This window comes from Prosopis cineraria, unplaced genomic scaffold, assembly GCF_029017545.1.
Source record: "Prosopis cineraria cultivar Desert tree isolate PC_DT_omini unplaced genomic scaffold, ASM2901754v1 PC8, whole genome shotgun sequence".
Lineage (NCBI taxonomy): Eukaryota > Viridiplantae > Streptophyta > Magnoliopsida > Fabales > Fabaceae > Prosopis > Prosopis cineraria.
Genome location: NW_026555339.1, coordinates 15,334,457 through 15,475,490, shown reverse-complemented (window position 1 = coordinate 15,475,490; position 141,034 = coordinate 15,334,457). Strand labels below are relative to the sequence as shown.

The 141,034-nt window shown below is 30.1% G+C and overlaps 9 protein-coding genes and 1 long non-coding RNA gene across 18 annotated transcripts in view; 7 read left to right on the top strand and 3 right to left on the bottom strand.

Annotated features, from left to right (window-relative positions):
- The first annotated feature begins 26,691 nt into the window (after positions 1-26,691).
- LOC129318245 (SART-1 family protein DOT2) lies at positions 26,692-38,092 on the top strand. Of its 2 annotated transcripts, none has more exons than XM_054962915.1 (13): positions 26,692-26,902; positions 27,707-28,586; positions 30,596-30,737; positions 30,857-30,911; positions 32,341-32,454; positions 32,550-32,646; positions 32,738-32,804; positions 32,906-32,965; positions 33,184-33,796; positions 34,208-34,590; positions 35,527-35,747; positions 37,069-37,153; positions 37,758-38,092. In XM_054962915.1, the coding sequence occupies exons 2-13, from the start codon at positions 27,715-27,717 to the stop codon at positions 37,830-37,832; spliced, it is 2,784 nt and encodes a 927-aa protein (XP_054818890.1). In that variant the 5' UTR covers positions 26,692-26,902; positions 27,707-27,714; the 3' UTR covers positions 37,833-38,092. The 2 variants fall into 2 exon arrangements, with proteins under 2 accessions (XP_054818890.1, XP_054818888.1); XM_054962913.1 differs by having other exon boundaries at positions 26,692-26,939.
- A 4,365-nt stretch (positions 38,093-42,457) lies between these two features.
- Positions 42,458-54,009, top strand: LOC129317374 (lysM domain receptor-like kinase 3). The gene is made up of 12 exons (XM_054961707.1): positions 42,458-43,485; positions 45,702-45,735; positions 46,703-46,710; positions 46,791-46,943; positions 48,076-48,239; positions 49,051-49,140; positions 49,672-49,768; positions 51,308-51,459; positions 51,548-51,642; positions 52,451-52,589; positions 52,700-52,798; positions 53,743-54,009. Exons 1-12 carry the CDS (start codon positions 42,852-42,854, stop codon positions 53,905-53,907), a joined length of 1,830 nt encoding a protein of 609 aa, XP_054817682.1. The 5' UTR covers positions 42,458-42,851; the 3' UTR covers positions 53,908-54,009.
- Positions 54,010-57,178: 3,169 nt separating this feature from the next.
- On the top strand, positions 57,179-64,642 carry LOC129318528 (lysM domain receptor-like kinase 3). The gene is given in 12 exon segments (XM_054963357.1): positions 57,179-58,141; positions 58,961-58,994; positions 59,349-59,381; positions 59,435-59,631; positions 60,352-60,503; positions 61,181-61,270; positions 62,644-62,740; positions 62,892-63,043; positions 63,139-63,233; positions 63,763-63,901; positions 64,019-64,117; positions 64,356-64,642. Coding segments are annotated over 12 exon segments (1,896 nt in total). The 5' UTR covers positions 57,179-57,498; the 3' UTR covers positions 64,521-64,642.
- Positions 64,643-69,585: 4,943 nt separating this feature from the next.
- LOC129318408 (lysM domain receptor-like kinase 3) lies at positions 69,586-76,654 on the top strand. The gene is made up of 12 exons (XM_054963150.1): positions 69,586-70,419; positions 70,927-70,960; positions 71,069-71,079; positions 71,205-71,363; positions 72,055-72,203; positions 72,773-72,862; positions 73,661-73,754; positions 73,839-73,990; positions 74,070-74,164; positions 74,972-75,110; positions 75,266-75,364; positions 75,777-76,654. The coding sequence occupies exons 1-12, from the start codon at positions 69,777-69,779 to the stop codon at positions 75,942-75,944; spliced, it is 1,833 nt and encodes a 610-aa protein (XP_054819125.1). The 5' UTR covers positions 69,586-69,776; the 3' UTR covers positions 75,945-76,654.
- LOC129318409 (uncharacterized) lies at positions 73,563-77,888 on the bottom strand. Its single transcript, XR_008595235.1, has 2 exons — positions 77,706-77,888; positions 73,563-73,925 (listed from the first exon to the last, which is right to left on the bottom strand). It is a non-coding gene; the product is annotated as an uncharacterized LOC129318409 (long non-coding RNA).
- A 5,176-nt stretch (positions 77,889-83,064) lies between these two features.
- On the top strand, positions 83,065-91,326 carry LOC129318731 (lysM domain receptor-like kinase 3). Of its 2 annotated transcripts, XM_054963661.1 has the most exons (11): positions 83,065-83,874; positions 84,427-84,471; positions 84,741-84,897; positions 85,804-86,011; positions 86,118-86,207; positions 86,366-86,459; positions 87,596-87,741; positions 87,848-87,939; positions 89,045-89,186; positions 89,875-89,973; positions 90,841-91,326. In XM_054963661.1, exons 1-11 carry the CDS (start codon positions 83,115-83,117, stop codon positions 91,009-91,011), a joined length of 2,004 nt encoding a protein of 667 aa, XP_054819636.1. In that variant the 5' UTR covers positions 83,065-83,114; the 3' UTR covers positions 91,012-91,326. The 2 variants fall into 2 exon arrangements, with proteins under 2 accessions (XP_054819636.1, XP_054819635.1); XM_054963660.1 differs by lacking the exons at positions 83,065-83,874; positions 84,427-84,471 and having other exon boundaries at positions 84,701-84,896; positions 85,815-86,011.
- Positions 91,327-99,871: 8,545 nt separating this feature from the next.
- On the top strand, positions 99,872-104,606 carry LOC129318919 (pentatricopeptide repeat-containing protein At2g44880). 6 transcript variants are annotated; one of them, XM_054963925.1, is made up of 6 exons: positions 99,873-102,132; positions 102,405-102,508; positions 102,974-103,092; positions 103,249-103,380; positions 103,495-103,604; positions 104,154-104,606. In XM_054963925.1, exons 1-2 carry the CDS (start codon positions 100,357-100,359, stop codon positions 102,405-102,407), a joined length of 1,779 nt encoding a protein of 592 aa, XP_054819900.1. In that variant the 5' UTR covers positions 99,873-100,356; the 3' UTR covers positions 102,408-102,508; positions 102,974-103,092; positions 103,249-103,380; positions 103,495-103,604; positions 104,154-104,606. The 6 variants fall into 6 exon arrangements, with proteins under 6 accessions (XP_054819898.1, XP_054819900.1, XP_054819899.1 ...); XM_054963924.1 differs by lacking the exon at positions 102,974-103,092 and having other exon boundaries at positions 103,245-103,380; XM_054963926.1 differs by lacking the exon at positions 102,974-103,092 and having other exon boundaries at positions 103,245-103,384.
- Positions 104,607-113,361: 8,755 nt separating this feature from the next.
- On the top strand, positions 113,362-117,796 carry LOC129319084 (ribonuclease 3-like protein 3). Its single transcript, XM_054964127.1, has 3 exons — positions 113,362-113,871; positions 116,488-116,634; positions 117,367-117,796. The coding sequence occupies exons 1-3, from the start codon at positions 113,419-113,421 to the stop codon at positions 117,670-117,672; spliced, it is 906 nt and encodes a 301-aa protein (XP_054820102.1). The 5' UTR covers positions 113,362-113,418; the 3' UTR covers positions 117,673-117,796.
- Positions 117,797-129,181: 11,385 nt separating this feature from the next.
- Positions 129,182-133,131, bottom strand: LOC129317764 (prohibitin-3, mitochondrial). Of its 2 annotated transcripts, none has more exons than XM_054962133.1 (3): positions 132,503-133,131; positions 132,085-132,413; positions 129,182-129,589 (listed from the first exon to the last, which is right to left on the bottom strand). In XM_054962133.1, the coding sequence occupies exons 1-2, from the start codon at positions 133,013-133,015 to the stop codon at positions 132,090-132,092; spliced, it is 837 nt and encodes a 278-aa protein (XP_054818108.1). In that variant the 5' UTR covers positions 133,016-133,131; the 3' UTR covers positions 129,182-129,589; positions 132,085-132,089. The 2 variants fall into 2 exon arrangements, with proteins under 2 accessions (XP_054818108.1, XP_054818106.1); XM_054962131.1 differs by lacking the exon at positions 129,182-129,589 and adding an exon at positions 129,645-129,863 and having other exon boundaries at positions 132,503-133,129.
- A 6,085-nt stretch (positions 133,132-139,216) lies between these two features.
- The window catches only part of LOC129317372 (uncharacterized), a 4,556-nt gene continuing 2,738 nt past the window's right edge, over positions 139,217-141,034 (bottom strand). The window contains exon 4 of the mRNA XM_054961706.1: positions 139,217-140,085. Coding sequence (XP_054817681.1) covers positions 139,217-140,085 — 869 coding nt within the window. The remainder of the gene's footprint in view (positions 140,086-141,034) is intronic.

Sequence of the window (141,034 nt, the reverse complement as noted above, 5' to 3'; positions counted from 1 at the left end):
AAGGATTCATTCATGACAAATATTCCAACATACTCACTGATATACTCCACATCATCAACACATTACACAACACACAATTATTTGCTTTCACATCAACATGCCACAACTAAATTTATAAATCACAAGTAGGTGGCATAATCAAGGTTTTTTTTTTTAAACCATTTCGCAAGTCAAACACATTACCATGCATCATAATTTAAATCATAAATTACATTTCACAACACAATTAATATTCAACTATAAAGATTAAATTTCCTCCAGTTGCCTGAACCTTTGAGAAATCAAAGGTTTACCGCTCACAATAACAACTTCCAAAGCTTCAACAACAAGCTCAAATGGTGCCAAAATGATTCACACTACAATCATAAGCAAGAATATTATCACAATCCCACTCTTAGGGAATTATCAACATTGATTCCACTTTTTCTCTATTCTATCCATCCCATAAATCTCTACCCATTCATATCCAATGGATTCATTAGATTTCATTAGTACACATTATCATTAATAACACTTCAAACCGTTATTAATGGACATAAACCTCTCTTAACTACCACATTTATGTGGATTTTCGGGTATTAATGGCTCTACCCAACAAACGCTTAATAAAACCATCAATGTAGGGTTTATCTATTACAAACCACTCCCATTACTCATTTTTAACTAATGAAATTGACCCATACCCCTGTGAACCGAATTTCAAACCTTTCAACTCAAACCCAACCATAAATCATCGTAAATGAGGGAGAGAGGAAGAATAAGGCTTAGATTACTTACCTTGGGTATTTGAAAGTTTCAATCTATCACCAATATGCTCCAATAATAAGCCCTAGTAGAGCCAAAGTCGAGCTCCTTTATTTTTCTCTTCCTCTTTCTGTTTTTCTCGCGCTAATATGAATCTGATATATCATATTTTTGGCCGTGCGTTGCGGAGCACATTGCCGTCTGCCATAGCGCGTGCCACAAAGGAGGCCATTGCATTCAAATCTGCCTCTGCACCGCGGCAGACTGACCACGCATCGTGACTTGTGGCACCAAAAATAAATCTTCTTCACTTTTTCTTCCTCTTCCTCATCCGAGTGGCCCACCATAGATCCGTATCCACTTCTAGGGCTAAAATTGCCACAATAATTGCACCAATTGAACCCCTCTGGCCGCACACCTTATTAATTCACTTATCACCCTCATTAGGTTAATAAATCAAGATTAAATTTTCCCAAATGTTACACATAGCGGCTAGTTGTTGATTTCCTTATTAGAAATAAGCAGTAAGAGTCACCTTCCAACATGCCTCTTCCCACCATATCTCTATTAAAAAAGAAGGGATGCAACAGCTAAGTCACGCATTATTTATAGTGATTGATTATAAAGTTGATAAAGAAACATTGGTCAACATGAAGAGCAATGACTTGGGGTTGAATCTCTCAAAAGCATGAAGACGAGGGATACTAATAGCTTTTTTTTTATTATACAACAGTTTACAATCACAGAAAACTAAAAATGAAATAATATCTTGATCATAAAATGTTCAACTTTCATTCCACAATAATGTAAATGTCTTAATGATATCTTATTACCTAATTCAAACAATAAATTGTAAAGTTGATGCAAATGGGAAATAGATGTCTGAAGTATTTGTTAGATGTAAAGAAAATACCTGCTTAAACGACATTAAGATGCTCCTCATAGAAAGCTATGAGTCACTTCATCATTCTCAGTTCTTCATCATTATCCTCTACCTTCTTTCAACTTCTCAAATTCAAAAGCCCAAATCCCTAGTTCATAAACATAACTAAAGTCCTTGAGGAGCTAGCAGACTAATAACCATAAATAAATATGTAAAGAAAAGGTAGATAGAGGGCTGAGATGCAAGGAAATCACACAACCAATCGCAGTAAAGACTGTGCACGATGGAGTCATTGTGATGATTGTGCCAGGGCTAATGGCAAGCCACTCCAAAAAGGCATCGATCTTACCATTGTCATACACCTTCAATTTAGATCAAAATTAAGTTTATTGGTGGAAAAAGACAACAAAAGAAAAAAGTGAGCAAAATCTTACCATTGTTATAATTAAAGATTCCTCAATAAGTGACTGATGTATATTTGTGGCTAAACATAATAGGAACATAAGAAGAATCATATATAATCAAAAACTCAAAAGTAGCAACATGTTACCAAAATTATACAAAACTCACTTCTAGTCTAATCTATGAACCAAAGAACCATTCGAGAATAGGATAAGCCATTCCCTAAATGCTGTTTAAACATCAATAAGATAATTACTGGTAAGAGATCTCAATAAACAAAATAAACAAGCAATTTTGTTACCTTCAAATCAAGTATCAATTAATGCATGGGTCATTTGTCAAGAAGGCCAAATATATGATGGTAACAAATTACAAGGCAATTTTCAATTCTAAGTTCAAGAATCTAAAATAGTGATAATTTTTCACATTTGTATAGATCAAAACTTTCCCATATATGCATTTCAAGTTTTAAGATCCAAAATAGTCAATTTAGCCATATTTGAACAAGTCACAATTTTCCCACATAAATTCCAGGTTTAAAAATCCAAAAGGGTCATAAGTTTCCACATTTATATAGGTCACAATTTTCCCACACTTTTAATCCAAGTTAAAGTATCCAAATCAGTCAAAACATTCACACATTTGCATATGAGCCGTCAAGCAACACAAGCAGCAATAGGGCATTTTCCACAAGAACATTCAAAATAAGTATAATGATGCAGGGTCATTTATCTAGAAAGCCAAATATACAATTGTACCAAATCACAAAGTAGCTTTCTATTCTAAGTTTAAGAACCCAAAACCATTACAATTTTCCACATTAGCAACGGTCATAACTTCCCATTTCGTATTCAAAGATCATGAATCCAAAATGGTCAAAATTTTGCCCATTTGTTTTCCAAGTTTGAGGATCCTAAACGATCAAAAAATTCTCACATTTGTAATCCATATTAAAGGATCAAAAACAATAAAAACATTTCTATTCTAAGAGCCTTCAACATATAAGTTAAATGATCTAAAATAGTCAAAACATTCCAACATTTGTAACTAAATTTAAAGGATCCAAAACAATCTGAATATTGTCACATTTGTGATCCAAGTTAAAGGATCCAAAACGGTCAGAACATGCTCACATTTGTATAAGAGCTATCAAAATAAACAACACATCATACAGTAGGTATCAAGCTTTGTAAGTGCGCATACAAGAGAAATTTGCCAAATATGTGTATGTACAAGTGCTACAAGCAACACAGATATGACAAGTAGCCAACTTAAATTCATTTTGTCCTAAGTTAACTAATTCAAAATGGTCAGAACATTCTCAATATAGGAGCAATCAAAATCTAGGTTGAAGGATCCCAAATAGTCAAAACATTCTCACATTTGCAATCGAATTTAAAAGATCCAAAATAGTCAAAAAATTTCACATTTGTGATCTAAGTTAAAGGATTTAAAACAATCAGAACATTCCCACATTTGTATACCACATTTGCAATATAAGTTATAGGACCTAAAACAGTTAAAACATTCTCACCTTTGTTATTGACTTTAAAAGATCCAAAATGGTCTGAATATTTACACATTTGTGATCCAAATTAAAGAATCCAAGATGATCAAAACAATTCCACATTTGTAATCGAATTTAATGAATCCAAAACAGTCCAAAGATTCCACATTTGTTACATAAGTTAAATTATCCAAAATGATCAAAGCAATCTCACATTTGTGATCTAAGTTAAATGATCCAAAATGATCAGAATATTTTCACATTGCATATCACATATGTGATTCCAATTATAGGAGCCAAAATGATCAGAACATTCCCACATTTGTAATCAAATTTAAATTATTCAAAATTGTTCGAATAGTCTCGCAATTGTGATCCAAGTTAAAAGATCCAAAAGGGTCAAAACATTCCCTTATTTGTAATTGAATTTAAATTATCCAAAACGGTCCGAATATTCCCACATTTAAGATCAAATTTAAAGGATCCAACACGATCAAAACATTCCCACATTTGTATATCCCGTTTGTAATCCAAGTTAAAGGTTCCAAAATGTTCAAAACATTCTTGAATTTGATATCGAATTTAAATGATCCAAAATGGTCCGAATATTCCCACAATTGTGATCCAAGGTAAAGGATTCGAAATGGTCAAAAGATTTCCATATTCGCAATTGAATTTAAAGGATCAAAAAAAGTGCAAATATTGTCACATTTGTGATCCCAGTTAAAGGATCCAAATTGATCAAAACATTTCATAATTTGTATATCATATTTGTGAGCCAAGTTAAAAATTTCAAAATGATTAAAACATTCCCACATTTGTAATCAAATTTAAAAAATCCAAAATAGTTCGAATATTCCCACATTTGTCATCTCAATTAAAGGATCCAAAACAATGCCACATTTGTAATCAAATTTAATGGATCCAAAACGTTTCAAAGATTCCCACATTTGTGCTCTAAGTTAACTAATCCAAAACGGTCAGAACATTCACACACTTGTGATCTAAGTTAGATATTCCAAAACGGTCAAAACATTTCCACATTTGCATATTACATATGCAATTCAAGATATAAGAGCCAACACGATCAGAACATTCCCACATTTGAAATTGAATTTAATAGATCCAAAAGGGTCTAAAGATTCCCACATTTGTGATCAAAATTAAAAGATCCAAAACGGTCAGAAAATTTTCACATTTGTGTATCACACTTGTGATCCAAATTAGAAGATCCAAAAAGATCAAAACATTCTCACAGTTGTAATCAAATTTATATGATCCAAAATGATCCTGATATTCCCACAATTGTGATCCAAGTTAAAAGATCCAAAATGATTAGAAAATTCCCACATTTGTGTATCACACCTATAATCCAAGTTAAAGGATCCAAAAGGGTCAAAACATTCTCACATTTGTAATCAAGTTTATATGATCTAACACAATCAAAACATTGCCACATTTGTATATCACATTGGTGATCCAAGTTAAAGGATTCAAAATGTTCAAAACATTCCCGAATTTGATATCAAATTAAATGGTCCGAATACTCCCACAATTGTGATCCAAGTTAAAGGATTCGAAATGGTCAAAAGATTTTCATATTTGCAATCAAATTTAAAGGATCAAAAACAGTGCAAATATTGTCACATTTGCAATCCCAGTTAAAGGATCCAAATTGATCAAAACATTTCACAATTTGCATATCACATTTGTGAGTCGAGTTAAAAATTTCAAAATGACTAGAATATTCCCACATTTGTAATCAAATTTAAAAAATCTAAAACAGTTTCAATATTTCCATATTTGTGATCTCAATTAAAGGATCCAAAACAATGCCACATTTGTAATTGAATTTAATGGATCCAAAACGTTTCAAAGATTCCCACATTTGTGCTCTAAGTTAACTAATCCAAAACGGTCAAAACATTCTCACATTTGTAATCTAAGTTAGATAATCCAAAACAGCCAGAACATTCTCACATTTGCATACTACATATGTGATTCAAGATATAGGAGCCAAAACGGTCAGAAAATTCCCACATTTGTAATCAAATTTAATAGATCCAAAATAGTCCAAAGATTCCCACATTTGTGATCAAAGTTAAAGGATCCAAAACGGTCAAAAAATTTCCACATTTGTGTATCACACTCGTGATCTAAGTTAGAGGATCCAAAAGGGTCAAAACATTCCCACATTTATAATCAAATTTATATGATCCAAAATAGTCTAAATATTCCCACAATTGTGATCCAAGTTAAAGGATAAAAAATGATAACAAAATTCCCACATTTGTCTATGACACTTGTGATCTAAGTTAAAAGATCCAAAAGGATCAAAACATTCCCACATTTGTAATTAAATTTAAATTATCCAAAATAGTTCAAACATTCCCACATTTGAGATCAAAGTTAAAGGATCCAATGCGGTCAAAACACTACAACATTTGTATATCACATTTGTGATCAATGTTAAAGGATCAAAAATGTTCAAAACATTTCCAAATTTGATATCAAATTTAAATGATCCAAAACAATCCAAATATTCTCACAATTGTGATCCAAGTTAAAGGATTTAAAATGATCACAAGATTTCCACATTTGCAATCAAATTTAAAGGATCAAAAATAGTCCAAATATTCTCACATTTGTGAGTCGAGTTAAAATTTTAAACATAATTAGAACATTCCCACATTTGTAACCAAATTTAAAACATCCAAAATGATCTGAATTTAAACAATCTAAACATTCCCATAATTTTAACTGAATTCAATTACAAACATTCCCACATTTATGATCTTAGTTAAAGAATCCAAAGCAATCAAAACAATCCCACATCTATAATTGAATTTAATGGATTCAAAAAGTTCTAAAGATTCCCACATTTATGCTCTAAGTTAAATGATTCAAAACAGTCAGAACATTCCAACATTTGTAATCTAAGTTAAATAATCAAAAACGGTCCCACATTTGCATATTACATATGTGATTCAAGATATAGGAGCTAAAACGGTCACATTTGTAATCGAATTTAATAAATCCAAAACGGTCAGAACATTCCAACATTTGTGATCTAAGTTAAATAATAAAAAACGATCAAAGCATTCCCACGTTTGCATATTACATATGTGTTCAAGATATAGGAGCTAAAACGATCAGAACATTTCCACATTTGTAATCAAATTTAATAGATCCAAAATAGTCTAAAGATTCCCACATTTGTGATCAAAGTAAAAGGATCCAAAACAGTTAGAAAAATTCCCACATTTGTGTATAACACTTGTAATCCAAGTTAAAGGATCCAAAAGGGTCAAAACATTCTCACATTTATAATTGAATTTAAATTATCCAAAATGATTTGAACATTCCCACATTTGATATCAAAGTTAAAGGATCCAATATGGTCAAAACATTCCCACATTTTTTATCTAAGTTAAAGGATCCAAAATGTTCAAAAAATTTCCAAATTTGATGTCAAATTTAAATGATCCAAAATGGTGCAAATATTCCCACAATTTTGATCCAAGTTAAAGGATTCAAAATGGTCATAAGATTTCCACATCTGTAATCAAATTAAAGGATAAAAGACAATCCAAATATTCTCACATTTGTGATCCTAGTTAAAGGATCCAAATTGATCAAAATATTTCACATTTTTTATATCATATTTGTGAGTAGAGTTAAAAATTTCAAAACAATTAGAAATTCCCACATTTGTGATCTCAATTAAAGGATCCAAAATGGTCAAAACAATCCCATATTTATAATCGAATTTAATGGATCCAAAACTATCTAAAAATTCCCACATTTGTGATCTAAAATAAATTATCCAAAACGGCCAAAACATTTTAACATTTGCATATTATATATGTGATTAAAGATATAGGAGCCAAAATGGTCAGAACATTCCCGCATTTGTAATCAAATTTAATCTATCAAAAACGGTCCAAAGATTCCCACATTGGTGATCAAAGTTAAAAGATCCAAAATAGTCAGAAAATTCCTACCTTTGTGTATCACACTTGTGATCCAAGTTAAAGGATCTGAAAGGGTTCGAATAGTCTCACAATTGTGATCCAAGTTAAAGGATCCAAAAGGGTCAAAACATTCCCTTATTTGTAATTGAATTTATATGATCCAAAATGGTCCAACATTCCCGCATTTGAGATCAAGGTTAAAGGATCCAACACGGTCAAAGCATTCCCACATTTATTTATCACATTTGTGATCCAAGTTAAAAAATTCAAAATGTTCAAAACATTCTCGAATCTAATATCAAATTTAAATGATCCAAAACAATCCGAATATTCCCACAATTGTGATCCAAATTAAAGGATTCAAAATGGTCAAAAGATTTCCACATTTGCAGTCGAATGTAAAGGATCAAAAACAATCCAAATATTCTCACATTTGTGATCCTAATTAAAGGATCCAAATCAATCAAAACATTTCACAATTTGCATATCACATTTGTGAGTCGAGTTAAAAATTTCAAAACAATTAGAATATTTTCACATTTGTAATCGAATTTAAAAAATCCAAAACGGTTCAAATACTCCCACATTTGTGATCTCAATTAACGGATTCAAAACAGTCAAAACAATCCCGCATTTGTAATCAAATTTAATGGATCCAAAAAGTTTCAAAGATTCCCGCATCTATGCTCTAAGTTAAATGATCTAAAATGATCAAAACATTCCAACATTTGTGATCTAAGTTAAATAATCCAAAACTATCAAAACATTCCCACATTTGCATATTATACATGTGATTAAAGATGTAGGAGCCAAAATAGTCAGAACATTTTCACATTTGTAATCGAATTTAATAGATCCAAAATGGTCTAAAGATTTCCACATTTGTGATCAAAGTAAAAGGATCCAAAACAGTCAGAAAATTCCCACATTTGTGTATCACACTCATGATCCAAGTTAGAGGATCCAAAAGGGTCAAAACATTTAATCGAATTTAATAGATCCAAAACAGTCTGGATATTCCCACAATTGTGATCTAAGTTAAAGGATCCAAAATAGTCAGAAAATTTTCACATTTGTGTATCACACTTGTGATGCAAGTTAGAGGATCCAAAGGGTCAAAACATTCCCACATTTGTAATCGAATTTATATGATCCAAAAGGGTCTAGATATTCCCACAATAGTGATCCAAGTTAAAGGATCCAAAACAGTCAAAAAATTCCCACATTTGTGTATCACACTTGTGATCCAAGTTAAAGGGTCAAAACATTCTCACATTTGCAATCAAATTTATATGATCCAAAATGTTCTGAATATTCCCACAATTATGATCCAAGTTAAAGGATCCAACACAGTCAAAACATTGCCACATTTGTATATCACATTTGTTATCCAAGTTAAAGGATCTAAAATGTTCAAAACATTCCTGAATTTAAATGATCCAAAACAGTCCGAATATTTCCATAATTGTGATCCAAGTTAAAGGATTCAAAATGGTCAAAAGATTCCCACATTTGCAATCGAATTTAAAGGATAAAAAATAGTGCAAATATTGTCACATTTGTGATCCTAGTTAAAGGATCCAAATTGATCAAAACATTTCACAATTTGCATATCACAATTATGAGTCGAGCTAAAAATTTCAAAACAATTAGAACATTCCACATTTGTAATCGAATTTAAAAATCCAAAACAGTTCGAATATTCCCACATTTGTGATCTCAATTAAAGGATCCAAAATGTTACAAAGATTCCCACATTTGTGGTCTAAGTTAACTAATCCAAAATGGTTAGAACATTCCAACATTTGTGATCTAAGTTAACTAATCCAAAATGGTCAAAACATTCCCACATTTGCATATTACATATGTGATTCAAGATATAAGAGCTAAAATGATCAAAACATTCCCACATTTGTAATCGAATTTAATAGATCCAAAAGGGTCCAAAGATTCCCACATTTGTGATCAAAGTAAAAGGATCCAAAACAGTTAGAAAATTCTCACATTTGTGTATTACACTTGTGATCTAAATTAAAGGATCCAAAAGGGTCAAAATATTCCCACATTTGAAATCAAATTTAGTATATCCAAAACAGTCCGGTTATTCTCACAATTGTAATCCAAGTTAAAGGATCCAAAATGGTTAGAAAATTCCCACATATGTGTATCACACTTGTAATCCAAGTTAGAGGATCCGAAAGGGTCAAAACATTCCCAAATTTGTAATCAAATTTATATAATCCAAAATGGTTCAGATACTCCCACAATTGTGATCCAAGTTAAAGGATCCAAAACAATCAAAAAATTCCCACGTTTGTGCATCATACTTGTGATCCAAGTTAAAGGATCCAAAAGGGTAAAAACATTCCCATTTTTTAAATTGAATTTATATGATCCAAAATGGTCCAAATATCCCCACAATTGTTATCCAAGTTAAAGGATCCAACACGGTCAAAATTTTCCCACATTTGTATATCACATTTGTGATCCAAGTTAAAGGATCCAAAATGTTCAAAATATTCCCGAATTTGATATCGAATTTAAATATTCCAAAACGGTTTGTATATTCCCACAATTGTGATCCAAGTTAAAAAATTTAAAATGGTCAAAACATTTGTAATCGAAATTAAACAATGCAAAACGGTAATATTCTCACATTTGTAATTCAAGTTAAAAGATCCAAAATAGTCAAAGCATTCCCATACGTAAATAGAAGTCATCAAAATAAGCAACACATGATGCAATGGGCATCAAGCTTTATGAATGGGCATACTTGAGAAAATTGTCAAAGTAGGATATATGTATACATATGTACAAGGGCTATAGGCAGCAAAGACACAAAAAGTCTAAGCTAAAGCGCGAAAGTAAGCCACTATATTTGTATTTATGCACCTTTTAATTAGGCATCAAATATACAAACATCACTGAGCCTTGTAGAAGTGCATTACAGATGCAAGTTCAAATAAAATGGTAAGGACATTTTCCCCAAAAAAAAAAAAAGAATCCTGTCCTTTCTCATATTTGGCACATATGATACTTCAAAAAATATCAGGACATGAAGGTAAAAAATAATAATAATAAGGCAGCTTAACAAGTCAAATTTAAGCCTGGTAATTAATTCCACTTTTCACTCAAAGACGTATCGCATGATGCAAGAGTCATTTCTCTAGAAAACAAAAAATAAGATCGTAGAAAATCACAAGACAATTTTCCATTCAAAGTTCAAGAACCCAGAATGAATACGATTTTACCATATTGGTATAGGTCACAATTTTCCCACATTTGTGCTGTTGAAGGGTCTAAAAACTGTCAATTTTCCTAGGTTTGCATAGGTCATAATTTTTTAACATTTGTATTCCAAATTCAAGGATTCAAAACAGTCATAATTTGATAATTTTAAACAATCGTATCTATAAAATTTCACCATAAAGAAATAAACAATTTCATATAAATTTTCCCATTGAGTCGTGTCTTTTTCCCCCCTGACTATGACACTTTCTCTGTGAATCGTGCATTCATGTATAATCCAAGAGATAAACTCTCCAAATCATAACCTGCAAGCAACTTGACAGAGATATGATTTGATATACATTGACACTGATGCCCATTTATGCCCCTGATCTTATTGGTAAAAGGTGCATAAAACCCATTATCATACCAATTTATTAATTATTGTAAATGCAGATGAAGGGTCATTATTGGAATCTAATCAATCAACCAAGTATTGTGAATTATTAGTAAACTACGACCGTTTCTCCTCTGTTTCATTTAGAGGAGAGCACAAAACACAATGCTGTCTGATAATCAAATCATCTCTAGACTACCAAAATTGTAGAGACCCACAAGAAGTAACAAGAAAGAATAGCGTACCAGAATTTAGTGCACACGCTAACATCAGCAAATGCAGATCGTGCATTCTTCTATATCATTAATAAAACAAGGACAGTTAGTTGTAAGAAGATTCAGACAGATTAAACAATGAGGAGGAGAGAGATGAAGGGGGCGAAGAACGTGGGCAGGAAGAGTTCTGCGACGACTTCCTCGAAGACAACGCGTAACTGAACTCCGCATCGTCGTGGCGCAGAGGATTAGGCGGTGCGGCTTCTGGGTGGATGGCGAAGCAAACTAGGGGTTTGGGTTTTAGTTCAGGAGAGCTCGTGAGATCTACGCAACTAATAAATATTAATTATTAATTATAAATTAGAATATGGGGTTCGGTTTTAATTCAAGAGAGGAGAGCTCGTGATATTTACGCAACTAATAAATCTAAATTATAAATTAGAATATAATATTGTATAATATAATATATATAATTTTATTTATTTAACGCAAATTTTATTTACTTTATTTCTCTTTTCATTTAATATTTATTATTATATTACATTACTTAAATTAAAATAATAACAAATATTTATAATACTTGAATTTTAATAAATGAAAAAAATTTACACAAAAAATTATAATTTCGTGTTCCAGATATTATTCATTAATTTTCAATTTAACAATAATTACAATTTAAATTTTCAATTTTAAAATTATAATGTTATAAGTATTATATACTCATTACACAAAATACAAATTATAATGTTTTTAAATTTAAAATAATAATATAAATTATAATTTTAAAATATAAATATAAATACTATTCTAATATCACGTTTTCTCATAAAAATTCGATAGTGAATATGGAACAACCTATACTAAAACAATACTCCATTATTTATTTATACTCCTTCCGTTAAAAAAATGTAAAGTATTTTTTAAGAAGTTAAATGTTTAAAAATATAAGACATTTTTAATCTTTTGAGATGTAATTATTGTCCTTTTTTAAAAAATATCACTATTGATAAATAATTTTATATTTATTGTAAGCTATTTCATATGGGTAAATATAAAAAAATAAGATTAGTTAGAAAGTAGATAACTACTTTACTGAGGGTGAGATTCGGATAAAAATATCTTATATTTTTTAACAAAGAAAGTAAGATTTTTTTTTCAAAATTACATATATTAATAAATTTTATTCAATGTTCTTTATAATGTTATTTTTTAAAAGCATAAATTCAAATTTTTAAAAAATAGACTTTATTTATTATAATTTTATCTGTGAAAAACTAAATAAAGAGAAAAAAATATAATAAAGAGAACAGTGTTATATGAGGAGAAGTATAATTAATGAAATTATTTTCTGTAAAATTGTTTTATATTTTAAAACACTATACCACCACAAAAAATGCCTTGTAAATTGAAATAAGAATATATGTGTATATATATATATATATATATATTATATAAATCACATCTAATTTGTGGTACGCAACAAGAATCTAAACACCACAATTAAACAAATAATCAAGGCAGGCAACAATTTCAAAGATTGAGATTTTTGACATTTGTATACACTGTATTTTATCTGAACATTTTTTAAATTAAAAAAAAATTCAACCAAAAAAAAATATAAAAATAAAATTTAATCCTTTCTAGAATTATATTTTCAAAACAAAAAAATTTTAATTTAATTGATAAGGTTTAGTTTTAACCTAGATATCTTTTGTTGCTTAGGATCTTATTTCTTTTAGTTCATTAAAAATAACCAAAACAATATAAAAATTTAAAAATAAAATTTAATCCTTTTTGGGATTATATTTAAAAATAATAATAATAACTTAACAAAATAAAAAAAATCTTGGTTAAATCTTGAAAAATCTCTTTTAAATTATCCCAACCATTTAAAATATTGGGAGTTAACTTTTAAGAGTTGACTTTTCTCCTCTTAAATCTTATTTTTCATTTTAAAATGTGTGTGTGTTAATCTAATTTAAAAAAAAACATTAGAAGAAATAAATATATATATATATATATGTATGTATGTATGTATGTATGTATGTATGTATGTATGTATGTATGTATGTATGTAATAGGCTGGATGAAACGCTGATCCATCAATGTTTCATCACAGCCTTAAGAGGCTTCTTCCAGACATGAGTAGAGAGGTCGCGAAATGAAGAAAAAAAAAGAGCAAAGAGTAGCATGCTCCCACGACACACATGCAGAAAAGAAAGCCAGAAGCACAAAAAAAAATAGGAAAAAGCTTCTGGAAAGCAGAAAGCAAACTCAAGTACGGAGAAAGAAATACAAAAGACATGCACGACAGAAGAGAAAAGTGAGAGAATGCCAGAGGCACACAGCAAAGTAGAGCGAGAAAGGTGAAGCACACGAGCTCTTCCCTATTTCTGCTTTAAAAGTGATGAAGGACTGAAAAAAAAGGGAAACAAACCAAGGGGGCCGGAGAGTGAGAGAGAGCACCGAAAACAGGGGGAAGAGAAATTGAAAAAAAAAAGAGAGAGCCAGAGACGCAGAAGAGAGAAGAGAACGTGAGAAGAAGAGAGGGACTGAAACTGGAGAAGGGACAAGAAAACAAAAGAAAAAACAAAGCACAAAAATAAAGAGGAAGATTCCAATGATTTCGAGTGTGAAAGAGGAGGAGCTCTGCGAGATGGAAAAGAACTGAGCATGGTTAATGTTGTTGGAGGCAAGTATGTCATTGAAGGAGATGTTCTTCCCTCAACTGGGACTAGATTGCACTCCACATATTTCTCGCGCTTGTGGCAGTAAGCCTGGTCAAGCTATTTCTCACACCTGCAGCAAAACTCAGTTTCCTCACCCCCTGCATTAAGTCCCTTCTTGACTTCCCAGATTCTGCGACCACATCCGAGCAAGACCTCGTCCACATTTCCTTCAACATGATAATGCAACACCTGAGCAAAGCCCTCCATTCCTCCACTGTCATCTCCAAAGTCCAAATGGATCAGCACGTACATTCGGCATACGAGGACTTCCTGGAGCTCCTTGAGGATTCCGTTGACGTGCTCCTTCGCTCCCTCACTTCAGTTGTGCCCTCCCCACTTGAAAGCTATGATGGGTCTACCAATGATATGTTGACATGTCTCAGCACCGCCTTCTTGGATTAAGACAGATGTAGTGAAGGTTTTGCGGGGAGATAATTGTTAAAAGGTAAAGAGTATGGCTTGAATGATATTGTTCTCTTTTCTCCTTTTTTTTTCAATATCTTAGGGTGGGCATAAGTTTGCATGAGTCCTTGACTAGTTATGTATAAAATATCTTGTGTAATCTTGCGTCTCTTAATGGTTTAAAGGTATTGTCGCACCTGGAAAAATGCGATGCGGATGGCACGCGAGCGGAGGTCCTAGCCTTCGCGGCGAAAACCGAATCAAACGAGGAGTCGCCACTAAGATTTTAAGGAAAATCTCGGGAAATCGATTAAAGGGAGGATAAGGGTGGTCTGCGAAATCAGAGAATAGGTTCGGGAGTCGGTTGAGTGTGGGGAAGGTGTTAGGCACCCCACAACACTCGTTCGTCAGAACGGTTACCTGAAGTTTGTTGTGCTCTTTTAACATGGTTTTATAATTTTTTTTAATTATCCCTTTTATATTCATATGTTTCAAAAATGATAAGAATTAAGTGAGAAATGTTTATTTATTTACGAAGGAGGACCGACTTGACTCAGAATCTGACTCTGAGGCCTACGTACCCTGTGATGGGGATCAAAGTCCACGTAGTTTGGGCTTAAAAGTTTGCTGGTGAAAATATTTTTTGAAAAAAAATTAATTAGAAATAATTCACCATTTTGCAAATAAAACGATTTCTAAAATTTTGATATGTGTGTTTTAAATTGCAAAAAGTAATTTAATTTTAATTATTTTCTCCATTTTTGAATTTTTGGAATAAAGAAAGGAAAGGGTTTAAAATTATTCTTCTTTATGTTTTCTAATTAGGAATTTTAATCGCAGTACCTGCAGAACTTTATTGATTCATACAATAATGTAATTACTCTAAATATCTGCGGAGATTCTGAAATCTCACACGATAAAAGAGTTTGGTAATTTAATTTATTTATTAATATTTTTATGTACATTTTTAAGTGTTAATAATAATAATTTTTAGCATGTAGATACATGTTTTGAAGAATTTTAATCAACATACCTGCAAAGCCTTATTGACTTATACGGTAATATGATTATCCTAAATATCTGCGGAGATTCTAAAATCTCACACGATAAAGAAATTAAATTTAAATATGTCTTTAATTTAATTAATTTAATATATAATTTATATATATATATATATATATTTTAAAAACTTAATCGTTATATCTGCAGAGTCTTATTGACTCATATGATAATACAATTATCTTAAAAGTCTACGGAGATTCAAAAATCTCACATGACTAAAAGATATAATTAGTAAATATGATTACAACTTAAATCCATTAATTTGATTAATTAATTTTTTTAAATTGTGTATTATATGATTATCTATAAAAATCATTTATTATATATATTAAGAACCACTATATCTGCGAGGACTTATTATCCTACACGATAATGTGATTAATTTAAGTCTCTACAAAGATTCTTAAAATCTCACATGAGACTTAAATATTTATTATAAGATTGATCCTCACACCTGCGAAATCTTATTAATTTACACAGTATGAAATCATTCTAAATGCCTACGGAGATTCTTAAAATCTCACACGACAAATAGATAATTAAAACATTTGCATTTGTAGTTGGTGCATAATATGAGTTTAGCATTCGAAGGAATAGAGAAAGAAACTATTTTGACACTTCACTCCTCTTTTGACTTGAAGATATGTTCTTCAAGATTTTTCAAATTGGTTTAATGCACAGATATGACTTTCGAAAGAAAATGATGAGAGTAGTGGTAATAGCATCCAACAATTAAAATTAACAAGTTCCACATACCATCACCACCATTACTTACCTAATTTATTTTCCATGAAAATCAAAATGAAGTTGATGTCTTAAAATTATTTGTGAATAGACAATAGTCCCATATTAGACATATGCATACTCTTAATTTTTTCAAAATAATATGATCATTTGAATGAATAAAGCAAGTATATGAAATTTTTGAAAGAATTACAAAATTTTAAACAAGAAAGAGCTAAATCAAAGTTATGACCTAATTGTGCATGTAAAAGATGACTTATGAAGAATGGAATAAAATTATACCTGACATTGCATTAAGTAGCCTCCACAGAAGGTACCTGATAATGCGATTGAAGCTTGAGCCGCTTCCATAACCTTCTCTATCACAGACTGCCCCAATGTAAGCATTTCAAGAATCTTTCTCCAACCCCATGAAATCACGAAACAAAGTTTGATCCAACACCAGTGAGAATGTAAGAAAGCTACAAAGTAAAGTTCCGTTCCTCCTCTTCAACTGAAAGAAGTGATCTGTGATGAACTTCCATTTGCAAATTTTGAAGAGTAAGAAGAGCAGAATAGCACTGTGATGACCAGATTTTGCATGAGAATGAGTCATCAACTCAGTTGGAACTCAGAAGCTGGAAGTGAGAGCATGTAGAAAAATGATCAGTGGGTGCTGTCCAGTTTCCATTATTTCTCCATCTGGTTTTCTCTCTTCTCTTCTCTCGGTCCCCTCTCTTTTTCTGTGTTGCTTCCTCTCTCTCCTCGTGTTCTTTCTTTCCTCCTCTTCTCGGTGCTTTATTTCTCGTGCTCCAGTTTTTTTCTTCTCCCACGGTCCTTTCTCGCTCTTCCTTCTGCGTTTCCTTTGTGTTCTGTTCTTCTCTTTTTTTTCTCTTCCTTTTCCGATTTTTTCTTCTTTTTTTTCTTTTCAGAAAACTCTCCGGTGCTGGTTTCTCGGCTGACTCCGTTTCTCCTCTCTTCGTCTCTGTTTCTTCCTCTCTCAGCCTTTATTTTTTTAACTCCTTCGGTCTCTCTCTTCTCCTTCCCAGCTTTTCCAGGAAAAAGCTCCTCCGTCACCTCCTCTCTTGTCTCTGTTTTCTACCTTTGGTCTGCTCTTCCCTGTCACTCTCCTTTTCTTCAGCCATGACAGCCTCTGTTTCACATTCTTCAGTCCTCTCTTCCCTATCACTGTGTTTTTACTTCTTTTGGTCCCTCTCGCTGTCTCTGTTTTGCTTCCAGTTTCTCGTCCTCTTATCTATGTTTTCCTTCCAGTTTCTCGTCCTCACTCTCTTCTCTTCTTCACCTCTGTTCAAACTTCTCCCATTTCCTACGTTCGGTCACTACTCTCTCTCCTTCTTTTCCTTTCTCCAGTTTTTTTCTTCTCTTTCTCTGTGCCTCAGTTTTCCTCTCAGCTTTGTTTTTCTTGATTTTTCAAATCCGTCTCTCTTCTGTGTTCTTAGTTTTCTTTTTAAAGCAGAAAAGGTTTTTTTTCAGAGCTTGCGTGTAGCTCTTCAAGCGTGTCGCCTTTCTACTCTGTTTTTCTCACTTTTTCTCTGTTGTTTCGTCTACTTTCTTTGCTGTTCTGTCTGCTGTCTTCGTGCACATCTGGCTCTGTTGCTTTTTGTTCTGCATTTCATTTTGCCTCTGTGACTCTGGTTTCTGTTCACATGTTTACGTGCATGCGAGGTTGATCTTTTTGGCTTTCTCTCCTCTTCCCTTTTCTTTTGTTCTGTGCTTGCTTCTCTCTGGTCTGTGCTTCTACGTGTGTACTGCTGCATGGTCGAAAGTATACGTGCATGTGTGTTCTCCTTTCTGTGTTGCGTGTGTGTGCTTCTGCAGGTTTTTGTTTCTCTCATGTGCGTGCATGACTGCCCAGTTAAGCCGTGATGAAACGCTGATTGAATCAGCGTTTCGTCCGGCTTTCTTTTTTTAAAATTTTTTGATTAATAATTCTGATTAATACATATATATATATATATATATATATAATATGTATTTAAATGAAAAAAAAAAGATTTGAGGAGAGAAAAGTTAACTCTCAAAAGTATACTCTCAATATTCTTGAATGATTGGAATAATTTGGGAGAGATTTTCTTTTTCAAGATTTAACCTTTCTTTTTTTTTATTTTGTTAAATTATCATTATTATTTTTTTTCAAAATATAATCATAAAAAGGGATTAAATTTCATTTTTTGTATTTTTTGATTTTTTATTAAATTTAAAAAATGTCCGGACAAAATACGGTGTTCACAAGTATAGTTCTATTCAAGTTTTAAGATTCTTAACACTTGAGATTTAATCACTAAGCTTGCCTACTAATTTTGAAAATTTAACAAGTTCTTCATCTTGTGATGTTTGTGTTTGTAAAATGGACTTGTGATGGTTTGTATTATAAGATATTCAATGTGTCTAATCTAGGTATATTTAGTTTTGCATGATTGATTCTCAAATTGCCTTTTAATCTTTTTAATTACTATATTTTAGAAAAATGCAACGTGTGGTGGCATGGTTCGATCCTTATATTAGTCTTTGTTCATTTGTATTAGTTTATCCATGCGTACTGGTAATCGTGGCTTATAACATACATATATCTCATGGTGCTTTCTACTTTCATATGTTGTCATGATTTCCTTATAAGAGGCTAAAGTATAAAAAGAGAAGAAAAAGAGAGGGAAATGCAAATATTTCCATTATCTATTTGTCGTGTGAGATTTTAAGAATCTCCGTAGGCATTTAGAATGATTTCATATCGTGTAAATCAATAAGATTTCACAGGTATGAGGATTAATCTTGTAGGTATTTATATGGGTTCCAAAGGCCCATTATTAAAATTAATTTTTTTATAATAAATATTTAAGTCTCATGTGAGATTTCAAGAATTTTCGTAGAGAATTAAATTAATTGCCTTATCATGTAAGATAATAAATCCTTACAGATATCGTGATTCGCAATTTATATGGTAAATAAATAAATAAATTTTGTAAATAAAATAAAATTTTTTTTATAATATTAATTAATTAAATTAATAAATTATAATTATAATTATATTGTATAATTAGATCTTTTGGTCATGTGAGATTTTTGAAACTCCATAGACCTTTAAGACAATCGTACTATCGCATGAGTTAATAAGGCTTCGTAGATATAACGATTAAGATTTCTATATTTAAAAATATGCGTTGTATAATTACGCATTAAAATATATTTAAAGTAAATATTATTTAATCCTTTTATTGTGTGAGACTTTGAATCTCTGCAAATATTTAGGATAATCTCGTATTGTGTAAATCAATAAGGTTTCACAGATATGAAAGTAAAACTTATATGTTAATATGGGTTTCAAAGGCCCATCATTAAAATTAACTCTCTTTTTATAATCCAAATTAATAATTTATTTAAGTCTCATATGAGATTTCAAGAATCTTCGTAGAGACTTAAATTAATCACATCATCATGTGGGATAATAAGTCCTTGCAGATGTAGTGATTTTCAATTTTATAATAAATAAATAATTTTTGTAAATAATCATATAACACACAATTTAGAAAATTAATTAACCAAATTAATGTATTTAAATTGTAATCATATTTACCGAGTATATTTTTTAGTCACGTGAGGTTTTTGAATCTCCATAGACCTCTAAAATAATCGTATTACCATATGAGTTAATAAGACTCTACAGATATAACGATTAAGTTTTTACATATATATATATATATATATATTATATTAATTAAATTAAAAATGTATTGAAATAAATTTAATTCTTTTATCGTGTGAGATTTTGAAATCTCCACAGATATTTAGGATAATCATATTACCGTATAAGTTAATAAAGCTTTGCAGATATGATGATTAAAATTCTTTAAAAACATATATATACATACTTAAATAAATTATTACTAACACTTAAAAATATAAATAAATTAAATTACTAAATTCTTTTATCGTGTGAGATTTTGAAATTTTTGCAGATATTTAGAATAACTGCATTACCATATGAACTAATAAGGTCCTGTAAATATAGCGGTTAAATTCCTAATCATATAAAAAAATAATTTTAAACCCTTTTCTTTTCTTTATTTCAAAAATTTAAAAATTGAGAAAATAATTAAAATTAAATTACTTTTTACAATTTAAAACACACATATCAAAATTTCAGGAATTGTTTTATTTATAAAATGATAAATTATTTCTAATTAATTTCTCTTCAAAAAAATATTTTTACTAACAACTTTCAAGCCCGAACTACGTGAATTTTGATCCCATCACAGGATACGTAAGCCTCAGAGTCTGATTTTGAGTTAACTTCTCCCTCGTACATAAATAAATATTCCCCACTTTATTATTATCATTTTAAACACATGAATAAAAAAAAGGAATAATTAAAATAACTTTAAAACCATATTAATATTGCACAACAAACTTCAGGTAACCGTTCTTACGAACGGGTGTTGTAGGGTGCCTAACACCTTCCCCACACTCAATCGACTCCTAAACCTACTTTTTGATTTCGTAGACCATTTTTATTTTTCTTTAATGGGTTTCCCAAGATTTCCCTCGGGCGATTCCTGTTCCATCCCGTTCTCACCCTGAAGGCCAGAACCTCTGCTTACGCGCCGTCTGCGTTGCATTTTTCAAGTGTGACAACATTTTCTCTAAATCAGGCAATGGTGGGCTGCGAAAGAAGTAGAGCTAAAGTTTGGTTTTTATCATTCAGGAGCGTCATTGTGAAATTCACGCTACTAATAAATGTTATTAAAATATAATATAATGTTAATTATTTAATAAGAATGAAAATTGTAATTACTTGTTATGGATATTATTAATTAATCGCCAGCTTAACAATAATTCCAATTCTAATTTAAATATTCAATTTTAAAATTATAATGATGTTACAAGTATTATATATTCACTGCAAAATACAAATTATAATGTTTTTAAAATTCAAAATGAATAATATAAATCATAATTTTAAAATATAAACACATATTCTAACATCACGTTTTCCTACAAAAAATTGAATAGCAAATATGGAACATATGCTAAAAAAAATACTCCTCCACTCTTAATTTATAGGATTTTTTTTGCGTAAAATTACACATATTAATAAATTTTATTGGATCTGATTTACAATCATATTTTTTAAAAACATAAATTTAGATTTTCAAAAATAGACTTATTTATTATAACTTTATCTGTAAAAAATTAAAAAAATTAAAAATATAATAAAAAGAACGGGCTTATATTAGAAGAAGTGTAATGAATATACAATTTTCTGTAAAAATATTTTATATTTTAAAACACCAAACCACCACAAAAAGGTCCAGTGAATTGGAACGAGAAAGCATACATTGTATAAATCACAGCCATCTCTTTTTATATCCATACAGTAATTTTAGGGATCCACAATTGGATACCTAAAAACATTGATTGAAATATCATAAATAACACTAAATCATCCCAAGTATTAAATTTTATATTAAAATTTTTTAATTAAATTATTTTCTGAAATATTCTCTTTAAAAATTTCTTTTAGGACTCTCCATGAATGATACTAAACGTATACATTAAAGTGTCAACCAATAGAAATACGAAATGATTACAAGTTTTAACACTACTTAATCTTTGTATTTTTTACCCAAAGGCATTTTCTAAGAACAAGCCTTTTTATATAAACATAACAATAATTATGGTGACAAAGGTTATATCAAAATGATATTATTTTCATAAAAATAAAGTAAATTAGAAAAATCTTAAATAATAATAAACTACATGGATTTTGATCATCAACATAGGGTACATAAGTCCTAAACTTTATTCCTAGGTCAAGTCCTCCTATGTAAATAAATAATTCATTTTCATTTATTTATTCATTTTTTTTTGCATGTGATTATGAAGGGCGTAATAAGATATTATTAAAAGGTCAATACGATTTTACATAATTTTTTTTGGTAAAGTATACAATTTTACATAATTAATGTAGGGTAATTGTTCTTATGAACATGTGTTGTCGAATGCCTAATACTTTTTTCATATACAACTGACTCTCGAATCCTTATTTGCAGATCATTCTTTTTCATTATATGTCTTTTCAAGGTTTTTTAAAAAACTCTGGTGGTGACTCTATTTTTTTACATTTGTCTATTTCTTTCTCCTGGTAAATCTCGATTTGGGCATGCATATTTTTAAAATTATTTCTTTTTTTACTCTTACATAAAGAATAGAAAAGCAATACATTTTTGTCATATTATTCGATTCAAAATAAAAAAATCTTGAAAAACATTTTTTTTCGCTGAATAACTTAATTTTAATATAAAATTCGCCTTTCATTTATTTTGATAGAAACGACATATATATTAATCTAAGGGTTTATATATATTAATCTAAGGGTATTGTTATAATTATAACATTTATACATTTTCCTTCTTCTCTTTATTCTTCTGTCCTTTCAAACATAAAAAACATAAAAAGTAGTAATGTTATCTCTCTATTTTTCTGTTCTCTCATCTAATTTTCTTTCCTTTCAACTTTTTTATATATCCAAACAAAACAAGTAAGAGTATAATATTTCAACAAACTTTAAAAATTTTGTGTTATTTAAAATTTTATTACATTTATTTTTCAAACATTTTTAATATGAAACATTTGTATAAAAATTACAAATAATCAAAATCAATACCCTTTTTAGTAATTTTACATCTATAAATACTTTTCATTTTGTGTGTTTCAAATAAATTTTAATTTATTAAATTGATTTTTGAAAAATATATCCAAATACAAGTTTTGTTAGAATAACTTATTTTTATAAAATTAATTTTTATCAGATTGTTATGAATATTAGGAGGTCATGTGGATGTCCATTATCTCAAACTCTCCAATATCTTTCGGTTACTATAATATCTTCCCGTTATTATTATCTTGTATATTTTATTCACTTTAATTGATATATTTGTACTTATAAATAGAAGGCATCTCAGTTGTATTCAAAATACTGCAATAAAAAAGCTCCCTATTTTGTTATTCTCTCAGTGTAGTATCTTCTTTTCTTTTCTACTCTTAATCTCTATTTCATAATACATTATCAGTGTGATTGTTTTTCTTCCACCATCACTAGTATGTATTTTTATTTTCTTCTTCTCAAGTTTACTTTCATTTATTCTATGAGTGCATTAGAGATTTATGCTCATGCCTATGAACATCTCTAATATAGATGGAGGCACACTATCTTGAAAATGAGCCAATCTCTATAACATATTTACTTGTTATTTGCTTGTTGAATTTATTTATTTATTTATTTATTTATTTTCTTCTTTTAATTAAAATTGTGTATTATATGTCACATCTAGAAGTATGAGGCACAATTTTAAATTTTAAAAACTGTGGATCTGGTAGTTATCCACACATAATATAGAGTGGATCCTGATGATATTTACAAAACTTAAAGTGAATCTTAAAGTTATCCACGTCATATAATGTATATCCTGAAGATATTTGCATTTAAGTATTTATTTATTTATTTACTTATTTATTCTGTATTTAATTTCTTATTTCTTTTTTCTTGTCTACATATAATTCATTTGGTTATCTATATATATAATTTTAAGACAACTAGATCCTGAAGTTATCCACATATAAAATGGATCTTGAAGTTATCCATATAAAATATAAAATGAATCCTGAAGTTATGCATATAAAAAATATAAAGTGGATCTTGGAGATATCCACAAAATCTAAAGTTAATCTAGAAGTTATCCACAACATAAAGTAGATCCTAAAGACATCTACATTTAAATATTTATTTATTCATTTATATATCCACAATATAAAGTAGATTCTGAAGACATCTATAAAGTAGATCCTAAAGACATCTATATCTACATTCAGAGCTAATATCATGTCTCTTAGTTGTTAAACAAAATAATGAATTATTAATGAAAAACTATGAGTCACGTCCAATTGGTATTACTCCATTCCTCGAAGTGAATGTAGCAACACATGATAACCATATTCACGTGCAACCATGTGATCAAGGTTTTATTGGTAGTTGCGATCGTGGTCGTGGTAGTGGTTGTAGACGTGGACGTGAGTAAGGTCAATGGGGTGGAGATAGAATTAAAATCTCTTCATAAATGAAAAGTTTTTGAACCTATAGACCATACACCTAAAGATGTGAAACTTGTTAGGTATAAATGGGTCTTTGCATGAAAGCAAAACGAAAGAGATGAGATTGTAAGGTATAAAGCACAACTCATTGCTTAAGGGTTTTTGCAAAGACCTGGCATTGATTTTGATCAAACATACTTACTTGTGGTGGATGAAACTGCCCTTCATTACTTGATTAGTTTAGCAGCACGAGAGAGATTGGATTTGTGTTTAATGGACGTTGTTGCAGCTTATTTATATGGCTCTCTTGGTAATGATATTTATATGAAAATTTCATAAGATTTCAATTGCAAGAAGCAAACAATTAAAGTTCTCAAGAACAATACTCAATCAAGCTAAATAAATCCCTTTATAGGTTGAAACCATCTAGGCATATGTGGTATAATTGCCTTAGTGAATACTTGATAAAAGAAGGATATAAGAATGACCCTATTTGTCCATGCATTTTCCTAAAAAGATATGAAAATGGGTATATAATAATCACAGTTTATGTTGATGACATAAATATTATTGGAACTCTCGTAAGCATTCCAAAAACTATGAATTGCTTGAAGAAAAAAATTTGAAATGAAGGATTTAGGAAGGATGAAATTCTGCTTTGGATTACAAATTGAATATTTGAATGGTAAAATTTTTTTGTACCAAGAAGCATATATAAAATGTGTTTTAAAGCAATTTTATATGGACAAAGAACATCCTTCAAGCACTCCAATGGTTGTTAGATCTTTGAATAAGGACAAAGATCTTTTTAGGCCTCAAGGAGAGGATGAAGAACTACTTGGTCTAGGAGTACCATATCTTAGTGCCATTGGAGTACTAATGTATCTTGCTAGTCATACATGACCTGATATATCATTTACTGTTAATCTATTGGCAAGGTATAGTTCTTCACCAACATGAAGACATTGGAATGGAGTTAAACATATTCTACGTTACCTTAGAGGTACTATGGATATGGGTTTATTATATTATAATAAAATCGAGTAGGATTTAATGGGCTATACAGATGTAGGATTCATGTCAAATCCTCATAATGGTCAATCTCAAACGCACTACTTGTTTACTTATGACGGCACCACTATTTTGTGGCAATCTATGAAACAGGCGATAGCAGCCAGTTCTTCTAATCATGTAGAAATTTTAGCAATACATGAAGCAAGCTGAGAATGCATTTGATTATGATCTGTGATCCATCACATCTAAAGCACCTGTGCTCTTTCTTCTAGAAAAATGATCCCAACAATCATATGTGAAGATAATGCTGCATGTGTTGCCCAGTTGAGAGAAGGATATATTAAAGGAGATAGAACAAATCATATCTCGCCAGAATTCTTCTTTACACATGATATTCAGAAAAATAGAGAAATCCAAATTAAACAAGTTCGTTCTAGTAATAATTTAGTAGATTTGTTGACTAAAGCACTTCCCACTTCAACTTTTGAGAAGCTTGTATACAATATTAGGGTTCACAAGTTAAGAAATATTAAGTGATATTGTTATCAGGGGGTGTAAAAGTTATGTTGTACTCTTTTTTTCCTTAACTAAAGTTTTCTCCCATCGAGTTTTCCTGGTAAGGTTTTTAATAAGGCAACTTCAATAAATATGACGATATTGTGTATTATTTTTCCTTGGCTAAGTTTTTATCCCATGGGGTTTTTTTTGGTAAGGTTTTAATAAGGCACAATATCTGACATCCAAGGAGGAGTGTTATGAATATTAATATATTATATAGATGTCCATTATCTCATATTCTTCAATATCTTTCAATTACTATAATATCTTTCAGTTATTATTATTTTTCATATTTTATTGACTTTAATTTATATATTTATGCTTTTAAATAGAAGGCACTTCAGTTGTATTTGACATACTAAAATAAAAAAGCTCCAATTTCTCTCCTCTTCTACTCTTAGTCTCTATTTCATAACACAAATGAAGTTTTAACCAATTAATTTTTGGCCATCGAAAACCAAACAGGTATTAACATTATTTTTTGGTCCAATGGAATTGAGAAAGTTTGTTTTTGCTTGCACACGGAAAAAGAAAAAAAAAAAGAAATATTGTGTAGTTGAAAAATCCTCTGAAACCAAAATAAACATGTTGGGCTTAAAAACTTATTGGGCTAGGCCTGACAACTTTTTGGTAGCTGTAAACAGTGTTTTCCATTTCCAAAACGTTAGGCCCATGTGGGAGAGTCTTCATGTGTTCGAACAAGCAAGCACGCAAACTCTTTTTACCAAAAAAAAAAAAACACGCAAACTCTCTCCCGCTGAGATGAAATGAAACAGACTTTGTTTAGGCTCCGATAACGAAATACAATCTCCCCTGGCAGAAGAAGCATATAAATTTTTCTTCGTTGGGCAATTCTTTTGGCGACGAGCAAGCATTTCACACTTGGTTGAGCTCATCGTCGGACGCCGGCCACTGTTGTTAGGCCTGCGTGGTTGTTCTCCGGCAAGTATTGAAGAAGGTTTGAAACCTAGGGCTTTGTCTTCTTCCAAAATTTGGTGAGATTGCTTAGTTTAATCTGGCTTTGAATCTTGATTTGAATTTCTTCCCCGCGTCATGTGTTCCCTGCGTGGTTTTCGACCCTGTTTCGCGCGCCATGCACCGTTTCTTGCTTTAAAATTTTCATTTTAATTTCGCTTTGAATCTGGTAGTGTGATCGTTTGAATATTGACGCTTTTGAAGCTGGGAATCTTTACAGATTGAGTTTAATTTTTTTAACTTTTATTGTTGGTTTTTTCTTGAATGGTCAATAATTGGTTACTATACTTCTGCTCTATTCGTTTTTATTATTGGTGCTTGGGATTGTGTTGTTGTGCCCCGTTGGATTTGTTGTGCACCGGCACTCTGTTTATTAATGTCTTTATAAACAATCAATTGCGCACCTTAGTCCCTCTAGGCTACAATTTTCGTAATCATAAATTGCAAGATGATATTGGAAGATCTTAAATTGAACTAGTGTTTTCATTGCCATTCTTCACTGGCCTGGAGGAGCTGCCTGAATCAATTGGCTTACTAAGTATCTTTGTTAAAGTATCTGGAACAAAAATTAAAAGGATATGATATTTACTGTGCATATTCCAAAGATTTCAGTGGCAGTAGATGCCCCCACTGAGTTTAATATAGGCCCACCTATGCTTCTTATATGGTTTCATATAATTAATTCATTGTAAGTAGTAGGGTTCTCTTATTTTTCTTAAACGTTTCTTTCATCAGAAGGGTTGTGATTATAATTTTGACATTTTGGTTTAAACTAAATTATTTGCAGTTGTTTAAATGGACATGGAATGGTCTGATTCGAGGTATGAACTACGAGAGGGTAGGGATGATCAAGAGGATTCTCCATTGAGAGAGAAATATGATGATTTGGAACAAGTGGGGATGGACAAATCTAGCAAGCATAGAAGCAAGGATAGGAAGAATAGCAGTCGAGGAGAAGACAAGGAGCATAGAAGTAAAGACCGAGATAAGCAAAAAAGAACTGTGGAGGATGTTTCAAAAGAAAGAGAAAAAGAGGCAAGAGATCTAGAAAAAGATAGAATTGGCAGCCGGGAAAGGAAAAGAGAGGATAGGGATGAACGTGAAAAGGATAGGAGTAAAGATAGTAAATTGAGGGAGAAGGACTATGATAGAGAGAAGTATAGGGATAAAGATCGTGAGAGGGATAAAGATAAGAAGGAACGTGGTAAAGATAAGGATCGTGAGAAGGAAAGGGAGGTGGAGAAAGAAGCTGATAGAGGGCGAGAGAAGGAGAGGGGAAAAGAGAAAACTAGGGATAGGGATAGAGAAAAGGAAAAGGAAAGGGACAAGGCAAAGGAAAGGGAGCGAGAGAAGCATAGAGATCGAGAAAAGGATAGAGAAAGCTACAGAGATGGGGACAAAGATAAGGGGAAGGATAAGATTAGAGACAAGGAAAGGGAAGCAGATCAAGATAAAGAAAGGTCAAGAGATAGAGATAGAGTAACCAGAAAGACTCTTGAAGAAGATTTTGGTTGGAGCAAAGATGATGATTACAAAGTTGACATCCATGACAAGAGAGATGAAGAGTTTGGCAAACAAGGGAAGGCATCAAATCTTAATGAGGGTGAGCAAAATGGTGAAGCCTCAGCACATCCATCAGCAATGGAACTTGAAGAACGCATTGTGAAGTAAGTTCAATTTCTTGTTTATCTTCTTATGATTGCATTGTTTCTGTTTTTTCCCCCTCATTTTTTAAAACCATTGTACCTATTTTAACTGGCAGATCCTGCCATTATTAAGTGAAGTCTGCTACTTCTTCCTGCAAGAAAGGTTATTAAAATTGGGATCCTATATTGAATTAGGAGGGGGGCTTTGCAGGATTTGATCAAGAGATCCTTTTTCTACATGTTTAATACAAATATGGTGATAAATTTTATGCTTCTAGAACATGCTAGGTAAAAATAAAAGTTAGAGACAAAACTCAATGGTACCATAAGAAATAACTTAACCTCATTTGTTAAGCCAAAAGAACCTCCAAGAGTACAATTGACAATTGGGAAATGACTGAAGACAGCCATATAGTGATGCTTGCCTTTTGTCATGTCTTAGCTCTCTCCCAGATCTTCCAATTTTTTTCCCTTAAAATGTTTGGTGATCGCTTCGAAGAATTGAACTTGCTTCAAAATATTACTTTAGCAAAATGCATTAAAATGTTCAGAAATATCCTTAAAAGTAAACTGAAACTTCAAAAATTGCACCAAATCACATAAATTAATACTTTTAATTTTACCGTACATGATTAATCTATTCCAATTATTGAAATCTGAAATTATGCCCTATTCTAAAATTATTGAAATCTAAAACTGCACCCCTATTCTAATTTTAATCCTGTCAAAAATTGCTGTATTTACATGTTGTTTGGGTTTAATTAGGATACACTAACCCCTATCAAAGATTGGCGAATGCTATAATAATTGATATAACAATCAAGGTTTACATGTATTTCAGCTAAAATTTTTGTTCTTTCAAGATGTGGAAAACATTTCTTCCACATGCTTCTCTTACTTTGTTTTAAATTTTAATAAATCATTCAAAAATGAAAATAAAATCAGTGGGTAAAAAAAAATATATGCATTTTCGGGCCAAAAAAATCTGTGGGCAAAAAGTAAGTTTTTAAAATGAGCGCATTTATTTAGGTCATTAAAAAGCCTTGGTCATGTGAAAAATAGAAAGCCAGTTTTGAAACAAATGTGAAACATATTTTATTTATTAATCAAAACTGTTGACATAGAAGCCAAAAAATGGCAGAAAATGAAAAGACTAGGATTATTATACGCCGGCTTGAATCTCAGATGGATTATTATGTAACGCATTTCTAGTGTTGAAATGTTAATTTGTCTATTTCTGTTTTAATTTTTATCTTTATAATGTTTCTGTTTTGACAAACTATCTCTATGGTTTAAATTATAACTCATTTATGTCTCTGAAGCTGCTGATGCCTACAAATTATTACCTGTAGTACTCAATAAAATATATAGAGGAGATTGTCTCTGTTTTTTGACACTAGAGAAGCAAAAAGGGAAAGGAAAGAAAACGAGATTAGGTGAGAATGTGGTAAAGAGCTGCTGGGCATATCTTGAATAAATGAGGAGATTATTCTAGATCAATGAATGATCCAAACCTGGAAAACTAATTTTCTAATTTGGTCAAATTTACTCTCTCTTTGATGTCTCCTTTCATGATAACACTACCATCACTAAGGATTGAAAAGAAGACATGGATGTTAACTTAAAAACATTTTTTAAGTTTGGAGAGAGAATATGGAGTGGTGACTGTGATTTAGAGAATATTTTTCCCCCAAACTGGATGCTTGAACCTCACCTTAAATTATATGATATAATACCTGGATTTTTCTGTGTGCCTGCAGGTTTGCTCATTTTATTAACATGTTGCAATTGGGGCCACCAGATTTTAGGCTCATCTTAGTAATAAACAGAATCTATGTGCTATTGGTCACAAGCTTTGGTGGATTTTATCATTTACTGCATCCTTTTTCTTTTGCAATAGTGCTTGGTCTTTTTTATTTTAGAACTTAAAAAGGAATATTATCTGAGTGCATCAACAAAGCAATATATTTAAAAGTATGGAAAACATTCTATTGTGACAATGCTCGTTTTTGTTTTGTTTTGGATGACAGGATGAAAGAAGCAAGGTTAGGCAAACAATCTGAAGGCGCTTCTGAGATCTTATCATGGGTCACTAGAAGCCGTAAGATTGAGGAGAGGAAGAATGCTGAAAAGGAGAAAGCATTGCAGCTCTCAAAGATTTTTGAGGAGCAGGTTATAAGTTTTTCTTTCTTTCTTTTCTTTTTCCTGTTTTTAATTTCAAAGCTTTAAATAATTCTACAAGACACTCTGATTTCATGATTGATCGATGACATGGTATTTATTTTTCACAGGACAACATTGCTCTAGAAGAAAGTGAAGATGAGGATGCCGCCCAACAAACTGCTGGTAATGTTCTCACCCCCTTCTCCCTAAAGAAATTGTCTCCTTGCTGATCCATAAAATTTGTTTTGTTGCAACTCGCAATGCGGTTTGTGAAATGCCAATTTCTTAGTAGAAGTTTTAAGAATTATTTTTTGGAAACTTCAGTGGTAACAAGTTGCTTTTCTATTCTTTATTTTTAATAATCACTTTGGAATTTGACATTGAATTTAGAATATGAATATATTAGTCAGATGTTCTTTGATATTCCTTCATTATTTCAAAACAATATTCAAGTTATCCTTATTCTTAGTTGTCTAAGGCAATTTTCATCAAATCAGTTTTATAGTTTTTCAGTGGGTTGAGAAGAATTGATAGATCAATCAATGATGAGGATAATTGTTATAGATGAAAAATTGCAAGCCTTTTCTCCTGTTATTTTTGCATGGTCTCAAAACTTTTGGCTTGGAATATTCTAGGGGGAGCTGCTAATATGTGTCTGTTACGTAATATGTTAAGAGCTGGTTGTTAGTGACCGTTAGTCACACAAGCTTATAAATACTAGACATAGGTAAGGCAGTTGATGATGGTCAATGAGAATTCTGCTTTTCAGATTCCTCTTTTCTATCTCTCATCTCTCTCTCTGTTCTTTCTATAATCTCCCTTTTTCTCACAAACATCTCCTGTCACCTCAATATTGACTGACAAAGCATGACTATATATATATATATATGTTTGAATAGTTTCCTGAAATTCTCTTGAATCTTGTTAGTTGGCGTATAACCCGTAGCACTATGCAGATTTTCTCTCTCTTCCATGGCAACTGGTGACCCTTATCACGTGGTATAACAATAAATTGACGTTTGGTCTGCATAAGGTTGTTAGAGTTGAGTAACTATAGGACATCTAAGGAGTTGAATCTTTCAAATCTAAACCCTTTGCAACATTTCTTGCCTGTGTTGTTTCAAAATAAAAGAAAATGTTTTGTTAAAATAAAAAAGAAATTTTATTACTTGCTAGAAGATAATGCATATGAGGGGAGACAAAGGTTTGTTCCTTTGGAAAGTTGAAAGTTTTAGGAAGGGGAAGAGGAAGAAAAATCATCTTTGCATTTTTTGGATTACTAATGAGAAAACTATGTGCAGAGGAAAAATAATAAATGTGTATTAAAATACAGTATAATCCTTATAAAGTATTTTAATAATAGGTAAGAATAGTTAATAACACAAACTATTAAAATATAAGTTTTCACTCCATTACCCCTGATTTCAGTTTTAGTGCATTAAAAAGAATTCTTGATGATAGTGATTGTCAATCACAAAAGACTGTTGCCACTGTCCTAGAAGCCATCCAGCATTACTGACCTTTTACTTCTATATCAGAGAAACTTAAATCTCTACATGTTCTTTATGATAATCTGGTAGGTCAAAATACTTATATTAATTTTTTTTTTCAGATAATTTAGCAGGGGTTAAAGTTCTTCATGGTCTTGACAAAGTAATGGAAGGTGGTACTGTGGTTCTAACTATCAAAGATCAGCCCATACTTGCTGATGGTGACATTAATGAAGGTACAACTTCATTGAGCTCTTCTGCTACTCAAGGCTGCAATCTCTGAATGACCCACATTTTTTGTGTAACAGAGCTTTTTGTTCTGACGTGGCAGATATTGATATGCTTGAGAATGTGGAAATTGGAGAACAAAAACGGCGGGATGAGGCTTACAAGGCTGCAACAAAGAAAACTGGCGTCTATGATGATAAGTAAGATGATCATTTCTATTGGCTGCATTTTTAACAGAACAATAGCTACTAAAAGCAAGAATTAAGTTTGAACCTGTTTGGTAAATTTCAGGTTTAATGATGACCCCACTGCAGAGAAGAAAATACTTCCACAATATGATGATCCAGCTGCTGAAGAGGTTTGATGCTTTTTGTCTGCTTTAAACTCATAAGCAATTGATGACTCAGTAAAGGTTTTTGTGCAGATGATACTTATAACTAATCCTATTCTTCAATTCAGGGTTTAACATTGGATGAAAGGGGAAGAATTTCTAGGGAAGCAGAGAAAAAACTTGAAGAGGTTAGCCATTTCTTTTATGCAGCATATTATATGATAGTAGAGATGAAGCTCCAATTATTTTAGGGTGATAAGCTTTTTATTATTGGATCAGAAATTGTATCCCTCTTTGTTTTTGTGACTTCTTGTCTCTTCTTTTCTTAGTGTTATTTTTCTTGGAATTCTGTTACTCGGCTTTGATTGGAGCGCTTCATTCTTACATTTGTTTGTCCTGTTACCAGCTCCGAAGAAGGTTAACAGGTGTCTCCACAAACACCTTTGAAGATCTAAATTCATCTGGAAAGGTATCATCAGATTACTATACTCATGAAGAAATGCTTCAATTTAAGAAGCCCAAGAAGAAAAAGTCCCTTCGGAAGAAGGAGAAGCTAGACCTCAATGCCCTTGAAGCTGAAGCTGTCTCGGCAGGATTAGGTGCTGGTGATCTTGGCTCCCGGAATGATGCCAAGAGGCAGGCCATCAAGGAGGAGCAAGAGAGATTGGAGGCTGAAAAGAGAAATGATGCTTATCAGTCTGCATTTGCTAAAGCAGATGAAGCTTCCAAACTGTTGCGTCTAGAACAAATGCTAGATGTTAAAACTGAGGAAGATGAAGCTCCAGTTTATGCAGATGATGATGATGACCTTCATAAATCATTAGCAAGAGCTAGGAGACTGGCTATTAAAAAGAAGGAGGAAGAAGTGGCATCTGGCCCCCAAGCTATTGCATTGATTGCCTCCTCAAATCCTGGTAATGAGACGGTAGATGATCAAAATCCTACAGCTGGTGAGTCAGAAAACAAGGTCGTGTTTACTGAGATGGAAGAATTTGTCTGGGGTCTTCAGATTGATGAAGGTAATCTTTTGTTTAATTATTTGCGTTTCAATTGTGATGCAATTTATATTATGCAAACGTTCTTAGATATGCCATCCTGATTGAATGAAAAATGGAATTTTGTTCTTTTTTCACGTCTATTTGCTATTAGTAGCTGAAAGTTGTATACAATGTAAATGTATCCGATAATACATTATCTTTTGAATAATTCAAATGCTTTTGGTATTTCTTTTAGTTTTTTTTTCCACTTCATTTTCCATTTTTTTAAAATCCATGTCCTTTTTCTCTGTGTTCATTCTTGAGCCCAATCTGAATTAATGTTATTTCGTCTCTGTTGTGCCTTTTGAATATTTTAGGCGTTCTCCATTTAATTGATTTTTACAGTCCATTTGAGCTGCGATTTTTTTTTTTTTTTTGGTTGAAATTTTTCAGAGGCACGAAAACCAGAAAGTGAAGATGTTTTCATGCATGAAGATGAAGAAACAAATGCTGCTGCTGACGAAGGAATGAATGATGAGACTGGTGGATGGACTGAAGTTAAAGAAACCAGTGAAGATGAAAAGCCAGATTCAGAAGACAAGGAGGAGGTTGTTGCTGATGAAACTATCCATGAAGTTGCAGTGGGGAAAGGATTGTCGGGTGCGCTAAAACTTCTTAAAGATCGAGGAACACTTAAAGAAACTGTTGAATGGGGTGGCAGAAACATGGACAAAAAGAAAAGCAAACTGGTTGGGATCGTAGATAATGATGAATCAAAGGATGCACATAATAAAAAAGAGATCCGCATTGAGAGGACAGATGAGTTTGGAAGAATTGTAAGTGTTCCATGATCTAAATACAACTACATGTCACATAGTATAGAATTGCATAGTGTTATGGGCTATGGCTGAATATCATTGCATGGGCATGTTTTCATAGAAAGAACCCTAGGGGCGCAAACTTGTGTAAAATACAAAAATGAGGAAGGTCATGTTTATGTGGCTTTGAATCTCCTTTGTGTTTTCCTTTGTATCTAAAAATCTGCAAAACACACACTCTTGGAAAAAGGCCATTTCTATGTTCAACACATGTCAAGCACTTGTCCTCGACATGATGCAACACTACATGATACTTTAAATTAGATTTGTGTATTGTGTCCTTGTTAATGTTTTGTGTATGTTTGTCCTTCCTAGCTTTAAATTATCAATTTAGTGGGGAAGAAAAAAGCGTGTGTGCTTGACCCAAGATTGTCAAGGATTAGAAAATATATTGTTTATTGGGGATCTGAACCATAGTTGAATTAGGGCAATCATTAGAGTAGCAAATTTCGTTTTATCTTTTCAATCTACTATCAGCATGCACAAGATATAGGGGTGGGTTGATTTGTAAGGGAGAATAACGATCAACTGTAGAAGGATAATAATTTTGGCCTACAGATAGAAGAGGCTACAGGTTGCTTGATCACCTATTCATTCTTCATTATAAAATATTGTCGGGAATCATATTTTGTATAAATATCAGCTATATCTTGATCACCTATCCATATTTTCCTCCGCATATACGTTTACATTTTTAAACAAAGTAGCATTGTATGAGTAGCCATATCTATAATATTGGATTCATGCACTGGCTTTTTATTTGCACTGGCCTCAAATGCATACCATTGAATTCAAAGTTTAGGTCTTTAAAAGTAGTACTGGGCATCTTTTATCCTGGATTCATTAATTTCTTTTGTTTATAGAAGATTCATTAATTTCTTTTATTTCTAACAGTTGACTCCTAAAGAAGCCTTCCGGTTGATTTCTCATAAATTCCATGGTAAAGGGCCTGGTAAAATGAAGCAAGAAAAGCGTATGAAGCAGTACTATGAGGAATTGAAGATGAAGCAGATGAAGAGTTCAGATACACCATCATTGTCTGTGGAGAGAATGAGGGAATCTCAAGCTCGTTTGAAGACACCCTATCTTGTTCTCAGCGGTCATGTTAAGCCAGGGTATGTTTATAACTTCAAGAATTAATTGTTATAAGGTCTTGCCATTAATAATAGTTGTGTAATATGCAATAAAGTACATGCCAATATTTTTAAATTAATTTGTGGATGTTTTGAAATGAAAATTAAATCAATATTTTTTTACAAGAACAAATAGAGCTAGTCTCCCCATACATTTTAACAAATTTAATACTTATGGAAATTGTTGACTAAGATCTTTTAATTAATAATATTCCTAAAAGTTTGGTAAATGATAGAGTACAGCAGCATCATTCAATTCATCTAGCCAGCCCAACCTAGGAGGATAATGCTTCGTCGTCTTGTTATCTTGGAATGCATATATGATTGAATAGGTTTTAAAAATAAAACTTGTGTGGTATTTTAATTTGAATCAAACTTGATATTTATACAAAAAGACCTTCAACGAAAATCAATATAACATGCAACACATGGAAAAACGTGTCCAGTTTGGGTTAGAACCCAGGGTATAAAAGAGGAGAAAATTAATCTTTTAGAAATCTTGAAAGCCCCTTATCAGTTGATTTGTTGGTTTATAATTAGTGAAGGTGCAAGAAAGTTAATGGAGTGAGTAAAGGAAGAGTTAACACCCTAGCATTTAGAGGTAGATGGTGGTCCGGAGATGGAACCAAATGGCAGTGTTCAGTGGGTCTGATTTCAATTACACAGAGATAGAGTTGTTTTAGAGGAAAAACAATGAAAACAAAAAGGAATCATATTCCATGTCAGGACATGAATAATAGAAGTTAGATATTCAATGAACTGCAGACTAATGTTAAAACATTCTTCTTTTCCTTTCTCTTATATAATTATACCTTTTTACTGTGGCAAAACTACATTTTGAAGTATACAGACTCGATGTACATGTTTGATACCTTGGACACTTGTTGCTCTTAGGGTGACAGGGGAAGACAGAATCCATTTATTACTGGATAATGTCACGTATGGGGTCAATTTACCAGCATGCCTATGCAAATAATTTGTTGTGGTTGAATTACTTTATACATGGTGAAATCATTTTTAGCTGGACCATAAGCAAGAACCTACCAACTTTTTCTAGAGTTGGTCTATCTTGGCGAAAACATGGGTGTTGTTTGCAGTCGGAGTCTAACACAACTTTGTCTTTTTATCTTTACACTGGCTCAAGGACGTGGTTATGCCTGTAGGGGTAGAAATGATTGTACAGGATTGTTCGAGTTTTAAGGTTTTTTCGAAAATTAAAATATTAAACGAATGTATAGCTTCCCCCTTCCCTTTTCTCTTAAACATATTGATAAACTATCTTTTTTATTTTTTTCCTTTCCAGACAAACTAGTGACCCGAAAAGTGGGTTTGCTACCGTGGAGAAGGATCTTCCAGGGGGTTTGACACCTATGCTTGGTGATCGAAAGGTAATTTATACTTAACATTGAATATGCTTCTTTGACTGTGCAATGCTTACTGAACATGGGAACTGGTAGGGTTTAGAATTTTTGAAGCATGTTTTGTGGACTTCTAATTTTAGATCTGTTGTTTAAGATGTATAATATCTTGGTAACTTAATGAGGTTAGGTTTTCCTTGGTAGTGCAGCAACAATGATTTCTTCTTTCCATTTTTCTTTCATCTCATTTTTGATACTTTAAATATCCTGTACGCAAGATACATATATTGTACTTCATGATACGTATCGTATGTTTTAATATCTGTATTACAATTTTTTTCAACAAAATATTTCTTTTTTTATTTTACTTAAAAACTTAGAACAAACTTAATATTTTGATTTATTGTTACAAATATCCTTATATTACTTTAGAAATACTTGTTTAATATTCATGATGCTTGGGTCATAAAATGTTGAAATATATATTATATATGTTCTTATACTCGGTGTCCGAAAATTTTGAATTTTGTCTTATCCACCTTGTACTTGACGGTGCTGTCTACAATCTGCGATCCGTGGCATTTCAATTGAGTTTCACATTTTCCTTATTATCGAAAGCATGTTCTCCTTTCAGGTGGAGCACTTTCTGGGAATCAAGAGGAAAGCTGAGTCATCAAATTCAAATGCATCAAAGAAGCCAAAATCTTGAGAATCTTTTATTTCTGTCTGAAGGATCTTTAAAGCAGTGCGAGGGAGCCACCTGGTATGAGACTTTGAAAATCCTTGAAGAAACTATTGAGGGATTTTTTTTTTTATTTTTTAAACTCTGGCTTTAAATGTGGAATAGAAAGTTGATCATTGATGATGCATTAGGAAGAATTTGAGATCCTGAGTTTTGGCCACTTTATATGCTAGAAGATGTATAATAATAGATGTCTGATATATATGATTTAATTCTATTTTCTTTCATTATACTGTATATTATTAATTGCAGTTTTCACCTTTTGGCTTCGTATTTTACCCTAGCTATTTGTACTCTGAATTATTCCTTCAAATCGGTATGCATGTTATTAGTCAAATCAAATTTCAAGCCAAAAAAAAAAAAAATCGTCCCTTACTGTGGCTGAAAGCCATTAATTCAGGTTCTTTTTTTTTATTTTATAAAAACTGTTTAAAATTTTTTCATTTCAGTGTAATTGTTTTGTAATTTCTTTTTTCTTTTTGCCAGTTCCTTTTTAATTTCAAATATTTTCTATATCCTTCATTTGAAATTTTAGTCACACTTCAAACATCAGCAAATTTCGATCATTCCCTCATCCAGAAATCTCAGTCTAATGTTGAAAATTACAAGATAAAGCAGTGCACATTTAGTGGTGAATTAATGTTTGAATTTTTATTTGAAGAGAGGTTTACATTTAGCGTCTAATTATATTTTAAATATAATTATTTCTGACAGGAGAATACTTATGAGTAATTAAAAAGTTATAAATTATATTAAGGAAAAATTAATCTTTTAATTTTTCAACTTTTAAGTCGCTTATAATTCAGTCCCTCAACTATGACTCGTTGTGACTCAGTCCCTTAATTATAACTCGCATATGATTCAGTCCCTCAACTTTTGAATCACTTACAAATTAGTCCCTTAACTTTTGTTAATTTTTTTTCATATTAGCTTATATCTCACATAAATGAATAAGAAGAGGGTATTTTAAAATAATATATGAGTATTTTTTTATCCCTTTTATTTGATAAAAAAAATTTAAAAAAATCAAGAAATAAGGATCGAGTTATAGGTAAATCAAAAGTTGAGGGACTGAGTTGTCGCGAGTTATAGTTGAGGGACTGAGTCGCAGTAAGTCATAGTTGAGGGATTGAGTTACAAGTGAGTTAAAAGCTGAGGGATTAAAAGATTAATTTTTTCTTATATTAAATAAACTTCATTGAATGTGTAATTTTCTTTTACCTACAAAATACCTCATAAATTAGGATGAAGGGAGTTACTTTCAAGCTAATTCAACATTATAGGGCCTTACAAAATCTTGGAGGTCTCCCCAAGTTGATGAGTAAGAGGGAATGTTGTTTGGTGCAAGAAAAGAAAAGATCTTGCTTCTTTTTTCGCTACACAAAAAATGAGATATCTCAGTGTCGCTACCTGATGACTTATTAAGGTGGCATTTGTTTACAAAAAAGAATGGAATGAACGAAATAAAATAAATTAAATTATCATTTTTTTATAGTAAACATGATAAATTTTATTAATATATACTAAATGTGAAAATTATTATATCCTCAAAAACTCTTAAAAATTATGATTTTCAATCTCATAAATTAAATTACCTTTTTACTTATACATGTGCTTGCCTGTTCTTTTTAATTATTTTATTTTTTATCTTTATTTTTTAATTAATTTCATTTCATTTCATTCTTTTTTGAGCAATCAAGTGACACCTAAACCACTGTCTATTAGATCATAGGAACAACTCTCAAAACAGGAACCTCTCTCAACAGACCAAAAAATCAGCACAAATAATAGATTTGTGACCTGTGGAGATTGTTTGAAAGTTCTATCAAATAGGTAGATCTCCTATGCAGAAATTTTCAATCAATCTCATAACTAACCTATCCTAGTAAGATAATACTTCTTGTTGTAATTTGATTAATATATAAATCATATTTTAAAAATCATAACATTAAAATGTTCTCCTCATGATATATATATATATATTACTTTTAAGGAAAATTCAATACATCTTGTACTTTAATTACGTTTTGCTTTCAGTCCTTATAGTTTTATTTTATTATTTTCACTTCCTTTAATTTGATTTATCTATAATGTTAATCGTCATAGTTTTAAAAGTATACATGAAGCCATGAGCTGACACTATCAAAGTCAATGTCATTGTAACTCTTTTAACTCTTATGCTGACATTAATAAATTAACTAGGTATGATTAAAAATAAAATGTAAAAGGAGAAAAGTTTTCTTTTATATTCGGCTTAATTGAATCTAAGAGATAAATGTGACATTAAGTACAAGTTGGCAAAGGAGTTGAAATCTGTTATAGGCTTTATAGCAAAATCAACTCCATTTTAGAGTTCTCATTCCGATTCCATCTGGCTGGAGAGAACTTACGCGGTTGCAGAGCGACGCTGGAGAGAACTTATAGAAACTGTACAGCGGCAGAAATTCAAGAGTTTGAACATGGAACAATGGCTAAAGTGGCATCTGAGCAAGAATAATGTGGGTAAGGACTTCACGAGAACTTATTTTTCAGTACCTTGAGAAATGCTCTTTGGTTATGTCTGCTGAGACATCTGGTTTTCTAGATGCACGAAAATCTTCTCAAATGAGGAAGAGAAAAGAACTGGGACGAGTATTGCCACTCTGCAAAAGGCAAGAACATATCTCAGTTTCTTGAATCTTTCACACACACTGAGAAACAACACCAGAACTATCCATGATGGTTGGTTCAGTGCTAGATGTAAATGGTTCCAACAACTATCACTGAAGTTCTGGATATTATGCAAGCGATAAATTTAATCTTGAGAAGCAACACCAAGCGTCACCCTTGTAGATGTATTTTAAATCAGGTTAGAATGTTTTTGTGTAGAGATTGGTTTGTAAATTTATGCCCAATATTTTAAAAACCTGACCAGCGACAAATCATAAAAGTTAATTGAAAGATGTTGAAATTAAATAAAAAATGTTTATGTACATATATATAAATAAAATATTAAAAATATGGAAAATATCATTCTCAATTTAGAGTTGTTTAGTCATAATATATTAAATTTTATTTTGCCGATAAGCAAACCATGCACTCAAAATTTTACTATAATGACCCAAAAGAAAGTTAACATTAATATTTTTAAATTGAATAAAATAATTTATTACTAACATAAGAGTAAAAAAAAAAAGGTTCAAAATAATTTCAGTTGTCCTTGCTTTCCAAGTTAACTCTTGTTCTGTTAAAACCGTAAGATTTAAAATGATCCAATTCCCAAAACAGATTAATGAGTCAAATCGAGATATTTTTGTATCCAGTTGATAGTCCAATTAATCTGACTATCCAAGTCAGTCCCAGTCAAAATATTGTTTACCTCCTGTCTAGGGAAGCTAATTCTTGTGCACATCCTTTGGCTAGGAATGCTTTTGAGGAGGCATGTTTTGTTTGTACCTTTGATTATTCGCTGTTTTCTTGTGTAAAGGTGATGAATGATCAGAGGAGAATCACTTGTGTTAGTCACTTTTAGCTTATTACTCTCGAGACTGTTTCAAACGTCATTAAAAAGAAAAAAAAAAAAGAAAGAAGAAAGAAGAGAGTTCTCATTCCACTGCATAGCATATTGTTTGGTGTCCTTTTCCCACTAGAGTATGAAGAAGTTACCTATTTGATCACCTTAAAGTTAATAATACGAGCTAATTCACAACTCACAAGTTAGCTCATAATGAGTTGCGAAATTGATGAGATGGATTAATATAACCCACATCTTGTGTTGTAATTTTATCAACTTACATTAATCGAAGCGGGTTGGCGAGTCAACCCACAAATAAAAACATATTTTTTAATAATTTTTTTAATTTTAAAAGTGACCAATTCATCTCTTTATTATTCTTTTGTTGTTAAAAAAAATTATATATTCTCCTTAAAAACTAATTATCCAAATAATAATAAAAGTCCTTCTAATCAAGTCATGCTTATATCATCATTTAAATATAAATTAATTTAATTTTATAATTATTTTGTTTTTTAGTGTTTGCACTTTAAGCAAGTTTCTCTTTTTCATGTGCATAATTTTTTTTCTGTTTTGTTTAGATTTTAACATTTCTCAACCTTGAGAGAATGGAAATAACTGTGTCCAATTAATTATTGAAAATGATTGATAATTTATAAATTAAATGTTTATTTAGACAAAATAAAAATATAATATTATGATTTGACATATTTAGCTTATATGTGAGTTGTGTGTTTTTATTATTTTCTATCATAATTTAAACTTGAATTAAATAAATGTACAAATGTCAAGTATTATTCTTAATGCTTTAATTTATTTTAAAATCCATCTCATTTATTTATTTTTATTTATTTTTGTTAAAAAATATAAACAAGCTAACTCGTTTGCTGGAAATTTAAATTATGTGAAGCGGGTTAAAATCATCCCACATATAAATAAATTTTTTTTTTTTTTTCAATTCAACCGATCTCTTTTTTTGTTAATGGGCAGGTTGAGTTGGAGCTCAACTCATATTACTCTCGATCGTCAAAGGAGAGATCCACTACTCGGGGAAGAAGATTGTTCCCAATTGAAAGATATTTTGCAATCCGGTGTTCTACAATTGAATTTCCAAGGTCTATTTCAATTTCAGGCTTACATTTCAAACATGAACGTCCGTAGTTTTCCCAGAAAGATACTTATCAGCAAGAACCCACTAGAGAAACGGGTCAAGTCGAACTTCTTTGGTTGAAATTATGCGTCTGAATCTTGACTTTAATTCCCATTTCCATGATCACTTAACTGGAAAAACGCGGGAAATTGTTTCTATTCACTTGACTTCACTTCTCTTCAATGATAATCCACATTCGGTGATTCGCACCCATTAACACAGTTATCGCAATAACATTCCACTTCTCTTTTTCTCTTTGCTTATTCATTCAGCACACTCATACTTCCATTTGGGATTTTTTTTTTTTCCTTCTCTCCTTGTTTTTTAGCAGCCTCTTATACAAATGGAACCAAGATTAGGGTTCCCACTTCTCTTCTTGTTGTTAATCTCCCTCTCTTTCAATGCTGAATCGAAGTGTAAGAAAGGATGTGACCTAGCTCTAGCCTCCTACTATGTTTGGGTCGGTTTTTCAAATCTTACGACCCTTTCGCAGATTATGCAATCCCCAATTCTTCAAAATCCTGAAGATATCGTTAGGTATAACGCAGGTCAAGTATCTAGCAAAGATTATGTCCAAACCACCACTCGAGTGAACGTTCCGTTCCCTTGCGATTGCATCGATGGTGAATATTTAGGTTACGTGTTCAAGTACCCGATTCAGAGAGGGGACTCCTATGTGAAGGTTGCGAATCAGAGCTATTCCAATCTGACCACCGCGTCGTGGTTGCAGAGCTTGAATAGCTATCCGCCGAATAATATTCCTAATTCTGGAATGATGAATGTGACGGTGAACTGTTCGTGTGGGGATAGGCAGGTTTCGAAGGAGTACGGTTTGTTCATGACGTACCCGCTTAGAGCTGAGGATTCTTTGGATTCCATTGCGAACCAGACGAAGCTTGATCGGGTGTTGCTGCAGAGATATAATCCTGGTGTTAATTTCAGCAGAGGGAGCGGCCTGGTATATATCCCAGGAACAGGTAAACTAGTTTATCCAAGAGAATGATAATTACGGACCTACATTAATGATAATGAGAGATCCCATTTATAATTAAAAAAACATCAAATCTAATTCTTAAAATTTAAAATAATCAATGGTAACAGTAGGCAAGGTATGGTCAGTTATTCAAAATTGTGGACGAACTATAATTAAATCAGACATAAATAAATTATTTTATTAAATTGAATAAAAAATTAAAAAAAATTAATCTTTTAATCCTTCAACTTTTAATTCACTTGTAACTCAATTCCTTAACTATAACTCGTTGGGATTCAGTTCCTTAACTTTTAATTCACTTATAACTCGGTCCTTATTTTTTAATTTTTTTTAAAAAAATTCTTATCAAATAAAAGAGATTAAAAATGCTCATATATTATTTTAAAATATCCTCCTCTTGTTCATTGATTTGAGATATAAGCTAATATAAAAAAAATTAACAGAAGTTAAGTGACTATTTTGTAAGTAATTCAAAAGTTGAGGGACTGAGTTATAGACGAGTCACAGTTGACGGATTGAGTCACAGCGAGTCATAGTTGAAAGACTGAATTACAAGTGAATTAAAAGTTGAAGGACTAAAAGATTAATTTTTTTAAAAATTAATTTAAAAATTTACTGATTTAATTATATAAGTTGATTTAGATTTTTATAGTAGGGTGGTAGGTTCGCTCACAAGCTTAAATAAAGTTAGTTATAAATTAAAAGATGTTATTTATCGATTAATAAAAAATCAATTTTAAGTAAATAAATATAAATTTATGCATAATTATTTATAATTTAAAAAAAGTTAACTGCGAATCTATTGAATGTTTGTAAATGCATATAAATAGTTTTAATTATATTTATTTTTTATAAATTCACAAATAATTTTTCAAAAATTTTTAAGTAATTATTTTTAAATTCATGAGCAACGATATTTAAATTTATAAAACTGTTGTTTTATTTATAAGCAACTTTTTATAAATTCATGAGTAATCTTTTGCAAATTCATAACTATTTTTTTTTTTAAAGTTATGTGTCGGCTTTCATGTGTTATTTCAATAATTAGAGGTTTTTTTTGGAATAATAATTAGATGTCTTTTCATTACATAAGCCTTCAATTCCCATTAGTATCTTGTATCCATTGTCATTTTCCTTTTATTTAATGTCATTTAATCTGTTTGATTTTTATGTCACATAATTTAATTCTAATTTATGATCGAATCTTATCTTAATTGTAGAGTTTAACTACCTTTATTTGTCAGCATATTAATTAAATGACAGTCAAACGCTTCTTTCTTTGTTTTTTTTGTTTTTGTTTTGTTTTGTTTTTGTTTTTGGGTACAGCGGAAAGAGTCAAACGCTGCTTTTTTATATTCACGTGTAGCATAATAAATTCCTTTCTCATGTTTGGGCTTTCTTTTTGCACTTAGCATTTTTAATAAAAAATTCATGGTATGAAAATCTCAAAGGCAGGCCCAAGGGTATTCAGTTCTGGTAATTTTACAAATGGGTCTAAATCTCTGCTTTTTTGCTTGTTTAACTGAAATACCATGTTGCTTACTGTAGCATGGTCTCTTTGGTCTACGTTCCCATCTTTATCTATGCGAGAATGCCTCCCATGCTATGAAATTTGAACGAAATTAAGTGTACTTTTGGCATTAATTATTGTGATTTCACATTCAATTGATGTGATCATGTAAACAAGATAAGAAAAATTCATTTACGATGGCTGATAATTTATCGTCTAAAAATTCTCATAAGGAAAGAGAAGCATCGAGATTTATGGTTAATTAACTTAGAAACATGTTTTGGGCCTTTCCATTTTTTTTGGGTGAGAAAACATGTTTTTTGGTCCTTACACTTTACTCGTGATTTGTTATAAATCCTTGTACTTTTATTTTTCAGTGTTGTACGTTCATCTAATATTTCTACACTTTGTTCATTTTATTCATTTAGGGATCTAAAATATTAAAAAAATGAAAGTGTAGGGATCCAAAATACCAAAAAAAAGTGTAAGGACTTATAGTAAAACACAAGCAAAGTGTAGGAATCAAAATGTATATTTTCTCTCTCTTTTATATATAATTACCTATTATTCATAAGTCGAGCTGAGTAGGATTACATTAGTGACAAAGCTTGCTAATTTATTTATAGGAGGTTAAAAATATTGCACATTTTCCTCACCTTTTTTTTTTTTTTTTTGCTTCCCCTTTTCAGACCTGAATGGTGCCTATGTGCCTCTGCCCCTAAGGTAACTGCCCTACTTTTTATGATTAATACGTAAAGTTGATATGTTCGTTCATTCTTATAGATTTTTGAATAAATTACGGGAAGTTTTTTTCTATTTCCAAAATCTACATGTGCTTCTCTCGAAAGAGGAAGATGCACTCCATTTTTATCCAATTTTAAATTTCTTTTGTCTGAAATGCCTCTTATTAACTTAAATGCATTTTTTTGGGGCTAAAATTACTGAAAACAAAGGGACTGTTTGAAATTATTTTTATTTTATTGTTCTAAGAACTGTTGTTTTATAAAACATGTTGTAAGAACAAAAAATAATGAAAATATGTATTTTTTCATTCTCTTTTATTCTCTAGAACAATAGTCCAAAAACATTTAAAAGTTATTTTTATTTTTTTATTCTTCAGAATGATATTTTATTTTATTTTTGTTCTTCAAAACACTTTTTAAAAACACGCTACCAAATAAATTTTTTTGCTTTCCTATTTAGAAGAATATAAAACTGTACTCAAAATAAATTTTCAAACATGGCCATAGACCTTTCTATTTTGCTTCATCCGTTTCATTATATTTGTCTTTTAAGGTTATTGTACGCAAAAAAAAGAAAAAATACAATAAATATATAAAATTTACACACTTCACCAAATCTGCTCCTCATTTAATGCGTCTAAAAACACTATGTTAATAATAAATAGTAAATTACTGCAATGGTATAATAGGAAAAGTAATTATTAAATGCTGCCTTGAAATTCTAAACAGATATGTAATATGAAACAAAACCCCCCCCCAAAAAAAAAAAAAAAAGCAGGGACAGAGGCAAATATAATGAAAGGAAGGAAGTATTTTATTTGTGTCTATTTGGTGGATATAATGCATATTTATATGGAATGAAGGTGTTTAAGTAAAATTTAGGGGAAGTTCTTGTAAGTTACTCCAAGTTTTTTAACCCTAATGTGTGTTCTCATTGTCCCTTGCAGCCCGAAAGGTTTGACCTTCTTTCTCCTCAAAAAGCTGCTCATTTGATGATTGGCTTCATAAGACTGTGCTGAGATTGTAAATAAGCAGGTCTAAAAGGTGGGGCTGTTGCTGGAGTATCTGCTGGAGCAGTTATTGGGGTTGTGCTATTGACAGTCTGTTCGTGTCTTGTGTATTACCAAAGGAAGAACGAGGAGGAGGAAAAGCTGCTTTCAAAATTAGTACTAAACTCTGCTCAACCAGGTAAGAGGTTCCAAAGACTTGAACGGTTTAATGCTCCTTCTGGTCCTTATTATAAGATGTTTCCAACATTTTCACACTTCTTAAGAAAAAGTTGTTACATAGTTGAACTTGTCAAAAAGCGTCATAAGATTCTAACTTTACCCTTACTATTTATAGAGATGAAAAAGCTAAATTATAGAACATCCACATACAATTCACGAGATCACTATTAAAAGCAGCGACGAATCCAGACAGGCATACATGGGGGAAAAATTGAAAACTATCTGGAATATGGGGGAATAAAACTAATTTTCACATTTGTTACAAATAAAATTTTAAAAAGTTTCTAAGCAATAGTGAACTCATGCCCCCCCCCCCAAAAGGAAAAAAAAAACCGTCGCTGATTGAAAGCAGGGGAAAAATGGAAAATCATCAGATACTTTATGTAACGCATTATAATTTGGGCCAAGATAGTTATCTAGAAAACACCTTATGTAAAGGATTGGAGAAGTAACTCTTGTCTGACTTACTTACATTCTGAAGTAAAACTGAAATAGCCCTTTTTGGCATGCTCAGTTGTAGGTGTCATTTCCTTTCTCTCTTCCTAACTGTCCAAAGTGAAAAGGTTTGCAGTGTGATGCTGTTTGCAGTTATATTTTGTTTACGTAAACATACCAATCATTATAGTTGATATTGCCTTCACAAAACAATGTCCAATTGGCAGAAAGATCATTGACTGATGTAGAGATCTGGTTGGCAATCCATTCAATCAGCTCAAGTTCATCCTCTTACCTGCTGCCATAAAAGGATGTGAATGGTGCAAAAGATCAAATGCTTTGACAAAAAGTTGAAGCTGTTTTCTGTCATAGGCTGTTGAAAACCGTTTTGTAAATACTCAACAAAAGTAAAACATGAAAGACTGAATTAGTACCCTAAACTTTTCTGACAGTTTGTAGGTATCCGCAGATTATTCCAAAAAATCCAATTGCTGAGTCACTCTCTGGAATTTCTCAATCCATCTTTAGATTTGTTTGAAATAGACTAATTTAGTTCACTCAACTTATGTTCTATCGACTGAGTTCACTGAAACAAATGGATGAAATGACATTATAATCAATAATTCAATGTACCAATGCTGAATACAAAATTTCAGATTCCAATGGTCCTCCTGATACTAGTTTCAAAGGTATTACTGTGGACAAATCAGTGGAGTTCTCATATGGAGAACTAGCTCAAGCCACAAATAACTTCAGTATGGCAAATAAAATTGGCCAAGGTGGTTTTGGGGCTGTCTACTATGCAGCGTTGAGAGGCGAGGTTTGTACTTTTCATGTACTATTTAATTTAATTTAATTACATGTATTTGAAAGAAAAGTCGTGTTTCATTTATATTAATATGAGGACCGTTTTTTCAATGATGCATGTAAATTTTCGTTTGGCTGAATCTCATTTTCACCCCCAAATGTGTGAAATATTTTGATGAGAAAGCTATAGTCTTGCTTTGTTAGATGATTTATAGCATTTGAACAAATGTGAGAGAGTATCACGTGGTTTGGAGTACATCTATTACAAAAGTGTTGGAGGTTGAAAAATTGAAGAACATCGGTAATGTATAATTTGTCAATGAGGTATCTAATTTGGAATAAATGTATGATATCGTATTGGTATTTAAAATGAGCCTTTTCTCTGAACATGCATACCGGAAAAGATAGATAAACCATGAGACTTGTATTCACAAGGTTGTCTTTGCGTTAACTATAATTTCTTGGTCATGGAAAGACAACTTATAGCTGAACTCAAGTTAAATAGGACTTGAGAGAGAAAGAGTCCCTTTCCAAGTGTCAGTACAGAGAGCTAAATCAGTCAAGAATACTCCATTCATCTATGCATTTTTTTCTTTTTTCTGTTTCTGTTGCTAAAAAAAATGTTGTTATTACAATTACTCGATTACATTACAACCCAAAATTTCTGATCTAAGCTGTTACTTTTCACCTGATGCAGCATAACATATAAGATTATCTCATAATACTCTTGGGATATCCATGGATTTGCATGTTCTTCTTTATTGACATTTTATTTTTCTTATTCTCTGCTTAAATAAACCTCTTGATGAAATTTTCCGTTGCAGAAAGCTGCAGTAAAGAAGATGGAGTCGCAAAAGTCACGAGAGTTTCTTGCTGAATTGAAAGTGTTAGCACGTGTTCATCACCTAAACCTGGTATGGTAACTTTTGAACAAAAGCATATGTAGGGTATAAGATGTCCTCCTAGTCTTTTGGATGGAAGGTTGCTGCATTATAAACCTGCTGTGAATGACTAAATAAATAATGTTGGATTCACAATAGAATGTATTAGGGCATAGTCCACTGTTTCACAATTTAAGATATCCCCAGGAGAACCAAAGCACAGCCCACTGTTTATGCCGACTTTCCCACAATCCCCTAAATGAAAGCGTTTTAAACAAAAAAACATGAAAAAAAATTAAATTATAAATCATATGATTGGTATATGAAATTAACGACGGCTGTTCTTGATTGGTGGTGTGATTTTGATCAAGTTCTTGTTATGCTTATGCTTCTTTGTTGTGGGGAGAAATCTGCCATGTTCTGTCTCGTCATTACTTGTGTATTTGTTTTTATGCCTGCACATTCATGATTTCAAGCATCCCATGTCATGGGTGGTTTACAATTGTTGTTTAAATCATATTATACAGTGTTTTAAGTTCCATCTACCTGTTAAAAACTATGTAGGTACGCTTGATTGGATATTGTGTTAAGAAGGATTATCTATTCCTGGTATATGAATACATTGACAATGGAAACTTAAGCCAACACCTGCGAGGTTCAGGTGAGAAAATCATTCCACCAATGTCTATTTCTGTGATGGCACATCAATCTGATTATTATATTAATTTAACAGACACATTTTTCTGTGCATTGCATTTGCCCAAAGTCTAAGCAATGAGCATAGTATGGAAAATTGAGTTAACCCAACTGGTTGAACTAATAAACCATTCAATTAGTGTTTTGATTGATTTCATGAAATACTTTGTTAATGACTATTCTAACCAGTTTTGACCATTAACTGATGGAGCTGGTAATACGTGGGCCCAACCAGCAAAAAAATTGCTGCTTGGGTTAAAGAAAATGGATTCAATTATATACGGGGCAATGTTAGCTCGCCTCGCATAACTTGAACTTGCAGCGTGTGGGTTAGTCCACTTATATTTTTAAAAAAAAAATGGGCAAAAAATAAATAAATGAGAATAAGTTTAAAATAAAGCATTCAAAACAAGCATGTATAGAATTGCGATGTAAGTACTTGATACTTTTACATTTATTTAATTCATGTTTAAATTGTGGCAGAAAACAATAAAACCACATTACTCATATATTTAAGTAGTGATATAATATAATTTAAATGTGATCAAAACAAGATTGAATAAAATATTTTATTATACTTTGCTTCATTCATATAATAGCTTATTTAAATTATCTTGTTTGTAAAATAGTGGTACCCAAGCAGCAAATAAAAAAGTTTAGTTGCCCTTTTTATTTAAAAAATTAAACATATTTATGAAGTGCTAACCATATATTATATTGCCATCTTAATTTGAACATAAAAGGAAAAAAAATAGATACAGAGATATTAAAACATTTAGGTGGTATGAATTGAATGTATTATAGGTAATAATCTAATAGTCAGAGTTTAAATCATCATTATTTTCTTTTTAAAAAAAAGAATTGATTTTTTAAATTAGGGCATCAATTTTGTAGCAAAAATACCAAAATAAGATGAAGAGAAAAGGGGATAGATAGAGCATTTCTATTAATTCATATATGTATAATACTGATCAGTCATGTAAAAGACTAGAGAATAAAAGGACCACAAAATTAAATTAGTTTATATTTAAGTAGTGATATAAGCACATCTTAATTAGAAAGACTTTTATTGTTATTTGGATAATTAATTTTTAGGGAGAACATATGATTTTTTTTTACCATGAAAAAATCATAAAAAGAGGTAAATTTATAATTTTTAAAATTTAAAAAAATTATGAAAAAAATACTTTTTTACTTTTGGGTTGGTCCGCCAACCTTCCAACCTGATGTAGATTGTGCGGTTGGCAAAATTCAACTAGCGCAGAATGCAAGCCATGTCAACCAGTCCCGCCAAACCCACAACCTGCTGCGGGCCAGCTAGCGGGCTATGGGTTGACCCATATTACCAGCTCTAGAATAACTAATGAACCAGTATTTTAACTAGTTCAATGATTGATTCAGTTTTTAATATTTTGAAAATGAGTCATATTGTTTATGGCTTGTAAATAGTATGGCTTGCAATAGATTTTATATTCTGTATTGATGATCAAGTCACTTTTGATAGGCAGAGAACCCTTGTCATGGTCTACAAGGGTGCAGATTGCTTTGGATTCCGCCAGAGGTCTTGAATACATTCACGAGCATACTGTGCCTGTTTATATTCATCGTGACATAAAGTCTGCTAATATATTGATAGACAGAATCTTCCGTGCGAAGGTTGAATTCTTGTTCAGTATCTTCGGAGCCTATCTCTATTTTCCTTTTTTGGGATAACTTGTAAATCCTTGAATATTCATCTTTGCAGGTTGCAGATTTTGGGCTAACCAAGCTCACTGAAGTTGGAAGTTCAGCACTTCCTACTGACAATCTTGCTGGCACATTTGGTTATATGCCACCTGAGTATGACAACTTCTACTTTGTGTTTTGGGTTGTAGCTGACATAGGCATAGGAGTTAAGATTGGCGGTTTTAGTGAAAATATGGAGCCAGTATCTTTGACTTCTTATTAGTGCAATATTCTCCTAAAAGTTTGAAAAAAGGTGCAATATCTTCTCATAATAACATTTGATTAATGTTGATTGTTAGTTGGAAAATTCTGACTAAGGTTAAAGAGCAATTTTTTTTTCTAAAAGTTTTTTTGAAGGAGCAGTTGGTATACAAAAATTTTAATTAATGCAATGTTTTTGGGCTACTAATATTCAAATCAAAAGAAAAATCTAAAAACCTTGTCAAAATTTTTCAACTAACGGTCAACAGATGTCAAATGTTACTATAGGGTGACATTACATAATTTTTTAAACTTCTCGGGTAATATTGTGCCAATCAAAAATTAAGAATACTAATGTAAAAACTTTCAGGACAAATTTGGCTTTCAAGTAGGACTTGACCAAAATGAGCACTCACATATGCAGGCCATAAAGAATAAATCTTCAAGAATGCTAATGCACATTGTGCAGAAACTGTTTGCCTCTTCTGTTAAGTGATGTGTTTAGGCGCTAGAAATTGCCATCCTCTCCTCTTTTTCATTGTTGTACTTATCGGAATAAATTGGATGTGAATGTCAAGAAAGTTTCTCTTGGTGTGTGATTCTTGCTTTCCTTGAAATGGATTTTAGGGAGAAATTTTCTGATTAATAGATGTACTTTCTCAGTATACATTCAAGGAAAAGTAAATTCATAGGTTTGATGATATTATTCTCCCATTTGCAGATATGCATATGGTAGTGTTTCGCCAAAAATTGATGTCTTCGCTTTCGGAGTAGTGCTCTGTGAACTCATTTCTGCTAAAGAAGCCTTGTGCAGGGACGGTGAAGCTGGTTCTGAAACAACAAAAGGCCTCGTCTCTTTGGTGATTCTTGACTTCCCCACTAAAAATGTTTTATCTGCTTAAACTTTTAAATATAACCAAAGCGATTTTGCTTGAATGATTAAGGTATATATTTGTCTTGGCTGGTACAGTTTGATGAAGCTTTTGAGCAGCCTAATCCTAAAGAACATCTTCAAAAGCTTGTTGACCCTAGGCTTGGAGACCAATACGCAATCGATGCAGTTTACAAGGTGAGCAAATAAATTGAACTGTTTAAACATCTGAGTTTGGAAAATGCTCGTGTGTTGCTTGTCAAGTGCCATGCTCTGAAACTATCTTTACCAATATTTTTACCATCACTTATCTAGAATACAGTTTGAGTTGTTAATCTACTCCACTGTCAAGGTTGGTCCACTACCTCACCAGTGTGTTTGTGTTCTACATAGCACCATCCTGAGTGGTGCTTATGTAGCACACAAAAACAGTGCCCCCAATGACATGATATCATAATACCTATGAAAATCAAAATATAGGTCACGCTTGGTTATTAAAATAGAATAGAATGGAATTTATTAAAAAAATAAATATAAAAATGAACTAAATCATTTTTCCTTGTCATGGTAAGCATGATAAAATTTATTGATATATATTACAAACGTAAAAATCATCACATTCTCCAAAAATTTTATGAATCATGATTTCTAATCCCATAAACTAAATTAACCCTTTCTTTTATGAATTTGGTTCATTATTCATTTTGATCATCTTATTTTTACTTTTAATTTTTCAATCCATTATATTTCATTTCTTTCTAATAACCAAACGTGATCATATTGTTTTTTTATCGGATTGGATAAGATCATAGTCTACAGTAAAATCAAAACATATCATGGAATTTACAAAAATGAAAGTAAAGTGCTAAAATAGTGAATTATTTATAGTCAATCAAATTTTCTTAAAAATAAGTTACAAATCTAGAAGTTTCAATTGTAATTAAGATATTTAAGTTCTAAATACAACTTTTAGTCTATAACTAAGTTACTCATTTGTAATTGTCTAAATTGATATTTGCAATTTTTTTTTTTTGGAAAAATTTGTTGGTAAGTTAACTGCGATTAATTTGATTTATAGAGACTTTATTGTTCTCTCTTGAATCTAGCTACTTATACACAAAAACAATTTATGGGACTTGTAGATGGCACAGCTGGCTAAGGTGTGCACAGATGGAGAACCGGAGCGACGTCCAAGTATGAGATCTGTTGTAGTGGCTCTAATGACACTTTCTTCTTCTACTTCTGTGGAATGGGATATTACCTCCTTGTATGAAAATCCAACATTCACAAACATGTCCGCAAGGTAGATTTAGAAAATATATGTCCATGATATTTAAATTAAGTGACACAAATGTTATTTTGAATACCACTTTACATCCAAAATAATAATGATGATAATTTTTTCATCAAATGAAAATTTTCATATCCCTATATTATAACTGTTATTTAGACAAATATAATATAAGCTTTTTTTAAAAAAAAATTAGTCACAACACACAAATTATGACCGAGTCCTTCCCACGTTAGGGTCTTCTTTTTTGTTTTTGGACTTGGCATCTCTTCTAAAAATTGCATTACATGGGTATCAAAGGGTATGCAGTTCTGGTAATTTTAACTTAAAATCTCGGAGAATTTAAAGATGATAGAGTCTGAATCTTGGCATTTTGCTTGTAAAATTGAGCAACCACATTGCTTACTATATATACTTCCTTCATTTCTGTATACAAAGTATTTTAAAAAACTTATTTTATTTTTAAAAATAAGAGGTGTCATGATATTTTTTTTAGCAATTAGCTAATTTTGTCCTTGTCTCAAAAAAAGAAAAAAGATATTAATTATGTACTTTACCCAACACTATGATGATATTGATTGACATTATTTAATGCAAAATTGGAAAATTACTTTAATTTAATGAGATTTCATCTAAATAACAAACTTTTATTTGTATATATAATCCGGTTGAAAACACATTATATATAAGAATGGGAGAGTAATCTTTTTAGCTTCATGAGAGTAGAGTTAGAAATAAGGACCAAATTTGAAGGCTTTATTTAAATAAAAGTTTGGATTTTAAAAATTAATTTTTTAAAAAAGTAATCAAGCTTGAGGACTTGACTTTTGATAAGCCCAACAAAAAAAAGGCTCAGGCTTAGGCAACCATTCAAATTTGATTATATTATTATTAAAACTTTTTTTTAATAATAATATGCGTTTAAAGCCAAAAAAAAGACTTGCTTGCCAAAAAGGATCTCTTAAAAATTTATCATTAAAATTTTAAGTTATTAAAAATATAAATAATAAATTTAAAATACTAAAATTTAATATGAACTATTAAAAAATATAAAAAAATAAAATTAAATCAAATATTTTATAAGCAATCAAATCTAAACCATCTAAATTCAATAGTTAAAAATAAAAAAAAAAAGAAAGAAAGGGGAGATGATGGGAAGGGAAGAGGAGTGAATCTTCTCTCCTTTTGTTCCCTTGCAAAGTCCTTTTGTAAATAAAATTTGCCACAAAAAAATTTTTTTTTTTTATCACAATCCATAGTTGTCTATGTAAAACTTTATTGCATGCAGCTTGATTGCTTCAAACAATTTATAGTTGACTGCTATATAATAATATTTTAAATCTTTATATCATATAAATCTATTTTATTAAAAAAACCTCATGAACAGTAACATGGTTTATATTGGGCAACATGCTTTCTCTTTGAAGGAAGAGATGGGGACATGTTTTGAAATTAGTATCTTATTTTGAATTTCAAACCATAACTACTCCCTCCCACAATACACAATGTAATAAAAGGAAGATGCTTCCATATATTAATATTATCTATCATTGGAGTAGGGGCTGAGAGATTTCCTTTGAATCAAGTGTATGTGCTCTAATTTTTTTTTTTTTAAATCCCTTCTCAAACATTAGTTATTTGGCACTATTCGAAATTTCCCCATTTTTCTTTTATTTATATGAGCACATTTTTTATTTGATTTTAATTAAAAAGTTGTGAAAAAAAAGAAATGTAAAATAATAAAATGAAATAACGAAAAATGGAGAAAATGAGGTAATAGAAATTGGTTCTTTTAATTTCATTAAAAATACAAAAACTTTTAATTGTTTAAAATATAAATAGATAAAAAGAAAATACAGCACCTTCATAAAATAAATTAAAATATGGACAAAATTATGACAAAATAATAAAAATATTAAGTTAACCATTATTTTGAGGAGTTTATTTTAAAAATACAATCTTATAAAATCTTTAGGATTAGATAAATCTTATTTCCTAACTTTATTTCTTTCAAATAAATGATAAAAGCTAAGGATAAATAATTTCACTGGATTTGTTCTTGAAGTTAATTGAATAATTCTCATCTAATAGCTGAATAACACTTCAAAAGTTTTACATCGGACCACAAGCTTTGTATCAAAAGTCAAATTTAATGTGATTTGCCTCCTTATGACAAGGCCAAGGTGAGCACATTACATAAGGTGTTCCGGATTTTGTTTTTTGGGTGTAGATTAAGAAAAGTTGTTAGATTATTTTATTTGTTGAAAAGGATTTTACTATTTTAATCATACTCTTACTAATTAAAGGGAACTTTGTCATGCTTACTCTAGTTACAAGAATATAGGGGTAAAAATGGACGGTGATTTTGACTTTTAATCTTTTCATATTTTAAAAACTAATATCAAATAAAAATAATCTATCGATTTCATGAATTTATCAAATATATTTTTAAATTTTATTTTCATTTTAACTTTTATATTTGTTTTTATTTTTTTCATTAAAATCATTTTTATTATACCAAACATGGCATTAGAATTTGAATTAATTTTTATATTTTCTTGATTTGTGTCCTGTCATTTGATGCCCAGATTATGTTAATCTTTTTTGTATGACTGTATCGTTTTAATTTTCTCGAATATACAACGCATTATACAAGGGACGTGAAGGAGTACAATTTTTTCAAGATTCTTCTTTTGTCTTTACCTTCTTTTTGAATGAGTCATCCTCACTTCCTCATCACATTGCATTTTATCTTTTTGGAATGCACCACATGCATTTTCAGTAGATTTTTTTTTTAAAATAATAGTTACGTGTTGAAAATGTGTTTTGAAAAATAAATTAAAGATATTAATTTAAAATTAATTACAAATTCAAATGTTTTAATTAAAAATAAAATATTTAAATTTTAAATATAAATTTTAATTTATAATTAAAATTTACATTTTTAACTGTCTAAATTATCTCTCTCTCTCTATATATAAAGGGAAAATATAATTATTCATCCCTATAATTTTAATAAAATTTATTTTTAGTCTCATAATTTTTTTTAGTATTTTCAAATCTTATAATTTTAAAAAGATTATGTGATGTTTGCTTTTTTAAGTTTCAATAATTTTAATTTTTTTAATATTTTTAATTTCTATAAAGACTTGAAATATGAAAAAAAATTATAAAGATTAAAAATAAAATTCATGAAATTATATGGAAAAAAAAATTATGTTTTTCCTGCATATAATACATACCGTGAAGAACGCAACAGACGAGGAACTTCTTTTTCGGGCTATTGATTGAAACGATGCGTACGAACATTGACTGTGGTCTCCGGTCTTCCTTTTTCTAACCTGTCATTTGGAATGCTCCAATGTCCTGACGAAAATACGCGGGAAATTTTCGCTGATCACTTAACTTGTCTTCAATAACTTACATTCACATCATCAAATACAATTCCTCCTTCATTTCCTTGTGTAATCCCAGCGTGAATCATTCCGTACATTCCCATTCCACATCCCAATTTCTGAGCTTTTTTCTCTCTGCTTGTTCATTCAACACACTCATTCTTCCCTTTGAGTTTTTTCTTCTTCTGATTTTTCTGAACCCCATTTACAATATGGTACCCAGAATTGGGTTTCCACTTATCTTGTTGATGTTATTGTTATTCTCTCTTTGTTTCAATGCAGAATCGAAGTGCAAGAAACGATGCGACTTGGCTTTAGCCTCCTACTATATTTCGGACCAACTTGACAATCTTACCTTCCTTTCGAAGATTATGCAATCACCTCTTGTTGAAAAGCCTGATGATATCGTCAGCTATAACAAAGGCGTGCTAACTAGCCAAGACTTTATCCCAAGTAACACTCGAGTGAACGTTCCGTTCCCTTGCGATGATTGCATCGATGGTGAATATCCAGGTTACGTATTTAAGTACCCAATTCAGAAAGAGGACACCTATATGAAGATTGCGAATCAGACTTATTCCAATTTGACCACTGTTTCGTGGTTGGAGAGCGTGAATAGCTTTTCGCCGAACAATATTCCTGATTATGGAACGCTGAATGTGACTGTGAACTGTTCGTGTGGGGATAGCCGCGTTTCGAAAGAGTATGGGTTGTTCATCACGTACCCGCTTAGAGCTGAGGATTCTTTGGATTCAATTGCGAACCAGGTGAAGCTTGATCCGCAGTTGCTCCAAAGTTACAATCCTGGTGTTGATTTCAACCAAGGGAGTGGTTTAGTGTACATACCGGGAAGAGGTACATTACTTTATGGAATGTCACGTAATCTAATTTGCTTTTTCACATAATTTAAGACTAACTTAATTGTCAACATGGATGTATAAATTTGGGAAACATCTTTTCACCAACAACAGTATAATAAATTCTTCTCATGGACTGGTCTTCTTTTGCGATCTTGAAACTTTTGTGAAAATGGCATTTTACCTGCTATAAACGGGATTCTGAACTGATAATTTTAGATTGCATCCTGTGGAATGTCCAAATGGGTCAGAATCTTGGCTTTTTGCTTTTAAAATTGAGCTCCCATATCTACGGGTACAAACATTTACCTCTCTGAGAACGTCTCTAATCTCTTGATTCGGTTTTTCTGCTGCAGCATCTCGCAGATCTGAACCCTCTAGATTTTTTTTTTAATTTAATTTTATTTTGTTTTTATTATGAATCATTATTCTTGTTGTCATTAGTTTTAAATTTCTTTTTAAAAAAATTATCTAATGAATCTAGACGGTCCAATTTTTTTTATAAAAGCAACAAAGGGTCTCGACGCCCATGCCCTGGGGTTTGATTGAACAGTAATTTTCTATCCTAATAAGAGAAACATTCTTAATCATTCCTCTTTCAAAATTAACTCCACTCTTGCCATTAGATAATGTGAATCATGTAATTAAGATAAGAAAAGGATCGTAACCATTTATGGTCATCTATAACCTAAAAATGCTCACAAGTAATATATGGTTAACTAACAAGTATCGTGTTTTTAGCTCTTTCAATTTGTTTATGGGATACTGTAGATGTTTTTAGTCTTGCCTCACATAATTGTTTACTTCAACTTTTCAGACCAAAATGATGTCTATGTGCCACTGCCACCTAGGTAATTACTCTCCTTTCCATATGATTTTGACATGAAGTTGCATAGATTTTTTTTCTTCTCTCTAATAAGATTTTTGAGTAAATTAAATGAAGTTCCGCCTATAAAAAAAAAATAATAATAAATGAAGTTCCCCTCTTTTTTCAAAACATATATGCACTTTTCTTGGATCAAAGTTGCATCGCATTTTAGTCCAATTTTTTAATTTTTTAGGGTGTTTTAGTTAAAAAGAAAAGAATTGGACGAAATTGTATATTTTGGAAATGGATCTGGGTGATTTTAGCAAAACTTGGGAGTTCTTGTCATTTACTCCAACTGTGTTAATCATGATATGTGTGTTCTCTTTTTCCATTGCAGCTCAAAAGGTTTGACCATCTCTCTCCTGAGAAAGTTGCTTATTTGATGAATGTTCTGGTAAGAATATGCTGAAACTATAAGGTCAGGCTACTTTGATCTGATATAATTTCTAAATAAGCAGGTCTAAAGGGCCGGGCTATTGCTGGATTATCTGCTGGAGCAGTAGCTGTGGTTCTCTTATTGGCAGCTTGTATTTATGTTGTATATCACCATAAGAAGAAGGAGGAGGAGCAAGAATTGCTTTCAGGAGGATTAGCAGTCCACTCTGCTCAACGTGGGAATGGTAAATAGATATCTACTTCTGTGCTTTCTCCTTCCCATTGCACTTCTATGTACAATATGGGTAAAATTTAATGTGTTCCAAAGATTTAAATGATTGAACAATTCTCCTCTAACTTCTTGAACATTCTGAAGTAAAAATGAGAACACCTTATAACATACTTAATTGTTGGCCTCGTTTCCTTTGTCTCCTAACTCTAGCTCTCTGAAGGGACAGGGTGATGTTGTCTATAGTCAATGTTCTTATAACATCCCAAATTCTTTCTGCCGTATAGTTCATATTGCTTGTAAAAGAATGATGTGCGATTGGCTGAGAGATCATTGACTGGGGGAGAAAATGGGGGTTAGCCATGGTACCTGATGGTCATACCAAAACTGAACCCAAAACACAATGCAGCAGAACTTTTTGTGCAAATGATAGACCACGTAGCAATATAAACTTTGACTTAACCTTTTTTGGCTTAGAGCTTATGGCATGCATAACTTGTTAGAGCAAGATGTGTTCTGTTAGGTATTAAACCCCCTGAATTTTTGCTGCAAAGCTTCTGCGTGATTAAAATATAAAACTGAATCTCATTTACACCTCAGGTTGGTAAAATCTTGTTTGTTGTTCTGATTCTAAAATGCTTTCTGCATTTTATTATAAAGAAATAAATGGATGAAATGCATACAAAATGACAATACAATTTATGGTTAATGTAGTAATGCTGAATTTAAATTTCAGTTTCAAATGGTCCACCTGCTGGCACTACTGTGGACAAATCAGTGGAGTTCTCGTATGAAGAACTAGCTCAAGCCACAGATAACTTCAGTATGGCAAATAAAATTGGTCAAGGTGGTTTTGGGGCTGTGTACTATGCAGAGCTGAGAGGCGAGGTTTGTAATCTCATGTGCTATTAAATTTAATTTAATAACATGCATTTTTACCAAAAGAAAAAGTTGTGTTTAATTAATATTCATGTGACATTTTTATTAATGATGCATATAAATATTTGTTAGACTGAATCTCTTTTTTAAGCAAGAGTATGTGAAGACTATTTATACAATATTGTAGTCTTGCTCTATTGATGACTCTTAGCATTTGACCAAATATGAGAGTATTACATGCAACGGATTTGGAACACAGCTATTATAAGAATGTTGGAGGTTGAAAAGGTGAACTTCAGTAATGTATAATTCATCAATAAAGTAATAGAGGTTAGCATATACGTGTCCTGTTGGTATTTAAAATGAGGATTTTATCTGAAGTTGCATACTGGAGAAGATACATAAACGAGAAAAAAATTGTGTTCTACAGTTTGTCTTTGCGTTAACTATAATTTGTTGGTTATGGTAAAGACAAATAATAGTTGAACTCATACTCAATAGGGTGGATAGAAGATGAAGAGTTACTTCAAAAGCGTTAGTACAAGAGCAAGACTGAAGAGATGTTACATAAGATAATATCTTAATAATTTTAGGGTGTATATGAATTTGTTGGTTCTTCTTTATTGCCATTTTAGTTTTCTTATCCTTTGGTTAAATAAACCTCTTAAAGATATTTTCCTTTGCAGAAAGCTGCAGTAAAAATGATGGAGTCGCAAAAATCGAAAGAGTTTATCGCTGAATTGAAAGTGTTAACACATGTTCATCACCTGAACCTGGTACGATGACTTTTGAACCAAAGCATAAATACTGTTAGTTTTCTTGAACGTATAAGCAAATATATTGTTTCTGTAAAATCTAAATTATGTAGGATTTTATTGGTTTGCTGGCTTCGCCTGAATGATATGGTGTAGATGGTGAGAATTTTTAACATTAGTCTAGGCATTGGCATGAAGACATCAATGTTATTATTTTAAACACAGAATAGTACTGAGGATCTATTACCATTGGAGTTGGAAGGTTATCATTTGGGGATTGGTCGTCATTAATTTTCTTTTCTTTTGTTTTTGTTTTTTTGTTTTTTGTTTTTGTTTTGAATTAAGGCGAATGATGTAATTCTCATGCTTGTTGGTTTTATTTTAAAACATAAAAAGCATCAAACATCATTCTCCAAGACAGCCTTTTTCTTCTCTGATCACTCTTTTCTTTTCTATTTTTGGTATCATTTTTATTTATTTTGAAGTTTATTGGAAAAGATTACCCTCACTTTCTCATGGAGATTATCGTAACTACTCTTCAGCTCTGGGCCTGTAAAATATAAAAAGTCATTTCATTCACTTGTAAAAGCATTCAGGACGGAATACAGACAATTTCTTGTCACTCAACTCATCCAACATTTTCAACTATTACTTTTGTCAGGAGTCCAATCTTTCTCTCTTCTTGGCTCTTCTTTCTTTTGTCTCTCTCTTCCTTTCCTCTGCTTATTTTCTCTACGTTTGCATTAATTCAAATAAGAGGGAAACATCTCTGCAGCATGCATGCGCTTCATATAAATATAAAGCACAAAATCAGTGGAGATAGTGAACTGACTCTTTACTAAGCTCTGTATCTTCCACATATCGTGTCATATGCTTGCATTTTTGTTATTTTCTTGCCAAACTACCTGCATGGGTCAACCTCCATTATGCACTGGAGAAAGTATATAAGATGTCCTCTAGGTGTTTGAATGGAAGGTTACTGCATTGTAAACCTGCTGTGATTGACTGAAATAATTTGTGTTGGATTCATTAAAGGAAGTATTAAGGTGTAGTCCACTTTTCACAATCTAAGATACCCTCAACAGAACCGCAGGACAGTCCACCGTTCATATGATTAGCATAGAAAATTAATGAGAGACCGTTCTTGGTTGGTATTGTGACCTCAATAGAGTTCTATGAGAATATTCATTGTAACATGCTTATGCGCAACAGGTAATCCTGAAGCTATCTGCCTCTTTCGCAAGGAGAAATTTTTCATGTGCACCAATTTTATTCATTGTGTCAGTTTTTTATATCTGCACTCAGGATTTCAAGTATCCTATTTGTAGGTAGTTACAGTTTAAACCGTATTATACTTTGTTTTAAGTTCAATCTACTTGTTAAAAACTGTGTAGGTACGCTTGATTGGATATTGTGTTAAGAAGGGTTCTCTCTTCCTGGTATATGAATACATTGACAATGGAAACTTAAGCCAACACCTGCGAGATGCAAGTGAGAAAAGCATTTTACCATTAACTAGACACGTTTTTTCGTTTTGTTTCACAAAATCTGAGAAATGAATCATATATTATCCATATTTGTAAGTAGTGCAGCTTGCAATAAACGTTATATTTTATATTAATAATCAAGTCACTCTTGACAGGGAGAGACCCCTTGCCATGGTCTACTCGGGTGCAAATTGCTTTGGATTCAGCTAGAGGTCTTGATTACATTCACGAGCATACGAAGCCTGTATATATTCATCGGGACATAAAGCCAGCTAATATTTTGATAGACAGAAACTTCCGTGCAAAGGTTGAATTTTCATTCAATATCTGTAGAACCTGTATATTTATATATAATATATATATTCATCATGGCATTTAGTCCTTGATTATTCATCTTCTCAGGTTGCAGATTTTGGGTTAACCAAGCTCACTGAAGTGGGAAGTTCATCACTTCCCACCGGCAATCTCGCAGGCACATTTGGTTATATGCCACCTGAGTATGACCACTTCTACCTTCCTTTTTAGGTGTCAGCTTAAGCATAGAAATTGAGATTTGCAGTTTGTGTGGAAATATCTTGACGAGAATCTGAAGCCAACCAGTAGATTTAATACAATTTTTTAGCCATCCCTCTTTTTTCTTTTCAAATGGATTAATTTTGTCACACATATATCAACACAAACATGACTAAAGAGAAATATATATATAGCGATAAAGAATGCGGCCGCAGAGTGTGCAGAAACTGTTTGCATTTACTGTTGTTTTATGCGTTAGAAATTGCTTCTGTCCTCTTTTTCATTTTCTTCACTTGTTTAAATAACTTAATTGGATATGAATATGGAGAAAGTTTATGTTGGTGTGAAACTCTGGCTTTCCTTGAAATGGTTTTTTGGAAGAAATTTTCTGATCAATGAATGTATTTTCTTAGTATATATTCGAGGAAAAAATGGGTTCAATTTTTTTTTTTTATTGCAAAAATGAGTTAACATTTGTTCTCAGGTTTGATGATGCTATTCTCCCATTTGCAGATACGCATTTGGCAGTGTTACGCCAAAAATTGATGTCTTTGCTTTTGGAGTTGTCCTCTATGAACTCATATCTGCTAGAGAAGCCGTGTTTAGGACTGGCGGAGCTGGTTCTGAAACAACGAAAGGCCTTGTCTCTTTGGTGATTCTTGACTTCTCCCTTAAAATTATTTTATTTACTGTGATTTTTGAATGTGATCCTCGTGATTTTTCTTGAGTAATTAATGGTTATAATTATATTTGGCTTTGATTGTTACAGTTTGATGAAGCTTTTGAGCAGCCTGACCCAAAAGAACGTCTTCAAAAGCTTGTAGATCCTAGGCTCGGCGACCATTATACAATCGATTCAGTTTGCAAGGTCAGCAAATAAATTAAACTTTTTCAATACTTTTGACCTTGGAAAATGCTTGTGTGTCTACTGTCAAACATTATTAATCAAAGAACTTAATAGAAAAAATGTGAAAACTAAAAACCCAACAAGATAAGTGTGTAAATGAAGCAAACAAATCAAATGCAGTTTGTGAGTTTTTAATCCAATACGGTATGAAGATCTCATCTATCTATTTCAATCCGACATCTATTTATATGACTTGCAGATGGCACAATTAGGCAAAGCGTGCACAGAAACAGACCCAGAGCGACGTCCAAGCATGAGATCTGTTGCAGTGACTCTAATGAGTCTTTCTTCTACTTCTGTGGAATGGGACATTGCCTCCTTGTATGAAAATCCAGCACTCACAAATATGATGTCTGGAAGGTAAATGTAGAAATATGACATGCCCATAATTGTTAAATTAATTAACCCAAGTTATTTTATTATATATTTCTTTGATTTTGATTCTAAAATAATAATAAGCTCTACGGCATTGGGGAATTTTTTTTTTTTTTCCAGGTGCAGTATGTAGTCAGTCAGTTTTCTTTTGTTCACGAAATTTGATGATTGAAATGGCTTACATTGTGTGCCTGATAATAAAACATCCTTATTTATACAGCAAAATACGCATTTTAGTCTAACCTCATTTACATTTTTGAACCCATTTTGATTTAAAATGCCTCAAGTTTGAAATATCCAAAAACACTAACATTTCAACCAATTCAAATGAAAATTTAAAGGTAGAAAGAGTAGGAGACTGACTACTTTAGCATTTAAAGCTTAGAAATTCACTCAAGAGGTCGGCAATTTATGCCCAAGCAGAGGCAAGTAATCTCTCTCTTGATTTTGAAGTTAGTATGCATAGTATGTCTAGTTAATATCTAAGATTTATAAAAAATTTACTTCTAATTTAGCCCTTCTTTATAAGAAAGGGAGACACACACAAATATGACAATATTGGATTTAAGCTCAGGATCTCTTTCAAGAAAAGGAGATGGCATTGCCATTAGGACAACTAACCATTAACAATTAATATTTAAGATAGCTTTGTAGGATATAGACAATTTATATATCAAATTCTGTTCCCTAGTTTTGATAGAATATACGGATTCTAATAATATAATGAATGTGATGAACATGACAAAGTTTATACTTTAATGAATTTTTTTTACATAGGTTCAATTTTCCCCCTCCTTTACTCACATCTCATCCTCAATCACACTTAATGCTTAGAAGCCTCAATAACCTCAAGTCCTCAAGTAGCTAGTTTAACCCCAAAACAAAATAGCAAATTTCGTATTTAAGCCACTCAAATCCATCCAAGTTAAGAAAATTAAAGCTATGATGTTACAAAAAAATTATGATAAAAATTTAATTACATTTTTTAACTAAGGAAAAAAAGAATGCTTCTCGTTATAAAAATGTAAAATTACATTTGTAATAAGGACCTGAGGGGATAAAAGAGTGTTTAAAATTATTAAACATTATGACATTATTGAAACATGTTTTGTAAAATCATTAAATTAAACAAAATCCCAATCCTGGAGATAAATTTCAGCTTCAATTACAACCAAAAAGAAAGCTTGCATTAATAGAAGGAGTTTTTTTTTTTTTTTTTCTAAACCAGACATTAATGGGAGGAGTTGATACCTCTGCTATAGTCAGCTTGTAGAAGGTCCAGATCTGAAATATATTTATTTCCAACGGCCTAGATATGTATAAGTGATGATTGTTAATTAACTTCGAATAATTTTCCAATCAGTTAAAAATACTGAAAAATAAGTTAGTAGTGATAATTAGGACGTGCAATCAAAATAAACATTGGCACATATCAACATGTTATCTTAACAATTCGATAGCATACAAATAATGGATGCGTGAGAGTTATTCATATTTTGCATATTCCTCCATCATCATCATCATCATCATCACAGATCAGATCAGATCATATTATTTATAAATTATTCATAATGTATCATCAATCTTCACATGATGCAACATGCATAGTGACTTGTTTGTTTATTTATTTATGTTGAAAGAGTTTAGTAATTCTAAGATTTTATAATATCTTCTTGAATCTTTGTTAATAAAAATGATTTTTTTATTTGGTTGTTTTTAAGTTTTATAATTCTTACATGTATCTCAGTATTTGTATGATATTATCTCTCTCTCATTTAAAACGTATTTGATTATTTCGACAACTTCTCAAAATAATTATAAATTTATTTTTTAGATTCTAGTTATTTTTAAGAGTTTAGGGCTATTAGTTTGTTTAAGATTCAAAATAATTTTAGTTAAGTTAAACATGAAGAAGTTTTTGAGGATATGATGAAATTGTGCGAAGAACCTTAAACTAAATATAAGAGGAAGTGACGGATCTAGAAAAAATTATTAAGGGCAATACTTATACTAAATATAAATATAAATATTTTTAAATATGTAATTTTCAATATAATTTAAGTAATATATAAATAAATTATATAAGAAGTTTTAAAATATATATTAATTTCATTTGTATCAAAAATTTATTTTTATAATAAATATAAGAGAAAATAATATTTTTAAATATGTATGCTTGATATAATATTAAACAGAGTGTGGTGTAATTGATTTTTTATGGGGCCAATTGAAATTTTAAAGGAGACAAATATAATTTTAACTAAAAATAAATATAATTTTTGCTCGTCGTCCCTCTATCTTCAATGTCCTGATGAGAGGTGTATTATAAATTTTTATGATTGGCTTAATTTTCTCCCAACAACTTTTTCGTATCAAGCTTAACAAAAGACCACTTTTAATTTTATTAATCTTAAACAAATTGATCCTAGATTTGAATTTGAGCTAGGACATAATCTCAAACGGGAAATAAAACTCTGACAACATAAGATTTTTTATTCGCAAGGCTCAAAATTATGACCTACTTTAAGATATTGAATATTTGACTTGATTACCACTGGCATTCACATGGTAATTTTATAAAATTAAGAGAGAATGATAAAGAGGTCCTAAAAAAATTAATTAATTTCAGTTAGATTTTAAATACTAAATTTTAAAATGTATAATCAATCTCTCAATTTTGTAACTATATTGTGATGAATTTATAATTTATTTTTTAAATTTTAACATGATTAAAAAATAAAAAATTTAATTTTCCTGTTAAAATTTAGAATACAAGTTTTAAATTTGAAAGCTTGAGTTATAAATTTTTAAAGTTTGATATTTAAAACATAACTTGAATTAAGTGGTTCTTTTAAATCTCTCTATCATTTTCCCTAAAATCAATTGTATTAATAAAGATGAAGGAAGAAAAATATGATCTTGTTACCTCAAATGATAATTATGTGTACTTTTGTTTAAAAGTGAAACAGAACACTTTAAAATTAAAAATACTAATTTATAATGATATTATATTTTAAAAAGTATTTCAAGAACTTTAAAGACAAAATTTTTGACCTTTCAATTTTTTTTTACACGTAATTTGAACTTTTAAATTAATCTATTCTTTATAAATTAAATTTAAAGTCATTTTTCTGAGTACAGCTCCACAGCTAGGTTTCTTTATGGGTCACTTATTATATTGTTTTTATTTTTGTTAACATATCAATCATTGACTATATAATATAAATTATAACAAACTGTATTATTTATAATATATGAACATGCATGAATATTTTTTTAATTACACAATGAAATATATCTAATTTTCTTAAAAATATGCGAAAAAAAAACTTGATCTCAAAAGGAAAATGTTATCCTAGCCGTTTCTGTCATTTTCTTCCCACACATTTTTTGTGATGATCTCACAAATAGTCATTTATTTAAATAATTTTATTTTTTTTTTAATTTGGGAGAATGACCATGTCAATCAGATCCAGAAGAGTGAACTAAAGAGAGGAGAGGATTCTTTCCTGTTCATTCTCATCCTTGTTCCCTCCTCTTCATTTTTAATCACAAGATTAAGATTTAAACTATTTAAATTGTTCTCTTATAAACTATTTCATTTTATTTAATTTTAACTGCTTATAATAAATTTTAGCAGCTTAAATTTTATTATTCATATTTTTATATAATTTAATATTTTAATAATAATTTTATAATAAATCAAATATAAACTGTTCAAATTTCAATGTAATTGTTAGAAGGGGAAAAGGATGGAAAAGAAATAAGATAGTAAATTAATGACAAGGTTCTCAACCTAAAAAAAATTATATATATCGAATTAAATAATTATAAATTTAGGAATTTCAATTATAAATAAAATATTTAAATTTTAAATGTAACTTTTAAGTTAGAACTGAAATTTTTATTTATAATTATTTAAATTAATCTTTATAACTTATTTTTTATTTTTTAAAAAAGTTTAATTATCATTAATTGAACATTTTAAAAGTTAAAAATGGTTTCCTTTTAAATTTTAATAAATTTCACATTTTCAAGGACCTAACTAATTTCACCTTTTCAAGGCAAGATACGTAACTTCGAGGATTGACTTCATCCACTTTGACTGAATGTTCAAAAGGTCCAGAATGGCCGCATGCACCCGAGAACTTTTGTCATACCTTTTTGTTCAGGCAATCTAGATAACCTTATTAAATCACTTGCTTTCTTAGGTAATTTATTTATTTTTTTCAAATTAGGCCATTAAATTATAAAAAATATTTAAAAATAATATTAATCATACAAAACTATCAATATCAAAGGGAGAAATAACATTCAAGTATATAAAAATAGAATTATGATAATTATGCTTCAAAAAATTTACAAAAATAAATTGAATTCAGACATACTCCCTGCTTTAAAAGTATAAGGTATTTTTTGAGAAGTTGAATGTTTAAAAATATAAAATATTTTTAGTCTTTCAAAATGTAATTATTGTTTTTTTTAAAGTGCTTTTATTGACAATGACTTTATATTTATTATAATATTTAATAGGAATAAATATGAAAAAAATAAAGTTAGTTTAAAGTAAGTAACTATTTTATTGAAAAGTGAGATTCGATTAAAAATATCTTACATTTTTTACGGAAGGAGTATGTAAATAACAATTTTAATTGCAAATTAAAAGTTAATTTGAAATTTAAATGTATGACTTGAAATTAAAACTCTTCCATTTACATGTTTTAATTTAATATTTACAACTAATTTTTTTAAAACAATTTACTGTGACCGGAACATCACCATTGAATTGAAGTTTTGAATGTTAAAACATGCTACTATTGCATGATCAATAAATATTACTACCAGCATCAAGTGCAGAAACTTTGGAGCAAGAGTATATACTCCTGCAGGATTCAGGATTGACAAATCTGCTAAGAAGATTCAACGTTTCCCTTTCTCTACGCAGTCAGCAATTAAAAACCGCTGGATTTGACCTTACTAAGTCGGTGGGGTTGTGTTAGTTAATAGTTAATGTTGGTGATGTATTAGAAGCACGGCTTTTGAATTTTCTCATCCAAAGCTTTGATGGAATTAGCCAGTTTGGTTGGACGCTCCAAATTTTCTTCCTCTTTCTCATTCCCCATTAAAAAGGAAAAAAAAAATCTAAAAAGCCTTATTCTTTTTTTAATTTATCTTTGCTTCTTCATTTGTTTCTCGTTTATCTGATCTGGGGTTTTCAGAATTTTTCAATTTTCTCTCCCACTTGATGGAACCCAGATGTGGATTTGTCGCTTTCTTCTTCTTCTTCTTCTTCTTCATCTTCTTCTTTGCTTCAGTTTTTCCCAGTGCAGAGTCCAAGTGCAGCAAGGGCTGTGATTTAGCTCTAGCTTCTTACTACGTCTGGCCAGGTTCTAATCTCTCATTAATCGCACAACTTATGCGATCGCAGCTTGTGACAGATGAAAACGTCATCGTCAGCTACAACAAAGACCAAACAATCAGCAGAGATTATGTCCAATCCACTACAAGAATCAATATTCCATTCCCATGTGATTGTCTTGATGGTGAATTTCTGGGTCATATGTTTCAGTACGGGATTAACCAAGGGGATAACTACACGGAAGTTGCTGAGACGTATTATTCAAATTTGACCACAGTTGATATGTTGCGGAAGTTCAATGGCAACACTATGCCTGAAAATGGAACACTTAATGTTGCCGTTAACTGTTCTTGTGGTAACAGAGAAGTTTCAACTCTCTATGGATTGTTCATCACTTGGCCACTTAGGCCTGAGGATACTTTGGAGTCAATTGCCAATAATGAGAAACTTGATGCTGCGTTGCTACAGAGCTATAATCCGGGCGTGAATTTCAGCCAAGGGAGTGGATTGGTTTATATACCAGGCAAAGGTAGATTCTGCTTTTGCTTTTGATGGTTCTAGTCTTGAAAGAAATTTATGGTTAAGTGTGATTGCTATAGAATTCTCCAATAAACTCATGACACGTGCATAATCTTTTTCAAACAACCTAGTATGTGATGCTATATGTCCACTTGCAATTTGTTCTTTTAGTCTTCTGTTACAAATTCATCATGGTATCAAATTAGGTTTCCTTGTGGGGTGGGTAGTTGGAATATTTCTGGCATTCATGTATGAAACTTGTTTAAATGCTGACTCGGACCCTGTATTATATCAAGTGCGGATTATGTAATTATGCCTTCTTCCTGGAAATGATGTCAATGGAATGAATAGTGATTAACTTTTGTTAATATCAGGAAATGGTTATTTCATCTGCAAGTTTTTGAAGCACTTAACAACAAAATAGCACCTTTTTTCTGTTTAATGCTTTTTACAAGTAGCTTACATGGTAACTTCTAAATTTTTCAACATCAGTCTCATTTTTCCTATAATTTTCCAGATCAAAATGGAATCTACGTTCCAATGGAGTCTAGGTAAGTTTTTCTCTTTGCATGCTGTTGGTACATTGGTTGTGTAACATATCTCCATTATTCAATGGACAATTGGCAGTGACTATACTATTGTTTTCTTTTACTCTGCAGTTCCGGATCAGGTGGTTTGCTTCTTTCTCTTCTCAGAAAGCTGGTCATTTGATTGTTGTCTCCTCTTTAGTTTGAAATTCATATTTGTCAATGGTCAGCGTGTTCTAAAAAATAGAACTTGATTCCACATAAGCAGGTCTATCTGGTGGGGTTATTGGTGGAATATGTATTGGAGTAGTAGCTGGGCTTCTGCTGCTGGCAGTTTCTATGTATTTTGTACATTTCCAAAAGAAGAAAGACGACACGGAACCACTCTCTCAAGATTTCCAAGAGTTCTCTGTTCAAGAAGGGAAGGGTATGACTTTTTTCTGTAATAACTTATAATTGTCCCAACAACTCCTTCAGTTTTTCCATCTACCATTTCTGAAAGCTATTCTGAATATTTCCAAAGGCTCTTTGCTCATGTTGGGAAGGGTGTACTTGTTTTGATTCAATGACTCCTTTTTCAATCTCTCTACCATTTCCCTTTAGACATGGCTGAAGAAACTGTTGTAGATTTTACTTGATGCAATAGTTCTTCTGTAGCTTACTTTACATATAAAATCCTGCTCAAAGACCTCATTTGATTGTTCAATTATAGGTCACATGATACTTGTCTCTATTGGACAATCCCAAAGGGAAAAATTTTATTGTATCTGGCGCTGTTTCTAAATTTCTTATGTAGATATTTTCATTACTTGTTCATGGCGGCATCATATTCCTAGAAAATATTGAACAAAAAATGAAAAAATATTTAGGTCTTGGGAGAAATAAACCAACTTTAGTAATTACTTTTAACCAGGCTGTGTTTTTTTGGCATGACTTTAAAATTGTTCCTGCTGCATCAGGTTATCATTCGCTGTGCCTTTCATTGCAAACCTTTTTTATTTTTTTACCTTCTCTCATTCTGAGAAATTAATTAAAGATAGTAACTCCATATATTGTCACCTCCCTTTACTTTGTGTTGTTAGATGAGGCCTCTACTAATTTTGAATTTGAAACTTCAGGATATGGTGGTCCTACTGGCATCACAGTAGACAAATCAGTGGAGTTTTCATATGAAGAACTAGCTGCTGCCACAGATAACTTCAGTATGGCTAAAAAAATTGGTCAAGGAGGCTTTGGTGCTGTCTATTATGCAGAGCTGAGAGGCGAGGTAGTAACACACATATTGTTCGGGTTTAGTAATGATTGGTTAATGTTGGGGTTTGGACAAAATTATTTGTTTTGCCACTTTAAGACTTAAGAAGATAAGATCATATCTTCTCTGTCTGTGATATGCATGAGCAATTCACACAGAATCTTCTTTTGCTTATGTTTCAATTGGGGGGGGGGAGCTGGAAATAATAGGTTACGAGGATTAAGAGCAACTGAATTGATATACCTTAACAGCTACACTGAAGGAGAGAAAATGAATAGAAGATATGTAAACAGTTTTGTCAATATTTAGCCTTTCTTTTTTCCCCTGGATTTTGTTTCTCTGTTTTGCTGAGAACATTTTGCTTGGTTGTGCATAAAATGGAAGATTTGATTACATGATAACTATTGTTGTTAAATAAATAAGCAGTTTTGTTGCAGAGGGGACAGTTCATGCAGAATTACATAATACTCGATAATGCTCTTATTACGGATCAACAATTGCATGTGCTTTGTAGCTTTACCACCTTTAAACTAAAATTCCATATTCTCCTTAATTTAGTTTCCTTGGATGATTTTGCCATGCAGAAAGCCGCAATCAAGAAGATGGATATGCAAGCAACGAGAGAATTTCTAGCCGAATTGAAAGTCCTTACAAACGTTCATCACCTTAACCTGGTACAAAGTTGCTCAAATGCTAAACATTTACATTGCTTTTAAGTACCTAGTGATGTAGGAAGCAGGTGGAAATTTTTTTATTGGAAAAAGTGCATTGTGTCGCTACTGCTGTTACTCCTCTCATGAGCAAGTTTTTGGCCTATTATTGTTGAGTTTTGTGCTTCTGTTGTGATTAAAGGCATAAAACACGGATGCCACTATTTTCCTGTGTGAGTATGAGAAGGGATTAAATGACATCGGTGTCTAACACAATGATCTTTACAGCCTTTGAATAACTCATGTGTGAGTGTGATCACAAGGTTGCTTGGTATCTCATCCATCTATCCCAAAATTAAAGTGCAACAAATTTTAAAAAGGATATAAGATATAATCTATTTCATTACATAGCTTTTGTTATTTTTCTAAAATCTTTTCACGCTTGATCAACTTGGTGACTACTTCTAATTCACAGGTTGGAATAAAAAAAAGAAAAAAAATCCTGTAGCAAAATATTGAGGGGTGAAAGCAGACCTATTCTTATTCTTTTCTTTTCTTTTAAAGGCAACCAGAAATGCTTGAAAGGGAAAAGAAAAAGCAATAAAGAACCAGAAAGAGAAAGCAAGAAATTTATGCCCTAGTGGCCATGCCTATTCTTATTCTAGTGTCAATTGATCTCTCCTCTTCTATATATATATATATATATAGTATGCAACTATGCATCTTCTGCAGGAAGGAAATCATCATTTAAATACCTAGAATTGTTGGCCAAATTTTTAAGAATACATGTTCAAGTAATAACTATGTATTAATACCATGTAGGTGCGCTTAATTGGATATTGCACTGAGCGCTCTCTTTTCCTTGTTTATGAATACATTGATAATGGAAACTTAAGTGAACATCTGCGCGACTCAGGTTAGATCAGAAGTTATGGTAGTTCTTTTGCAAACTCTACATTTTGATTGCAATCATGTAATAATATTGTCCTAATTATTCCAGGAAGAGATCCGCTGCCATGGTCTATCCGTGTTCAAATTGCATTGGATTCTGCCAGAGGTCTTGAATATATTCATGAGCATACAGTTCCTGTGTATATCCACCGTGACATAAAGTCAGCAAATATATTGATAGATAATAAATTCCATGGGAAGGTTGGTATAATCAAGATGCTTGTCTTTATATTGACTTCTGGGGCTATTATAGATGTTCCTAAAATATTCATATTTGCAGGTTGCAGATTTTGGATTAACTAAACTGACTGAAGTGGGGAATGCGTCACTTCCAACCGGTCATCTTGTGGGAACTTTCGGATACATGCCTCCAGAGTATGCATTGTCTATCTTTTTTAGATCCAAAACCTTTATCTTTATCTTTTCTTTTTTGAGGCCTTGTTTTGGAGGATAGTGTAGATGGTGGAAAAAACCAACTGGTTTGGATGATTAAAAGGTCAAACTCGGAATAATGTTGGTACAGACAAGTTTCCAAATTATGCCTCCTCTCCATGCCATACCCCAATTCTGAATTTTGATATTTTCATTCAACCCTTTGTCATTCAGATACTCTTCATTTTCATTCTTTTCTATACAATTACTGTTGAAAACTCATACTTTGGACCCTCTCTAATCCATAGATAACTATGTTAACTTCCAAATAGGAGCAGGGTTAGTTATTGATGTAGAAAAAGAACAGAGGGAGATGAAAAATCATACTATTGATTCTCTCAAAACTGAAAGAAAAATCTACAGCCAATGGCTACCAAAGTACGTTGTAAAATATATGGTTAAAGATAAAGAGAATTCTTAATATTAAGAGGTGCCATCAATTATTTATCATTTTTTTCCATTAAACTTACGAGTAATAGAGAGGGAACTTTTCCTTTTCTTCCAACTCCCCCCCATCTCACCCCACTCTATGGATGACAACTGCGCTCTCTGAATTCCCAAACAAGCCCCAGATCCATTTTTTAATGAGAGAAAATGCAGTATTTCGAGTTTCATGGCTAACAAGTAAGCTTGAATTGGAAATATTGTATATTCATGTTATTCAGGAACACCTTTTAGGATTCATTTGAGATAAAATTTCACTATTATGTTTGTACGTTTATATTAAGAGTATTATGATCTTATCCACAGATACGCTCAGTATGGTGATGTCTCTCCTAAGGTAGATGTCTACGCTTTTGGAGTTGTTCTTTTTGAACTTATTTCTGCCAAGGAAGCCATTGTCAGGACAACTCAATCTGATGCTGACTCAAAGGCCCTTGTAACAATGGTCAATCTTGAACCTTGATCTCTTACATCTCTTTCCACTGTTATTATCATTATTATTAGTTTCAAATCAACTGGCATTATGCTTTTACAGTAATATAAACTTAAGGTTACATATGTTGTCAGTCGTCATTATTATTTATATTTCATGTAATGCAGTTTCATGAAGTTCTTGAGCAGCCTGACCCTACGGAAGATCTTTGCAAATTGGTTGACCCAAGGCTGGGGAATGACTACCCTATTGACTCAGTTTTGAAAGTATGTGCATTTGGGATTCAAATTCTCTTATGTTGCATTTGGATGTAAGGTGATTTGGATTTGGATTTGGATTTGAGTCAAATCTACCATTTGAAAATTTTTTATACTACTTTGACAAAGGATTTGAAATACATGGATTTTAAATGTGAGATTTTAAGTCTAAAATCCAAATCCATTGATTCAAATGCTACCTTAAGTTTCATTGAAACTTAAGGTGGTGTTTGAATTTTTTATTTTTGTCTATCTCTAAAACACTGTTTGCAAATCATTTTTGTCTGTCTTCCTAAAAAATTTACGATTCAAATTTCTCTCAACTTTGAAAGAATCAAATCCACACAATTTTTTATACCAGATTATGAGAATGATTGTTCTTCTGATTTCAACTATTCAATGTATGGCTTATGTCTTGCAGATGGCTCAACTTGCAAGAGCATGCACGCTAGAGTATCCCCAACTGCGTCCAACTATGAGATCTATTGTAGTTGCTCTCATGACACTTTATTCTTCCACTACTAATGATTGGGATGTCCAGGCCTTCTACAATAATCCGAATCCCATGAATCTGATGTCAGGAAGATAGAAATGTTGATGCAAATACTTTAATCTTGCCTTCAATCTGAGAAACTATTGAAGCACAAGATATCTATAAATAGAATTCTGGTATTGATCATGTAAGTTTCATTATGCACAGCGCACAATGACACAGAGGATTGTGTTTGGATTTGGATCCCCTTAATTGCTCAATTATACAAGAAAAGAGAAAGATGGAAATTAAGTGAGATCGCCGTGTGGGACCCACATTAAGAAGCACACCCTAACTCTGTCCCTATTTTCCATTTACTTGAACAATTGAGCAGTTGAGGGGATCTAATACAAATCAAGTTCTTCATGACCATTATTAAGACTTTGTTTAGTTACACCTAGTGGAAGGCGTTCCCTTGCTTGTTGTACAAAAATCTACTGGGGGCTCAAAGGAGCAGCGTAGGAGAGGCATTAGGGTTAAGAAGAGCTAGGCCAAAGTGATATATTTCTCATTTCCTTTCTAGAAAATAATTTTCCTTATACTAAACATTGTCTAAGTCTCACCATTTTCCCTGGTTTTTCCACTTTTTCCATCCTTTTCATTTGAAATGATGTTTGAGATGGATTGGTTGGCATTTATATTTTGTAAATTATTACACGTGTAGCTAGTTTCCTTTCTCTAAGATTATAGGTTTTGATAATGGATTGGTTGATTAGTTGATGTATACTCTCTTTTATTACTATTTAATGGTGTATATTTCTTCCTTAGTTGTGTGCTTTATAATTTATAGCTGGATGGGCTATGATTAAGGATACTTGGGTTTTATTCATTGGATTTTTGGGTATACCATCAATTAGATAGCTTGAGTTCACAAAGCTTGCAAAGACAAGTGATTTGCTTGCAGAATAGACACACAGGTTACAGCTATTAGTTGAATTAGATTTGCACTTAAGACAATTTGTTAATCGTGCATGACACTAGGGATTAATTTAATAAGAAGGTATTATATTTTATTAAAGTTGATAATGATAATTAAAGGCATAACAATCATAGGTAGTTTTTAGTCCTGTAGTCGCTAATAATAACAACTAACTACAACATAGTTTATTTTTCATTTCCTCTTGCTTTGTTTTCTCTCTCTCTTAATTTCCTCAATTTAAGCAAGGATGTGAAATTGGTACTTAACTGAGTTTTGAAATCAGAGAACGATGCCTTTATTCACTGTATATTATATTACTAATCCTGAGTTATAAACTCTCTCCGATCTAAATACAGAAGATTTTTATCTATTTTGCAAGGACTATAAAGATATTAAAATTATCTGTATTATTAAAATGGTAAAAAATGATCACTATTTTATATAATGTCCCAACATAACATGGTTATTGTGTTGAAATTATATCATACCATCATGAGCATGCTGTAAAAAACCTGATAATTGCTGTAAATAAGGAGAAAAAAAATGGTGAAATTGCCTATTTGTCTCTTGTCTGGTAAGAAAAAGCTGATTGAACACGAGTTTATTCCATTAATATGCATAGTATGGGATTATTAGTATCAGTAAAAGAAAACAGTAATGTCGTAGAAAAGCTAATTGAAATTTGAAACTAATTAAATTACATGTTTATTTATTGGTTCATCTACATCTAAAATTAGAAATAATAATTTTATAAATATATGACCATCCGCACTAATTATAAAAAAGAATATTTCCCACAAATGAAAATCAGAAAACAATCCACTGTATCAATGGACTCTGTTATTGTGGACAACGAAAGTAAAGAGAGAACGTTGGTGCATCTACATATGTCGACTTACCGTAAAATGACGTCGTTTTGAGGTTTTCTGGAGGATAATCTGCGAGCCGTTCACCATAAACAATCGCATCCGTTCGTTTTCCCGAGAACTGCAGAGCCGTTCTTCCTCTGTTCGCCGGAAAGAGAGTTATATGGAGAGACATGGCTGAGAAAGGATAGATGTAGAGCTCGGAATATTAGCCAATCCGGATAATATGGGATAAAGCATGTTGGTTGGGAAAAATATAGGTTGAAAGAGAAAGGAATATTGACCACGAAGATGATTAAAAAATTGGGGAAAGTATAATTTTTTATCCCTGTATTTTTAGCATATTTTGATATTAATCCTTATATTTTTATTTCATTTTTTTTCAAGTCTTTTAAGTTTCATTTGTCTGTAATATTAGTCTCTATATTTTTAAATATAATCATAAGGATTTAGCAGTGATTAAAATATTTATAAACTCTATTACTCTTGTACTCACTTGCTAAAATTATGATAAGTTGTATAAAAAATGAGTGGAAGGAAAGAAAAAAAAAAGCAGAATATTAAATTTGAATCCTTACACATGTAATGAATGAAGCTTTAAAAGGAAGAAAACACACTGCTAGCAACAAACAAACAAAAAGATTAATAACTATTTTGCTCATATAATATCCAACACATCATAATTTTATCAACTCACGAACAAAAATAAAACAAATTTATGTACATATCAATAGATTTAACTTTGATAATGATGATAAGGACTAACATTATAAACATATAAAATTTAAAAGACTTGAAACAATGAAACAAAATTTTTTTTGGACTAATACTAAAACAAGTTAAAAGTATGAGGTCTGGCAATTGTATTTTTTTTCAAAAATTTAAGACCCTTTCTACTAGCAAGGTTCACTATTGGTTTAATATATTGAATTGGAGGAACTAAAAAAAAAAAATTAGTTATCACATTACACAGGTTTTATAACCCAACACCTGAGATTGCTAGGTTAATTGCTTTAGATTTTAATAATCCCCCCAAACCTTAGACTGGGCCTTTGTAAAAAAAAAAAAAAGTTATAAATTTAAGATATCAAGAAACACTTGGTTCAATTAGTTAAAGAAATTGAATTAATTTATTTAGGATCTCAAATTCAAATTTTAAGATATGCAGTTGTGTTTAAATATACCAAAGTCATTAAATTAGTTTGTATTCACATAATGGTAGTGTATTGGAGTTGGTAATACTCTCAGAATTTCCATAATGTTGTGTAGTTTATATTAGTTTGGATTTGAGGTGATAATAGTCTCATAATTTCCATAACAGAGAGTGATGGAATAAAGATAAAGGTAATAAAATGAGAGAATTACACTGCAAGCCTCTAGAACCAATACATTAACATTAAATTATGCCAAATAGAATATGAAATAATTCTATATATTCAAAGGTCTCTCTCACAATTAAGTTTTCAGTAAAAAAATAAAATTTTTCCTTTATGAAATACACAACAAACCATCCATAAATAACATTTAAAATATATTTAACAACAAAACGTCCATTTATCTTACATAATTTGTGTGATTTACACTTATTAAAAGAGAATAAATTTACAATAGAAACTCTATATAAATAAAATTCAAATTCCATTTATTGAGAACAAAAGGTCCATTTATTTTATAAAGGAGCAATTTCATCTTATCTAAAAGCTTAATTGTAAGAAAGTCTTTGAACTTGAAAAATTATTTTAGAGGTTCCATATTCGGAGACAGATGAACAAGGTAAGTAGTGGTTCTTATCAGAGGTGAATTTTCTCCCTTGTAAAAGAGAGAAATAAAGAAACCAATACAGATCTAAACCGTTAAATTAAATTTAAAAATTTAAATTTGATAATTTTTAAAAATACAAATTTAATTTAAACGCTTTGAACTTACAGTAAAAAAATAGTAAAAAAAAAAAAGTAGAGGAGAGAAATAATCCACCCCGGTTCTCACCAGCCCTGCCCCTTAGTAAAAAAATATGCTTTTTGCTGGTAAAGTAGTTAAAAATGGATTTTGGCTTTTCCTATTCTTTATTTTCTTTTCAACTTGGCCTTCCCAAACTAGTGAACTCTGGATCTGTGTCTGTCTATTTTAAGCTTTTAATACAAATATATTGATTCTGGGGCCTTGCAGTGCAATTATCCCTAATAAATTTGAGATTTTTTTAAGGCGCCATTTTCGTGAATGTCCATTTCAAGGGCAACGACCGTCAACGTCTGTGAAAGAGTGGGGAGAGGAGGAGGAAGGTACTGGTTGGACATCGTCCGACAAGCCAAGCTTTGCCCTTTGGGACGCATAGATTCTTAATTAAAACCTTAATATAAATCTTAAAACCTCAATTAATTAGTTGATCGATAAATAAGCAAATAAATAAATTCTCAATCAATCAATCAATCAATCAACAAGATTCGTTACGTCATGTTGTTCTCACTATCCTAGCTTTAACTATTCATATACATGCACGTCTCCTCCACATTATACGAAACAAGTCAACTGTTCACAATCTGTGCTTCCATGTAATTTATAAATCATTTTTATTAATCGCAACTATCAATATAATAAAAATATAAAAAATAAAAATAAATAAAATTTTAAATATAATTCTCAAATAAAAAATAAATAAATTATATAAGAAAAAATATCACTTCAAATCCTCATACTTTATTTGTTTGTGTTTATTATTGGTTTATATTTTTTTATTTTTTATTATTTTAAGTCCCTTCATGAATAAAGTATGGGGATTTTAAAGTAATTTAAAATAATAAAAAATAAAAATATATAGATAAAAAACACAAAAAAAATATAACACTAATAGCAAAATATAAGCAAAATATGAGGATCTAAATTTATGTTTTTTTTCATTATATAATATTATTTTTAATCTCTCTATCTTATTTTCAAATATAGTTTGAACATTTTAATTTAAAATAAAATAATCCCATACCTAGTGAGTTATAAAATGGATCAAATAATTGTTCTTTCACAAGACATATCATATAAAAGAGTGGAGGGAGTATCATCAAATCTCATTGAATATTCAACCTAATCTTTTGAAATACTTGTCATTGGCTGTCCTTGTTATGATTGTTGTCTATGTTCTTATTTTACTCTATCCTCTCCTTAATATATGACACTTTTTAAAAATTTTATTTGGTTCTTCCTAATATTAGATATATTTTATAAAATATAATGAAGCATCTATGAATTATTTCAACAAATACTCAAATTTTTAATTGAGATGGTATACTGGTATTCAAAAATAAAAGTTAATAAATTATAAGTAATTCGAGGATGTTTATTAATTTTTGAAGAGAGACCCTCGGTTAATTTTAAAATTCCTTTATTAATTTATAAAGGTTCATATATTTATTTAGAACATAAAATAAACGGTATTTTTTATTATACTATCTTTTATTTTTTATATGGATATATAGTATAATTTTTTTAATTTTTTATGAATAAAAATACTTATGTTATCGCTCAATGAAAAATAGTAAAAACAATTAATAACAATACCAAAAAAATAATATACAAAAAAATTATACATTTCAACTTTTATTTCAAATTTTTTATTTGCACCAACCAAGACATGAAATTATGCAAATATGTCAGAGGATGTGAATTACGTGTGTTTGACAGGACTAAGCTAATTTCAATTTTCAACATAACTAGAGTATGCTCCTGTACGATGTAAAGGGACGCCTCAGCCTTATTGAAGTTTTTTTTTTTAAAAAAAAAATATGTTAACGTTGTTTTTCACTGTAGAAGAAACAGTAATAAAAGATTACATTTTACAAACTGTCTCAAATGTTGGGATAATAGTGGTCGGCCTGAAGAATGTTGATTAAAGCTCAATATTGATGGTATTGTTAACAGGTGGCTTGGGGACACGAGTTGTGAAGGAGTTATAAGGGATTATACTGGTGACTAAAAAAGGGGTTTTGTTAATAAAATGGGTAAGTGTACAGTTTTGGAAGCAGGGTTATGAAGATTATGGTTTGGGTTTCTTTTATTGCAAAAATTAGATCTAAAGAAAGTTATAATTGAATTTGACTCTACTATACTTGTACATATGTTGAAACAAGTGTTGTCATGTACTTGTGTGAATATCTGCATGACACATACTTATCAAAAAAGAAATTTTAGTATTGACTGATTGGTTAATTGAAGTCTCTCACAGGAATGTGGATTATAAATTTTAAGTGAGCCTCCTAAAAATTTACTTGATATATTGTATAGGAATAGACTGGACTTGACTTACCCACGATTAGTTTCAATCTAATTTTATTTGAGCTTTGTCCTTCTATGTATCAAAAAAAAAAAAAGAAAAACAAAGAAAAGATGCAGCCGTTGCAAGAGTACAACCACGATAGATGTTATATAGAAGTGACTGTTTCGATTAATTTTAGTTCATCATTCGACAAAATAATTTGGTGAGAGTCTTTACGAGCAAAAATTAATTTTAATTTAACTTTTTAATTTTTCAGGTTTAATTTTTAATTTTTAATTTGATTAGAGTTTATCAAACGAGTTAAATAACATCATACTGTTTTTAAATAAATCATCTGGTATCTAAAGTCAAACTTCTAATAATTAATTCAAATGGTTAAGATTCTTTTGAGAAAATTTTAAATGCTGTGTTATTGTATTTTCAGAATTCAAATTTGAGCCTTTTGGTTAAGCTAGTAAACTCCCTTGCTAGTTGAACCTAGTTAAACCAAGCATTTGCCGGTTCATCAGACTTTATATATATAAAGCATACCAAAAGTGTTATAAAAATATTTTGATAATTTTGAAACATTAAAATATTAAATAAAATATAAATCTTGAGATATTTAGAGCTAAAGAATAAGGAGTATAATTACATTGATGTTTTTAAATTCGAACATGCATGTTTACCATAATTAAAAAAATCAAACTTATTCATGTTTGTCACCAACCGTTAAATCATAAATAAATCATTAATATATTCACAATAAATCCTGTCCTTTTCAATTCATTTACCTATACCAAAATTCATTTTTATTATTTTTAGTATACTAATATTCATTTTTTTTAAAAATTGTTTAGCAGCAAAATATGGTTCTGAAAATTGAGTAGGAACATGGTGGGACAGTGGCCGACAAGCTGGCTTTGGGGAAACACAAACAAACAAAACCGAACATCCTCAATCAACAAGATTTCCCACGTCATTTTATTCCCTAGACCTCTTATTGCCTTCTTTAATTATTCATCTTCACGCTTCAATCATGCACCATAACCAACAATTTTTTTTTTTTTAAAACTAAGTCAACCAATAATAATTGGTACCTCCTTTGCCTCTTGAACTCAATGATCAGCTTTCTCGTCCAAAGAGATACCTCTTGGGAATTTACAGTTCATGTTTGTGTCCATATTCGTTCCCAAAACATGACAAAAAGACAAAGCTTTCGTTTAGGGCTTTCATCAGAAACACAGAAAACCCAGCTTCGTTTTGTATATACAGCTTTCTCATTTCTCCTCTCTGATCCAATAATGAAACCCAAAAACAATGTTTTCAAACTAGTGTTCCTCCTTGTGTTGTTAGAAACATCAACTTTTCTCCTCAACAACGTAGAATCCAAGTGTCTCCAAGGATGTCCTTTAGCTTTAGCATCCTACTACGCTCGAAAAACCACTCTCAATAATATAATTAAACAGTATCTGAGATCAGATCTTGTTTCATCATACCAAGTTGTTTCCAGCTACAACAAACAAACGGTACTGAATGGAATCTACATTCAAGCCTTCACTAGAATCAACATTCCATTCCCTTGTGATTGTATCAATAATGGGGATTTTCTGGGTCATGTGTTTGAGTACACAATAGTAAAAGGAGATACTTATGATTCCATTGCGACAAAAAAATATGCTTCGTTGACCACAGTGGATTTACTGAGAAGATTCAATAATTATAGTGATCCAGATAATCTTCCTCTCAAGGGGAAGCTTAATGTCACTGTGAATTGTTCTTGTGGGAACAGACAGGTTTCTAAGGACTATGGATTGTTCATTACTTATCCACTTAAGATTGGAGATAGCTTGCAATCTATTGTGAACCAGACTGGTCTTGATGCAACGTTGCTTCAGAGTTACAATCCTGGTGTGAATTTCAGCCAGCAGAGTGGTGTGGTTTTTATTCCAGGAAAAGGTACGATCTTTTTTTTTTTTCCTTTTCAATTTTGTGAATTTGTGAAATTTAATCAGGGATTTATCCATATGTATAGGCGTAAAAGATTTGGTTTTTGGAAGTTTTGCTTTGTGTTTCACTGTCATAAATCTCTAAATGGTGATAAAAACACATGAATAATAACTTTTCCTCTTCTTCTCAAAGACTCGTTTCAGCTCAAACTTTTAAGTTCTTATAACAGAAATCATGAATAATTTTGTTGTAACATGATAACTAGTTTGGATAGAAGGACATACATAAAAGTGTGCTTGTTCCTGACAAACAAGACTTATTATAACATATGAGAGATTTTTGTTGGGATGTATAAGTATGAACAGACCTAAGCCTATGTAAAAAGTTAATCTTAATAATTAATATAAAATAAAAAACTTTGCATTAAGATATGATTTGTATCATTTGATTACACTGCACTACTCTTGCCGATGTTGTCTTGGTTGTTATTGTTGCTACTCTTACAATTATTATTATTTTAATATGAAATCTCTAACTTCTTAATTTTGTTTCATTTTCAAGATCAAAATGGAAATTACGTGTCCCTCGACCCAAGGTATATATCTTGTTTTGCCTTACCTTGCACATAATATCATGTATGGTTCTCTTGCTTATCCTACAATATTGGTGATTTTCTTCTTGCGTTTGCTCTTCCCTTTTTGCAGATCAAGAGGTTTGGCCTTCTATCATCAAACAAGTGCCTCATATCTCATAATTTTTTATATAATTTTCTCAAGAGCTCACAAAGAAATAAAAGCGAAAAAAAAAGTAAGTACACTTCGTAGAGATATTGAAGGTTGTATTTATATCTATGTATTTGCCTCTATATGATCGAGCAGGTCTAAATGGAGTTACTATTGGTGGAATAAGCGTTGGAGCAACATTTGGGTTTCTGTTGTTAGCAGGTTATGTCTTTGTCAGACATTCCCAAAGAAAGACAGCGAAAGTGGCTTTGTTTACAGAAAATTCCATAGAACTCTCAAATCAAGACGGTACTCACTACATATAATTTCATCTCTTTAGTCCTAAATAAATTCTCTGAAGATTTTGACATATAGCTATACTCTCCTTTCATAACTTAGTGCTCCTTTTCTAGTTGAATAGTAACACACACACATGGATTAATTCCAGGATCGGTCTCAAGAAATTGTATTGGATTTGATGATGTCATCAACCTTTTGTCCAATTAGGTGGATCCACTAAGGGTCAAGACTCTCTCCTCATGTTTATTTATTAATATACTATTCCCGGCCTATTTATACAAAAAGCTAGCAAAACAAAAAGTGAGGAAAAAAAGAGCATGCTTAATTTATTTATTTTTAAAAAATAATTCATGGTTTTTTTTAATTACATTCCTATATATTAGAAACTACTAGCTACCACCAACTCGCTACTACCTCTTGCTATTAGCATTAACCTCCATTTCTAACTATCACTAGTTGTCACTGTCAATTCCCACTAACCATCACTATTGATTACCATCGTCATCTATCGCCATTATTCATCACCATTTGTTGCGTCATTAGCTAACTATCATTGGCCATCACCAACTAATTAACTACCACCTACTACTATCATCGGCTGCTATTGATTACCATCATTCCTATCATGACCATCTTGCTGGCAACTACCATTGGCCATAGCCAATTGTTACCATAAGTCATTACTATTAATTATTCATGACTATTACTATCAGCCAATTTTTTTAGTTCTAAAATGGCTTTCAAATTAACATAATTAATTAAATATATTTTTTATTTTATTTTGGAAAACATTTAAAAAAATAAAAAAAAGATAACAAAATCAAGTAAGCCCAAAAATACTGTGTTTATTGTGTTTTTTATGTTCCCGCAGACTCTCATGACCTCTGGCATAATTTATTGACTTTCTTGATCTGATGAAACTTTCAGAATCTGGAAGTGTTGTTTATGAAACTTCAGGATCTAGTGGTTCTGCTAGTGCTACTGGTCTTATAGGTATCATGGTTGGAAAATCAGTGGAGTTCTCATATCAAGAAATAGCCAAAGCTACCAACAACTTCAGCTCCAATAACAAGATTGGTCAAGGAGGTTTCGGAGCAGTATATTATGCTGAGCTAAGAGGCCAGGTTCGATCGAAGCTTCTCGAACCTTCTGGAATTAATTAAAACTTATAATCTCTGTTTTAGTACATAACGTACAGTTGAAAAATATATAATCCCTTGTTCCATGCAGAAAACTGCGATCAAGAAGATGGATATAGAAGCATCACAAGAGTTTCTTGCTGAGTTGAAGGTTTTAACACATGTTCATCATTTGAATCTGGTATATTACATCCTTTCAGACGTAGCACAGCTTCAGGATCTGTATATGATTCTTGTCTGTTTTATTGCTTTCATGAATTAATTATCCCTAGTTAGCTTTTGAATTATATCTTAAGCACTTACCTATTTTGATCTCTCTGGATGATACAAAATATATAGGTGCGTTTGATCGGATACTGTGTGGAGGGATCGCTTTTCCTTGTTTATGAATACATTAATAATGGAAACTTAAGCCATCATTTGCGTTCCTCAGGTGAGATCATCATCTTGCAGTAATCAACTTGCTTTTTCCTGCCTGATGTATACTTCACTATGGCCATATACATAATTATAATAATTCAGCAACTATTTCAATTTTTTGGCTTTTTGCATTAATCACACATCAAGGCTTGTTACTTATTTCTTTCAGAAGGACTCACCACATATTTAATAGCTGTGATTAATTCTCTAATCACTCCACATGATACTATCATACATGGAATAACAACTAAGTCAGCTCTAACTACTATAAAAAAAAAAAAAGACCTAAGAGAAGGTCCTTATCCTTGCATGTAAAAGTACTCTAAAATGTAAAACGAGAACCTATATGAGTGCTCCCATAGGCAAAGACCTACCGAACACTTCTTATAAGGAGAAGTGGTTATAGTCAAAAATAAAGGCCAAGCTTGAGAGGCCACTTGTTTAATCTTGTTTTTATAAGATCTCGGATTTAAAAAAATATTGTTTTTGTTTTTGTTTTACCTATAAATTTAAATTATAAATTGAATTTAAACTTTAGAATATATGTTTATACTTTTTAAAATTAAAATTTCTAAAATTTATTTTAAATTTTTAACACTAATTTTTATTTTAAAAAAGAATATGAAATATATGATTAAAATTTTTAATTTTTTAAAAACAAACAACGACAACAGGAGGCTGATAGGTCAAGCTTGAAAGGTCAAACTTCATAAAGTGATTGGTTTTGGGGTAATTATTGAGCTTGAGCTCATATAAGTTCGACTTGCTTGTTTCCTAGCTCTAAAACGCTCCCATAGGTCATTATTTAATACCTAGAGCTTGATTTTCTTTTCATAATCAAGAAGATCTCCTTGTACTTCCATGATGCCTAAGAAATAAACTGCATTATTGACGGTTAATGGATACTGTACCATTTGATTTAAATATGTTTATCCTCCTTATACAAAGGTATATATCTTTCATTGTGATATATGTATATTTACACTTCATAATGGCATGTATAGTTATCATAATTATCAATGCATAAGGAATAAATCATATATTTTAATTTCCACGGCTAACGAGCAGCATGATTTTCTATATAGACTTTTGTAATTTATATTGATGAATTATTGATAATTAGATAAACATAGATTTTATGGTTATTAGATCCATTGCCATGGTCAACAAGGGTGCAAATTGCTCTTGATTCAGCAAGAGGTCTTGAATATATTCATGAACATACAGTGCCTGTATATATCCATCGTGACGTCAAGTCTTTGAATATATTAATCGACAAAAGCTTCCATGCGAAGGTACGTAGATCTGTTTTTGTTTTAAATTTCTGTACTTGTGGTCGATTCGTTTTAAAAAAAATAAAACAAAATTGTTTAGTTAATCTATGGAAGTTCTCACCTTCAGGTGGCAGATTTTGGGTTAAGCAAACTCATTGAAGTTGGAAATGCATCGCTTAACACTCGTCTTGTGGGAACATTCGGATATATGTCTCCAGAGTATGATTATTTTATATTCCTATTTATTTTTATTTAGTTTTTTTGGTTTTTGTGTAATGTAGATTTGTGTTTGGATAGGGAATATTAGAAATCCATGGAATTTGAAATATAATGCTAGAGAATTAGCTTCATCTTTGGACAAATTAATTAATTAATTAAAATTATAATACCCAGCAAAATGCATGCATGCCTACTTTGTGCTACTAGCTAGCTTAGCAGTCCCGGCCCCAATCTTGCTATGTTTTATTATATACTTCCTCCATTTAAAAATATAAGACATTTTTTGAGGAGTTAGATACTCAAAAATGTAATGTATTTTTAATCTTTTTGAGGTGTAATCATTGTCTTTTTTTTTTTTTTAAAATACCCCTATTGATCGTGACTTTATATTTATTATAAAGTATTTAATATGAGTAAATATGAAAAAATAGGGTTATTTGAAAGTAGGTAACTATTTTATTAGGGGTGAAATTCAGTTAAAAATGCCTTACATTTTTGAACGGGAGGGGTGTCAAATAATATAAGAACGTACAGGATAAGAAAATATGTAAAACAATTATTATGTTTGTGTGCCTAAACGTTGAAAATGCCATGTGTGGGGAATGAAACTTTTTAGGATAATATAAAGTATCCCTTCCATTTACTTGTATAAAGTGTATTAGACAATTTTCACGCATATATTAAGAAAATTGTTAGATTTTTCCTTGTTTTTTTTAAATTCCGATATTTCCATTATATCCTTATTAATTAAAGGCAATATCATCATGCCTTATTGATCAAGTTAATTACAAGAAAGCTTTTAAAATTATAGAAGTAAAACTGGAACATTAGTTGATATTCTAATTAGATAAAAAGCGCCTCATAATTTGGATCAACTTTTTGTTTTGGAAGACATAGGAAATATGAAACAATACAATTGTAAAATATAAAAAGTATAAAAGAGCTATACTGTTGAACAAGACACTTGCATGTAATGTAACCCATCTCGAACTCAGAGCATTAGCTATGTTGTGTTATTAATATCATTGCACTCTCACATATAGAAGATACAATGTGCTAATTAATAGGATAATGAACATACTTATGGTTAATTACGTACATGCAGGTATGCTCAATATGGTATAACATCTCCAAAAATAGATGTATATGCTTTTGGGGTTGTACTTTATGAACTCATTTCTGCTAAGAATGCTGTCCTTAAGACTGGTGATCAATCTGTTGCTGAATCCAAGGGCCTTGTATCTCTGGTCAGTCATCTCCCCACACAAACACACGCCTCCTCGTCATTGAACATTATCAATATGAAGTGTTCCACATTATTTTATTAATCACTAATTTTATAAGTCACTTTGTATTAAAAAATTAATTGATTATTTTCTTCCAATTCTACCGTTTTGCGATTTCGTTTGAGTAGAGTAAAACATTATATATGAGAGATCAATTGCATTTAAACACGACTCATTTAATAAGGGTAAGCCAGGATTTTGTTTCCTTTTTTAGACAACATTAATGATGTAAATACATTTTCTTAGTTCTAGTGAGCTAGTCAGAAATGACTTATATATAGAATTAGAAGGAGTAACTCGAATCTATTTTAGCCATATAGTTTCTCCATTCTTTATTAGAAGATATCTTTCATAAGTTACTTGATGGTGTATCAATATTATCCCTATTTAAATAAAGTTATTAACTTGACTATCAATATCTTTAAGAAGATGCCTTGTAATAAGTACCGAAGAGCGTGGTTTGTACTCTGTAAAGAGAGACAGACATTATTGTAGTAGGTCTTGTTTGACAAGGGGAGCATATGTCTATATATGCAATTTACATCTTTTAAAACCAGTTCATGATGACAAAAGCTTGTGAATAGTTATGTCTGAATCTGAGTTTTTTTTTTTTTTTTTTGGCTTCACTTGTTATCCATTAATATTGCAGTTTGAGAAATCTCTTCGAAGGCCTGACGCTGTTGATGATCTTCGCAACCTTGTGGATCCTCGACTTGGAGAAAACTACCCCATTGAGTCAGTTTTTAAGGTAAAAAATGTAGACAATATTTCTCCAAGAAAATAATATGAATATTTGTGTGACAATATCATCATAGTTTGGTTATTGGTATCTTGCATTTCTTAATGTCATTGATATCCTAAAGTAAAAATAAATACAAACTAATAAAAGACATTAAACTACTATGATATCTAAGATTTGGATGGAATTGAATTTGATGCTTATTATTAACATGAAATCTGAACCACTTAAATTGGAACTGGGTGGTCTAAATTTACCTTTATTTTTTTTAATGTTAAAATAAAAAATTTCTTAAAAAAGTAATGGTTAAAATTATTTTTAAATTAGATTAATCATGAAATTTAAAAATAAACAATAACATCAAATCCAAACTTTTGAATTTTAACCCATTTTCAAAACACTCCCGTAAGCCAAAGAAAAATATGCTCTCCTAAACATTTTTTTTATAGTAATGCTTAGATAGTTTAGATAAATATGGATTTAAATCCTCTAAAATTAACATTATATAAATTTCATGAATTTTTTATTTTTAAAGAAGAATAGAAAGATTTTATATTTTATAAAAAATAATAAAATAAAAAATACTGAAAAAAATTTTAATGGAAATTCATGAATATCGATTTCAAAGGATTTAAATTCAGATGAATATTGATCGACACCTCATACTTTTAATTGTTATGAGCATACCGATTCCATTTTACTTTAAATCCTTTTTTGTCAAAATCCATGCCACAACTTTCCTATATGAAAATGAAATCATCAATGTGCCAAATAAACATCAAAGTGTGTTCTGATAATCTTCTCCTTAATTAATTACTAATTAAAAATACTAATATTATTGGGATTAATTAATTAAATGTTTGTTTGGTTTTGCAGATGGCCCAGCTTGCTAGAGCTTGTACACAAGATGATCCACAGCTACGTCCTACTATGAGATCTATTGTTGTTGCTCTTATGACACTTTCATCTTCTGATGATCAGGATTGTGATGTCGCCTTTGACCTCCCTGATAACCAAACCATCATAAATCTACTCTCTGGAAGATAACACTTTAACTTTGAGGGCCAAGCAAAAAAAGAAGATATATATATATATATATCCCATTTTGTAAATCGAGTCATAAACGAAATAATAATTTGATATGTGGATTATTGATTATTAGGCTTAATATATTTTGCTTTGTTAGTCCTATTTGATATATAGTGTATGAGTGAGTCAACTTATAGAAATATCAGTCACTGTATATTATTAGAATTCTGTTTTAGACTTTATGTGCAAAATCTGTATTATTTCTGAGGATTAACTTGTGTTTCTGACTTGATTTTTGAAATCATCAATGCCACCAATGCTGCTTATTTCTTATATTTTGTCTAATGTATTGGCTCCACAACTATTCTATATCAAGAGATAACGTAGAATATGATGAGTTTCTGTTGGAAAGATGATTTTGTTCCAAAAAAAATTATTTAGAGAAGATATTGCCCCACCCTTCAATATAGGAGCACTATTAGAAAATGTAAATTAGCAAGAAAATTTAGTGAGGGATTATCTATTTCTCTCTAAAATACCAAATTAGCGAGGAAATTAGTAAGAGATGTTGATTTTATAGCTTGATTTAAAATTAATGACAAAAATGGCTAGAGTTTGTCAATCTCTCTCTAAAATAAGAAAAATAGCAAGAAAAATAGTGAGGTTGCCAATCCCTTTTTAAAATAAGAGAAACAGCAAGAAAAATAGCGATGGCCTATCAAACCTTCTTTAAAATAAGACAATTAGTGTGAAAAATAGCAAGAAACTATAAATTCTTCTCTAAAATAAGATAATTAGCAAGAAATTCTACCCTTAGCTAATTACTGCAAAAAAAAATTAAAATTTTGAAAATGACTTCTAATTATATATTAAATTATTTTTATTTAAAAATAAAAATTAATTTTAAAAATTAACTAAAATATTCGTAATAAAATTATTAATATTTTCTTTATTTTAAGCTGATTTTCATTGACAAAATAATATTTATTAAAAATATAATATAAAGAATAATTTAAATAAAATATAAATATTTTTAACATATTAATAATTGAAAATAAAATTTAATATGTGCATGTATGTGTATTTTTATAATATATTACTCCCTCAGTTAAAAAATAAAAGATATTTTTTGAGGAGTTAGATGTTAAAAAATGTAAAGCATTTTAGTCTTTTGAAATGTAGTTATTACTTTTTTTTTTTTCAAAAGTGCTCCTATTGATAAATGACTTTATATTTATTATAGGGTGTTTAATAAGGATAAATATAAAAAAATAGGGTTAGTTTGAAAGTACGTAACTATTTTTTTAAAGGTGAGATTTGATTAAAAATGCTTTATATTTTTAAACGGGGAGAGTATTTGATATATTTGTATAGTTAAATAATATATATTTAATTTTTCATATAATGACTATAGATGCTTTTCAATTTAACTAACAAAAAAGGAGAGTATAAGGTTTGAAAGGGATCAGATCAGTGGTTCAAATTTTGGCTTTGGCATAAACATAATAAATATATGACATGGTAAGAAACAAGTGACATGATGCAAGGTGGATATGATATGTCATGAGTTGTCGCACATGTGGCACACGGTATGGTAAGTGATAAGGCACGAGGTTGTTAGTGACATGTTATAAGTTGACGCACACATAATAGGTAATGTGGCAGAACTATTTTTAAATATAAGCATATTTAGTGAGGGACTAATCTCTCACTAAAGTTATTGAATTTTGAATAATATTAGCAAATAATTAACTAAGGATTCAATCCCTCACTAATACGATCTCTCACTAAATTTAGTGAATTTTTTTTAGCTACTAATTTAGTAAAAGGCAAAATCCTTCGCTAAAATGCAATTTAACTAAGGAAAATAACATTTAATAAGGGATTTATTCCTCGCTAAATTTAATTTTTCTAGTAGTAGGTGCACAACGCGCTTTGAAAAAAGTTTAGGAAGAAAAGTAATCTTTAACCCTAAAAAATATTATCATAAACAAACTGATTTTTTATAATTAAGAAATTTTGGGCTTGTTTGGTTTTGTTCTATTTTTTGTTTTTTAAAACTAGTTGTTTGATAATGTTGGCATTAAATGCAAATTCAGGGCAATTTTTTATTTTGATAATCCTTTTGTCAATTTATAATTAATTCATGAGACATATTGTATTATCTTTTCATGATAATTATTACATTTATTTTTTGTCTTGTATATTAAAAATTAAGAATATTAGTGTAAAATGATCATGCTTACAATTTTGATTTGATCTTGAATCAAAATCAAAGTAGATTAATGTAATTAGTATTGTAAAATATTGAAATCACTATAAACTAATCTAATATTATAAAAGAAGGTGAAGCAAAAACTTCATTTACTCCACCAGAAACTTCCCTTCGTTTGACTTAGTATTTAATGTAGATGTTTTTGTTGATCACTATAAAAAAATAGCATATTAGCGACGGAATTTAGTGATGGAATAAATTTTCATCGCTAATTTAACGACAGAATATTCTGTTATTAAAATTTTATCATTATTTCATCACTAATTCAATGAAAATAATTTACCGATAAAAAATTTCATCACTTATAGTTAAGATATCTTATTCGGATTTAGTGATAGAATTTGCAACAAAAAATTTCATTACAAAGCTTTCTGTCATAATTCTGTCACAAATTATTTTTAATTTAATTTTATTATTTATAATATATATTTATATGTAATTTATTTTATAATTTATTACTATGCTATAAATAAATAATTTAAAATAATTTATTATTTTAAATTATATGTATATTATTAATAATATTTTAAATTGTATACTTAATTATTCTTATTTAAAAATAAAAATAAAATAAAATAATTATAAAATAAAAATTTAAAATATTATATATTATATAGATACAAATTATAATATAATATATAATGATAATAAAATATTTTTCAATTTAATATTAAATTTATTATCAAAAATAATTTTTTAAAATAAAATATAATAGAAATAATTATTATATATAAATTAAAATTTTCATATTAATAAATAAATATGTTAAAAAATAAGTAAATTTAAATACTATATTTAATAATAATTTAAATAATATATTTATTAATATATGTGTGTATGGTTAAGTATTATATATTTAATTTATCAATTAAGACTAAAAAAATTTTTTAGCTCAATTGGCAAGAAGGTGGACGCAAAGGCATGTGGGAGTATGAGGTTGCACATTTGAACTAGGGGTGTTCACGGGATGGGACGGGATCAGGACACTCCCGTCCCATGTCCCATCCCGAAAAAAAGATCGGGACTGAATTTTGGTCCCGTGTCCCGTTCCGTCCCGAAAATCATCCCGTCCCATTAAGAGTCGGGGCGGGACCGGGACAAAATCGAAACATCCTGCTGTCCCGATAAATAAAATAATGTCGAAAAAAAATCTGGATAATAACGTTCATTAAAATTTTAAATCATATAATTTATTAAGTTTAAAATCAAAATAACACAAGCACATAAATAACAATAATTTAAAATTAATTATTGAATTATATTAATCACAACTACATATTATAATAACAAATACAAGTGATCTTTATGCTATAAGATTAGCAACAACAGGCAAGTCAAACACAATATCAAATCATTGTTTTTCTACTTTAGTGAAGATGTACTAAGCTAATTACTCTTCTAAAAATAAGCAAGAAATATGTTATAAATAAAAGTTATTAAATAGATAGATATAAGAATAAATTATATCAATATAATTAATATATTACAAAGAAAGATATCACATGTTTACTCTATGCCATTAAAATTATCAATATAAAAAAATTTTAGTTTTAAATAAGAATTGCAAATATTAAAAGTATAATTGATATACTTAATATAAGTATAAATTATATTAATATAATTAATATATTTAAAATAAAAAATAATATATATAATATTCGGGACGGGACGGGACATCCTGATGGTAATCCCGTGTCCCGTCACGTCCCAAACCTCTTTCCTGTCTCGTCCCGTAAAGTCCCGTCCCGATATGATCGGGACGATACCGGGCCAATCGGGACTGGTCCAGACTGAACACCCTTAATTTGAACCAAGCCAAGGCACAATTGAAAGTAATAATATTTAAAATGATAGTGACAAATGACATGACAATGATGTAGCAGTGAGGTGGCACTGGTCCATTGGGTAACTAAGATGTAGCGGCGACATAGCAGTGAGGTGGCACTAGTCCACTAAGTGACTAGGTGGTGGTGAAGTGGCATTGATCCACCGGGTAACGTGACAATGGTATTTTAGTCCATCTAATAAATTAACGACGGAATTAGCTTGTTGGAAAATTAACAACGAAATGCATTCCGTCACAAAGTTAGAATAACTTTATCCTTATTTACTGACAGAAAATGTGTCTCTATTCCGTTGAAAATTAGTGACGAAATACAATTGCATCGCTAATTCCATTACTAATTAGTGATGGAATTGCAAATTCTATCACTAACGAATTAGTGATGGTATTTTCACCGATGGAAATACTCTGTTGCTAATTTCATTGCTAATTTGTTTAGTGACGAAATTTTCACTGATAAGCAATGAAATTTTTCGTCGCTAATCAGTTATTTCTTTTATAGTGGATGCTGCTATCTCAACTAGAGTTTGTCACAAACATAAGTTTGCTTTGTTCTCAATTACAAACACAAGGATCAATTTAGAGATCCAAAAGACTATGCTGCTACATTTTGTTAGTCTTTTGGATTTGTTTTTTGCTTTTCTCTTTCTAATTATGGTTTGGGTTCAACTATTTTCTGCTTTCTGTATGGTCGGGTTAATTAAATATTGATTAGTTTTCAATTCAAGAATGAACTCATTGGCATTTTATATGTGTCCAGTGAATTGGCATTATTTTTGTTGGTTCCTTTCTTCACCATTGTGAGTTTATATCTTCACCATTTGCATAATCAATCACAGCTTCAACTGGGTCTTTAGATTTCTCCTTAATTGGTTGGACTTTGGCTTTCAAGACACCATATTTACTCTTCCTATGGGAAGTTTCAACTTGCTTCATGCTCCTTCAACTCTTTGAATGGTTCAAATGCATAGAGGTTGAGATTCAATTTTTCAACAAAGCTCATTGGTATCCAGATTCTGCAGAAAGGCTTGGATGGAGTTATGGTGTTTTGTGTCTTCTTTTCCCTAAATGTTTTGTTTGGGCCTTGTGTCTTTTTACTTCCTGTATTGTGTCAGTAATTGTCTTTGTTGTATTATTTTTGGGTCATGTCTATTTTCGGGCTTGGAAACTCTGACTTCTCATTTTTTTAACCTTTTATATGTTGTAACTTTTTCAATTTATTTTTAATATATATTTCCTTCTTTTTTAAAAAAAAAATTAGGTGTTTTCTTTGGCCCCAAGAAATTCTTAATATATCTCTTGGAATATTTGTTAAATTTAAACATTTTTAAAAAGGTGTACTTCTTCTTGTTCAAAATATAAATATTTTCTCTCAACTAATTTTAGTTCAAAATATAAACAATTTAGTACATGTAAAAATTATTTTCTCCATTTTACCTATCATATTTATTAGCCAAGATCCTTGTGTAAAATTATATCTTACTCATCATGAAGTGCATTAGTGACAGGGACTAAGGATAAAAAAATAATATATATTTTTATGAAAATGAAGAATTTATTAGTACTCCCTCTATTTTTATTTATAGCAAAAATTATCACTTTTAGTTTGTATTTTTATATAAACAAAATCATATTTTTCAATACGCATGTATTGTAAACTTATTAAATTACCCCTCATAATTTTATCATTTATAATCATAAAAAATAATTAATAAAGGCTTGATTAACACAATTAATAAAAAGTATTGTAGTTCAATTCTTTTTTTTAGACACAATTAAAATAGTTAATTAATTTTTTTAAATTATGTAATACAATTTTTTTCTCTTACAAATAGAAATAGAAAGAGTATATAAATTTTTTTTAAAAACTGCTTGTATTTTAGATCAAAGGAAGTAGTAGTTATAAAATCCCATAGGAACAAAGCATTAATGTCATTGGGAAATGACTTTGAAAAAGACAATTTATTTTTTGTTTGCCCAATATATTTCCACAGCGAATAGCCGTAAGCATCTTATAGTAATTTTAATTTTGTATAAGAATATTTTAGAAAAATCTCATTAATTATGTAAAATAAGTCTGCTCAACAATTGACTTATGTCTTGAAATGTTATCCAATGGTACTCTAATGAGAGTTCGAACTATGTATGTAGTTATCGTATGTCTTGGTCATTGTTAAAGGCACTTGCCTTTGTGCCTTATGCATTGGGGTACAGTGCAAAACAGTCTCATCCTTGATTGCTACTTTTTTTTTTTTTTTATGTTTTTTCATACGACACAATTTTTCAAAGTTTTACGAATCCAAAGAAAAGATAAAAAAAATATCATGCTTTCATTAATGACAATTATATTAATAAAATAAATTATTTTTTCACCCTTTGTTTCATCAATTTATATGCTTTTTCATTTATGTTTCACTTTCACAAGTTAGGACTATGGAAGGGTTGAAAATTTTGTTAGCTGATGGTGGCAACTATAATACAAAATTAACAACTACCAATATTGTATATCAAGAGATATTCTGTAATTTGCAAGAATCAGGTTCATCATCAACATAATCGATGCACTAGGTCATACTTCTTAATTATTGAATCCGCTTTTGAATTATGAAGTATGAGTTATTATTTAATCAAGAACTTTTGCTTAATTTCTGCAGGTTATGCTTTCATGGACATTACATATCAATTCATTTAGTTCTATAGACATATTGTTGATGATGATTGATATATTCGTTTTTTTTTTACTGTGTTTAGAACTTATAATCTGTTTCCAATGATAAATTTTTGAAGTAAGGAACTCATTAATTTTGAATGAAATTATTTCTGCCTGATGCATGAGAGAGTGAGTGCTAGTTTTAAAAATATAAAAACAAAAAATAAAATCAAATAAGCACGAAATTTCTCTATTTCTTTTCGTTGCACCAAGATCCCCTCTATGCTTTTCAAAACCTGCCTTTTGATTTCCCAAGCATTTCTTGGGTGAATGTGTCTTTCTCTAAGCCACCCACAAATTAAAACAAATTCTCCAATACGTTTTTATTGCTCTTGCCTGTTGATGTTTTATTAAATTTTCTTTTTAACGTTGAAAGTGTACGCCTGGCACTATTAACAGATGCAACTAATACAACTTATTATCCATCTCTTACAGAAAAATCTATATTATAAAATTTTAATTATTTTTTTATTTCATATAAAATAATTTAAAAAATGCATGCATATTATTTTATTCAAATATTATTATTTTATTATTAGACTCTATATTCCATTTAACTTTTATATTACTTAAAATTAAAATTTAGTTTTATTTCTTTATTTTTATTTTTGACTTTTGCAAAAGTTAAAATAAATCTTAAAATATATTAATTTATTTATAATCAGTAGGATCACGGTTTAACCATAGTTCAACTAGTGAACCATGAACTAATATATTATCTGATTTAATGATTAGTCTGATTTTTAAAACATTGTCCAAACATAGTAAATTTTACTTTTTTCCACATGTATATATGTATACACACCATATTTATTTCTTTAAAAAATAAATGAGTTTTTAATTTCCTCTACAATTTCATTGATATGATGCCTATAAATAAATTATGCATTCAAGATTTTACTATAAAAACCCAGAATTAAGTTAAAATCAATATTTTTAAATTGATTAAAAAATTTATTATTAAAATAATAGTAAAAAAAAAAGTTAAAACGGTTCAACTGTTTCGGGTTTTAAATTTTTGTCGGTTAGTAAAAAGATGAACCCAAATCCCATCACTACAAGCCCCAGCATTCACAATAATACTAACCTCAAAACCAAGCTTGGCAGCAGTATGTTGGCCTTTTGACCACCAGCCCGTGTTTCTAAAATTGCAAGAATGTCAACTTTATAAAATGTTGACTAAATTACACACGACTCTTTAGACTTTGAACAGTAGATAAATAAATTTTTTAATTTTTAAAATTTAATAATAAATTTTCTTGAGTTATTAAGTTTATACAAATAACCCGTAATAATTAATAATTTACATTTTAAAATTTTATTTTTGAGTGCATTTAAGCTCCAAACTTTTATTAATATACATATTATTTTCTAAATTTTAAGTTATGTTTAAATAATTAATATATAAAATTAATTATATAAAATTATCTGCATAAATATAAGAGTTGAAGGGTGTTCCTTATAAAGTTTTGAAGATTAAAAAATTATGTGTATATGGTTCAAAATTTAAGATAATAATATATAATTTAGCATAAAAAATTTTAATTTCTCTTATAAGATTAGAGAAAGTTTTAGAACGCGTACCTCAAAGTATTTGAGACAAGATAATCCATTAAAAACAATTAATGAGAGAAATACCACACCAAGCATTTGCTTCACCTTGTCTTTTATCAAAAGGAATAGGTGAGCACATTTATAAGGAAGAGTGATAATTTAATTGATGCTTAGCATGGAAGAAAGGGTGATTTATTTTTTTTAATTCATTTTATTTCATTTTAATAACCAAACATGACTGAATGGGCCATGCTCATGTTATCTTGCTTATTATCCTCACAACCCATTTCGGCCTTTGCAAAATTAGTTGGTCCAACATATCTCTAGTGGACTGGGCCTCATTGAATTGATCCAAAGCTTCAAAAGGGTTAGAGATAGCAAGAGTGGGCCTAAAAGTAAGTAACCTAACTGGTTTTATTGGGCCTATTAGAGGCCCAATTCCCTATCAGACTCCTTGCCTTTACTGTTCATCGTGGTTCTTTAATTCCCACCTTCATCAAGGCTTTTTTATCGCTTGCTTATTTCCCGAGTCTGCGATCTCCTTGCCCGCCATGATTGTGAGCTTTACCCCCTGAGTTTCGAAACGGCGGATCAGTTTTACTCACTCCAGTAGGAGTCGTTTCTCTCGCCCATATAGGTAGGTAACGGACATTATTTTCGGCCGCCGTGTCTTCCATCTCGTTTGCAACTCCAGAGTCCTTTTGTGATTCGGATTCCTCTTGAAGAATTCTGGGATACAGAAAGGGGCCTTGAGGAATTTTCATGTACTCACCTCATGAAGTAATTCAATGAAAGCCCAGTTTATAAAGTCAATCGATAGTATATCACGATTCAGAATATGATTCCTCACAATAAATCCTCTGTGCAAGCTAGAAAATGAGGGGCAAGCAATGGTCCAAATATGAAAACTGCGCAGGCACTGCAAAATCGGCTTCAATTTGAAGTCTCTATTGTCATTGTGGAATCTCTATCGCCAAAACAATGCCAGAGCCATGGAGCAGTGTAGAAAGAAGATGCTTGTACCTTCTCCAGGAGAACAACTCCGTGTCCTGTCTCCTCCAAATCCACGCCTTCATGCTCCGAAATGCCCTCGACTCCAACGTCAATCTCCTCACCAAGTTCATCTCAAGCTGCTCCTCTCTCGCCCTCGCTGCTTCATCCTCACGACATACCCCTCTTGGTATTATCCGACACACTCGTCGCGTGTTTGATCAAAGGCCCCACAGGGACGATGCATTCTTATGTAATTCCATGATGAGTGCTTATCTGGCTGTGCACCAATCCTTTGAGTCTCTGACTCTGTATAGAGATCTTAGGAGGAAAACGGGCTTTAATCCCGATAAGTATACCTTTACCATTCTGGCCAAGTGTTGTACCATGAACATGGCCGTTACAGAAGGTGCAGAAGTACATGGTGGTGTTGTGAAATCTGGGATTTCCTCGAATGTGTATGTATCCACGGCTCTGGTTGATATGTATGCCAAGTTTGAGCTTATGGGTAGTGCGCATAAGGTATTCAATGAAATGACTGAGAGAAGTCAAGTGTCGTGGACGGCACTTCTTGTTGGATATGCGAGGTCTGGAGATATGAATGAAGCGAGCAAGCTTTTTGAGCAGATGTCTGAGAAGGATAGTGCTGCATTTAATGCAATGATTGATGGCTATGTGAAGTTGGGGACTATGTGTTTGGCTCAAGATTTGTTTGACAAAATGCCCAATAAAAATGTGATTTCTTGGACTAGTATGATCTCTGGATATTGTCGTAATGGTGATGTTGAATCTGCTAGGTTGATGTTTGATAATATGCCTGAGAAAAACGTGTTCACTTGGAATGCAATGATAGGTGGATACTGCCAAAATAAACAACCCAATAAAGCTTTGGAATTGTTTCATGAAATGCAAAGAAGTGAATCTGTGGAACCAAATGAAATAACAATTTCAAGTGTTCTTCCTGCTATAGCTGATTTGGGTGCTTTAGATTTAGGGGTTTGGATTCACAAGTTTTCCCAAAGGAAAAGGTTTGACAAATCTGGTCATGTATGCACTGCACTAATTGATATGTATGCAAAATGTGGTGAAATTACAAAAGCAAAATTACTTTTCGATAAAATCACTGAAAAAGGAGTTGCCTCTTGGAATGCTTTAATAACTGGTTTTGCAACTAATGGTCGTGCAAAGGAGGCTTTGGAGGCTTTTGCAGTGATGTTACAGGAAGGATTAAAGCCAAATGAGATAACTATGATTGGCGTATTATCTGCTTGCAACCATTGTGGCTTGGTTGAGGAAGGAAAAAGATGGTTCCAAGCAATAGAGAAATTTGGCCTTACTCCACAAATTGAGCACTATGGCTGTATGGTTGATCTTTTAGGAAGGGCTGGGTGCTTGGATGAGGCTGAGAAAATTATTGAGAGCATGCCTTACAATGCTAATGGGATAATACTAAGTTCTTTTCTATTTGCATGTTGGTACTACAAAGATGTTGCAAGGGCAGAGAGAGTACACAAAGAGGCTGTCAAAATGGATCAGATGAGTGGTGGAGACTATGTGATGTTGAGAAATACGTATGCAACAGAGCAAAGGTGGATTGATATGGAAGATGTTAAATACAAGATGAGGAATAGTGGATCAAATAAAGAGGTGGGTTGCAGTGTTATTGGAGTTGACTCTGGCTTTGCGGAGTTTGTGGCTGGTGATTGCTTGCATCCTCATCAAGAAATTATTCACTTAACCTTGGGGCAGTTATGGAAGCACATGAAGGTAGATATGATCTACTAATTCAGTAATAAGCTGAGAAAGATGAAGAGAGATGATAAATGATAATTAGAGAATGTACAAGAGCATTTAATTTTACCATATCCTGTTGAAAATTATCATGTTGAGGCCATTAGGGCCCCAGAAAGCGAACAATTTTTTTTTTTTTTTTATAACTTCAGCTGGTTTTTTCTAATCAATCCTATGGAGCATAGTGCTTTTTACTCTTTAGTTCGTGGCGAATGCTCAACTTACACATTTTTTATTCCTGATCTCAGTGAGGAAATGGTTGCTTTGACATGTTTCAAGAAGCTGAGATATGGATTCTCTCTATTCTCGACATATAGCCCATTACAGCATTAAACCCTATAACTGCTTATTGGTAAGTTTTGTTACAAGATCTTAAGAAAAAGCTCTGCGGGAAGTCATTGAAGTAATCATCATCATTCATCAATGTTATCAATATACTCCCTCTAACCATACATACTCCCTTTGGTGTATATTATAGAGTGCCTTTTAGAAAAATTCTTTAGTCTTTAATATAAGATAGTTGATAGGGTATTAATTATATCTTTTCTATATTACCTATATTTAAACTTATTAATTATGAGAGAGAATGTAATACAAATTAAAAAAAATCATTTAATAGGGATAAAGTTGGAAGTTTATTTTATTTTTAGACAAAATGAATAAATTAACCATATCTCATTGTTTCTGGTGAGGTAGTTGGAGGTTTCTTATAATAAGGACCAGAGGGAGTGTTGAGCATGTTTTAGAAAAAAAATCATGATCATTAATATAAGTTATTTTTTATGGTTTTGTGTAATATTTAATGGATTAATTCCAGGGCTAAAATCATTGGAGCATAGTTGAGAAGATGGTGAGGCAAGGAAGGATAATGCTTAAGGACGTTATGCAGATATAAAGACACCATTTCAACCCTTCTAAAAGAGAATAATTAGGCATGTGTCCAATATGATCTTTAAAGAAATTATGAGTGTCTATAAACTTCATCTGGATCCCTCAGAATCTGATCATCGTCATCTTTTAATTAAAGAAATAAATTTGTATTTGTAAGCATAGCAGAGTGTCAATTGATGAGTGAAATGTAACTGTAGGAAGTGGTGGAGAAACTCTCAGCTATGAATCATCCTGATGGGGATTGTCCGTTGTGTTTGTACCTTCTAGTACCAGAAGATCTGCAAAATAAATCATTTCCTTCTTCGAAGCTAATGTCATGTTTCCATTGCTTTCGTAGGTGGACTGATTGTTTTTTCTCTTTGTACTTGTTTAATTGCCGTTTACAACTAACAACGCTTTAGACTTTGGACTATTGACTTCTTTCCAATGTTTTTTAATAATTGGCAGGGAATGTATCACTGGATGGTGGAATTGGCTGCAAAGGTTTAAAGAAGTAGAATCTTCCGATTCAGCTGCTGCAAGTGCACGTTCTACTCATCATGTGGAAACAGGGAAAGGTAATTTTTATGTTAAGTCTACGCATGGATCTTGAAATTATTTACTGAATAATTTCTTGTGTTTCTATAATAAAACGCGGTACATATATAGACAAGGGAGGGAGATAAAAATCCGATTCAGATCTCTCAATTCTCTCTCTATAAAATATATTCTAATAATGATAAAACTAATTACAGAATATAAAAGGAGAAAATAAGGTTATCAGCCTAACGTTATCAGTATTAGCTAAATGAGGTTTATGAAGAACCAATGTTTGAATATCTGTACGAAGAGGTGTCCACATTTAGTGTCCAATCATGTTTTGAATAAGATTGTCTTTGATAAAAAAATACCAATTAGGAATGAAAAAAGCAAATGAGATTTATACATCATGTGGAGGAGTGATTTAATAGGTTTAATTTGGTTATTTAACACTCGCATGCCCTACACTTTCTCTAAACAAAAGCCCACACACTGCTATTTACCTAAATCTTCGAATTCGTGACTTTCCCATTGCGAAGACGCGGCCAAACAAAATGGAAAACATGTTTTTTTTTTTTTTGTCACAGGTTTTCAGACAATTGTTGGAGCCAATGATAGATGCAGAAACGATAAAGATATATCCAGTAACAGAGCTACATGAAAGTTTGTGGGAAACTGAATTTGAAGGTTCAATTTGTGGATTCATGGAAGGAATCAGAGAAAGTGGAAGTGCTGCCGGATAATCAATTTGATAGCGGAGGCATTTGTGGATCCAAAAAAAGAGGTCGCTCAGAATAGAGCAGCACAAGATGCTTTGACAAAAATTCTGACCATTTTGAGGATTAAAGATCTTCACAATACAACTACTTTAGATGACGACATAGTTTTTTTTTTTTTTTTTTTGTCAAAGAGGATGACGACATGGTTGATTAATTTTTTTTTTTTGTACTTTTTATTTGTCCTCTATTTCACGTACGCACCAATTCGTGTATTCCATGGATACGTTTCTTCCTTCGGTATATGAATTGACAATTTTAATATATACTGTCTCATGTCTATATTATAGAATGTTTGTTTGAACCAAAACGTTAGGCCCAATTACCCTCGAAGCCCAAACTAGTCTCGCAAACTAATTTGCTTCTTTGTATTCACGGTGCACCTTCTTGTACTCATTTTTTTAAGTAATATTGTCAAGTTTCATGCATAATCATGATGCACCCGTTAATATTCTTGTAAGTCGTTTGACTCTCCAAAAAAAAATTATAATGAAGGATTTTAAAAACCTATTTAATCATCTAATTGCAACTTACTCTTTTGAAAACTCACTCCTCTTACATACTTGACACACACATACACCCAAAAAGGTTGTGATGCTCTGACCCCTTCACTGAAAATTGGGCCAACATAATTTTTGGCATGCTTGTGGGGATTCCATTGTGAAAGACAATATTGTCTAAAACTGTTACTAAATATCCTTTTTTATTTTCGGTCGTAGTGAATGTTGAGAAATACTCATTCTAAAGACTTTGATGTTAAAAGACCAAGCCTTGTCATCATCCCACGGTCTGAGTAATATTGGCGAGGTTACTTCTTTTGCAAAGATTATACTAAAGTACATCTACTAGGGAATATTTATTATAAAGGATCTTGAAATTTCTAGTCATGTGAAAGGATTTAAAAATAAAATTTAATTATAAAAGTACCGTTGGTCTCTCCACTCCTCTCAAGCGATATCCCCTCACAGTCTCCAAAAATCCAAGCCAGGCTCTTGTCATCATTATAAATAAGAAGCACGAGACCCACCAAATACCAAAGGAGAAGAAGATCAGGCCTCCTCTTCCACTCACGACATTTCAAACTCAATCTTCATTTACCAATTACCACGAATCAAACTGTTCTCTAACTCTTTGACAAAAAAAAAAAAACAAACAAAGAAAGAAAGAAGAAGACTGTTCTCTAACTCGTCTGACTTTTTCTGGCACAAGAAGGATGAAATTGAAATTTTCAAGAAAACCTTGAACGATACAGGATATTAATGGTTGTCTAATATATTTTATGTTATATTTTTATTTTTTAAGTTTGTTTAATTTTTTTTATCATTTTTATTCTGTTTCTTTTCCTTCTCTCTTCTTCACCTTACAATTATTCATGTACCTGCTTCACTACCCACATCGTATTCATTTTATTATTTCCCTATTCAATTTTTATATATTTGATGTTTTATGCAATACACATATAAACTATTTTTATATGTTCCTTCGTGTTTTTCTCTTTCACATAATGTTTAGTAGTTGAATTTATTTCTTTATTTTTTTTCTTTTCTAACTTTGTTCGCTTTAGACTTGTTTCTTCATTATCTAAAATGTTTGTGATTTCAATTATCCTCTTAGTTCCTTTATTTTGGATTTTTTTAAAAAAATATTTATTTTGTTTTACGCTTGGTCTTTATGTAATTTATGATTGTAACATAGATCTATTATATTTTTGTCTAACATGTATCATTTAATCCATTTTCTTTTCTTACTGTAAACTTATTTCTTCCATTTCTTTTCTTAGTTTATTTCTAATTTACTCCCCCTAAACCACAATATAAATCATTTTCTAGAAATTTTTTTCGGTCCAAAATATAATACATTGGGTACATAATATATATAATTTTTAATTACAACCTTACTTTAGTGAGTAATTAAATGGTGTTTTGAATAAGTCAAATGTTATATTTATTAAAAAATTAAGATTTTAACCTTTTTTTAAAATATAAATTAGTTAATAATAACTTATATTATCATCTGAAGGAAGTATTTTTTTTTATTATATATTTTTCCAACTTAATTCTTATTGATAATGTTTAGTTGTTGAATTTTCTTCTTCATTAACTTTGGTCACTTTCGAGATTTATTTCTTCATTTTCTAAGGTGCTTACGATTTCAACCATCCTCTCGTGTTCCTGCTTTATAATAGATAATTTTTGACAGTATTATAGATTTCTTATATATTTATCTAATATGTATAATTTATTTTTCTTCTATTTTTTATATTTGGTTATTTATTAGTTTATTTTCTTATATATTTTATGTCGTGTATAGTTTTGCTTTTTCTATTTTTTTAATTATTTTTATCATTTTTATTATTTTCCTTTCCCATCTCTTGTTCACCTTATTCATGTATTGGCTTCATTATCCACATTATATTCATTTTATTATTTTACTATTCAATTTGTATATATTTAATGTTTTATACAATCAACACATAAACTATTTATTATTTATATTTCATTATTGATGGACTATTAATTAAATTGTGTGTTATTAATTATGCATGTTTTATATCTTTTCATGCGCCTCTTCGTATGTGTATTTTATCTAAATTCTTGTTTAATTTGTTGTGAGACTGCCAGTCTGTTTGTTTATGTTTGGCTCTTTTTATATTTTTTGTATATATATATATTTTTTTTTGTTGAAGGGCCTGTAAAAACTTTTCTTTACGGCCTTTATTTTCGGCCAGTTTTCTTTATGGTCTTTTGATTCTGTATAATCGTTTTTTGTTAACATATTTGCCTTTTATTTTTTAAAAAATGTACCTCTTCATGTCTTTTGTGATTTTCTCTTTCAGCTAATGTTTATTTCATTGAATTTGTATTTTCATTTTTTTTATTTCTTCATTAACTAATGTGCTTATGATTTCAATCATTCCTCTGTTCCCTCTTTTATAGATGGATAATTTTTGAAAAAAATATTTATTTTGTTTTATTCTTTTTTAATGTAATTTGTGATTGTATTATGAATATATTATATATTTATCTAAAATTTATCCTTTAATTCATTTTTTATCATTTACTTTTCTTACTAATAACTTGCTTGTTCTATTTTTGCCTTTATTTATTTTTATATTTATTTTCTTATTTATTTTATGTTAGATATACTTTTTTTTATTAACTTTTTAATTTTTTTTTATCTTTATTCAGTTCCTTCTTATTATCTCTTCTTCACCTTACACTTATTCATGTACGTGCTTCATTTTTCTTAATTTGATTCATTTATTAGTTCATTATCTAATTCATATTTATCTTGATGCATTATTCAATTCACGGATAAAATATTTATCATTTATATTTTCATTTTTTTCCATCAATTAATGTACTGATTTATTGACTATTAATTAAATTGCGTGTTATTAATCATACAAGTTTTATATCTTTTTATATGCTTTTTCATGTCTATGGTGTTTCTCTCTTTCACATATTCCCTCCAGTCCTTATTATATAACATTTTCAATCATTTTATGCATTTTGAGAAAAGTTAAATTTTTTATATTATAAAAACTGACACACATGTTCATTTTTGTCCTTAGTTTTAAACAATAATATAACTACATTAAATATCTTCATATTAATCAAAAAGATATAAAATTAAAAAATAATTTAATTATTATAAATTATTCTATATTTTGAACTAAAAATTACTTTTAAAAGGTGTTTTATAAATAGTATTAAAAGGAGTGATGCTTAGTTGTTGAATGTATTACTTTGTTTCTCTCTTTCACTTTCTAGACTTCTTTCTTCACTATTAATTTGCTTATGATTTCAATCATCCTCTCCTGTTCCTTCTTTAGAGGTGGATAATTTTATAAAAATAGTTTTTTATTTAACTCTTTTTCTTTATTTAATTTGTAATTGTAGTATAGATTTATTATTTATTTATCCAACATGAATTGTTTAATCCCTTTTTCTAATCATTTGCTTTTCTTAGTGATAACAACTTATTTCTTTCTTTCTCGTTTTTTTTCTCGCCATCGTTTGTTTTTTGAACTTAATTTTTTTATTTGGAATTATTATGCATTCCCAAAATAGCCTAATTATTATCTATATTTCATTATTTTTTGTCATTGATTCTGATTTATTGACTATCAATTAAATTATGTACTATTAATCATACACTTATTTATGTACCCACTTAACTTTCTCACGAAAATCACTCTCCTTTCCGACGAAGCTCTTCTCAATCACCATGACTAAGTGTTTTTGGCCTTTTATTTCCGTTCTTTGCTGTTTGTTAGCCATGCCTCGTCATGTTCATGGTTTCTCATTATCAAATCTGTGGGTCATAACATTTTTATTTGAAATCTATAATATTTTCCCCTAGAATTCTCCGAAAGCCACCATGAAAGAAGCAGCTCAAGATCATCATCAAGAAGCAATAACTATTACAGACGAATCAGCAGCTCTGTCTTCTTCAACCATGGATGTTCCAGCATCATCACCACCAACAAACGTAGAGAAGTCGAAGAGATTCTTGGATATAACTTTAAGAACAAAAGCTTACTGGAAGAGGCTTTCACACATTCATCTTCTTCACCTACAATAGCAGTTTTTTTATTTTTAAAATATTCTAGCTATCTAGTCAAAAGAGGGTCTGATAATGCCAAATCAGGTTTTCTTGGACCCCACATAATGACAATTCACCATACAACGGGAAAATAAAATATCAGTTGATAGAGGGGGGATATTTGCTCCCTTAAAAAGTAGTGCAAGAAAAAATTTACCCTAATTCAAAATATAAGATGTTCAGTGCTTTTAAAAAATGGTATAAAGATAAAATTGGATTTTAATTCTTAATTAAATTGCATGTTATTTAATCATACAAGTTTTATATATTTTTATGTGCCTCTTCGTGTGCGCATTTTAGTCCAAATTCTTGTTTAATTTGTTATGAGTCTGTATTTCAATCTGTTTGTGTATGTTTGGCTCTTTTCTTTTTATATTTTTTGTATTTCCTTTTATTTGATGCGCCTATAAAAAGATTTCTTTATGGCCTTTTGATTCTGTATAATCGTTTTATGTTAATATATTTGCCTTTATTTAAAAAAATAATGTACCTCTTATGTCTTTTGTGATTTTCTCTTTCATCTAATGTTCATTTATTGAATTTATTTTTTTTTTTTTCATCTTCATTTCACTTTCTAGACTTATTTCTTCTTTAACTAATATGCTTATGATTTCAATCATCCTCTGTTCTCACATTCATGGATGGATAGTTTTTTTTTTTAAATATTTAGTTTGTTTTACTCTTTTTTTAATGTAATTTGCGATTGTATATGAATATTATATATATATATATATATATCTAAAATATAACGTTTAATTCATTTTTGTATCATTGACTTTTCTTACTAATAACTTGTTTTTTTTTTCTATTTTTGCTTTTGTTTATTTTTATAATTTATTTTCTTATTTGTTTTATGTTATATATCTAATTTTGTTTTATTAACATGTTAATTATTTTTATTTTTATTCAGTTCCTTCTTTATATCTCTTCTTCACCTTACACTTATTCATGTATGTCTTCATTTTCTTAATTTGATTCATTTATTAGCTCATCATTTTATTCATATTTATCCTGATGAATTCAATTCACCAATACAATATTTATAATTTATATTTCATTTTTTTCCATCGATTGAGGTACTGAATTATTGACTATAAATTAAATTACAAGTTATTAATCATGCAAGTTTCATATCTTTTTATATGCTCCTTCATGTCTGTCGTGTTTCTCTCTTTCACATAATATTTAGTTGTCGAATTTATTACTGTGTTTCTCTCTTTCACTTTCTAGACTTATTTCTTCATTATCTAATATGCTTACGATTTTAATCATCCTCTCTTGTCCCTTCTTTAGAGGTGGATAATTTTTTAAAAATATTTTTTTGTTTAACTCTTTTTCTTTATTTAATTTGTAATTGTACTATAGACTTATTATTTATTTATCTAACATGAATTGTTTAATCCATTTTCTTTGTATCATTTGCTTTTCTTAGTGATAACCTATGTCTTTTATTTTTTCCTTTGTTTATTTTTTTAATTTATTTTGTTATTTGGAAATATTATGCAACCCCAAAATAAACTAATTATTATCTATATTTCATTATTTTTTGCCATCAATTCTGATTTATTGACATTAATCATACACTTATTTACGTACTCCCTTAACTTTCTCACAAAAATTAGAGCTGATAATTCAGGCAAAACCCGAACTCGCCTGAAAGAAGTTACCGTCAGGCTTGACGATATGATTTTTTTAAGGGTAAGATATTTTAAACCTGATCTGAATAAACTTGGTCATTGAAATTATCAGCTTTATATATATGTAGAGTCGGTAATTTTAGCCAAGTACGCTCAACTGGCTAGCCTGTACTCGACTGAAAAAAGTTAAGGTCGAGTTTGATTATATTAGCTTTTTTAAAGAGTACAGGGATACTTTAAGTTCAATCCAAATAAAAATCAGCTTAAATAAGTTTAATCTGTCTGAATTATCAGCTCTCACAAAAATCACTCCCCTTCCTGATAGTACTCTTCTCAATTACCACAACGAAAGTGTTTTCGGCCTTTTCTTTCAGTTCTGTGCCGTTTGTCAGCTATGCGTCGACGTTTTCGTGGTTTCTCATCGTCAAATCCGTGGGTTTTAGTCTTCGGTTGTTCTCGTTTCTTCCTCTTCCATTATCTGTTAGGTTTAAGTCATACATATCCTCACTATTCGTCCATTCATTTGTATTGAGTTTTTGTTCTGCTCTTTCCTTCATGCCTATCACATCCTACTGCCAGTTTCAATAATGACTATTTTATTTGAAATCTATAATATTTTGTATCATTAAAAAATTGTTAAGATTAAAAAGATAAAATATAAATCATTAATAAATAAAATTTTGTCTATTAAAAAATACGTTTATATTCCTTCAAATTACTAGGGGACATTGAGAGAACATCTTTTTCATTCTTTTCATTAAAATAGGGAGTATAGAAAATGAAGAGAAAAGAAAAATGGAGAGATACAATTTTAAATTGAATTGAATAGGAAGGGCTATGTTGAATTCAATATTGTATCACTGATTGAAGAACAATTTGATAAAATATAATTTCATATCTTAAAAAAATAATGACATTGAACAATATTAATAAAAATATAATACATATTATACATTTCATTCTAGGTTAGATGGGAAAATATTTTTTTTCAATAGGTATTTGAAACATTATAAAGGGATATTGAGTAATTCCTCGATATCATAATATAAGTCATTGTTAAATAATTTATAATTGTGGTAAAAAAGTTGGTTAAGAATTTAATTTTCTAAAAAATTTCACACATTTTCCATTATGCCCTTCAGAGTAATAAATACTCTCTCTATATCAAATTATAAGATAATTTGAGATAAAATTATGCATAATAATTATTAAAAATAATAATAATAATTTTCAAACTTACTTTTTTCAAAAATTATAAATTTTCAAAAATATCCTTATATATTTAATCATTACATTACAATATTATTTTTTTCTCTTTTCATTTGAAGGGTAATATTAAAAATATATTAACTATGAAATTTTATTTTTTGTTAAATTGTCTTATATTTTATGATAATGAAATTTCTTCCATGTTGTCTTATAATTTTGGATAGAGGGAGTATAACATTTAACTTATTCAAAATATCCTTATTAATTATGGTGTAATTAGAAAAAATAGGGATAATTTAATTTTTAGACTCACAAGTTTGTCTTAGTTATCGATTTAATTTCTCAAGTTTAATTTTTATTAATTTGATCTATTAATTTTTTTGAATTATCTTGTTAGTCTTTTAAATTGTAAAACATAATTTACTCTAAATTTAATATAATATGAAAAGTATTTTTAAGATTTGACGTGCATTTGTGGCTAAATAAGAAAAAAAAACTCTCAAATCAAGTTAATTTTTATTAATCGAGTCATTTATGATGTATTTTGTTCTTTTTTTAATTTTTGAGTCTATTTTTTCCCTAAATAATTACATTTATATTCATTAATTTACATAGGTGTTGTAAATATTCTATTATTCATGTTGAGAGATTTTAATAATGTTACCTCATTTTTAAATAATAAGGACCAAATTAATAACTGAGATAAACTTAAAGAACGAAATTAATAAAAATTAACTTTGAGAAAATAAATTCATAATTGAGACAAATTTGAATGATTAAAAGTTTCATTATCCAATATATATATATATATATATATAACACAAATCCAATGCTTTATAATGTCAATTAGGGCCAACCCTTGAAGGGTCAAAGTCTAAATGAGCTGACCTTATTAAATCCAATTATACTTTAGAGCTCCATTTTTGCTAGCTTAGCCCTAACCCTTCGAGCCTCAACTCTATATATATTTTTTATTTTTCAATTTAAAAATATAAAAATATATTTAAAGTTTTAAAAAGTTATTACACATAACATTAAATTTAAAAATAAAAATTTAAGATAATATACACAATAACAAATTTAAGTCTAATCAAAAGAAACAACATCACAAAATCAACACTGATAATGATAGAAATCAAGCAACTATGGGGAGAGGCAAGCTAAGATTTTTAATTTTTAAAATCTTTTACTTTTAATGTGTAGCGTTTAATTTTATATTAAATTTAAAAAATATATATAAGAGGGCCTAAAAGTGGGTCAGGCCAACCGCTATTAAATATTATTTTTGTGTTTGTCTGTCCATAAAGAGCTAGAGACTCAGTCAAACGTGATATCTAGTCTCTTCGATCGATTAAAAATTTAAATAAGAAAATAAATTAAACAAAAAATAATATAAGTCATCAGAAAAGTCAACTACGAGACCTCTTCATCATTTAGCAAAAGGTTTTTAATATCCTTACAACCAAACAAAATATAATTTAAAATCCTAATACGGCTATATAATCTTATTATATAAATCTAGACCCTTCTATATATATATATATATATATATCTACATCTATATCTATATCTTCATCTACAAAATTATTCTGTGTTGTCCCTAGACTTCTCCCAAAACCACCATGGAAGAAGCAGCTCAAGATCATCATCAAGAAGCAATAACTTTTACAGACGAATCAGCAGCTTTATCTTCTTCAACCATGGATCTTCCAGAACCATCACCGCCGAGAAACCTAGACGAAGTCGAAGAGATTCTTGGATACAACTTCAAGAACAAGAGCTTACTGGAAGAGGCTTTCACACATTCATCTTATTATTATACCAAAGATAATGATAATAATCACGGTGAAGCTGAAATAAAGTGCTTCTCATATGAGCGTTTAGCGTATCTGGGAGACGCGGTCCTTAATTTGTTGGTCACCAAGGAGCAGTTCTTCTTGTACCCGAATTTTTCATCGGGTCGGTTGACCCGACTCCGAGCTGCTAACGTGGATACCGAGAAGCTTGCACGTGTGGCTGTTAAACATCGGCTGCATTGTTACCTGCGCCACAAGAAACCTCTTCTTGAAGAACAAGTAAGTCAAATTTGTGAACCATTTGTGTTTGACTTGCTATATATAATATGTCAATACGCGGTATTTTGAATTAGATTTTTTTCAATTGAATCGAAAGAATTGGATAGGATCAATTTCAATTGTTATCTTTTTTTCAATTCTGTTGATTTTTTATCTTATTGAAAAAAAACTTATAAACTCTTACTTTCAGCAGGAAACCTTAATTTGTTATATAGTTGGGTTTGATTAATAATTTTCTATTTGTTTTTTCAATTTATGTATTTTAATTTAGGTTCAAATAGAAATATTAATAATTGTATATATTCCTATATTTTTTTTTAAATGTATTTCCTTTTGTGGCCATAATAAAACGTGGTTCCAAATATATGAATCAAACTATTTAAATTGCATAAGTGATTGAAATGTAGGAAAACAGTTAGGGATATTTAGGATCATTTATGAAAATTTTGACACTTTTTTTGGGTTGTAGTCTAAGTTGCTTTGTTTAGAACCAAGGGTCCATTGTTAAGCCAAAAGCACATTTGTTTCATCTTCCTTTTCAATTTTATATATCACCATTCAACACTGCTTCTGCTATATAAAAGCATATTTGTGTGTGTATATACTTTCTTATACATGTTATACTATATATATAACTATATATATAACTATATAGTTAAATTTAATTTCTCATTCACATAATTGCATTTTTTTTTACTAAATATAATGAAATCAAAGATATTAATTATTTATTTTTATATGTAAATATTTGAATATAATATGTATTTTTATATTTAGGTTCATTAAATATATTTTAATGAAATAAGTAAAGTTGGAATATATTTTAACAATAAAAAATAAATTTATATTAATTTAACGAAATATATATATTTTCTAAAAAAATTTATTTCAACTGATCATAATTTAAAGGTATTATTATGAACACATAAAAAAATAAAAAAATAAATTTTGATTTAAAGCTTCATATAAATAATCTTCATATTAATAATCAATACTCCCTGTAGTCCTACTTATAAAGTAGAGGGAGAATACATTTTTACCATATTTATAAGAAATGTTATGAAATTTTCATTATAAGTTTCTCCTGTTACCCACATTAATATTGAAAATTTATTAATTAAAATTTTATAGAGTTAATTATTTTTAAAGTTTTTTTATTCTGAGAAAATTTATTGCAAGTAGTTTATAAATAAAATTAAAATGTCTATATTAAGATAACTATTACTAAAAGTCATACATAGTTTATATTACTAATATTTTTTAAGGACAGTTTATATTATTATTAATATATAAACCTGTAAACACTGCAATTTCCAACTTAGCTGTATAATGCATGAGTTGGCGATATTATCCCTATTGAGGCAATGTGGTTTACATGCTTAGTTTGAAAAAGTCAATCCTATTCATTGCATTTGCCACCAATAATTCTTCCCAATCCTTGCCGACTTGGTTATATATTGCTCCCTCCTAACCAAATATGATAACTAATTTGCTGTTCTAAAAATTAAATATTACTTAAAATGTTAATTTTTTAAAAAATTTACATCTCAATTATGCCCTCATTAAATTAGTTTATATAAGAGCATTGATAATAATGATTAAGATTTAAATGCATGATTTTTTTTAAAAATAATAAATGAAGTAAGGGTATAGTTAAAAAATAATTATAAAAGTTATTCAATGTCCTATATTTTAGATCAAGTATGACTTTTAAAAAATACCTTATATTGTACTCCTCCATCCCAAATTATGAAACACTTTTGAAGGAGTTTCTCCATTTCAAAATATAAGACACTTTAAGTAAATTAAGGTTTTATTAAATACTTCAATTTCAATATTATGCTTTCTCTCTCTATAATTAATTTCCATCACTTCTCTTTTCAATATATTAAATGATGGGTATTTTTGAAAGTTTATATTTTTATTTTAAAAAAATAAGATTGTTAAGTGTATTTAATAACTAAAAATGTCTTATAATTTGGGATGGAAGAAGTAGTTAGGAGAGAGTACTACAAAATGGCTAAATAAATATTTTTGCAAACATAAAAATAATCAATATTAATTAATGTCATAATCAATAATTAATTATTACTTATAAAATTTATAATAAGTTATTATATTTATAAGTTATAAATATGCCAATCCCCTCACCAGCTCATACTATATATGCCAACTTTGCCAAAACTTATGAGGGAAACTTGTCAGTTGTTAGTTAAATAATATTTTTATGTTTTAATTTTTTTTTTCTTGCTTCAAAATTAAACTTTCGTTGTTTCAGAAATCTAAAACCCAGTCACTCCCTCATTTAATTAGCTTTTAGTTTCACACATCATCATCATCATCTTGTTCCTTTTTATTTCCCCCTTAAAAAGGGAATTAAATATAATGAAGGTATTTTAGTTAATGCGTAGTAATATTTTATTTCATAATTGCATATTTGTTAATTTATATGCCATAAACTTAAATAACAAAACACGAAAAGTAGTAGTTTGCCTTGATATTATTAGTATATTAGAATTCAGAGCTGGAACTAAATATTTAAAACAACATATCACATTAATTATGCTAATTAAATTTCACAAAATTGAAAATGATGTGATGTAATTAATTGAGCAGATCAATGAGTTCAAGAAAGAAATATTGGAGTACCCAATGCATTCGAATGGGCTGATTGATGTACCGAAGGGTTTAGCCGATTTAGTGGAATCCAGCATTGGAGCAATCTTCATTGATTCTGACTCCAACATTGACACTGTGTGGCAGGTATATATATAATTCCTTGCCTTCTCTTTAATTATAATTTAATCAAGGTATACTTTAAATATATAAAATCTTTTGAATTTTGGGTGAGTTGTATATTACCAGCCCTGATCAAAATTTGAAAAAGTGTAACTGTTCAACTATATTAAATAAATTAGTTAAATTATTGTTGAATCAAATGACATGAAAAATATTGTAAAATATTTTTTTGAAATTCTAAAAATATTGATAATTTAAAATTACAAATTTACCTTAAAAAGACTATGCATATATATAATGAAACAGAGAGAGTATTAGACAAATGAGGTTTTATATTTCTCATGTGAAATTATTTGACAGATTTGATTTGTTTTTTTTTTTTTTCAACATTCTCACCACCTTTGATCTCTCTAAAGAAAAGCCCATACTTAGAGCAACTGGCTAGAGAGTTGATTTAGCTTAACTAAAATTATCGAATTCGAACTTTGAATATATAATAATGATTAAATACTTAATGGCAGGTATACCCTCCAGAGAGATGCCTGCAAATTACCGATTAGATTAGTTTGGGTCAAAGATTAAGAGTATTGAAGTGAAAGGGGGAGAAAAGCCTACACAAACACTCCATTATTTAATATTTACTTGAATCTTTGAACTTGCAAGCTTTTCCATTCAAAGATACTGGCCATTGGCAAATTGATTTGGTTGAAACAAAATGGAAAACACATGATTTTTTTTTTTTTTTTTGGGTTACAGGTTTTCAGACGATTGTTGGAGCCAATGATAGATGCAGAGACGATAAAGACACATCCAGTGACAGAGCTATATGAAGTTTGCCAGAAACTGAATCTGAAGGTTCAATTTGTGAATTCATGGAAGGATTCAAAGAAAGTGGACGTTATAGTCGACAATCAATTAGTTGGCAGAGGTATTTGTGGATCCAAAAGAGAGATAGCTCAGAATAGAGCAGCACAAAATGCTTTGACAAAAATTCAAACTATTTTAAGTATTAAGGATCACATTATTACAACTACTTTAGATGATGATGACATAGTGGATTAAATTTTTTGTACTTTTTGTTGTTCTTCCATTTCACGCATCAATTCGTGTATTCCATGAATATGTTTCTTCCTTCAGTATATGATGTTGTCAATCTTAATATATATTCTCTCTTCCTGTCTAACTATGAAAATTTACAACTCATTGTGTGTGCAGGTTTTGTTGTAGAAGTTTTTCAGACTTGTCATCATTTGGTTCTTTAACATAGTATGCAACATATACTCTTTCATACAAAAATATAAAACATTTTTAATCGAATTTCACTCTCCAATAAAATAGTTACATACTTTTAAACTAACCATATCTTTTTATATTTATTTCTATTAGACATCTTACAATAAATATAAAGTTATTCATCAATAGGGGCACTTTTGAAAAAAAGATAATGATTACACCTCGAAAGACTAAAAATATCTTATATTTTTTAACATTCAACTTTTTAAAAAATGCCTCATATTTTTTTATCAGAGGGAGTACAAAAGATGAGTCATAAATTCCACAATTTGACTGACAAATTTTCAAGAAAAATTTGAAAATACATAGTTAGAATAATATATGAAAGTCTAAATGATACTAAGTCTAAAGAACCTATGTGACAAACATATGCATGGCTATAATTAAATTCGATTGTTTGACTAACGAATTTTGGTACAAGACTTGTAAATCATCACAAAGAAAAAAAGGAGCTATTGCGATTTTATTTGATTCCACGATTAAAAAACTGGAAAAAAACCCTCGTGAAATTTTAAGTAGCAGTTTGTAAATATGGGAGGAAAAATTTTAAATCGAGTTGTAAAAATTGAAGAATCTGTGCCGCCAAAAAAAAAACACATAAGTTGACTTGTGTAAATTTCACAGGTTTATATACAAATTAAAGGGTGGAAGAGCAATTATAAATAAAATAATTTATAATTAAAAGTTAGTATTTTAATAAAACATTATTGAAATTTTGAATTTAATTACTCAAACAACTGGTCGTTGGCCGCTGGCTGCCGATGGTTCATGGCCATCCATTGTTGGTCAATGGTAATTAAAGGTCAAAGGTCAAAGGTCAAATGTGGCCATGTTGATCATTTCTCAAGTAAGAGATAAGACGCAAGTGTTCGGGCTTATTTATAATTAATGCATGAAATTAGGGGATTTATTTAACATTAATTTGCTTACAAAAACTTGTTTGAAATTTTCCCAAAATTGTGGTGGACTAAATTTACTTCCATTATATATATTTTTATGTCAATTAAATTGTATTAAATTAAATTTATTAGAAATTCAAATTTATATGAAAGAAAAAAAACAAATAAAATTTGAATGTAATTATAAAAGTAAATGAAAAATATGATAATAATACCAATTGTTGCTAACTCCAACCTTTACTTATCATAAATTTGTTTTACATATTATCCCAAATTCCCAATGTTTCAAGTGGTGTTTTTAACTTATGACAAGTATCCCTTGAATAAAATTAAGTGGTGTTTTTATTAAACATCAATTGTTAACAATTTCAAGCCAGTGTTATACTTGTTTCAAGTTAAAAACTCGACTTGCAACATTTAAATAGGATTATTATTTCTACAAATATATAATAGGTGATATATATCTATAAACTTAGAGTATGCTGGCTTAATAACGTAAAATTATTAGATAAAAATGACTGTAAATATATTTTTACATCAAATTTACCTATGGATAAACTATATTTTTCAGAATCATACATTTTTTTCATATTGATAGTGATTTATAAAGAGTAACAAAAGTTCTTTTTTTTAAAAAAAATAAACCAGCTTCAATTGCTCTAATGCAGTTTACTTTTAACAGATGGCTTGACCATTTCTTTGTCTGGTTAGAAAATTCCAAGGAAACTACTATACACCAACCAAACAATTTCATTTAAATATAGAAATCTTGTGGATTACAGCATTGAATAAATTATTATATAGTACTCCAAACATACTTAAAGGGAGTACTAGTTAAGGAAATGAGAGAATGAGTATTTAAAGGGACCAAAAATTGAGGTTCAGTTGATTTTGGCAACGACACATATTCATGATATTATTTTCATATATATATGCCACATAAGCTTGCTTAAATTCATCATCTTTAAGCACAATAATAATATTTAATATAACCAATGTACTATAGGTAAGAGATATAAGAGTTTGAAATAGTTAATAGCTAAAGGAAATGCAAACCACAGCAAAGAACATGTCTTTATATATGCAACATTTAACGCATAAATTCAAAATTAAGTTATCTATTTTTTATTCATAAAAATTAATTAAAAAGTATATCTCATTGAAAGCCATGTATCTCAAGCTCTATCTATCTCCCACACACACACACATTTACGCCAAGACCACGTTATTGTCTGTCACGATCTGTCTATACTCTATAGGGCAACAACACACAATAAAGGAGAAAACAATCTACGTACAATGAAAGAATTACCTTTTGTGATGATATGATAGTAAGTCTGAAGAAACCTGTGTAATAAACACACATTATAAAAAAAATAATTTTTGACAGTGACTTTAGCAACAAAAAAAAAATCATTACCAAAAGTCTCCTTTTGATAGTGACAATTAAAAATCATCACTAAAAGTAGACCTTTGACAGCAATATTATGTAACCACTAAAAGCACCACCAAAAGTTAACTTTTAATGATGATATTTAATTGTTATCACTAAAAATTACTTTTAACAGTGACAAACTGTCGCCGCAAAAAATGATTTCATAAAAAAATAATTAAAAAAAATAAAAATAATTTTTGTAATTACTTTTAGCGGCAACAAACCTTTGCCGCCAAAAGTATCTTCATAAAAATAATTAAAAAATTAAAAATAATTTTTACTTTTAGTGGTGACAAATTTTTACTGTCAAAAGTATTTTCATAAAAAATAATTAAAAATTAAAAATAATTTTTGTAATTACTTTTAGTAAGGCAAACTTTTAATGCCAAAAGTATTTTATAAAAATAAAAAAAAAAAATTTTGTAATTATTTTTAGCAACGACAACTATTACTGTCAAAAGTATTTTTATAAAAAAAATAATTTTTTGTAATTAATTTTAGCGGCAACAAACCTTTGCTACCAAAAGTATTTTCATAAAAAAATAATTAAAAAATTAAAAAATAATTTTTGCAATTACTTTTTTAATTTTAATTACTTTATAATTATTTTTATAATTCATACAAAATAATTAAAAAACTAAAGATATTTTATAAATACTTTTAATGCAAAATTTGTTGCCACTAAAGGTATTTATATATAGAATGAGAAATAAATAACATTGAAATGTTAAAGTTATATAAACATTAGAATGTTAAGCTATATAGATGTTATAAGATGCAAATGGCATTGTATATTACTTGACACATAACGCACTTAATACTTGGCTTGGAATAAAATGGTGTTTACTTCTTTGGTTGAGCTTACTTTTTACTATCACAAGATAATTTAAAAAGGTGCTCCATATTTGATGGTTATTTAAAATAAACAATAAATAAAATAGGTGAGAATACTTAAAAGTTTTTTAAATTATGGATGAAATTATATATAAACTTATTAAAGTTTGTTTATTTTAAATTGTAAAGTTGTTAAAAAGTATTCCTTATTAATTTTAGATTGACTCTCTATTAAAGAGATTTTAATAGAAATCTAAACTCATTTAGACTGAGTCAAGACAAGATTCCTTTTATTTTGATTATGAAAATATCCACTTAGATTTTTAACCTAGAGTTTTTTGTGTGTTTAGCATCTACTTTGAGCTATTGCATGTTCACCCATTTCCTATCTCAAAGATAATTAAAAATAATTATCCAAATGACTATTAACAAATTTATATGATTAAAAATACTTTTTTATTAAAATATTTTAAGATAATTGAAAAATTGGAGATAAAATTTATTTTTTAATAAAAGAAGGGGAAGCATTTAACTTGGGAGAAGATAAAAGTTTAATAATTTATTTATTAGTTTTGAGAAAAACATGGGAAAAAGTAAAAGATATTTAACATAAAACTAAGATAATACATACTTATAGATAATTATATACTTAATTAATTTTTATTTAGAAATAAAAATAAAATTTAAAAATTGGTAAAAAAATTTATAGAAATTAAAAATATTTAAATATTATTTCATTTTAAGTTCATTTTCCCAAAAAAAATAATATTTATTAAAAAAATAATATATAGGTATATATATACACTCATAGAAGTTATTTAACATATTAATAAATGAAAATAAAATAAAATATATGTGTATATATATTTAATAATATATTATTTGATATATTGTGTATGTAGTTAAATAATTTATATTTAATTTTACATATAATAATTTTAGGTGCATTTCAGTTCAACTGACAACAAAGGAGGACTTAAGAGTTAGGAGGTGGAGATCAAAGCTCAAATCCGAGTTTGGATATATTTCACAATAAATATGTAACATGACATGTGGTGGAGCACATGCGTGATGTGGCACAAGTTGTAAGATTTAGCGCTAGTTAAAGTTTTTTTTTTTTTGTAGTGACAAGATGGGCTATAATTTTTTTTTACTTACAAATTTTGATGTGAATGCCTTGTAAACCATCACGGAAAAAGGGAGCTTTTATGCTTGGATTTGATTCTAAGATAAAAAATGGCAAAGGAAAAATTGTCAAAATTTAAGGAGTGACTTGTAAATAGGGAGGAAAAATGCTAAATATAATGAATTTGTAAATTTAAATATAATTTTAAGTAACTTGTAAACAAAGAAAAGCGATTTGTATCCATCCCCCCCCCCCCAAAAAAAAGGACCCCTAAGTTTACATGTAAATTTCACAGGTTTAAGTACAAATTGTGGAAGAATACTCATTAATAAAAATAATTTAAGATTAAATGATAGTACTATTTAAATAAAATATTATTAAAATTTTAGTAATAATTTTTTTGACAATAAAAGAGGCACTAAGAAGAATTACTCAGTGCCCAGTATAGGGGTAAACCTCCCACCATTTAATGACTCACTAACATTTGAATGACTCACTAATAACTGGTGGGCCTGACCATCCAATGGTTGGTCAAAGGCATATTAAAGGTCAAAGGTCAGATGTGGCCTTGTGGTCATTTTCTCATGTGAGAGATTAACGAAATTAGGGGACTTATTTTGATTAATATGATTACTGAAACTTATTTGACATTTTCCCAAAACTGTGGAGCACCATATTTACTTCTTATATAATAATATTGATATTAATTACTCCCTTTGTTAAAAAATGTAAAGCATTTTTAATCAAATTTTATCCTCAATAAATAATTACCTATTTTTAAATTAATCCTATTTTTTCATATTTATTCCTATTAAACACCTTATAATAAATATAGAGTCACTATTAATAGGGGCGGTTTTGAAAAAAAGACAATGATTGCACTTCAAAAGACTAAAAATATCTTACATTTTTAATATTTAACTTCTCAAAAATATCTTATATTTTTGAATGGAGAGAGTACATTTTATTACATTAAATTTATAACAAATTGAAATTTATATGAAAGCAAATAAAATAAATAAAGTTTGAATATAATGATAAAAAAAATGATAATACCAATTGTTAGGCTAACTCCAAACGTTAGTTACCATAAGTTTGTTTTACATCTTATCCAAATGATACAAGTGGTGTTTTTAACTTATGACAAGCATCCCTTGAAATTAGCAACAAGTGGTGTCTTTATTAACATCAATTGTTAATAATTTCAAGTGATTTACTTGTTTCAAGTTAAAAACTCCACTTGTAACATTTAAATGGGATTATTATTTCTACATATATAATAGATGACATATATATATATATATATATATAAAAATTTAGGACTCACTAGTTTACTAACTTAAAATTATAGGATAAACATGACTGTAAATATATTTTTACATCAAATTCATTGATAGTTGTTTAGAATTATACATTTCTCATATATTATACTGATTTATAAATTTTAAGGGTAACATAAGTTCTTCTTCTTCATTTTTTAAGAAAATAAACAACCCTAATTGAAATTTAAATTACTTTAGCATGTGGAAGTAGTGAATTCAAACATTAAAGATATACAAATAGACTGTTGGCAAAAAACATATACATTGCCAATAATCAAAACACAAGTGGAAGAGATAAATTATAGTACAAGGAACATTGTTTGGGTATGTTTACATGGGATTTAACCAGTAATCTTGTTTGAAATGTTTCTTTTACCAAATAAAATTGATCGTTTATTACACTTTTGTAGAGATTGCTTTTAATCATTTATAATTTTCATATCTTCAATCTTTTGGTTTAAACATCTTTTGTTTATGTATGATTTAAATACTATAATTAAGGTTGTCAAATTCATGAGTTTAAACAAACTTAGAAGTCAAATATAAATTCGTATTGTAAAATCATAAAAGTTTATCTATATTATAAACAAATATTAAAATATATGATTGTATAATTAAATTAAAGTATGATATATAACACAAGTTTATTTAAACATAATCCAAATCATAATAATATATATTATAATGTTTTTTGGGCCTATATTTCATAATCTCTTCTATTTTTCTATTTTTAGCTTAATTTTAATAAAAAAAGACTCCATCTCATTAGTTTTATATTATGCTAAAAAATTGCATATATTTGTTCTAATTCAAATTGGCAATAAGCAAAGCTTAATTATAAAATAAGGGTTATAATTCAAAGAAATGTGCATCTATTAACTAACATTTTTTCATAAAGTTGTTTAATCAAATAATTGTATTAATGTTAGCTTTGTGGGAAGAGTCAGAATTTCTATCATCTTGCTCTTCGTTGTTTAAAATAATTGGTTATTTTATATAAATTAGATTAGATAATGCCATACTTGGTTCACAAAATTGTTTAACAAAATAATTGTATTCATGTGGCTCTGTGTTTGAAGTTTCACTGGGGATTTTTCCATCAACATCAATGATGAAATTACAAACTCGCCTGCAAGCACAATTTTGACTCCGATTGAAGTGAGTTCGTACGATTTGCCAAAGGATTCACCCAAGTTTGATGAGAACAGAGTCTGCAAGCAAGTACAAAATTTCTTGAGGTAAGAGCATGAACTCATTGAGTCAACTGAGTTGACTCACGATTTTGACAACAGTGACTGTAATGATATCTCTTAGTAGCAATAGAGAAAAATATTGACATGTTAATAAAACCATGTATATATTGTGAAAAAAAATGTGCATTTTATTCACAATTTATGCTCCCAACTTTACTGTCTTTGTTTTGGATATAATATTCAGTGATGTGCTTTGTTTTGTATTTCTTTTATAGTGAAAGTGGATATAAATATATGCAATAAAACAAGCTATTCTTGACCAAGAGACGACGCACAAAAGAAGCGTCTTCAACAACTTTGCCAGGTATAAATGTTATTGCCCTAAATTTTTTTGTATAAGGTGGTTAAACCATGTTATAGTGTCAGTTTAGAATTAAATATTAATAATAGTTTACTTAATGTGTCTAAATAACTTTAAGTTAAATATAATTCACAATTACTTTTCCATTTATTGTAGGAGAAAAATGTTCTCTCAACTTTCACATCCCAATACTGTTAAACACTGTTAGGGTGAATTGATATGCCAAAATTGGCAGTCATTGATAACAAATTTATGAAAGAAAAGTCCAATTTGAGTTCCATGGCACAGAGTCTGAAACCCCATTATGAAGAGAAGAAAGGAAATGTTTTTACTATTAGCTAAAGGGGCATTGAGCCCAGCAAGAGCAAAATGTCGACGATATTGAAGCACATGGCAAGAAAGCAAAGAAGCAAGTCCGAGTTTTTTAAGTTCATGTTACAACATAGAAATATGATGGGCCTACAATTTTTCTAAGATTGTACTTACAAAGAGATCCCACAATTCGTCCACTAGCTTATCAATTACTTGACTACCATTTTGTTAGGATATTAATTATTTACTTGATTGCTTGATGATCCCAAAATGTCAATATATAATCGATAACATAAGGATGTTTGTAACATTTTTTTTGTGATTAATAATATATAAGCCAGCTAAGGGTGTCAAGTTATTAATTATTTTAGGAGGTGAGATGCTATAATGCATGAAACAATTTTATGATTAATGTAAATGGATTATATTTATCGCATCAATATATTTATAAAAGTGGTAGAAATATATTTATTTACAAGTTATAAGTGTTTCCATCCTAGTTTATCATAAAAGTTAGGGGCTTTAGCAAATTTAGCCAACATTATATGGCTAAATAAAACTAATAACCTACCCTTTTCTAAATTAAAATAATGGCCATTTCCTAATTTACTTTTGATCCAAAAGAAAAAACTACCCTTAAAACATTACAATATCCTGATTTTCTTTTTTCACACTGGCTTCACTTTCACCCATCCGAAGATGTGGAGACAACACTACACTCTTGATCACGATGGTGAAGAAACTGATAATAGACAATAGAATAGCTCACACCGATGGATAAATGGAACTAGAGATTTAGCCAAGAGACCACACGAACATAAGGTGAGGCAAATTGGAAGCCATAGATTCAGGTTGAAAAATCACGAATGCTGAGGTGAGGAAGTCCGAAATTGCAGCTTTTACACAAAGTCACACTAAAGTTGCAGATTCAAGGTGAGGAAGTCTAGTTAGACTCTGTTACAAAAGCCAGAGTTCATGCAAGGGTTTTTTCAAATTTTGTTTGATCTGTTTTGGATAAATAATTATGCGTTTTCTATGTTATTGATTTGAGATACTATATTATTGATATACGACTGTATATCAATTATAAATAAGTTTATATTTAATTATCTGATTATGTTGATTTACAATAGTATATCAATGATATACTATTATATATCACTAATATATAAACTATATCAGTTATATATCAATGATATAGTAACAAAGATCAATAACGGAGTTTCCTTTTTAATATCTAATATCCGCTTCGTAATATTTGGAAAAAGCAAAAAGGGAGAGAGAGGAAAAGTTCTACGATGAAAATGATGATTCAAAAAAAAATTAGATAAAAAATTTTGATAAAGAAAAGCATTGTATGAGAGATGAATATGATGATTCAGGAAAATCAGATCCAAAAATTTGATGGAGAAAATATTCAAAGATGATAAATTAGAGAGGGAGCACGAGCAAAATGATTTTTGATGATAAAAATAAAAAATTCAATTAGTTAAAGATTATTTAAATCAAGTATATTCTATTTTAATAATAAATTTATTCTAAGGATAAAAAAAAGAAAAACATCTAATTGATTCTATGAATGAGCCATATTCTAAAATATTTAAAAACATTATCTATAATTTATGAGTTGTATTTTTTGAGGCGATTGAGCTAATTTTCTCTAAAAGTTATTGTTAATATTTTTTTAATATTATTCAAATTTTCAAATTACGAGTCTTGTAGAAATGTGGTGTTTTAAGCGCGCATAACTATGTAAACATGAATGATTATTTAAAATGCCTACGTGCATCTAAGAAAATAAACTTATTTGTTGAGTTTATCCATCCAATAATTAGCCTTATAGTGATAATATTTGATATTTTGGGATATTGGAACTTTTAATTAAGTTTATCTCAATTATCAATTTGATCTCTTAAGTTTAATTTTTATTAATTTAATTTCTTATATTTTTTTAAATTATCACATTAATCCTTTAAGTTTTAAAAAATAAATTTAATATTAATATTAAATTAATCAAATGTGTAAAGATTTTAATGACTTCACATGTATATTTAGTAAAATGAAAACAAATTAGCTCTCAAATCAGTTTAATTATTCTACTTCTTTACACTGTATTTTGTTCTTTTATTTTTTAAAATTTTTAAGTATATTTTTTCTCTACCTAAATTTCTTTTTTTTTTTTCAATTAATATACATGATTGCCAATATTCTGTTATATATGTTAACCATTTTTAACATTGTTACTTCTTATTTAAACAATAAGATCCAAATCGATCACCTGTACAATTTAAGGGATTATATCAATAAAAATTAAATTTAAGGGACCAAATTGATAACTAAAACACTTGAGGAACTACCAATTTTTCAAGAAATTTTTTTTATGACTTTTTTACAAGCAAAGTTGTGAATTCAAATATTGTGAATGAAAAAAAAATTGAAAGATCTATTTTCATTTATTTAAGTTAAATTGACAATAAAATAGCTACAGATAATCATACAATAAGAAATATTGTACCCTTATTACATCACAATTATAACATATATATATATATATATATTTTAAATTTTAATTGAATGTTTTCATAACAAAATATTACATCTAAATCTACTCGTTAAAAATATTCTTTATCATATTATAGAACACTAGAGCATGAAGGGCAATATCTAATAGAATTTTAAGCCAATCGATCATATAGAAATAGAAGGAAAGATAAAGCCTTCTTAATTACTCCCTCCATTTTTTAAATATAAGAAAAGCTTTCATATAATTTCTTGTATTTTTATAATAAAAATAAAAATTTTCAAGAAACATTTTTGATCCTTAATCCTCTTCATTAAAATAATATAAAATTAAGAAAAAAGAAGAAGATTAATGGTAAGGACATTTTAGTTCAAACATTTCAATTTCATACATGATTATTAGAATTAATTTTCTTAAACAATGTGACTTGGTTAAAATCAAACAAGGGAAAACATAATTTTGGATTTTTGCTTTTTTTTTTGATATTTTAGGTTCTACACTTTTATTTTTTGGTGTTTTAGATTCCTTCATGTGTGTTATAAAGACTTAAAATATAAAAAAAATAAAAATATAAGGACCTAGAATATCGAAAAAAATACAAGAATTTATAACAAAACATGAATAAAGTATAGAAATTCAAAGTTATTTTTCCCAAACACAATTAGAGTATGAAATAAATAGATTATTAGGATTAATTTTCTTAAACAAGGAGAGCATTTAATCATATATTCATAAAAGCTCTGTTTGTGTTTGGACCAATCTAGAAAGTCAAAAACAAACACACTTATAATGATGTTGGAAGGTAATTGGCAATTTATTCTCCCTTATTAGACCTACATTTAAAATATAAAATATGTCTTGTATAATAAACCAAAATAAAATAACTAAAAAAATAAAATAATCAAAACAAATACAATTTAATATTATAATAGAAATATAATTTTAATACATTCACAAGACTTGTTTTCTTATTTGAGACTCATAAAATTTTCCATTAGATAATTTACATGGAAAATATCATCACACAAGAATTAACACATGCTGAGTACTTTTATTTTATATTTTAACATCAATTTTGCATTGAACACAACCAAATTGAAAGGCAAAATTCTCGAGCCAGTGAGACTCTTTTGCTTAAACATGTTATGGGGGGTGATTGCGAGTTGCGAGCCCCTTTTAACATGCAAATTTCAGGCTTTAGCCAACTATTTTTAATTTTATTTTTATAACCGAAACCAAAATCTGGTACCACTAGACCCAGGGTCCTTGGGTAAGCTTTTGCCCACTTTGTTTCATTAAAAATAAAAAGAAGCAAAATCCACATTAATAGCAATATTTATTTACACCAAGCCCCACTACTTATAAAACAAGGATAAAAACTCACCTCCAGCCCTATAACAATGCATGTTTAGAGAAACTAATTGATAACCAAAAGCATTAAAGGCACGAATTATGTGAAAAAACTTTGAACAATTTCTTTCTTTCTTTCTCTCTTTTTTGAGTTACAAGGGCTACGATTAAACCGTGGAGAGAATTCAAAATTAGGTCCGATCAGATAACCAAAAACCTCTACATCCAGTAGGTGGGTCGTTAAGAATTCTAGTGTCCCAGCTATTGTGATCGGCCTGATGAGTAAGCCGGTCAGCACAGCAATTGATTCATCTGAGAACATGATCTATGTACCTATAAACAAGGCACAAAAGTAAATGCTCAAAAATATTCAAATTCATCTCCCAACTTAGGATCTATTTTGCATATGGTCATGGACTCATGGTTATAAAATTAAGAGAAAATATTCATCAAACATGAAATTGATATCCATTCCTAATTTTTGTTTAAACAAGATTAACAAGTTCAGATTCAGCCTACAAAATCACAGGCCAGCCAAAAAATGCTTTCAACAACGGACAACAAAAAAACAATTATCCAAGCTTGCCAAGAACCACATCATTGAACCCTGCAATTAGAGAGGAAATATATAAGGACTTGTAGCAAGCAAGAGTAATGGTTGCATCAACACTGCTGACTACTAAAAACTACCAAGGAGCAACAGAAATACTTTATAATGAATCTAATGATGATTTTTTTTTTAAATAATAATACCACTCCGATTATTAAGGAGTCTGGGATTTTTTTTTTTCCTTTCTATTTTCATATTTTTGGAGGGATGCAGATAACATAAAAATTTAACCTTGAATGAAACGGGTAATTAACCAGCATTGTTGTTGCCTACTTTAGACGTCATAACAAACGTTTCAAATATTACTAAAATAATAGTACAGTTGAATTAGAGAACATATGATCTTATTGTGCAGAGGATCAATGATATTTATAGAATTTGTTTGATAAAAAATATAGTTTTCAAGTTTCCCACTTGTGAGTGCACAGGCGTGAATGGGGAATTACAGAACAGGAGGCCACAAGTGCACTCTACACAGTAGAGGATCTGTGCTTGGTGAGTTGCGTGAAAAGATTCAGCAATACAACAACAATAATAATAACAACGACGACCACTTTTATTCTACCAAGTCACATTAGCTACTACCTCTTTTTATGTAGAAAAGATTTAGCCATAAAACAGACAAAAATCACACACTACAAATGATATGACAAAACACTGCAAATGTGTATTGCATATTAAAGTCAATAATAGACTTAAATTCATATAACGAGAACTTCAATCTCAATTGGCCGTACATGCAATTTTGCAAGCAAGCGCGCATGTATATGTAAGATGTTAACCTGCCAATCTATATCCTTCAGTGGTATGAAATTCAATGGACAAGACGTCCATGAATCAACAGAAAAGCCCATCTATAACTAGAAACCAAGCCATTTAAAATGTTACTGTTGAACAGGTAAAAGAACATGCAAACAAGAAATAATTTTACTTAAATTATAGCTTCATATGAAATCTGCATGTGCTATCTTTCACATATGTGAAATGGACACATGCACAACTGAAAATTGAATATGATCCTACTGATTGCAAATAAGAAAGCTAAAGCATGTGAAGAAAAAAAAACTCCAATTGCAACATCAACAACCCTTATCCTACTAAGTGAAATAAATTGCCATCAGACCCTAACAGCAACCAACTATTCAAAAAAATGCCAGCAGGTAAAAGAGACAAAAAACAAAAAAAGAAAAGAAAAAAGAAAAAAAAAAGCTATTGCCCAGCCCCAGTAATTCAAAGAAAGCATACAGTATTCCCTCCTCATTGAAATAGCAGTTTGATACAAAAGAAATATCAAATTCTGGTGACAAATGTTGATATTTAGTTTCTAGCTATCCGAATATCAGATATAATTTACCTAATAAAATAAATCACAAGAATAACAACCTATCATCTGAGGACTTCAAGATATATTCATTCATTTTTTATATTCAGTAAAGAAATATAATCCAACCTGGGCCCAAAAAAAAAAAAAAGAAATATAATCTAACATGCTTTAGAGTTCAAACTTCAAACAAAACAAAGACAACTTGGGTCTTTAAGCCACCTTAAAAATACATTTTTGCTAAGACAACTTGAGTCTTTAAGCTACCTCATGAAGCTAATGCTCTTTTGCGTCATCCTTAAATATAAGTTAATACACTACTGCTAGTATTTACACATGTCACATATTCCATGCATTTCCATCTTCCATCAATATAAGGCAATGATGGTATTAAGAATATTTTTTATCATGCCTTTACTTAAGAACAAGCAAAGTGTAAATCGATACTTGAAAGAATAGGCATTCAGATGTTACTAGTTATCTAATATACTCAGGGTCGTTTAGTCTATCTTTTGGAAAGAAAATTCCAGTAAAAGCTATGGAAGGGTCTGCTGTACGCTGGCTCTATCAACAAAACCAGATATCCGTGTCCATTAATGTAGGGGGCTCATTAATTAATACTTTAATATTTAAATTTAATTGGAAGGCTCAGAAATTCATCACAATATCTCAAATCGTTCATCCAGTATCTGTAACCAATCCTATCCTAGAGTACATTAATACCAGTTCATGCATGTTATAACCAGAAAATCGAAAATCAAGATGAAACGTAATAAATAACTAAGAAATCAAGGCCACAAAAGAGATAGGAAAAATTTGTGAATCAAGTAGAAATAGACAACCATGTACCAAATATAAAAGTCAAGCCAAAAATGAACCAATAACTAGGAAGCTTACCAGCATCATCGTGAAGGGTTAAGAGCCATGAGCAAGTTCTTCCCACCAGGAAGGTAGGCTACATTAGGCGACTTAGCCAAAGTGGAAGCCACCTCTCTGGATGCCTCAATCCTCCTAAGCTCAATCAGCCCCGTACCCGCAGCTGCCGTTGCATCTGAAATTAGCTTCGCAGATTCACTCTCTCCCTCAGCTCTAATAATGGCCGCTCTCCTTTCCTGCTCCGCCTTCATCACCACGAACTTGGACCTCTCTGCCTCTTGTTGAGCCACCTGCTTCTGCTCCACAGCCCTTGAAAATTCAGCACCATATGACAAATGCGTAATAGCGACCTGTGTAAATATCACACATTAACATGTGAATTGCATTCTTCGACTATATCAACCCAAACAGAATTTGGATAAAAATTAAATCATCATACATCATCAAGAACTATGTTGAAGTCCTTAGCTCGCCGGATCAAGCTCTCTCGAACGAGAGCTGAAACGTGAGGACGCTCCGTCAAAAGCTGATCCGCATTAAATTGAGCAACGACTGCTTTCAAGACTTCATTTCCAATTGAAGGAAGAACCTTCTCGTCGTACTCAAGACCAAGATTCTGGATAATCACTGGGAGGCGAGAGGTGTCGGGACGAGAGAGGACACGGAGGGTGAGGTTGACCATCTGCAGGTCCTTGGTTCCAGAGATGGAAGAGAAGGTGTGAGGGCGAGTGCGAATGTCGAAAATGTAAGGCTTCTGGACCCAAGGAATGAGGAAATGTGTTCCCTCGCCAACGGTTTCATCAAGAATTCCCCGGAAACGGTCAAAGAGTACGGCACGTTGGCCACCATCGACGGTGAAGAGGCTGGAGTTAAGGACGGTTGCGGCTGCGCCAAGACCGAAGGCGGCGCGTGCAATGTTCGTGAGGAATGAAACAGCGGCTTGGCTACCCATTCGAAGGAGATAGCTCTGATAGTGATGTTTGAAGAAGAAGAAGAAGAAGGTGTAGAAAAGGAAGAGAGAGGGTCTTCGCAAGTGTAAGAGGGTTTTACTTCGCCTTCGATTCGCAGCGAAATCCCAGTCCGGCTTGGAAGAGAGGGCAACATGTTTTTTTTTTTTGGGTCGGATGCTAAACCTTGCGTGGGCCTAAATGTCTGAATGCGTATATCTTATTGGGCCTTTGATTCTAGTTTGGATCCATTGCTTAGCTATTAGGGTGTGTTTCGTTGGGGACTCTCCTCCCTTCCCCTCCCCTCCTTTGATTAGAAGGAAGGGAGGAAAAATTTTTAAAATTTTCCTTTCCTTCCCCTCTAAAGCCTTCCCTCCAAATTGGGGGGAAACTCTCCTCTCCTTGAACCAAACATGTCCTTAAAAAATGCATTCTAGTTTTTACCAACTATGACTAGAGATGGGAATCAAGATGGACTGAGTCCTTATAGACCCCACCCTTAAGGGCTCAAGTTTTAAAGTCTGGTTATTCAAAATTAAATTTAATTTTAAAGCCTGGCTCTTATTTACAAGGCTCAGGGCTTGGCCTTTAAGCCCTCTTTCTCAAAAAAGTTTAACATTTTAATTTAAATAAAATATTTTAAAATTTAACCTAAAATAAATTAAAATCTCACATAAAATTTAAAATTTAAGATAAAAATTTTTAATTTTCATCAATGTAAATATAAATCCTCTTCGTCATCATTTTAAAAATAAAATATTATATTCCTTAATGTAGGTCCACTTGTTAAAGATAAAGGTGAAGATTTAATGTTAATTATCTCTGTAATTTTTTTTTCATTACCTGCAATAAATATTAATCAAATTATGTTATTGTCAATCAAACATATGTACGTGTGTGCATCCATATATATAAAATAACTTGGCTTATAGGGCTTGAAGGACCATCCGAGCTTGAGCTTCTTTTTACAGGACTTATCAGAACTAGGCCCTCAAGCCTGGTTAGTTTAAGAAAAATTTAATTTCTAAAGCCCAAACCCTTATTTCAATAGGGCCTCTAAGTTTAGCCTTTAAGCCCAACCCTTATACTCTAACTAGGGTTGGTTTCTATGGGAGATTTGTATGTGAAGCAAAAAATAAGGGCTAATCTTGATAAGATGCCTACTCCCTTTATTTAAAAATATAAGGCATTTTTAATCAAATCTCACCTCCAATAAAGTAGTTACTTACTTCAAACTAACTCTATCTTTTTCATATTTACTTATATTAAAATGTAAAATCATTATCAATAGGGATACTTTTGAAAAAAAGACAATGATTAAATTTAATTTCTAAAACCCAAACCCTGATTTCAATAAGACCTCTAAGTTTAGCCCTTTAAGCCTAACCCTTATACTCTACTAGGGCTGGTTTCTATGAGAGATTTATATGTGAAGCAAAAAATAAGGGCTAATCTTGATAAGATGCCTACTCCTTTTATTTAAAAATATAAAGTATTTTTAACTAAATCTCACCTCCAATAAAGTAGTTACTTACTTTCAAACTAATCCTATCTTTTTCATATTTACCTGTATTAAAATGTAAAGTCATTATTAATAGGGATACTTTTAAAAAAAGACAATGATTAAATCTCGAAAGACTAAAAATATTTTACATTTTTGAACATCCAACTCCTCAAAAAATGCCTTATATTTTTAAATGGAGGGAGTATTTAAATTCATTTTTATAAGAACTTAGATTTAAAAAAATAACATTTTTTAGGAAAATTGAGCTTTGAAACCCAGCCTTGATATGCCTTGAAAAAAAGACTCAGGCCTGGATGACCCGTTTAAGTTTGCTTTTATTTTACCCCTAAAATATAAAATATTTTTAATCTTTAAATTAACTTTAAAATTTAGAATATATGTTTATCCTTTAAAATTAAAAATTTTATTATTTATTTTTAAATTTTTGAACATTATAATTTATGTTATAAAAAATATAAAATATTATAATTCAAAACTTTTAACTTTTCAAAAATTTTAAAAAATAAAAAAAATTAATAAAACTGATTTATGGGGCTGACTTTAAGCCATGTAAATAAGAGTTGAATTTTTAAAAATAATTAATTTTGGAGTAATTGAATTTTATGAGCTTGAGCCCATATAAGGGAAGCCCATCAGAGCCAAGCCCATACGATATTGGGACATTTTCCTGCAGAGGAGCAATCCTTTACAAGAAGCAAGGATTCTTGAGTTCGTTTAAAATGAGCACGTGAAAGCCACTTGTGAAGAAACCAGACAAAAACACACACACATTCATTTCGTCAAGTTCTCTCCCCAAGCTCTCTGGTCTCTGCTGTTTCTAACTCAAATCGTAAAGTAGATGAAGTTTAAAAAAACATATTATTAAAAGCATTAAAAAGTATAATATTCGTTTACAAAGTAATCAAATAATCAAACTTCAAACTAGAAATCATGATATTAATTATTTCTTCTATCAAAAAGAGAAACAGTTGCTCCAATTCCACAGGATTGAAGAGTAGGTGAAAAAAGAAATTAACTCCAATTTGAAACGGTCTAGACCAAATCCATGCACGCTAATGTATTCAAGCTTTCTCTTTCTTTCACCAACTATATCATACTCACACAATACATTATTCAGCCTACATGGTAGCAAACATCAAATAATTCCCATTTGTGATTGTAAATCCAACAGAAATAGAACCCAACCCCAATAATTCTTCCAAATTGATTGCCTTGACCAAGAGCTTGATTCATGATCTACCAATACCCATATGGTAAAAATAAAATTCTTGAATAATGTATAACAAAGCATATTGACCCATCATTTGAACTTCCAGCTTTATTTCCCCACTTGAACATCTCCGTTTCAAAGTAGGCATGTTCATTATTATTCTTAAGGACTTCTTTTGGAAGTCTAAGAAACCTTGAAGTGCTACTCTAAAGGTTGAATGTTTCCATGCTTGGAGCAAAATTATGAATATTATTTTTAGAAATAGAGAAATGTGAACCTTCTAAGATTAAGTGAATATATCCCTTATGAAGTATAGGAGAGTGGGAATGGTTTCCCTGCTCATCATGTGCTCATCCCTTAGGATGAGATCTAGACAACCTACATCTCATCTCTGATCTTAGAGATGAGTAGGGAAACAGTTCTCATAAGAGAGTCACACATATCTTGTTCCAATGTTTTCCTTTGAATAATCCTCCACCTCTTGATTTCCAAACACCTTCTTTTGGCATGTAATGCACTTATAACTTAACAAGGTATACTCAACAAGAGTTATCTTGTATTGCTCTGAATCATCATCACATTCTAATACGAATTTCACCTGATGAGAGCCAGCAGGATTTTCTATCAAGTTTTGATTGGGAAGGGAATGCCCAAGCATGATTTTGTAATAGGATTGCAAATAAATAGTTGTCTTTCTGTTTATAGGTTTTGGCAGAGAAGGAATCCACTACTAGAGGTGAGGATTTTCGACTATGTTTGACAAAGAAACCGAAGAACATTTTCTGGAACCCCAGAATATTTCACCTCTCTTGGTAATGCATGTGGTTCGGTTTTGAATGATCGAAAACAGAAAGGATGTGGCTGAATAAAGAAGCAGAAATCATTCATAGTCATGTAATGCTGAGATTGCTTCAAGGCAAAGTATGTTTCTTGCGTCAACTGAGAGATGGACTTGGAATAAGACTTGAATTTGCATATTGATTTTGGTGGGAGCCAAGAAAGCATTGAATTTGCATATTGATTTTGGTGGGAGCCAAGAAAGCATTTCATACATCCTATCTTCTGTTAATTTCATTCTAATGCAAACAAAACAGTATCATATTAGAGATAAATATATAATCACGCAGATTATACGCACCGTAAAATCTATGAACAAAACGTTATCATTTTCAGACAGTCATTTTCCATTCCTAATACAAAATTATGGACAACAGTATTGTAGGTTTTGTTATAAAAAAACTCAAATGCATTCATAGGGAGATTATTTGTTTAATTTATATATATAAACACACATGATCAAATTAATTAAATAACATTCTTTATTTATGAATATCTAAAACTTCTACTTATTTCTGAGGACATAATTAAATATGCCATGTACAGAAATTAACTGTATAAGGAAGCCATTATTGTGCAGAATTTTGTGTTAATAGTGATGGAGGAGAATTAAAGATTATATACTAAATAAATATGAAACACGAACATGGACAAAACACATGACTTACTTGAGAGTATAAAATTCGCATTTCTTCACAATCCTGAAAATTCACCCGAAATCAACAACAGAGGATGGTTTTATATTATTATTTTTTATGTGGAGACGATAATTCTAAAAGAAGTCAGCAATAGCTAATGCTGATTTGGATCTTTTTAATTGTAGCCCTTATTGTAACCCTAAAAAATTGTAGCGCTAAATGATTTAGTTAATATTATTATTAAGGATAAGATTAGGCCAAACTTTATATTTTATATTTCAATTTCAAATTATGTTTCAAAACAAATAAAAGTAACTGATTTCTAATAAAAATAATAGTTTTCTTTAATTTTAAATGTTAGCAATAGTTGGCAAAATATAGTGTTAGGTTAAATCTATATTTTTTCTTCAAAAAGTCTATAATTTTTTCTTTATTTCATGTTTTTAATATATCCAATACTAATATTGTGGAAGAGAATCCAACGATTGAAAATTCTGGATGAATATTCATTAATTAAATTTCTTCTTGTCATATGTAAATTTTTAAAATTTTTTAATGATGTTGATCTTTTCCTATCTTATGCATTATGAATCCCACAGGCCATAGCCAATACGAGAATCTTAAAATGTAAACATGGACCTTGATTAGGACTTGATCCAAGAAGTGACTAACTTGCAAATTAATATTCTCAAAACTTGGAACATCATCATCATCATCAAACTCAGGACTCTTTAACCTCTTAGACTATCTAAAACTCAACTTGATCAACAGATTCATAATCAACCGGATCAATAACTCTCTGCTTTTTTGACCTGTAGGTAATAATGAACAAAAAAAATTGTCAAAATAATATGAAGGATATTATAAATAAATAATAATCCTGGAGAAGAAGTTTGGAGGGATAGAAGGAGTTTTATTAATTTTTCAGTTGGAGAAAGTTATGATAATGGTTGAGATACCTGAGAGAGAAAATTTAGAGATATATTAAAACAAAAGAGTTAAGATAATAATGAGAGAGAAAAACAAGAGATAAGAGGAAGTTATCTTGAAAGTATTAGAGATATCATTATTATATTAATAAAATAAAATATACTTTTTTATTATCAACTATAAATTATTATTATAAACAATATATTATCAATTATCATATTAGGTAAGACTTACATATTTATTCTTATATACTTATTATACTTTTATCAAATTAAATTAAAAAATGAATTTTAATTTGTTTCTAGTATTAATAATAATAATTTATTAACGAATAAATAATTTATAAATGATGTATATGTTTTGATTTAATTAAAAACAAGTACCTTAAATATATAAGACTATGTGCATACATTTTTTCTTATCATATTATAAATTGTTTTTATTTTAAAAAATAAAATAAAGTTTTCTATTTTAAAATTATCATATTATATTGTTATCCATTGGCGCAGTCGGTTGGGTTGAAATTATGGGATTGAGTCAAATGGATATTGAAGGTACATGTATTTCATATATAATAATTTATAAGTATTGTTGCCAACAATAGTTATCCGAGAACCACTCGCTGCCTAACAACTGCCTGAATTTATTGAAAGAAGAATATTAAACACAAAATAATAAACCTTCACTAGAAAGTAGAAAGTAAACACTATTACTAAAAATATAATTCTTTTACAAAGAAATCAAATAATCAAACTTCAGAAATCATGATATTGTTTCTTATCTCAAAGAGAAAGAGTTGTTGCACCAAGGCCACATGATTGAAGGGTAGGTGAAAAAGAAATGAAGTCCCATTTAACAATTTCAGATCCAAGCATGCTAATATGTTCGAGTTCAAGCTTCGTCTTCTTTCTTTCACCAACTAAATCATACTTATACACATTCGATATAGTAGCAAATATCAAAGAAGTGCCATTCATAATTGTAAATCCAGTAACAACAGAACGCAACCCCAATAATTCTTCCAAATTTATTGTTAAATACCTTGACCAAGAACTCGATTCATAATCTACACCCATATGCTAAAAATTAAATCCTCGAATAATGTCACAAAACAAATTGACTCATCATAAACTTTGCCCCACTTGAAAATCCCAAGTTCCAAATAAATGTATGGACCAGGATACTCAAAGGCTTCTAATGGAAGTCCAAGGAATCTTGATGAGCCACTCGCAAGGTGGTGTATTGTCATACTTTCTGGAGTATAATATTCACTATTTATCATTAAGTGAATGGCTCCCTTCTGGATTAAAGGAGGGTCACATATGTTGTGGTATCCACAAAACGTTCTATCAAAGAAGCCTCCTCCTCTTGATTTCCAAACACCTTCTTTTGGCATAAAAGTTTTGCACTTATAACTTGAATCGGTATACTCAACAAGAATGATCTTGTATTCCTCTTCATCATCATCACATTCTAATAAGAATTTCACCTCATCAGAACCAGTATCTTCTATCAAGTTGGTTGGGAAGGGAATGTCCAAGCATGATTTTGTAATAGGATTACAGACATATAGTTGTTTTTCTTTTGTTGTTAGTCTTTGACAGAGAAGCAAACCATTACTAGAGGCTAGAATTTTCAAACACGTTTGAGAAAGAAACCGAAGGAAATCTTTCGGAGCGCCAGAAAGTTTCTCCTCTCCAGGCAATGCATATGGTTCAGTTTTGAATGATTCCAAAAAATAATGCTCATATGGCTGAATAAAGAGGCAAGAATCATTCATAGTCATGGAATGTTGAGATTGCTTCAAGGCAAAGTATGTTTCTTGTGTCAACTTATAGATGGACTTGGAACAAGACTTGAATCTGCATATTGATTTTGCTGGGAGCCAGGAAAATATTTCATAGATCATATCTTCTGATAATTTCATTCTTTGAGCTGTAAGCAATAATGCAAACAGAGTATTATGCTATTAGAGATAAATATATAATCACATAAATTATCCTACTAATTCCATTTGCATAGAACAAAATGTTAATTATTGGGAAGTGCATAAAAGATAAGTTGAAGGAAAAGAAAAAGATTAAACAATTAGAAATTATAGAAGAGCAAGAGAAAATGGTAAATGATGGCACATGAAATTTAACATGAAAAAACCTCTAGTGACCAAAATTTTACTGGCAATGAAGAAGAAATTTTACTATATGAAATCTACAAACAAAGAAACCCGATAAACGATTGCTCCGTATTCCGAATTAATACAAAATTGTTGAATAGCAGTATCGCAAGTTTGTTTTATAAAACTCAAATGCATTCATAGGGAGATTACACACACACACACACACACACGAACGATCAAACCAACTAAATTAAATAACATTCCTTCATTCTTTGTGATCATACACTAAATAAAGATGAAACTGGAACATGAACAAAATACACAACTTACTTGAGAGTATAGAATACGCCTTTCTTCTAAATCCTGAAAAAGTAATTAACCCCGAAATCAACAAACGAGGAATGGTTTTATAATTTTATTTTATTTTCTGAGAAGACGAGAGTTCTAAAAGAAGTCGGCGCTAATGCTGATGCGAATCTTTCTAATGAGAAAGAGTCACATAAATTTGTAGCCCTACTTGTAACCCAAAAATAGAAAGAATGACAAGAAAGAATCTTGTGAGAGCGTTGTTGTCAAATTAAGACTTTTAGTACTAAAATATGAGAAAAGTAATACTGAAATTTAAAAACATCAGCATTAAAAAATTCTAATTTGATATTAATGTTCTTATGGGGTCTTACTTATCATTCTCCCAAATAAATAAATTGATAAGGGAAGAGAGAATGTCATAAAATACGGAAGATGAAGATATTATAAAATGTTTAAATA

Excerpts from the sequence above, each read along its gene's own strand:
- LOC129318731 (XM_054963661.1), top strand. The coding sequence starts at position 83,115 with ATGACAAAAAGACAAAGCTTTCGTTTAGGGCTTTCATCAGAAACACAG. Across the intron at positions 86,460-87,595 it reads CCATCATTTGCGTTCCTCAG|ATCCATTGCCATGGTCAACA; the intron begins GTGAGATCATCA and ends TATGGTTATTAG. Across the intron at positions 89,187-89,874 it reads CCAAGGGCCTTGTATCTCTG|TTTGAGAAATCTCTTCGAAG; the intron begins GTCAGTCATCTC and ends TTAATATTGCAG.
- LOC129318408 (XM_054963150.1), top strand. The coding sequence starts at position 69,777 with ATGGAACCCAGATGTGGATTTGTCGCTTTCTTCTTCTTCTTCTTCTTC. Across the intron at positions 72,204-72,772 it reads ATGCAGAGCTGAGAGGCGAG|AAAGCCGCAATCAAGAAGAT; the intron begins GTAGTAACACAC and ends TTTGCCATGCAG. Across the intron at positions 73,991-74,069 it reads ATAATAAATTCCATGGGAAG|GTTGCAGATTTTGGATTAAC; the intron begins GTTGGTATAATC and ends TCATATTTGCAG.
- LOC129318245 (XM_054962915.1), top strand. The coding sequence starts at position 27,715 with ATGGACATGGAATGGTCTGATTCGAGGTATGAACTACGAGAGGGTAGG. Across the intron at positions 32,647-32,737 it reads ACTGGCGTCTATGATGATAA|GTTTAATGATGACCCCACTG; the intron begins GTAAGATGATCA and ends GGTAAATTTCAG. Across the intron at positions 34,591-35,526 it reads CAGATGAGTTTGGAAGAATT|TTGACTCCTAAAGAAGCCTT; the intron begins GTAAGTGTTCCA and ends TATTTCTAACAG.
- LOC129319084 (XM_054964127.1), top strand. The coding sequence starts at position 113,419 with ATGGAAGAAGCAGCTCAAGATCATCATCAAGAAGCAATAACTTTTACA. Across the intron at positions 113,872-116,487 it reads AACCTCTTCTTGAAGAACAA|ATCAATGAGTTCAAGAAAGA; the intron begins GTAAGTCAAATT and ends TTAATTGAGCAG. Across the intron at positions 116,635-117,366 it reads ACATTGACACTGTGTGGCAG|GTTTTCAGACGATTGTTGGA; the intron begins GTATATATATAA and ends TTTGGGTTACAG.
- LOC129318919 (XM_054963923.1), top strand. The coding sequence starts at position 100,357 with ATGCCAGAGCCATGGAGCAGTGTAGAAAGAAGATGCTTGTACCTTCTC. Across the intron at positions 102,133-103,494 it reads AGTTATGGAAGCACATGAAG|GGAATGTATCACTGGATGGT; the intron begins GTAGATATGATC and ends AATAATTGGCAG.
- LOC129317764 (XM_054962133.1), bottom strand. The coding sequence starts at position 133,015 with ATGGGTAGCCAAGCCGCTGTTTCATTCCTCACGAACATTGCACGCGCC. Across the intron at positions 132,414-132,502 it reads TCAACATAGTTCTTGATGAT|GTCGCTATTACGCATTTGTC; the intron begins GTATGATGATTT and ends ATATTTACACAG.
- LOC129317374 (XM_054961707.1), top strand. The coding sequence starts at position 42,852 with ATGGAACCAAGATTAGGGTTCCCACTTCTCTTCTTGTTGTTAATCTCC. Across the intron at positions 49,141-49,671 it reads GTGTTCATCACCTAAACCTG|GTACGCTTGATTGGATATTG; the intron begins GTATGGTAACTT and ends AAAACTATGTAG. Across the intron at positions 51,460-51,547 it reads ACAGAATCTTCCGTGCGAAG|GTTGCAGATTTTGGGCTAAC; the intron begins GTTGAATTCTTG and ends TCATCTTTGCAG.